The sequence below is a fragment of the Lontra canadensis genome, unplaced genomic scaffold (genome assembly GCF_010015895.1).
Source record: "Lontra canadensis isolate GAN:19392208 unplaced genomic scaffold, GSC_riverotter_1.0 scaffold61, whole genome shotgun sequence".
Classification (NCBI taxonomy): domain Eukaryota; kingdom Metazoa; phylum Chordata; class Mammalia; order Carnivora; family Mustelidae; genus Lontra; species Lontra canadensis.
In genome coordinates this window covers 7229648-7359506 of record NW_022631055.1, presented here as the reverse complement: position 1 = coordinate 7359506, position 129859 = coordinate 7229648, and the positions used below count along the sequence as shown (strand labels likewise).

The window sequence follows — 129859 nt, the reverse complement described above, 5'->3', positions numbered from 1 at the left end:
GGATCATATTAGATTCTTATATCAATAAAATGACTAATGTATGTAAAGCTCCTAAGTGCCTTAGTGTGTTATCTACTAAGTTCCTTAGTGTGTTATTGACTATTATCATCATTATTAATGATTTTGTAACCAGCCTTTTTTCATTTAATGATATATCCTAAATGTATTTTCATGTCAATAAATACAATTAAAGTGCACAGTCAGAATGTGAGATCCATGCTGTCTGTTTATGCAGTAATGTATCCTTCTATTTACAACAGGGCCCAGCATATAGTAAGTAATTGATATATAATTGTTAAATGAATAATTTCAAATGGATGCTGTGTTGTTGTATGGGATGTACTGTAGTCACTGCTCTTTTATTATTGGTTAGAAAACATTGCAAACAGCCACATCTAGGTGCTTTCATGGTTATAAATCAGCCTCTAAAAATACCCTTGTTTTGTACCTTTGTGTATGTCCTTAATAATTTTCTTGGTATAAATTCTTAGAAGAAGAATTGCAGGGTCAAAGGGTATAAACGTTTCATCAAAACTGAAAATTCCTGCCAAATTGCCCTCTGGAGGGATTTTGAGGCTAAGGAAGAACTAGGAATTTCCAAGTACAGAGATGATTATTTTTTTTATCTTTGCATATCTCTAGATATTTCCCAGCTCCAAGAGTTTTGGCATGGCTTCAACACAAGAAGGTTTTCTGCAAGGTTGAAAATAAAAACATATTTCAAGAACTTATTCTAGGGCATAGTTGACTGAGTGAAATGGAAGGAAAAATAGAACATTTGGTAATAGAAGTGTGGTGAGTAACTCCTGAGCCCAGTCAGCTTGGAAGTGCATGGATTCATCTCCAAGCATCACAAAGATGACAGGTCAAAATGTCACTATTTATTGAGCACCTAAGTATGGCACTGCACTAACCACTTTGGAGTGCAGTGGCCTGTGGCTACCATCCCTTGCTCTCCTCCCACCGCTCCCCATGTCCAGGCTATCAGCTCTCCAGGGAAGAGCCGTTGTTGGCTTCAACTTGCATCCCTGGCATGCAGCAGGAGAAAGGCTGTAGATGCAATACATGTTTGTAAGATGGAACAAAACTCTTCTAGGAAAATTCCAGAGGGGTTGGCACAAACTCTGAAAAGCAAACACACATACATACATTTGAATGATGAATATCAAATGTGAGAAACTAAACCACTGTCATCTTGAGCTCTCACACTAGAAGCTCTGGCAGATTTGGGGTCTTGAGCCCCTTCTCAGATTGGTCTGCTGTCCCCAAATTTGTTCAGTAAAAGCATCTAGTCAGAACCGATCATTGTGGAGCGCCTGGGTAGCTCAATGGGTTAAAGCCTCTGCCTTCATCTCAGGTCATCGTCCCAGGGTCCTGGGATCAAGCCCTGCATCGGGCTCTCTGCTCCGAGGAGAGCCTGCTTCCTCCTCTCTCTATCTGCCTACTTGTGATCTCTGTCAAATAAATAAAAATCTTGGGCGCCTGGGTGGCTCAGTGGGTTAAAGCCTCTGCCTTCAGCTCAGGTCATGGTCCCAGGGTCCTGGGATCGAGGCCCACATCGGGCTCTCTGCTCAGCAGGGAGCCTGCTTCTTCCTCTCTCTCTGACTGTCTCTCTGCCTACTTGTGATCTCTCTCTCTGTCAAATAAATAAATAAAATCTTTAAAAAATAAATAAATAAATAAATAAATAAATGAAAATCTTAAAAAAAAAAAAAAAAAAGAACTGCTCATTGTCATGAGTCTTCACTGTGCTCCCTTGGGTGAAATGGCAGACAAGAATGGAGGCCATCAGAAGCTTGAGACCCTGAGCCAAAGAACTCAAAAGGTTGAAAGCTTCTCTTAGGATCTGTGTGTTGAATCTGCCTTTGGGGTTTTGGCAGGTTCCCTGGATATTTTTGGTGGGTGAGAGAAACAGTATGGCAGGTGTTGTTGACTGTCTACCCAATGTCTGTTCACTCCTGCTTCTTTACCATAGAACCCAATATTATTATTAGAGACAGCAAAGCATCTAACTAAAAAATTATATTTCCAGGCCTGCTTTGAGGATGGATAAAAAGGGAGTTGTTGGATGGGACTTCCAGAAACATTCCTAAAGGAGATTTATTCATCTTCCTGACTTCCTTTCTTCTTTCTTCTTCATACCCAGATCACAGACACAATAGCTGGAGCTCCAGCAGCCACTTTGCAGCCATGAACTTGAGGTTGAAAATCAATACTAGGGATGTAAAGCAGAAAGAATAGGAGACTTGAACAAAGCAGCCCAACACTGCCTGCTTTCAGCTTTAGTTTACTTGAGAGAGAAACAAACCCCTATTTGTTTAACTACTGTCACTTAAGGACTCTGTTACTAGAGGCTGAAGGTAATTGCTAAGGGAATGATGACCTATGGGGTGAAGGGCCCAGTAGTACCCCCAGGAGCATTTTGCAAATTTTGGCGAGGGGAGGTATATTTTTTGTTGCCACAATATATGGCACTGCTTGTATTTAGTTGACAGGAGTCTGAGATTTCTTGTCCCAGATATTCATGTAGATTTAAAACAACAGTGAAATGTTTATAATGACCTATGCCTTCCACATAATTATATTTTACGAATAAATTGAATGTATTTTTTGCATGGCTTCAGACACACCTAATTTTCTAGGAATGTGACTGCCATGTAAAACAAAAATTTGGGGGGCTCCTGGGTTGCTCAGTTGGTTAAGCATCTGCCTTCAGCTCATGTCATGATCTCGGGTTCCTGGGACTGAGCCCCACGTCAGGCTCCCTGCTCAAGCAGCAGGGAGTCTGCTTCTCCCTGGTTCGTGTTCTCTTTCTCTCTCAAAAGGGTAGGCAAAAATCTCCAAAAAAAAAATTTTTTTTACTCTTTTTTGGAACTCTACAAAGATTTGCTCACTATTTGAATAATTATGTCACCAATGGCAACACTAGTTGTATGCAGTGCAACACACTATATTGATTTAAGTTTATGAATAATTACAGCACTGGCTCCTTTGTTATATCTTCTGTTACAGTTGGGCCCAAGTAGTTCCAAGTTGAAATACGTATTACTTTATTACAAATTACCACCCTTTTATTTCTTCTTCGACTCTTTCTCGTCAAGGCTTTATGCTGATTTTATTTTTGAGAAAGTATGTATAGGTAGGTTATATTATGTATATATTCCACATCAGGATCATAAAGTGTGTCCCATTAAGCAGGGAGGAGGGCATTGGTCTTGACAGTGCCTGTCGTCCAAACCAATAGGACTCATATACACTTAGCCTCCATCTGCCTTCTTTGCTTTAGTGTGAAGAGGCAGAAAGAACTGGCAGTAGAGTTAGTTTTGGGGGTCTGCCCATCAAGCAAAAAAGGCGTTTTTTGTTTTGTTTTTGTTTTTTTTACATTTATCTGTGGCAAGCCTGGCTTTAGGCATAAGAGCAGAAGACACATCATGAGCAATGCCGTTTGAGAGCTAATCATCTCCGGGAGAGCAGAGTGTTAATCCATGATCCACCACCGACAACTCTGTACACATTAGTTTTTCAGAGGACACAGAATTAGGACAGAACTCTGTGTTGACAGAGGGGGAGGGAGAGTAAGACACAGTTCTGGAACTCCAGGGAATGAGAAAGGAGAGAGAGGGGAGGTAAAGAAACGACAGCGGCCATCTGGGGCTAGGGGAAGGGTGCCAGGGGAAATAGCACGGCCAGGACCACTGAGGGGACCTGTAGCCAGCATGGCCAGCCCATCGTTCGCCTCAGTCACCCCTCCAGAGCGACTGAATTAACCACATCTCACACTCCTTAATTGGAGCAGATAATTGGCGAGCTGGCTTTGTGCACAGGAAGTGTGTGCAGTTAGATTTGGCAGAGTGGAACAGGAAGAATGGGGACCACCTGATTTTGTCTTGTGCCAAGGAGGGCGACACAAAGCAGCAGTGTCTCCTATGGAGCCTGGCCCGAACAAAGCCAGGGGACAGAGAGCCCTGTGCAAACTGGTGGGTGAATAGGGTCTTCCTGGGAAGATTGCTAGAGCAGATGACAGTTAGGAGCTCTAGGACTGGTGATTAGGCTGTGATTAGGCTGCTTTGTGACCTTGGGCAAGTGACTTAACCTCTCTGTGTCTGTTTCCTCAGCTGTAAAACAACTAAAGAAATGAAAATCCCCCTTAAAATCCTGTCACTCCATTCCATCTGATCCCCACATGTGGCTTGAATGTCTTCTCTGTGGGTAGAACTGTGCCAACTGTGCAGGAGGCTATGCCTGCTTCCTCGACACCCGGGCACCCCTCCCTTACCCCTCCCCATTTCCTTCCCCACACCTGCCCATAGCAGTACGGAGGGGTGTGAAACAGACAAATATGAGCAATCCTTTTGTGTCTGTGGGGAATTAAATCTTTACCTTCTCCCCAGATAAATCTCAACCTACTTTTACTTCAGGCTGGGAGATATCTTGGTCTAACCTCCTGACCCAGTCCTTGGCGGGGTCTTCTATCAGACATGCCGTAATGGGCATGGGCTTAAGGGGGCTGTTGCCAGGACAACAGAAACCAAACACTGGTGGATGTTTCTGAGGATGTGGTAAGTGAGGTATTCACCTGATGACCATCCCATGACTGTCAGGCTTCTTTTCTAGCTACTTTTTGGAATCTTCATTCTTAGAAAACCCTTTGTTATGAAATATGCTCAGGTCTGGAAGGGAAACGAGGTTCAGTCAGCAATACCCTCACTGTGAACTCTGAAATAGCATTTCCTTTTGAAAGATTCATCCTCATTTTGCTCCTGGCTTCATGCTGGTGTGTGATGACTGTGTTTCCTGGGGATTTCCAACCTGAGCAGCAAGCAGCCCAGGCCCAAGGACAGAGGACACCCACCCTGAGGACAGAGATGTCCTCTGAGGACAGAGATGGCTGTATTGCTTGCATGACTTCTTCTGTCCCACAGTGGTAGACAAAGAGAGTCAAGAGACTGTGCTTGTGTGACCCTGGGTGAGTCTCTTTACTTCCCTGAATATCAGTGCAGCAACTGAGGCATTTAATAACTTCTATTCTTGGGGGAAAGTTGAGGGCAAGTTACTGAAGCATGCTGAATACCCGTTTGTAACAGACATTATTATTTTTATTGTTTTGCTTTTTGCTTAAATTTTATTTTTCATGATCTAACAATTATACAAGTGACCAAATGATTTTATAAAATCATAACATTTTGGTAAAATCATGTGGTCTCAAGTTATTCTTGAATAATATTACCATTCATTACAAGTGTTTAAATGCAGAAATGTGTCAGTATTTTTCTTATTAAGCTTGGTCATCACACGTAACTGAGTCTGAATTACAGACAGTATAATCTCTTAAAAGGGATAAAGTATAGGAGTGCCTCACTGGATCAGTTGGCAGAGCGTGTGACTCTTGATCTTGGGGTTGTGAGTGACAGCCCTACACTGGGTATAGAGATTAATAAAATAAAATAAAAAAAAAAACTGGTGAAGTGTAAAAAAATATGGCCTAGCTATAAAAATCATTCAACATCTATAAAGAGAAAATGAATCAGAAAGTCTCATGTCATTTCCACAGCTAACCTATAACGCATTTATTAATCAGAGAATCCAAAATAACATTTTCCTCACCGGACTGTTGTGAGGATTCAATGAGAATATCAAGTTACTGGTGCCCAACGGGTATCTAATAAGTGATAGTTATTAATATGTTTCTACCCTCAAGACAGACACAGCTACACATAGGCAGACGAGCGTGTGTGCACGCACACATGTTCTCTGTTCTGGTTCTTTTATAGACAGTCCAATTAGTGGAGATGGATGGATATTCTCTTCAGAGTGTGAGCACAAGAGGTAGTCATCTATTTTTTGCTTTTCGGGGTGTGGGTCATTATCAGAGATGAGTAAATATTCCTTAGTGCCCTCAAGAATCCAGCCCTGGCTAGGTTAGCTCCTGAACTCACACTTCCAGGCTAACTGGGGACACAACCCTTGTAAGTAGGAACAACAATCCAAGATGGCACTTGAATAAGTAACAGATGGATTTTGCAGCATGGGTGGGGTTCAGACTTCATGATCCATCTAGAACAGTTTATGGTTCTGTGGCTACAAGTGCTGTGCAGAACGGCTTTGTGGAAGAGGTACATGTATTCTCTGGCCTTGGAGGAGAAGAGAAGCCACTTGTGGGGTGGGAACCAATGTGAAGGGCAAAAGAAATCTGCTTTCACTGGCTGAGGTGGACTATGAGGCCAATGACAGAGGTTTATGGTGTTATAAAAATGGTGTCTTGGGATGGTTCTGCATCACTTTGGTAAGAGACCAATTTGGGCTCCTTGAGTCATGTGTTGTGGGCCAGTCACCAGTACCGGGTTCCTTCTGCTCCCATCACATACACTTCAAGGCGTTACTTCATTTGAAAGGTTCAGATGTTACAGATAACCCGAGCCACATGGATTTTCAACAACAAAGTAGTGGGTCAAGTTTATCGGCTGTTGTGTTCTGTCTACTCCCCTTTCCTCTGTCTGTCCTAGTGGAATACTATTGGCTTCTTCTCCTGCCTGGAAGTGAGGGCTTGGTCTAAGGGAGGGCTCCAAGCTCTGTCATTTACATGGTAAAGTGAGTCAATATGGCTCATCAATGGGTATATTCAGGCTTCCAGGGAGGTGCACAAATGTGCATTGTACAGCTTGAAGAACCTTTCTATGGGCACAGCCATGCAAACACCCCCAGACTGAGAGTGAGAACACTTCCAGATCCTTCACAGGGGCATGAACATTTGAACCACACTCTTATATAACGAATGTATTTGTCCTTTGGAAAAGACATTTAACTTGGGAAATAAGTGGGGGGAGGGAAGGAGATTATAAGGATAAGACTCACATCAGTCAGCTGATTAGTTATTGAGCAAACATGGACAGAGTGCCCACTGTGTTCTGTGATCCATGTACATTCAAGGTTGGCTTTGGAACCAGTGCTATGACCCTCAGACTCCCCTCTTCTTCTCTCTAGCCTCACCGCTACTGTCCTGACGAGACTGTCTCTGTCTCTCCTAGACCAGTGAAACAGCTTCCTAACTGGTCTCACTGCCTCCAGCTTCTCTAGTTGTTTTTTAATTTATGAACCTAATCATGTACTTCTCTGCTAAAACCCTATTTGTGGCTCTCCACTGCCACAGCCTGGGTCCTGGCTCCTCTCTGAGGTACTCCTGGCCAGGAACCTCTTTTCCAGCCCTGTTTGCTGCCTCTGCCCTCATAGCCACATGAACTTGCTTCTCTTTCCCAAATACATGGCTTTCACATGCTATTCCTTCTGCCTGGAATGCCTTTCCTCACATTCTCCCTCAAATCTTCCACATAACCTCAGAGCCATCCTGTCTTTCTTTCTCTCATACCCCCTATCCAGTCTGCCATGAAATCCAGGTGGATTTCAATGGACTTCTGAATACTGCCAGAATCTGTCTAGGTCTTGCTGTCTCAACTACCGCTAATCTCTGAGACCAGCCTTCACCATGATCAGGTCGCTAACTTCCTGAATGGCCCCTTGGCTTCTGTCCTTGCCCTCCCACCTCTCAACACAGCAGCTCCTCCATCATTGCCTCCTCTCAACACAGCAGCTAGAGTGACCTTCTTAAAATGCATGTCAGGAAGACATCCAGATGGCCAACAGACACATGAAAAAGTGCTCCATATCACTCGGCATCAGGGAAATACAAATCAAAACCACAATGAGATACCACCTCACACCAGTCAGAATGGCTAAAATGAACAAGTCAGGAAATGACAGATGCTGGCGAGGATGCAGAGAAAGGGGAACCCTCCTACACTGTTGGTGGGAATGCAAGCTGGTGCAACCACTCTGGAAAACAGCATGGAGGTTCCTCAAAATGTTGAAAATAGAAATACCCTATGACCCAGCAATTGCACTGCTGGGTATTTACCCTAAAGATACAAACGTAGTGATCCGAAGGGGCACGTGCACCCGAATGTTTATAGCAGCAATGTCTACAATAGCCAAACTATGGAAAGAACCTAGATGTCCATCAACAGACGAATGGATAAAGAAGAGGCGGTATATATATACAATGGAATACTATGCAGCCATCAAAAGAAATGAAATCTTGCCATTTGCGACAACGTGGATGGAACTAGAGGGTATCATGCTTAGCGAAATAAGTCAATCAGAGAAAGACAACTATCATATGATCTCCCTGATATGAGGGAGAGGAGATGCAACATGGGGGGTTAATGTGGTAGGAGAAGAGTAAATGAAACAAGTTGGGATTGGGAGGGAGACAAACCATAAGTGACTCTTAATCTCACAAAACAAACTGAGGGTTGCTGGGCAGAGGGGGGTTGGGGGGGGGTTATGGACATTGGGTAGGGTATGTGCTATGGTGAGTGCTGTGAAGTTTGTAAACGTGGAGATTCACAGACCTGTACACCTGGGGGAAAAATATATATATATATATATGTTTATAAAAAATAAAATTATAAAAAAAAAAAATGCATGTCAGATCATGTCACACCTTTGCTTCAAACTGCCCAAAGCAAGAGTGGGTGCAATGGCTTGTCCCAGTCACCAAGAGGCATTCCTGCTTATGCCCTCCCTCCCTGCTCAGTTGTGTTGTGTTGGTAGCTTGGAATTGGCCATGGTGGGAGTATTTACACCACAGGAACTGGCAAGTGCTTACAGAACAGGGCTTTTTTTTTTTTTAGACCCAATCTGCCAGCACACCACTGCTCCGATGGTCACCTATTTCTCTCAGGGTTAAGAGCCACAGTTGTCGTGATTGCCTGCAAAGCCTCTGCAGTTTGACCTTGCCTCTTGCTTTGCTCCAGCCTCACTGGCCTCCCTGCCCTCCCTCACACAGGCCGGCACCCTAGTGGCCGTGTATTCCTTCTCTTTCTAGAAGTCCTTGCTCAAATGTCACCTCCTCAATGAGGCTTCCCTGACTTCTTCAACATGACTTTTAACCTCCACATGAGCTGTCCTATTTCCCCCACAGCATTCTAACTGTTCTAGAATTTACTTGTTCTTATGTTTATTATTTACAGTCTGTACCTCCACTGCACCCTCCCCCCCCAATAGAATGCCATCTCCATGAGGGCAGGGATTTTGGACTGTTTTCTTCACTGATGTGATCCTGTGCCTGGCACCCAGAAGGCACTCAGAAAGGATTTCCTGGCTGACTGGCAGACTGGCTGATTGAATTTCCAAATGCTTACCTCCTCTGCAATAAACCTTCCTGAAACTTGGCACTTTCCTCCTTTCCATCCACAAAAGGTCCTGATTCTTATCCTCCATGTTATGCTTGCAGCTCCTGAAGTTCTTGGGCGGCATCATGATGATTTTCTTATGACTGCCTCCCCCACTGGACAGCTGTCTGGACTCTTCAAAGACACCCCCAACACCTCCACCTCGCATGACCCCCATTGCTAGCTGTTAAGTGAATGCATGAATGTACATGTGAATGGTAAGCAGAATATGATTCTCACACAGGTTGGTCTTCTCCTCTGGAGGCCCCCTCATGATGGCGCTGCTGGAAAAGCCTGAGGCAGGGAAGGATGGGGAGTGATCCTTGGTGAGGTGGGGCTGGGGGTGGAGAGGGGTGGGAGGGGTGGGGAGGGAAGGGGGAGGTGTAGGGGGCAGAAGGGAGTCTTCTCTCTTCTGAGCTCTGAGCAAACTGGTTATTATTTCTTTCTATTACACTCCTCATACCCTCCCTCTTCTCGGCTGTTTCTCTCACCTTTCAGACCTCTGAACTTTGATCCCAGGCCAGGGTCAGCTTCAGGTACAGGGAGAGAAGACAGCTGCCTCTGTCCTCTGTGGTGTGATCTGGGGGCCTCAGGAAGTTTCTTCACTCTGGTGCCACCTTCCTTGGGTCTTCCTTTTCTTTCCGTTTTATTGAGATATACTTAAGACACAGCAGTAAGTTAAAGATGTACAGCATAATGAGTTGACTTACATATATTATGAAATGATCACCACAATTAGTTTAAATTTATTATCTCATATAGAGGCAAAAAAAAAAAAAGGTTTGAATGTTTTTTCTAGTGATGAGAACTTAGGATTTACACTTTTAACAACTGTCCAACATACACAATAGTGTTTACCAAAATCATGGAGTCACACATTATATCCCTGGTACTTATTGATCTTACGACTGCAAGTTTGTGTCTTTTGACCACCTTCTCCAAAGACCACCACCACGCCCCCTTCCTGGGTTAACCACAAATCTCATCTCTTTTTCTCTGAGTTTGGGATTTCACTTTTGTCTCTTTTTAAAATTCCAGATGTAAGTGAAGAGGCCTAGAACCCACTGGTGTCTCAGCAAATGGCCACACAGAACCAAGGTCCAGGAGAATCGGCTCCCAGGGTTTCTAGAGCACACGGCAGTTTCAGGCAGTTGCCAGCCTGGGGTCTTCCCCACCCAGAGTTTCTGAAGGCTGCGTTTCGGTGGCCTCAGAGCTGAGAGGAAAGGAGCCAGGGACAGGGAGGGGTGGGGAGGAAGGCTTGTCTGTCCCAGTGAAGCTCCTGTCCATCAAGGCCAGCTCCACTTCTGTTCTCACTGCCCAGCCTCCCAAGGACAACGAAGGGGCTGCGCTGTGGGGAGAGGGGTGACTTGTCTCCTTTCCCAGCTATCAAATGAGGAAGCAGGGTCCACACCCTAACTCTCAGCCTCAAGGGAGTACAGGATGTCCTAACACGTCCTGTAGAACGACTTAGTAATTTTCCAGTTACTAATTTGCCTTACCTGTTCTGTTCAAACAGGCTAATTGTTTCCTCAAAAAGACTCAAGTGTAGTGGGATGAGGTCACCAGAGACATGCCTAAACAATTACAAACTCTGGTCGTGGGCGCGCCGAGACTGGTAACCAGCTCCTCAGACAATGTTGGTTTGATGTTATCTTTTCTAAAGCAAATTCGGTGAGGATGCGCCTCCTGGTGGTAAGATGCGATTCTGCCAGGCAGGAAGACTCCTTCCCCAAAGTGACTCCTTCCCTGGATAGGAGAATAACGGGGCGTAGGTGCTGCTTTTGGAGCATTCTCTGTAAAGCACATTACTGTTATTTCTCAGTAACTATTTATTGATTTAAATATGAAATAAATGTTATTAATATAATCCATTCATAATTGTGATCTCGGAAGGTGTGAATTTTAATCAAAGCAAAAAATCTGCCAAGGCAGAAAACAGGGAAAATTGATCTCTGGTCTGATAAGGAAAGAGAATATAATTTTGAAAACTTCCATATACTTTCTGGCTTTTATATTGTGGGTATTATATTCTCTGTTGACTTAGAACAATTCCATTTTTTTATTACAAAAAAATTCAAATATACCAAAAAATAGAATAGTAAATCCCCATATAGTCACTACCCAGGTTCCAGAGCTGTCATGATTTTGTCATGCTCACTTTTTATGACCCATTAAATGTTTATAGTTGCTTTTCCCCCTTAGATATTATAGCCCCGACATCATGTTACATTACCATAAATATTTCAGTATGCATTTCTTTTTCTTTCCCTAAGATTTTATTTATTTGTCAGAGAGAAAGAGAGAGAGGAGAAGCAGGGGGAGTAGCAGGCAGAGGGAGAAGCAGGCTCCCCACTGAGCAGGGAGTCTGATGCGGGACTCAATCCCAGGACCTTGGGATCATGACCTGAGCTGAAGGCAGCCGTCTAACTGACAGAGCCACCCAGGTGTCCCTCAGTATGCATTTCTGAAAACTGGGCATTTTCTTACATGACCACTTGCCATTTTTACATCTAAAAATTCATAATCCCTTGGAGTCATTGACATGCTCATGTAGTCCACATTCAACTTTCCTTAAATATAAAACTTTTTGCAGTTGTTTGTGAATCTAAGAAGTCCACACATCACGTTTGTTTGGTTCTCTCTCTCTCTCTCTTTGTCCCTCTCTTCTTTCTCTCTCTCAATTTCCCTCCCTCGTTCCCTCCTACTTAACTTCTCCTTATGTAGAAGGAAATGTACAAGTATTAAGCACATAGTTCAAAGAGTCTGGATAAATGCATACACCTGGCAGCCTACATCCTTATCATGATAGAGAATGTTTCCCTCACCTCAGAAACTTTCCTCCTGTGCCTTCACAGACAACTATCCCTTCGCCCCCAGCCACTGCTCTGACTTCTCTCACCATGGATGGGTTTTGCCTGTTCCTTGTTGTATGCAGCTACTTGTCCTCAGCATATTTTGGGGGTTCATCCCTGCTGTTGAATTTTTTTTTTTTTTTTACTGTGAGTTATATTCCATCATCCGCATGTACCACAATCTGCTTGTGCACATTCCTGTTGCTGGACATTGGGATAGTTTCCAATCTGGGTTCCTGGGGAAAAAGCTGCTATGAATATTTTTGTATGAGTCTTTTTGTGGACATGTGTTTTCATTTCTCTTGGGTAAATACCCCCGAGCAGAATAATTTGTCACAATGAATGTGTATGTTTAACTTTGTAAGAAAACCCTACATGTCTTCTCCTGAGCACACCCTCTTTATCACTTTCCAGTTGTCTGGTGGTCGGCATTCTGCATATGGCCAACAGCTTCCCTGAGGTGCCCCCTAACTTGTCCCTCTTACCCCTGGGTTGCCTATAAACTAGAAGTCTGATTTAAAACCCGAGTGTGATTCAGTTTAAATACGTGGGCAAGGATGCTTCAGAAGTGATGTTGTGTACTCCATCCCACCTCTCACTGGGAGTACCTGCATGAACAGTTAGCTCTCTCTTCATTCAGACACTGAGATGGATCAGTAAATCCGGCGGTGGGGACCCCCTGAACCCCCCTGTGTAAACTTCCCCCCAGCAACCCTTCATCTAATGGTATCAAATGATCTTTGCCTTGAATTTTTGTAAGGAATTGCAAAATGTTGATTTTTTAAAAATTCTATCAACCTTCCACATATATCACGTGGGATTCTGCAAAAAGGAACCTTTCTTCCACAACTTTCTCTCATGGTTGTAGAGGACAGACAGGAAAAACACTTAACTATATGTCTTCAGTCTGCTTGTGAAAATTTTGAGTTTGGCTTATTGATTGTTAGAAACTTTTAAAAAGACTCCAACAAGAAAAGCTGTCCCAATCAAGGATTACTCAAATGTAAGAATTCCCTCACTTTGCTTGAAGTAAAAGACACATAATATAGAGGAACACTGACATGTCAATGGACCTAGAGAGACTGTGAGCTAAAGAGTAATATTTGTTGGGTCACCAGGGCTGCTCGGTGGGTTAAGCGGCCAACTCTTGGTTTCCAGTCAGGTCATGATCTCAGGCTTCTGAGATCAAGCCCTGCATTGGGCTTCCTGTTGAGCTCGGAGTCTGCCGGAGGATTCTCTGTCTCTCTCCGTCTCTCTCTCTCTGTCCCCTACCACTTACATGTGTTCATGCTCTCTTTCTAAAATAACTAAATACATCTTTTTAAAAAAAGAGTAATAATTATAATGATAATAGTTACTAACATTTATGGAATATTTCTTACTGATTTAGTGAACTACTAATGAGATTTAACTCATTTTCATAATAATTAGTAACAGAGAAAATAAGAGTCCTAGTCATTATGTAACCCAAAGGGCCTTATTCAGGTTATGTTTAACTTTTTTTTTTTTTTAAGATTGATTTATTTGAGAGAAAGCGCAAGTGCACATATGGGTGGAATGAGAGGGAAAGAGAATCTCAACCAGACTCCCTGCAGAATGTGGAGCCTGATGTGGGGCTTGATCCCACAACCCATGAGATCATGACCTGAGCAAAATCACAAGGTGGATGCTCAAATGTCTGAGTCACCCAGGTGCCCCGATTTGCTTTGATCAATAGCATATGACAGATGTAACATACAAATTCCAGAGCGGGGACCTTAAGGAACCTTGAGATTTTGCCATCACTCTCTTGGAACCTCTCTGTGCTGCAGAGAAGCTCACTAAGCGGCCACAAAGAAAAGAACTGAGGAGCCCAGTCAACAGCCAACACCAACTGCCTGTTAAGCAAATGAGGCATTTGGACCCTCTGTCCACCACTGCTCTGTCAAGATGACTGCAGCTGTATGAGTGGTCTTAGGAGAGACCGGCAGAGAAACCTACAGAATTGTGAGAAATAATAAAGCATTACTGTTTTAAGTCACCAAGTTTGGGGGTGTTTTGTTATGTAGCAATGGATAACTGTTACATGAAGTGGGAGGTCACAGGAACAAGATCAGGTAAAGGCTTACTAACATGGTAAAGAGTCTGAATTTTGTTCTACGTGCTCTGGGGAATCATGAGGATTTTAAGAAGAGTGGTATGTTTTAAAAGATCACTCTGGGGGGTGCCTGGGTGATTCAGTTAAGACAATTAGGTGTCCAACTCCTTTTCTTTTTTCTTTTTTTTTTTTTTAGATTTTTATTTAATTGTTTGAGAGAGAGAGAGACAGAGAGACAGAGAGATAGCAGGAGCACAGGGGAAAGGGAGAAGCAGGTTTCCTGCTGAGCAGGGAGCCTGACATGGGGCCCAATCCCAGGGCCCTGGGGTCATGACCTGAGCCAAAGGCAGATGCTTAACTAACTGAGCCACTCAGGTGTCCCTAAGTGTCCCACTCTTGATCTTAGCTTGGGTCTTGATCTCAGTGTCAGGAGTTCAAGCCCTGCATTGAGCCTACTTTAAAAAAAATCACTCTGGTGCTTGTGGAGAAAAGATTGTATTTGGATAAGAATGGAAGTAGGGAGATGAGCTGGGAGGCTTTTCTGGGCATCCAGACAAGAGACGAAAAATAAGTGGAGAAATTTGGGTCCTGCTAATGGATTGGCTTGGAAAGGAAATAGTGAATAGCAATCTTCTTTCTTGAAATGCAGGGTTACATAAATATATGTACTATGTATATGGCAAGTCAGGATTTTTTTTTTTTTTTTTCTGTCCCATTGGTGGAAAGGGGGAGTTCTTGGCAAGCAAAAGTAAAGAGACAGAGACTTGGTAGCCTGACAAGCACTAAAGTTATGTTTTGGGATGTAGTCAACGTTAGCAAATTTTTTCTTAAATAAAAGAAAAAATAGATTGCCCTGTATGTGCTCTGCTCTGAAGAATCTGATAAGCCAAAGACTCCCCTGAGCTCATGGAATGGAGTGCTGGCTCCAGGAGGATGAACCTCTGTAATAGAACCAAGAGTGGTGTGGAGGGGAAAGTGTGGGAACCTGGGGAGGACAGTAGAGGAAGGAGAGGAGAGGAAGACACCCGGGTGGGGGGGAGGGCAAAACTGGAAACGCATCCAAAGTCTAACTTGGAGAAATGCAATGAGAAAAGTAGAGAAATGCTCTGTGTTTGCAGGAGTGTGGTGAGACTACTTTCCTTCTGGTGATGGACTGCTTCCCAAGCCCCCTCCAGGTGCTGCAGGCGCATTTGGAGCTTACCCGGATGCGTGTGTATTCCCAGCCATCACTGAGTGTGAACGGCTGAATGAGATATGGTTCTTGTCTTTAAGTTTTGCAGTTTAGTTGAGGGCACATGTCTTAAAACATGGTGTAATAACAATATAAAGAAAATAAATGCTGACCTTTTCCTGGATTGGGCTGGTTAGCTCTTGCTGTCCCATATTTTTGATATTATTTTTTTAAAGATTTTATTTATTCATTTGACAAACAGAGATCATAAGTATGCAGAGAGGCAGTCAGAGAGAGAGGAGGAAGCAGGCTCTCCGCTGAGCAGAGAGCCCGACACGGGGCTCGATCTCAGGACCCTGAGATCATGACCTGAGCTGAATGCACAGGCTTTAACCCACTGAGCCACCCAGGCGCCCCAGATATTCTTTTTTTTTTTTTTTTTTTAAAGTAGGCTCCATGCCCAGCATGGAACCCAACATGGGGCTTAAACTCATGACCTTGAGATCAAGACCCGAGCTGAGATCAAGAGTCAGACCCTCAGGTGCCTGGATGTCTCGTTGGCTGAGTGACTGCCTTCAGCTCATGTCATGATCCTGGAGTCCCATGATCCAGTCCCACAGTGGGCTTTCTGCTCTGACCTTCCCCCTCTTATGCTCACTCTCTCTCATTCTCTCTTTCTCTCAAATAAATAAATAAAATCTTAAAAAAAAAAAAAAGAGTCAGACACTTAACTGACTGAGTCACCCAGGCAACCCCCACCTATCTTTCTGATACTCTTATATCTGCAGATCTTCAGTGCTCGATTCAGCAACACATATACATCTGGAGATATTCATATTTCTCTAAGCTCTTCCACATAGATGAAACTTTCTTACAATTTTGCTCTCCCCTCCCCACAATTCAGCATCATGAGTGTGGGTCCAGCTCAGCCCCAATGCCCACCTGGTCCCAGAGCATCCAATTTTAGGGACTCTTGTCCAGTACCTGAGATTTATGGGCCTGAAGAACATTATGCATCTTTGCAAATGTCTTCTGCCGAGACACCCCACATGGAGACCATCTCTCCTCTTTCTTCTTCTATGGATCTGCTTTTCAGGACAGCCCCGATTCTTCCACCAGTCCCAGAGTAAAACTAAGACCCACTTCTGTAGAGGAGAGCACAGTGAAGAAGGAAGATACAGACCAGGGAAGAAACGAAGATCAGAACTGCCCTCGCTCAGACCCAGCTACGTGTACTCAGTGAGAGATTTCAGAGACAGAAATACCTCAGTCTCCTACAGATGCAAGAACATTCCAACATTCTGAACCTTAACTATAAGCAGGTTAAGACCTGGTTCCAGAACCAGAGAATGAAGTGTAAGAACAGCAACTGGCCAGAGAATAGCAACAGTGTGACTCAGAACAACTCAACAGCTACGGAACATCCAGGCTTCTCTTCCTGTCACCAGGGATAGCTGATGAACCCTTCTGGAAACCATCCAATATGGAGGACCAGACCTGGTATAACCCCAATTGGAGCAACCGTTCCTGGAACAGTCAGACCTGGTGTCCCCACTCCTGGAATAACCAAGCCTGGAACAATCAGCTCCATAGTTGTGGAGAGGAATCTGTGTAGCCCTGGATCCAGTTCCAGCAAATTGTCAGTGGTTTGGAGTCCATCTCAGAAACTGCTGGGGAAAGCCGCAGTGTAATGCTGCAAACCACTAACTGAAGTATCCAGCAAATAATGCATTTATTCCCAAATTACTCTATGAACATACAGCCTGAAGATATGTGATGATGAGTATATTATTCAATCTCAGTTTGGGCAGTGGCTGTATTAGTTCCCCTAAGCTTTGTTTTGTAGGGTCCTGTATCTCTGCTTTGATATTGTTTCTCATTGTACTGGTTGTGTCGAATGAGAGGGTATTATTGGAGTCTGATAAAAGGAGTTTCAGTAGCATTGGCTGCTATGGGCAACATGACAAAAGATGTTTCTGGCTATAGATAACTAGATATAATACTAATTTGGATATCTCTAGGCTCTAGAATCTAACCTCAAGAATAGGAAGTAAAAATACAAAGATGTGTGCTGAAGGATGATTTGCATTTTCTGAGATTGTAAGGCTTTACTTGTTAATAACCTCAGTTGTTACCAAGAAGGGCTAAGTTATACTGTGCTTTGTCGATTTCCTCTGCCCTTTGTGTTGTTTTACTACAATTCCTAATTTGTTCAATATTCTAGTATTTGTAGGAAGATGTTTTGTTTTTTTTTGATGTTTTGTATTTTAATTTATCATGATAATAGTACCAGTTTGGCTTGTTGGTTTATAGGCTTAAGTACAAATAAATAAAATACCCACTTAAAAGATAAAGAAAATAAATACCAATAGTGGTCCAGATTTTTTAAAATGCTAATGGTCTTAAAAAAGATAACTGAGGAAGAGGAAAAAGAGTTAGTGTTGTGAAGTATTTGTCCAGATGGTGGGGAGCAGGGAAGCCATTTAGAGTAAAAGAAGAGGTGCACACACATGGGAGAGTGTTGAGGAGGGTGATTGAAAATCAGAAGCAGTGAAGCAGATTGTGGGAAAGGAGGGTGGAGCCCAAGGATTCAGGTGTTTTCCTATTTCCACCTAATCTAAGAAGCTAGCAATCTGTGGCAACAGAGAGGGTGGCCTAGAGTCAGGGAGGACACTTTGGAGGCCATTTTTAGGTAGACCAGTTGTCCTAATAGGCCTGCTGATTTGTAGAGCTACAGAGAAAGGCAGTCCAAACATGTCTCAAAACAGCCACTTACAGAGTCAGAGAAGCTTGTGCCGTACTCTCTGTCCTTCTGTGTGACACTGGCAAGGAATAAGAGGGTGAAATTTGCTGTAGAGTATGCAAATAAACAATGGGCAAGGGTAAAACGTCTTTAAAAATTAAGGATTCCAATAAGCACATGAAAGGATGTTCAACATCACCATCATTAGGAAAATGCAAATCGAAACCACATGACATATACTTCATACCCATTAGGGTGGCTATTATTTTTAAAATGTTTATTTATGCATGAATGGATAAGTAAGATGTGGTATATTATTCAGCCTTAAAATAGAATGAAATTCTGACACATAATACCACATGGATGAAACATGAAGATCATATGCTAAGTAAAGTAAGCCAGACACAAAAGGACAAAGACTGTAGAATTACACTTACATGAGATACTAGAGTAGTCAAATACATAGAAAAAGAAAATAGACTGGTGGTTGCCAGGGGCTGGGGGGAGTGGGGAATGTGCAGTTAGGGTTTAACAATACAGAGTTTCAGTTTGGAAAGATGCTGAAGTTCTGGAGCTGCGTGGTGATGATGGTTGCAGAAAAATATAAGTGTACTTAATGCCACTGAATGTGCACCTGAAAAATGGTTAAAATGGTAAATTTTGCATCATGCATGTTCTACTACCACTACTACTACTACTACTACACACACACACACACACACACACACACACACAATGAGGATGCCCATACTGCACAATTCAGGAGTGGATTTTCAAAAATGTGAAAGTTAAATCTTTACTCTCCACCTCTTCTACCTCACCTCATCCCTTGCCCAAAAGGCCAAACTTAAAAGCTAGTACACGGGATGCCTGGCTGGCTCATTTGGTAGAGCATGTAACTTTTAAATTTCAGGGTCAAGAGTTCAAGCCCCATGTTGGGCATAAACTTAAAAAACAAAACAAAACAAAACAACTCAGTGCATCATGTCCTCCCATTTCTGGTCTTATCACCCACTGTCCCTCAATATACATCTTTTGTTTTATAGCTATTGTATGGGTGAACGCTCCAGAGAAAGAGCAAAATCAGAATATCAAGGCAGAAGAGTGGAGTAAGAAAAGGCTCCATGTTTAAGCAAATGCAACTCAACACCAAAGACTAATAGATTATCAACATCTAGTAGATTAACAAAATGATCAAGATTAACATGTTGCTCACATTGCCCTTGATGTGATATATGATATGTTAAGAATAGCATTTTACCTCTTTGGTCTGCTTTCCAAAAATCTAACCCCAGTCTAATCGTAAGAAAACATTGGACAAATCCCAGTGGAGGCACACTCAACAAAACAATTGACCAATACTCCTCAAGACTATCTAGGTCATCAAGAATAAGGAAACTCGGGGCGCCTGGGTGGCTCAGTGGGTTAAAGCCTCTGCCTTCGGCTCAGGTCATAATCCCAGGGTTCTGGGATCGAGCCCCACATCGGGCTCTCTGCTCCGCGGGGAGCCTGCTTCCACCTCTCTCTCTGCCTGCCTCTCAGCCTACTTGTGATCTCTGTCTGTCAAATAAATAAATAAAATCTTAAAAAAAAAAAAAGAATAAGGAAACTCAGAGAAGCTGTTACAGTCAAGAGAACCAGAAAAAGGACATGAGGGTAGCTATACTTGTGGAGAGCAGAGCATGATGGATAGACTTGCTGAATCACAATGTCGTACACCTGAAACTAATGTAACATCGTGTCAGCTAGACTTCAATTTAAAAAAGATACACATTTGAGGGGGCTTGTGTGACTCAGGGCTTCTGCCTTCAGCTCAGGTCACGATCCCAGAGTCTTGGGATCAAGCTCCACATTGGGCTCTCTGCTCAGCGGGGAGCCTGCTTCTCCCTCTCCAGGTCCTCTGTGCTTGTGTTCCCTCTTGTTATCTCTCTCTGTCAAATAAATAAATAAAATCTTAAAAAAAAAAAAAAAGGTATGTATTTGAATTTGAAAACTATCTTGCTAAAAGAGTAAATAAAAAGTTATAATAGGGTCACTAGGGGGCTCAGTCTGTTAACTCTTTGCCTTCAGCTCAGGTCAAGATCTCTGGGTCCTGGAATTGAGGGATCCAGCCCCGTGTTGGGTTCCCTGCTTCCCCCTCTCCTTTCGATTTCAGCTCAGTTCCTATTTCAGGGTCTTGAGATAGAGCCCTGCTTCGGGCTCTGTGCTCAGCATGGAGTCTGCCTAAGAATGTCTCTCTCCCTCTGCCCCTCCTGCTTGTGCACTCTCTCTCTCTCAAGTAAATAAATATATCTTTAAAAAAATAATAATATGACATATGGGATTTGTTTCAAATTAATCAAGTGGGGTGGGAGAACATGGATGGAGTTGTAGGCCAGAGTGTGTCATTGCCAAAGCTAGGTTATGGGTACCTGGGGACTCATTATATTATTCCCTCTTCTTTTGTATGTGTTTTAAAAATTGTCCATAATAACAAACTACAAACTTAAAAAGTATGTACTAGGTTAATTTTTAGAAATCTGGTGCTGTTCATGACTATTTCCTCCTATAAGATAGGGAGGCAGAGAAAACCAGTCTTAAGGGAAAAAAACAATAATGAAGTCAAGACACAGGGGAGCAGAGGTAAATTAAGGCATGAGCAGTAAAATATTTCTGTTCCTGCTTCCCCCTTGCACCTCCTTGACCCCAGACTTTGCCCTTGGATTATGTAAAAAACCCCTGAATTCTTAGCCCAGCCCCTGCCTCTTCCCTTTACACAACTCTAGTGATATCTATTTCATGAAGTCACAAGTCCAAACAAATACCGAGTTGTATAAGGCACCCTTTGGCATCCTCACCCCTAATCTAGGACTCATTCACCTTCTGATTCTTTTTATTTTTTATTTTTTTAATTAGTTTAAAAATTTTTAATTTAAATTCAGTTGATTAATATATAATGTATTATTGGTTTCAGAGGTGATTCATCAGTCTTTCATAATTACAGTGGTCATTATATCACCTGTCCTCCTTAATGTCTATCACCCAGTTAATCCCATCCCCCTCACCCTCTTCCCCTCCAGCAGCCCTCGGTTTGTTTTCTAAGATTAAGAACCTCTTATGGTTTGTCTCCCTCTCTGATTTTGTCTTGTTTTATTTTTTCCTCTCTTCCCCGATGATACTCTGTTTTGTTTCTTAAATTCCACGTATGAGTGAGATAATATTATGGTCTTTCTCTGATTGACTTATTTTGCTTAGCATAATACTCTCTAATTCCATCCATGTTGTTGCAAATGGCAAGATTTCTTTTTTTTTTTGATTGCTGAGTAATATTCCATTGCGTGTGTGTGTGTGTGTGTGTGTGTGTGTATCACATCTTCTTTCATTCATTTGTTAATGGACATTTGGGCTCTTTCCATAGGTTGGCTATTGTGGACATCGCTGCTATAAACATTGGGATGCAGGTGCCCTTTGGATCACTGCATTTGTATCTTTGGGGTAAATACCCAGTAGTGCAATTGCTGGGTGGTAGGGTAGTTCTATTTTCAACTTTTTGAGGAACCTCTGTGCTGTTTTCCACAGTGGCTGCACCAGCTTGCATTCCCACCAAGAGTGTAGGAGGGTTCCCCTTTCCACATCCTCACCAACATCTGTTGTTTCCTGACTTGTTAATTTTAGCCATTCTGACTGGTGTGAAGTGGTATCTTATTGTTCACCATTCTGATTCTTTAAGCTATAGCAAAGGGTTTCTTATATGCGGGCACTTAGCCTGACTTACAGAAAATACAGCTTACGGTAGAGACAAAGGACTTGGGTTCTAGTTAAGATTCTGCCAGTGTTTACCACGTGACTTTGGACTAGCTATGTCAGGGCTCTGTGTTTATTCTGTCATTCTTCTGTCTTGTTGTGACTGAGGGAGGCGAAGCATTAGAGCACAGCCAAAGAAAGGAGTTGCAAAACTTCAAAGTCCAGAATTCCTATTTTTAGTAGAGCAAATCATCAGATTCTGCCTCACTGAGCACTCATTACAAAACCTGAACTTTGGAGCTAACTGCTCAAAAGAAAATCAAGTAGAGGAAAGTTCTTTTCTTTCTCACCTTCCCCCACCCCTTCTTTAATTTTACTGTAGAGTGAGATGCATTTTCCCACTAGATTAAAAATATAAATAACACAAGGACAATATACCATTAACAAAAGACCCAAAGGTTGACTTCTTTAGTCCTTTCCTTATATCCACCCACACAAATGTTTGCTGTCTATTATCTCAGTAGTCAGGCATTCTTCTGACCAGCCATGGGTATTGTGAAACCAGACCAGAGAAAATTGTTACTTCGTTATCTTAATGCCTGTGTGGGGAGAGGCAGGTGGGGCTAGCTGGTCTTCCAATGCCACTGTAGGAGCTGCTACATGCAGCAGGTTATTATGAAGTAAAATGTATGATTTCAAAAGATGGAGCTTTGAAGATTGAAAGAAGTTCTTGATTTTCAGGTATACACTAAGATGGGAAACATATGACTCTATTGCACCAAGAAATAATGCGCACCCAGAGATTGACAATATCTTCTAAGTAACCCCATGTCATAATTGGTCACTGTATGACCAAGGGAAGTTCCACATTGTTCTCACTCTATATACATTACATTTGATTTCCCTTATTTGGCAATAGTTATGTTCTCAAATTGCCATAAACAATGAATTAGCAATTAATGGAAATATAGGGTTAGGTTTCTGCAAACCTCTGGTCACAACATTTTCATCAATGAATCAATAACTTTATTTTAGGTGTGTTTCTTTAAAGACCACTGTTTTAATATATAATTTTTTATCATCCACATTAAACTAAGGGCCAGCATCTCTGTTCTCCATTATTATCCTTTCATGATGTTTAAGGAAGTCCCAAGTCTTGTTTTAAGCCAGATCTTTTATTGTTCAGGATGGAGTTTGAATAGCACAAACCAAAACTTTTTCTTGCTTATGCTATGTGACCATAATTGACTCATGGTTTGTTTAGAGGTGCAGAGAAAATGGAGCCTTTCCTTTCTCTATGGCAGATCTGGTCTTCTCACAATCTCTTTTCCACTGGAATGGTAAAGACTAACTCATCAGTAATTTCCCAGGCTCTTCAGTCAAAACGGCTGTCTTGTTTTGTTTTATTTATTTATTTATTTATTTAGGTTTACAATAATCCCTCCTTTCAGGAAATAATCATTTATTCTAAGTTTTGGCCCCTTTGTCTCACCTCCCAAGATGGCTTCTGGGTGTGCTGAGAGCACACTATGACATTAAGGTTGGGGCAGGGGACCGTGGATCTGCATCAGGAGGTCCTCAGTGTTGCTTTCTGGCCTTTACTGGTCTCTGTAGTCCTGTGTCCCTTGCTTACCCTGGTGACATCTGCCATAGAAGTCTTCATGTGGGGAAAGAGTGATCTAATCTCTAGGTTTGGTCAGGGCCTAGGTTTCCCACCTGACCTGTCTGTTTAGGTCAGAACTTATGGACCCAAGGATGGGCATCTCACCCAAGCTGTCAGAGATCTTCCCTAGGATTTTTCAAACTGGAGCTAAGCAGCGTAGTTTCTCTTGGAAGGCAGATTTGTGAGATGGGAGCCTCAGGACCAGTGTGCTGCGTGGTTTTGCTACCTCACAGAAGTAAAGGAAGATAAGGGGAAGGAGCACATGCTGAGAGTGTGAGAAGGGTGTTCTCACACTTATTCTGTGAGGTAGAATGTGCTCCTCTTTTTCCTGTTGTTCTGTGAACTATTCACATACTTTCTAGCAAATTCCCCCCTTGGGTCTACGTTAGTTTGAGTTCAATTTGTCATACCTGCAACTGAAAAAAAAATCTTAAAACACTTACATTTTTAAATGATTTAATGATCATCATAACACTTGCATATTTATAGTAATTCAAAGCAACCTTCATTTACACTATTTCTCATAAGTATGTTATCTTTACAGGCTGGGAACTATTGCTGGTAAGCGTATGAGATAATTGAGTTAAAAAAGAAAAATTTGCTATTGTGAAATGGAACACTCATAGAAAAAGTCCACAAAACAAAAATGTACCTGGTAAGGAGTTAGTTATCACCAAGTTAACACAGAAACAACTCTGCCGTCACCCCCAATCCCCATCTTATGTCCCCTTCCAATCAGGTTTCTCATTTTTGTAGTTATCACTTCCTTATTTTTCTTTCTAGTTACATTACCCCAGCACACATCACGGAACCATATAATTGAATCTGCCATTTTTTGAACATTATGTAAATGAAGTAATACAATATAATTTTGGGGGGATCTGGCTTTCATTCTGGATTATATCTTGATGTTCATCCAGTAGTTAGCTGTAGCTATAGTTCAGCTTTTAAAATTGCTGTTTAATATTCTATAATATGAATGTACAATCATTTATCTAGTCTGTTGACAGATTTTTTTGGCTCTTATGAATAATAGTGGTATGAACATTCTTGGTGAATACATGTACACTGTCTTTTTTTTTTTTTGGAGTGTATACCTCAGAGTAGAATTGCTAGATCATGAATATGCACGTTTTCAGGTAAGTAAATAATACCAAAATCTTTTCCCAAGTGATTTTTCCAGTTTATATTTCTACCAGCATTTTATAAGAGTTTCTCTTGTTCCATATCCTCACTAACACTTCACAGTCTTTTTAACTTTAGCTACTTGTGTGGGTGTGCATGTTATCTCACTGTGGTTTTAATTTCACTTCCTTCTAATTGCTAATGAAACTGAACACCCTTTTTCATGTTTAATGGATGTTTGTATATCTTCTTTTGTGAAATGTCTGTTGAAGTCTCTTGCCTATTTTTCTTTTTGATTGCTTTTCTCTGTTGATTTGTAAGAGCTCTTTATATATTTGAATAAAAGACTAAGAGAACTTGTTGGATATAAATGTTGTAAGCATCTTCTTCCACTCAATAGTGTTGCCATTTCACTTACTTAATGGTGCTGAGGGACAGAATCTTTAATGTATTCAGACTTATCAACCGGAATTTGGAAACAGTGCATCTGACAGAGTAACTAGACCAAGCAGTGCAAAGTAAATTTCTCAATTCAGTAAAATGAACTCACACAGGCTCTCTAGCCAAAGTTGCACATTCTTTCTTTGTAATATTGTTTCTGAGGTGACATTTTATTTTTAAATGATTGAAAATTCCATTACGTTACAAACCAGAAAATGCACTTACAATATTTAATTCCGCCGCTTGGTGGTGTCATGGAAAACTAATAATAATAATTTAAAAGGATTGTTCTGAAAGTTGGCTGGACAGTAGGGCTTGGTTATTAGCAAATTAAAAAAATATATATAAACATTTTTTAAAGTTTATAATCCTATTATACATTACAATCGCTGAAAAACGCATACAGGTTCAGCTTTTCACTATAAAATCCAGGCTCACTCATAGCCAAACAAGAAACTAGGATGGCATGATTTTTTTAATCATGGAAAATTTCAAGTATCCTAAAATGCCAATATAACTAAGATCCCTGTACCTACTAGGTAAGTAATGTTAACATTCTGTCACATTTACTTTAAAAAATTAACTCGTTTATGGTCCTTTGTTTTGCCCTTTCTTTCCCTTTGTTTTTTGCACTAGAGGTGACCACTATCCAGAATTTTATGTTTATCTGTCCAGTTCTGGTTTTTCTGTTTTTCCTACATATTCACGTGGCCATGAACAATGCAAATATTGTTTCCTATTTTTAAATGTATCTTTTCATTCTGCTGTGTGCTGCAATTTGCTAAGCAATTGCTCATATGTATGTTGATACAGATATACACAGACATACAGATCTAGGTCATTTGTTTTAACTGCTGTGTTGTAATTCACGGTAAACATACACTCTAATTTATTCATTCCTCTATCAATGAACATTTTAATGTTGCAATACAGGCAATAATACCTAGAACAATATCGAATATACAACAGAAATCCAACAAATATTTGTTGAATGGAGGCAACCTTTTAATTCAAGAGAAGCGTATAAAATATCTCAGGCTGATTGTTTTCTGATTCAATTCTCCAGTTATTTGTCGTTATTATCCACCCTATCTGCATGCGTGGCAGGAGACATTTCCTGAAATTTTCTAACGGCTTTTTACTCAATCCACTGAAAAAAATCCAGCGTATGGGGGCTGGGGTGTGTGGATAGAGTGGGTAGAGAATGGACACAAAGAAACTTCAATGTCAAAAAATAACACAGTGGTTTGTATGGTCTGGAGTTGGGGAGGGTGGCAGTAGCAAGCATTATTAATCCGGGGCAGGTCTGAGACTTTACAATGCAGGGCATGTCCGGTGCTACCATATCCGAATAACGAGATAGAGGAATAAAAAGGTCTTTCTTCCCGTGTACGTTCTGAAAGCTATAACCATCAAACGCCAGACGGTTGCCATGGGAACCAGCAGGGGAAGGGGGAGAGAAGATCCGCCAGAATTCTTGATGCGCTTAGAATGTTTCTTCTTCCGGTCGTCTGCTCTTCGCAACCACCGCCTCTCTCCTCGGTTCCCGCCCCCCGCCCCATTCTGTGGGCGCTCATCATTCTCTTCCTTTCTTGATTCTCTCCCTTCCCATTCTAGGTCGCCATCTTGAGCCATGCGTCAAGATGGCGCCCCCGGTCGCAAGGAAGAGCCCTGGAGCTCAACCGAGGCTGCGCACGCACGTGCTCAGGCGCGGGAGGGTGGGGCGGTGACGTCCAGACGCTGCCCCGCCCCCGGCAGTCGCCCCGCCCCTGGTCCCACTCCTCCGTCCTCCCACCGGGCGAACCCGGAAGTGGAGGAGGAGGCGCGGCGGCGGAGGTGGCCGAGTGGGCAGGCGCTGGCGGAGCCCAACCCGGGAGCGCGTCTGGGGTTGGGGGCGGGGGGCGGGGCTGAGCGCCCTGGGCAGCCAGGCCCGGACTGGGCGGGGGAGGCCATGGCCTCCGCAGAGTTGCAGGGGAAGTACCAGAAGCTGGCTCAGGAGTACTCGAAGGTACCCATCGTGGGCGGGGAGTAGGGGGTCTCCGGCCCTGCGGCCTCGGGTTGCCTTGGCAGCTACTCGTCGGGATGGAGGGGAACGGCGAAGGGGGCACGCGAGCGTGCCCCTCCTTTCTGCCTTCTCTGTCCACCATTACCATGCCTCCACCTGCAGCTCCCAGGAGATGGGGCCCGGCCGTGTCTGGGTCGCTGTGCGTGTCTGCGGGAAGGAGCAGGAGTTTGATTCCTCCTTCTCACTAAACTAGCGGGCTTGGCACCGGGGTGTCCGAATGCTGGCTTCTGCCTCTGGTGCTGGTCGGGAGGGTAAGGGAAGGGTAAGGACCAACCCCTCTATTGCTGCTTCCTCAATTTTCCTAGCCCAGTGATGGGAAAGATCAAGCTTTCTTTCTTCTCACAGGGTCGAGATGAGGATGAAGAGATCTATGTGTCCCCAGTCTGTTAGCTCGGGAGGGTAGAGAAAGCCATTCGTGTAAACTGTTTCACTGGGGATGGGTGGCTACGAATGTATTTAGTGCGTTGGCAAGATGTTGTCTGGAGATGATTTTGAAAGCTTGAGTGCTAGGGCTGTGTCCTCCAGGGTGCTGGGCAAGAACACCCAGGTGCTCAATACATGTTGAATTAAGCAAATAGGGACCTGCCCCTTTGTCGTATTCATGGCATCGTCTTTTGGAACCCTTTTCTTGGAAAAGGGTGGTGCTGCTTCTAAAGTGTTGCTGCCTTAATATTCTAATGAAGTTATAAAAGAATCTCACAACCTGGTAAATTGATTCAACAGTCATTAAGCTTAGTTTTCAGTGATCTGGCATTATGGGAGTGCTGGGAAGACTTAGCCCCTTTTTGACAATTTGGAAAAACAATTCGGACACATTTTTTTTCCTTTAACACATATTCAGCAAGATAAAATGAACTGTTGTTTGAAAAATAAAACCTTTGCCTAAGCTTATACACTTAGGTCTTTTCACCATCAGTTGGGAGCCTTTTGAGACACTATACTTATTCCCACGCTGTGACCATTGGCAAAACTTCTGTTTACATTTGGAATTGTCTTAACAGCCTGTAGCACAATGTCCGTGATGGCAAGTTTTCAGCCTTTGAAGAAATATTTTCTTGTTTGAAAGGGTCAGAATTGTTCGGAACAAATCCATATGATGAAGGAGAGTGGGTGGAGAACGGCAACACTCAAAGGTGGCTCCACTGTTTTGGGTGAAAATGTTTTATGAGTATAGAGTAAGGGGACTGATTTTCTTTTCCAGAGAACAAACAGTCTCAGAAGGCAATTCCAAATGGCAAAAGAAAGTTCTAAAAATGTTTTAAGCATGACTGCATTGCTGGAATAATTGTATAGCCTTCCAAAAGTATTAAAAACTTTGAAAGATTTTATTTATTTCTTTTTTGGGTATATGTGCTTTTTCGTTCAATAGACATTTATTATGTGCCTCCTGTGAATAGTCGGCCAGGGTCTGTTGAGTGAGGCAGAGTTCCAGGTTAAGGAGAATCCTTTCATAGAATGTTCAGATAACTGTGTGTAAATATGATACAGTACGACAAGTGTTAGTTCAGTGGGAACATGGAAGAGATGGAGGTTAAGAGTAAAAGTTACTCAGGTTGGGAAATAGGGAAGAGAGAGGGCTGGTAGCATCCCAGGCAAAGGGAACAGGCCATGTTTCTAGTCATGAAACCATAATAAGGTACATGGCAGAGAGAGGTGAAGTATGGTTGGAGAGTTCATTTCGACCTGATCATCATAAAGGGTTGTGGATGTCAAATAAGTTTGAACTTTATCTTTTGAATAATAGATGTCAGAGGGTTTTGTTTTTTTTTTAAAGATTTTATTTATTTATTTGGCAGACAGAGATCACAAGTAGGCAGAGAGGCAGGCAGAGAGAGAGGGGAAAGCAGTCTCCCTGCTGAGCAGAGAGTCCAATGCAGGGCTCCATCCCAGGACTCTGGGATCATGACCTGAGCTGAAGGCAGAGGCTTAACCCACTGAGCCACCCAGGTGCCCCGATCTCAGAAGTTTTTAATCAGGATAATGACATTACTTGTAGGAGGGGAACTGCTAACTACTTGGAGGATGGATTGAAATAGGGAAAGATGGGTGAAAAGACCATAGGCTGTTGGAATAGTTTTGGGGAGTGTAATACAGGACTAAATAAAATTAGTGACTGTTAAGATGGAGAGGGGGGCCTAGATTTAGGACCTAGGGTAAAAGTACCTTTTTAGTTACCTCTTCTTTAAAAAATTCATTTGTCAAGAATTTATTTATTTTTTGAGAGCTAGAATATGTGTGAGAATTGGGAGGGGCCCAGAAGACGGGAGAAGGAATCTGAAGCAGGCCTGCACTGAATGCAGAGCCCCAGACGGTTTGATCCCATGACCACGAGATGACAACCTGGGCAGAAACCAAGAGTCGGTTTTTCAGCCAACAGGGCCATCAAGGCGCCCCTAATTACCTCTGTTTTGAGTGCCTGCTTTATACATAGCACTAAACTTATGAAGAATATAGTGTATGAGGGACTCATCCTTGTGTCTTATTCATTCTGTGGGATGTGGTGAGTGAAGGGAGACAGAAAAGTTGACCCTGCGGTTCTGAGATGAAGGAACAGGACTGCCACTGACAGGAATGCGAACCAGTGTAGAGCAAAGGGATGTATTAAAGGTTAGATGCAGGGGTGCCTGGGTGGCTCAGTGGGTTAAAGCCTCTGCCTTCGGCTCAGGTCATGGTCCCAGGATCCTGGGATCGAGCCCCACATCAGGCTCTCTGCTCAGCGGGGAGCCTGCTTCCTCCTCTCTCTCTCTGCCTGCCTCTCTGCCTACTTGTGATCTCTGTCAAATAAATAAATAAAATCTTAAAGGCTAGATGCAATTATAGAATTATAGAATTTTAAGAATTGCAAGGCACATTAAAATTACCTTGTTCACATAGTAGCCTGAGGTGTTGTTGGGGTAACTGCTGAAAATTCCAGCGGAGATGAACTGGTTAAAAGTCAGGACAAAGGCCAGAGCTTTTGGGATACTAACTGTGACAACAAGTAGTTGAACTACAGGAGTTAATCAGGGTGGAACCCTTTAGGTAGACTCTTTGGGGAACACCTGTGGAAAGGTGTGAAGGAAGGAGGAGATGCTAAGGAGACTGTAGGAGGTCTGCCAGGCTTGAAGTTGTTTATCTGTCAGATTGGGCTAGATAATTTTTCATCCTTTTAATTGCAATGGGATGGAAATTTCAGAACATAAGAGAACAGAGATTGGTCAAAAGATTTCATGTGCTTCTTACTCTCTGTCAGTTCTAGTGCTGAGCAACTTCTAGTTAAGATCTGTGCTACCTTCAGCCCTGAGCCTGTGGAAGGGACACGTTAGCTTTGCGTTACCTTCCCTGGTGCAGAAATTTTGGGGTAATATTGAAATTTTCCTTATTTAAGATACAAAGACAGAAGAGTTCCTCCTAAACAGTAAAAGGAGGCTACATATTCAGACAGTAGCAAGCATGATCCCTAAACAAAGGACATTTGCAGACTTCCCTTGTTCTGATTTAATGCAGATCTCAGTCTGTTTTCCAGGAAGGAGCTCATTTCTTGCTTAAGAATTATGGTCATGGGGCGCCTGGGTGGCTCATTGGATTAAGCCTCTGCCTTCAGCTCAGGTCATGGTCTCAGGGTCCTGGGATTGAGCCCCGCATCACATGGGGCTCTCTGCTCAGCAGGGAGCCTGCTTCCCTTCCTCTCTCTCTCTCTGCCTGCCTCTCTGCATACTTGTGATCTCTGTCAAGTAAATAAATAAAATCTTAAAAAAAAAAAAAAAGAACTATGGTCATAATATTCTTTTCTCCCAAGAAGGAAAAAAATGGCCCAAGGAGCTCCCATTTAAGAGACTGAAAGTTTAGTTAGATAAAAGATGGGTCATGGGAGTCCAGAGCAGATGAGAATTTCTGAGGCATACATACTGGTAAAATGTAAAGCGTTATGGAAAAGCCAGTAAAAACAGAGATTAAGACCCTAGTAGTTTGGGCAATTTGGAGGTCATTGGAGGCTTTTGAAACTTCAGGTTTAATAAAGTTAATAAAGGTGTATGTCGTTGGTTTTCAGAGGTTTATGAAGGTAATTGGTAAGCAATGCAAGCTGCTGCTTTGCGATGTGAGGGCAAACTAATCGAGACCTCAGTTACTACACCGTAGCTTAAGAATCAAAGATCGCTTCTTACATGCTGTCTCTTTCACGGTCTGTTCTGCTTCTGATGCTCTCATATATTTCATAGGGTGGAGAGGCTAAGAGCTCGGAGTCCTGGCTGTATTTGATTTCAGCCTGCTTTCTTTGCAGTAGCTCCTGTACCCCTGCCTGGCATCATGTTATGTGATGTAAGCATTTTTTGTAAGCAGGTTTCAGGTTCTTTTTTCTTAGTGTTTGTGTTACTCTGGGCCAGTGGTTCTCAAAGTGTGGCCCCTGGATCAGCATCATCAGTATCTGGGAACTAGTTAGAAGTATACATTCTCGGGCCAACCTAGGAATCACTGAATCTGAAGCTGGTGGTCAAACCCAGCAATCTGTGTGTAACAAACCTCTGCAGTGATTTGGATGCACACCAGAGTTTGAGAACTGTTGCTGAAGGCATGGTATCAGTACATTAGCTTTTGTTCAGTTAATCTTTTCAAAGCTCTTTTGGAGGCAGTAAAAACAAGTGGGAAAGTCATACATCCAATGTTTCTCTGAACAGTTTACTTTGCAATTGATTCTTCTTTTAGTGATGATGGAGATTGCCTTTGGGAGCTTTTTAGATCTACACTCTTAGGAAATAGCTATTCATATTGGTGAAGGGTTGGTTTTGACTTGGTGTGTTTGCTTTCTAGATAGTGGAGCTTGGTGGAACCTGGTTAATTGTCCCTTCCTGTAAGAGAAATTGACTCAGGAGCTGGATTAAAAAAGAGTATCATTTGGATTAAAATCTAGTATCAGCCTTCCCCCACCCGGTAATTTGTAGAGTTTAACTACTAAAGTTTGATTGGAAAACAGTATTGTGTTCAATGTTATTCAGTGGAACTTACCATGAGAATGAAAATGTTCTGTATCTGTGCTGTCCAGTAGGACAAACCACTGGCTGTGCAGTACTATTGAGCATTTCCAATGTGGCTAGTGCAACTAGCAGACAGAATGTTAGATTTTATTTAAATTTAAATTTAAATAGGCACATGTGACTTTTGGCTGCCCGGTTAGAAAGTGCTAGCTTAGCCCCTAGATCAGTGCATCACAGGCACAAAGTGTCTCTGTGACTCGCCTGAAGACCTTGTTGAACGGCAGATTCTGGTTCAGTAGGTCTGGGGTGGGCCCTGAGAGTCTGCTCCCAGGTGATGCTCTTGCAGCTGTCTGCAGACCACACTTTGAATAGTCAGGCCTTAGAAAAGCTAGGGGTGTCCGTCCTACTCTTCTCTTAGGTCATCCAGTTACTGGTGAGGCACATAGACTGCAGGGGCTGGGGTGGGGTGTTGTCCAAATGAATTCCCCTGCATGGGAGCAGGGACAGGAGAAAGGGTTCCATTTGAGGGCATGTCTGAGAGAAGAAGGTTTGCTTCCTGCCTCCCTGATGGAAAAACTCCAGCTACAACTGAGAGCCTACAGGCATTTCTCTAAATGATTGGAACCATGTGGTCCTACTGGACACCAAGAATCCTCAAAAAACCTGAGCCTAAATCGCTGAAGACCACTCTATAGACTACTCTACATAAGTCTGGTTCCAGAACAGTCAGGCTTATCACAAAGCTATTGCTCTAGGGACAGAGAGTGGGGGCGAGTCACCTAGGATCTCTCCTGCTGCTTTGACAATCTGTGATGGGATAACGGGTCCAAGATTAGAGATTCATTACCTTTAGTCACAGACTGTTGGAAGAGTTTGTGGGGAAAGAGAGATGAATCACATACACATATTTTCTCATCTAATCCCCAAAAGTCTTCTGTGTTAGAACCAGTCTTACATGATTGTTTCCTACAATGGACATTTTGACATTTTACAGGTTTTACAACCCTATAAAACAAACTATTAAACATAGAAGCTTTTCTTCATTACAAAGTAATGTGTGCATTATACATCCCTAAGCCCATCCTAAACCTCACCCAAAGCCCAATTCGAAGCTTCAAAATAGTGAAATCATCTACAGATCTCTGTTTCAGAATCTCTGACATGAAACTCCTTCCGGTTCTGCCATTTTCAGAATGCCGAAGTGCTGGGAATACTGCTTGGCCTTTCTACCTACTTGCTTGTACCTCCCCCTGGACAGGGGTAAACGACCTATAAGCTCTGCAGTACCAGGGAGTAGTGGCTGGAGTTACCCTGTCGCTGATGCAGGAAACAAACTGGGGAAAGGTCAGAGAGGCACTGTTAGAGTAATGAAGCTTAATAGTTGTGTGATGCATTACCTTCACAAGCCTGTTATATACAGTATTTAATTTGATTAGTTAATGAAGCATTTATTGAGTGCCTTCTCTGTCTGCGGCTTTGATCTTTCACTGTGGGCAGGAAATACAGGGAAGTGGGCTGTAGTCTCTATCATGAGCTCCAGTTTTATTGGTAGATGGGAGATGAGCACAGAAGTCAAACATAAGTTAGTAAATGTAAAATTTACTTTTTTTCTGAACCTGTAGAACAGAGGTGCTCCAACCCTTTCTAAAAGTAAAGAGACTGTTAGTTCATACTTAAGGCTTAGCCGTACATTTTCTGTTGCAATTCCTTATCTCTGTCATTGTAACTTAAAAGCAGCCATAGACAATATGGAAATGAGTGTGGTTTTGTTCCAGTAAAACTTTAAATTAGGTAGCACAGTCAGGCGACTGACTCTTGGTTTTTGCTCAGGTCAAGTCATGATCTCAGGGTTGTGAGATCAAGCCCTGCGTCAGGCTCCATGCCCAGCCCAGAGTCTGCTTGAGACTCTATCCCTCTCTCCCTGCCACCCCCTGCACGCTTCCTCTCAAATAAAGAAATCTTTAAAAAATTTTTTTTTAAATTAGGTAGCAGGCCAGTATGGGCCATGGGCCCGCAGGGAATTTAAATAGTAGTAAGTACTGATAGTTATCTTGTATTGTCCCTTTTAAATTTAAGCTCTTGGCAAACCACTTCTTTCACTTCTTTCTCTCCTCCATATCCTTTAGTACAATGCCTTACCCTGGGCAAGTTATAATGTTTTCTGTTATCCCTTTGATTCTAGTCTAGTAATAAAAGTTGTTTCTATTCCTGGGGCACTTTAAGATTTAGAAAGTGCTTGGACATAGGTTTTTTTCTTTTTTCTTTTTTTTTTTTTTAAAGATTTTATTTATTTATTTGAGAGAGAGACAGTGAGAGAGAGCATGAGCGAGGAGAAGGTCAGAAGGAGAAGCAGACTCCCCATGGAGCTGGGAGCCCGATGTGGAATTCGATCCCAGGACCCCGGGATCATGACCTGAGCCGAAGGCAGTCGTCCAACCAACTGAGCCACCCAGGTGTCCCTGGACATAGGTTTCTTATCTGGTTCTCACAACAACGTCAGAAGAAGGAAGATAGGTTAGATGTATTCACCCGTGTTATAGACCATATAACTGAGGCTCAGAATGGTTAGTGAATTTTTCAAGTTTAAATTGTCTACTAAATGGCAGAGCAAGGTTTGGGTCTTCTTTCTCTTGTGGTAGTGAACTGTATCTTTAACTTTCTAAAAATAGAAGAAGCTCACTTTTTTAATTTGTCTTTCGCTCAAGCTGTTGAATATTCTGCAGTATTTCTCCTTTTCTTAGATTCTTAGCTAAATTTTCTGTTGAGTTACACATACTCAGTTTAAGGTTTAGTATTTAAGTATTCCTATTCTTTTGGCACAGAGGAGGGTCATTTCTGTTCTCAGGAGACAGATCTGAGTTAGAATTAGAAGCAGATTTTTTTTTTTTTTTTAAAGCTCACAGATAGTCATTCCCTTTGTTCTTTCTTTTTTTTTTTTTTTTTAAGATTTTATTTATTTGTTTGACAGAAAGAAAGAGACATCACAAGTAGGCAGAGAGGCAGGCAGAGAGAGAGAGAGAGAGGGAGAAGCAGGCTTCCCGCTGAGCAGAGAGCCTGATGCGGGGCTCCCTCCCAGGACCCTGAGACCATGACCTGAGCCAACGGCAGAGGCTTAACCCACTGAGCCACCCAGGCACTCCCCAGAACCTGGTCTTTCATGGTCTCTGTACTGAACCTTCAGAATATAAGTCTGTAGTATTGCTTTGACTACGTAGGACTTATATATTTCTACTTGCATGCTCAGTGTTATCCTTGCAGAGAACTTTCCTCTTCCTACAGAAACGGATTTTATCTTTGGAAATCCTGCAAGTGGTAGTTGGATACGTATATACATACATACATTTCATTTAGCTGTAAAATTCTTGATTTGTATGCTTTATTTAAAATAAAGTTATACCTCAATTAAAAAAAAAACAAAAACCTACATCCTACCTCTTCAAAGACTTTCCCAACCTCTCCAGCCTATTTCTTTTCTCATTTATACAAAGCTTTAGAAAATAGTAACCAATATTGTTTAATGGCGTTATGACTTTGGAGTCAAATCTGCTGGGGTCTGAATCTCAGCATTGCCACTTAACTTCTCTGTACCTCAGTTCTTCTGTAAAGTGGACACAATTACAGTATCTACTTCCTAGCGTTGTGAAAATTAATGATGTAATACATGGAAAGCACTTAGGACAGTGTCTGGTATATGATGAGCTTTCAAATGTTAACTGCTATTACCAACTTCTGGATTGAGTCTTCTTAGTTGCTTTCATACACGGCCTTAGCTGATGCTTCATTACAAGTCTACCATTTCTGAGGCTATTGTGGGGGTGATACTTGCATGACTAATATTAGGTGCAGTGTCCTGCTGGGTATGTTTAATGCCCTAAACTTTGATTCCGTATAGAGTTCTTATTTTATAATTAGTCTGATTGTATGTATTTTACAAATAAATGTGTGCCAGAGTTTCAAGGAAAATGGCACACATGGTACCGTATTATTTATTATATTAGTTTTATTAGTTTACTGTATTAATACTCAGTTTATTGTACTAGATTTTATTTAAGGAGGAGACTTGGTTTTACAGAAAGAACCATGTTCTGGTTGGAAGTCAAGAGATACAAAAGATCTGTATTTCAGTATTGATTTGGCCACTGATTATTATTATGTCATTGGGCAGCTCAGCCTCTGTGCTAATCTGGAAAATGGCAGAATGATGATATCTACTATCCTCTTCCATGCTAATATTTTTATTCTCATACATATGTGAGGACATAGTTACTCAGTGTAATCATTCCTGTGAAGTAATGATAAGTGATTTCCTTGCTACAGGTGATTGCTTTATATTAAAATTAACTATTGTTTCTTCTGTTTTCAGCTTCGGGCTCAGAATCAGGTCCTGAAAAAAGGTGTTGTGGATGAACAAGCGAATTCAGCTGCTTTAAAGGTATGAAGCAGGATATTTTTATTGTGAGGGTTAAGTTAGTGTTTGGTGATACTCAAAGCAAGGAAGTCAGCTAGTTTTCTGTGTTAAAAAGTCCCAACCATGACACTGATTCACTAGGGTTAGGAGAAGGTAATAAAGTTTTTTGTGTTTAACTTTTTTACTTCCTTAGGTATGAATGTGATGCACTTTGATTTCCTTAGCTAAAAATCACAAAAAAGAATTATATGACTTTATCTCCTGTGTTTCCTCACAGCCTCTCTTTAGCTAAATTCATGGGGATTAGTGGAGTTTCTTATCTGTCTTCATCACTAGATAGCACTCTGAGGGGGCCTATGTCATATTCATATTTATATGATCAGCATTCAGCAGATGGTTGTCCTCTAATGAATGAATTTGAAAGTGGGAATCATTTAGTGCATTAATCTTGCTTTTGGATTGAGCTATTTAATAGTAATAACCTGTGTAAATCAGGTTACTCTGTTTGAGTGATACATTTTATCATCAACATTTACTAACTGAGAGGAGAAATACGATAGGAATTGAAGAAATTTGTTTCTACCTTAAACTGGTAGGCATGTCATAAATACTGCTTGTGATATTTTTAAATTAACTCTGGGATATACATTTCGTCTTGGCCTGTTTCCATTAAATACACTGTTTATGTCATTCTTCACCCTCTGCCTTGCTCCCTGTTGAGACAAAAGGGATTAGGATTCCCTTTAATCATATCTCTTTCTGGAATAGCCCCTAACCAGTGACCTATCCAGGGTGATTCCACTCAGGTAACCCAGAAATATGTCCTTTTACTTAGCCAGTGTTGCACCCCCATCCCCCAGAGAACTGTGTCTTGAAAGTGCCCCCCACTCAGGTGCTGTTGCACAGACTTGGGACTGAGGCAGCTCAGAACACCGTGCCCATACTTCCAAAGCTCCTATTGCCCAAACCAAGATTATTAAAAATAAGCTTATTTAGAGTCAGGATTTGTTAGTCAAGTTATTATTTAGCCTAAATCATTGAAGAAATAATCATTATCTCTTAACGATGTTTAAAACCTATGACTGGGAAAGGTATTTCCTAGTGTGTCTTAGTAGCCCACTCGGCATGTTATAGCATCCCATCGCTGGTTGTGTTTCATTAACTCTGCGATGGTGGCAGTGGTGGTAACATTGGTGATGGCAGGTTCTATTTATTGAACTCTCACTCTGTCAGGTATTGTGCCAAGCACGATTATATCCACTCTTGTCAGTTGGTCTTCACACGAGTCTGTGAGGGCAGATAACATTATCATTGTCCCTACTGCAGAAACTAGGTTTTACAGAGAGGTTGAGATAGCTGTCTTCTGAAAACGGTGATTGGTTAATGGACTTGGAGCATAAGTCAGCTGGGATGAATTATAAGGATGTAAAGAAATTACTCTTTGTTTTATTATTCATTAAGTGGTCATTACAGTTCTAGTAAGAGTGGCAATTAGCTGGTTTGGTCAATGGGAAGGTTGGGATATCTTCTGTTACAACAGGCTTTTGATAGACTGGGTTTGTCTCTTCAGTGAGTTGTTGGACATAATAAGCATTCATTGATTTGGATTTCTTTAATTTGAAATACATGATGATTTGGATATAGACTGGATCTATATTTACTGTTCAGCTCCAAGCAAAAATTAAGGGCTTACTAAAAAACAATAGAAAAGAAAACTGTTCCTCTACTTAATGGAAACATTTTTCTATCCTACTGGCTGCTCTCAATGTGTGGATAATGTCAGTGGCTTGCTGACACCACTCTTTGCCTTTTAGGTTGCTTTTCAATATACTTCTATCACTTTGTCATTAAAGCTTGACCTCATCTTAGCTTTGCAGTGGTTTTTCAGTGAAAGTAATATAACTACACTTCTTTAAATATACAGTAGTATTAGTCATCTGGTTTGATTATCAGTGAATACAAAGTTCTCACTATATTGTAAGTAAAATATAGTAAGAATAATATTTTTTTAAAATAGAGCAAAACTAAGTTTTGCTACTAGTTTTCCACTTTCTTACCTCATTATAGGTAAATGGTACAAAATGGGCAATAGAAGATACATTGTTTAGATTTTAGATCTTGTTTCTATTTTTACTTAAAACTTTTAGGTGAATTGATATAACATCAAAAAATATTTGATAGGATAATACTGATTTTTGTCTTTGATAAATCAGAATAGTTTAAAGTAAAATTTAAGTGTGGTGCAAGGATTTCATTTGACTGACTTAAATTGAGGGAGGATTTATTGAAAAAAATGAATGCAAATAAATTGTTTCTCATTCTTACTGAAGGGCATCATCAATAAGTAGTAGTTTCTCTTTCATAATTGAAGTTTATAAAATTATCGCCTCAGGGATTATGCCTCCTCACTGTCAGACATCTGTATAACAGCATTATGGAACAACGCAGAGTTGTAGATATTTTACTTTAAGTTGGTGACTGTCTGTTGCTTCAATGTATATGCTTTTTAAATTTTATTTTTAAATTTACTTGGTTTGGCCAAAAAAAAAAAAAAATGCTTTTGTCACAAAAAGAGCTAAAAACATGGGAACTGGCATGATAAACATACAATGTGAATTCCCTAAAGCAAGAGGTTTTATCCTATTTTAGTGAAACAAAAATAATTTCTTTTCATTTTTTGAAATCTTAAGGCTAAATTATAAGGAGTGGTCTGTTTTCACTTTGATGTAGGAACAACTGAAAATGAAAGATCAATCACTGAGAAAACTGCAGCAGGAAATGGACAGTTTGACATTTCGAAATCTGCAGCTTGCCAAGAGGGTAGAACTACTTCAAGATGAATTGGCTCTAAGTGAACCCCGAGGCAAGAAAAACAAGGTAGGTCAAATAAAGGCAAGTTAGGGAGGCCTTGTCTGCTAGGAGCAGACATCTATAAGCCATCTGGGTTTTTTGGTTTTTTTTTTTTAAGATTTTATTTATTTATTTGACAGACAGAGATCACAAGTAGGCAGAAAGGCAGGCAGAGAGAGAGGAGGAAGCAGGCTCCCCGCTGAGCAGAGAGCCCCATGCGATGCGGGGCTCGATCCCAGGACCCTGGGATCATGACCTGAGCCGAAGGCAGAGGCTTTAACCCACTGAGCCACTCAGGCGCCCCAGCCATCTGGGTTTTAACAGAACACTTCCCCTGCACATTTCCTACTGTTCCATAACTATGCCTGGATATTGGGTTAAGGAAGAAGACACTATTATCATATGTAGTAATATTAGGGCATATTTATACGTGAGTGACTTTTGAATAATTTGTTAGGAGCAAACATGCAAGTATTAGAGTTAGTGTCTGAGAAAAGTGAAAGGACTATTTCATACTGGTCAAAATTACTGGTATCTTTCAGTTATACTGAGAAACAGTTTGCTGCAAATATTTCTTAGTATTTATTTCTATGAGGCTGATTTAGTATTCTTATCAGGTCTTGTAAAAATAACTTTTACCATTATGGTTGATATAGAGAGACATGATTCTCACTCCATAAGACGGATGGTTTGGTACTTTAGAACATTCTGTGATTAAGAAGTTGTGTTTTTTTTTAAGTGTGGGGGTAGTGATTGAATCTTTAAGTCTCGTGTGTATATAGAGCAGCACCCGGCAAATGTGTGGATTGACGCAGTAAAAGTAGAAGGTAGGAGGGAAGACGAAGGCACGTAATAACTCTGAAGTAGCACGGTATGGAGGGAAGAGCACAGGCCTTGGGGTTAAGCCCAGGCTTGAATTCTTTGTCTGCCATTTTAGCCTTGCAGCCTCAGTTTCTTCATCAGCAACATGGGGATGATACTCTCAGTTTGTTGAGTATTAAATGGGATCCTGTAAAGGTGGCTAGGACAATATTTGCCATATAATAGGCAATCAATGTTATTCTGTGTTAGCACCTTTTCATATACATGTCCCTTATATGAAAGAGTTCTTTCTAGAGTGGTAATTTTCAAAGAAGTGGGGAATAGAGAGGGCAAAAACAGGTATGTATTAGAATCAGTTGGGGAATTTTGTCAAAATACATGTGCTCTGGAAATTCTGAGAACCTGAGGAATGAATAGCCATACGTACTTCAAACATGCTCCCCAGGTTAGTGAGATCCTCCCCCACTGCTGTTTTCACAGAGGCTTGGGTATATCACTTCTGAATTAATGCTAATTAAAGTTTTCCAAATTTGGAAGCTTTAATGACCCAAAATGCCCAGAATATGCTGTTCAGCTGTCTTCCTTGTGCAGCTCTCTTGTCCCAAACATGTTGGAGATTTAATGTTTTTATTTATTTATTTATTTATTTACTTACTTACTTATTTATTATTTATTTATTTACTTATTTTAAATATTTATTTATTTGATAGAGAGATCACAAGTAGGCAGAGCAGCAGGCGGGGTGTGGGGGAAGCAGGCTCCCTGCTGAGCAGAGAGCCTGATGCAGGGTTTATTCCCAGTACCCTGAGACCATGACCTGAGCCGAAGGCAGAGGCCCAACCCACTGAGTCACCCAGGTACCCCTATTTTTTATTTTTTAAAGATTTATTTGAGAGAGAGAACACTCATACAACCTGGGGAAGGGGGAAGGGGCAAAGGGAGAGGGTGAGAGAGAATCTTAAGCAGACTTTGTGCTGAGCACAGTGCCCGATGTGGGCGTTGATCTCATGACCTGATATCATGGCCTGAACTGAAGTCAAGAGTCGGCTGCTTAACTGATTGAGCCACGCAGGCACCCCTGTTTTGTCTCATTTTTAATATAGCTACTCCATTTTCAGAGGGTTTTCTAATCACTGGTTCATACTGTATCAGTAAGTAACTTCATTTTAAGTGAGGAGTGAGGGCACAGGAAAGGCAGAGAAGGGTGGTGACTGATGTCTGAACACAGTTTCATTGTTAGTCCATCCTTGGAATAGTCTCAGCTCTTGTATTCTATGAAAACAAATGTTCATTATTGGCTCTCTTAAATAGTGCTATTCTTCTGTGTAGAAAAAAATTAATATTGGTAAAAAAGTAAAAGGAAGGTTCTTTTTATTATTTTTGAGCTTTTTCCTTCTGTTTATTTATAGTATCTTTTTTTAATATGGTTACTTTTTTTAAAAATTAGAAATTTATGTCAACTTTTATATGAATTTATCATTGTGAATTCTAATTAATTGGTTACAATTTCTTAAAGGAGTTTAACAACTCAGACTCATGGAATTGCTAAAACTGATTTCCCAAACCAAAAGATCAACTTGAAACAATATATTTTTTATTTTTCTAAATTTAAATTCAATTGATTAACATATAATGTATTTTTATTTTTTTAAATTAAATTAAATTTTTTTCATTGTTCCAAAATTCATTGTTTATGCACCACACCCAGTGTTCCATGCAATCCGTGCCCTTCTTATTACCCACCACCAGGCTCACCCAACCCCCTACACCCCTCACCTCCAAAACCCTCAGTTTGTTTCTCAGAGTCCACAATCTCTCATGGTTTGTCTCCCGCTCCAATTTCCCCCAACTCACTTCTCTCCTTCTCCCAATGTAACATATAATGTATTACTAGTTTCAGAGGTAGAGGTCAGTTATTTATCAGTATTATGTAATACCCAGTGCTCATTATATCACATGTCCTTCTTAATTTCCATCTCCCAGTTATCCCATCCTCCAGCCCCCTCCTCTCCTGCAACCCTCAGTTTGTTCCCTATGATTAAGAGTGTCTTATGGTTTGTCTCCCTCTCTGATTGAAATGATATTTTTTCCCATATTTTCATGGCTGGCTTTCTGGGCCTGCTGTGTCTTCCAATAGAACTACTCCTGAATTCATCTGCAAAGATTAATGAGCCTTATTGGTTTATTCTCTTTCTTTTTTAAGCTTTTCTGCCCATTCCAATATTTGCAGTTCTTACTTGTGTCAAATAGGAGAAGTTAAATGATGGATTGTATACCTTTTGCAGGATTGTTTGAGAATGTGCACACGTAGAAGAGACAAGCTATTAAGGTGATAGAGAATCTGTGTACCTTAAGATGTTTCTCTAAAGGATGAAAGTTATGTGGACATAACTTATTCTTTCCATCAGAAAAGTGGAGAATCTTCTTCTCAGTTGAGTCAAGAGCAGAAGAGTGTCTTTGATGAAGATCTGCAAAAGAAGATAGAAGAGAATGAGCGGTTGCATATACAAGTGAGAACATCTTTCTGTTTTCCCCATGAATTAAAAATGGGTCTTATGATCTAGAATGTGGAAAAACCAATGCAGGATAGAATGTTTTGTGTATGTGTTGCAGGGTCTCCTGCAGTTGTTAGGTATATATATCACTGTTGTTATTGATTCATTTCTTAAATCTCATTCATATCTGAATCTGGATGTGTATTTTGAAGTGTGCATTTGTTTAGAGGACTACAGAATAGCTCAGCTAACAGTACAGAAAAATAGTAGGCACTGTTCATTTTATCTAGAAAATGATTAGTTAGATCATTTAGATAGGGGCTTATCAATAAGTAGTGTTTGTTTTTAAAATTCTTACTGTTTAGTTGGTTTGTATTTGTTCACCTGTGTGTTCGGGTGCACACCGTGTTGGTTTGTATGCCTTCCCCCAGGACAGGTTCTTACTCATGGCGGGAGCTCAAATATTTATGAAATGTTGAATAATCAGTGTTTGCCTCCCAACATCTAGCATATTTAAGAGTCATAGTGTAATATCTTGGACTGTGCCTCCTAAATTTTTTGTGAAATGGTGAGCATAGTCAAATGGTAGAATATAAATACACATTAATTCTCAGTTTAACATTTTACAAATGTTAAACCTTTTGAGCTGCATTTTCTGTTAAGTATTCATAATTCCTTTTTTTTTTTTTTAAGATTTTATTTACTTATTTGACAGAGACAGAGATCACAAGTAGGCAGAGAGGCAGGCAGAGAGAGAGGGGGAAACAGGCTCCCTGCTGAGCAGAGAGCCCAATGCGGGGTTTGATTCCAGGATCCTGGGATCATGACCTGAGCTGAAGGCAGAGGCTTAACCCACTGAGCCACCCAGGTGCCCCAAGCATTCCTAATTCTTAATTAGCACTGGATTCTTATTTTTTTTTTTAATTTTTAAAAAATATTTTATTTATTTATTTGACAGACAGAGATCACAAGTAGGCAGAGAGGCAGGCAGAGAGAGAGGAACGGAAGCAGGTTCCCCGCTGAGCAGAGAGCCCGACACGAACCTGATCCCAGGACCCTGAGATCATGACCTGAGCTAAAGGCAGAGGCTTTAACCCACTGAGCCACCCAGCACTGGATTCTTATTAAGGAAAAGAATTTTACCTGTTTTAGGGATAACATCTATTTGAATTTTGATTATTTAAGTTAGCATATCAGAAGAGTTATGCCCTGGTCAGTTGAATTCTCTATGTGCCAGAAATTGTTTGAAAGAAATCCTTGAGCCTGAGAGGAAGGAAGTGTAGGCTTCGGCATCGATCTCCTGTGTTCATATCTCATTTCTACAACGGGCAGGTTGAAGCTTTGGTTTCCCATGTGGAAAGGAGGATGACAATAACACCGCCTCTGACATACTGTGAGGATTCTGTGAGATCATGCCTGGGCAGTGGGTGTTGCGCAGTGAACATATGGAACCATGTCAAAATTGCTCAATGAGCAGTCACTGCTGTTGTTTTTCTCTCCATTTGTGTATATTTGGATATTGTGAGCAGAGGAGATGATATTTTATTTTCAGTTTTTTGAAGCTGACGAGCAGCACAAGCATGTGGAAGCAGAGCTGAGGAGTCGGCTGGCTACCCTGGAGATGGAGGCGGCCCAGCACCAAGCTGTGGTCGATGGCCTGACGCGGAAGTACATGGAAACTATCGAGAAACTGCAGAATGACAAGGCCAAACTAGAAGTAAGCCCCACTGTTGGGGAGAGCACGTTAGGAGATAGGGTTCTTATGAATCTTCTGTGTACTTTATGGAATGCACAGTCAGTCATTCAGGGGGAGGCTGTTGCCTGTGGTGTCTCCTAAGTGTGCCCTCATCTGTCGCCTTAGCCATCTGCTTTTCTTTTTCTTCTAAAATTCAGGTAAAATCTCAGACTCTAGAAAAGGAGGCCAAGGAATGTCGGCTTCGAACAGAAGAATGGTATGTGGAAACATGAATTCCAAGGGGCCCCAAAGTAAGAATTGGAAGACCTGAGTTTTGGTCTAGTGGCTTCTCCCTCTGAATCTCACACTTGAAGTGAGCAAGGAGCATGCATCTCCAGGGTCCTCCTCAGTTCTGTTATCTCTAAGGCCTGACACACTCTTGGTCAGATGGCTTGTGTGTGAGTCCTCAGCCTGCAGATGGTATCCTGGGGCTCCCATACGGAGAACTGGGTGCTTTCTGTTTCAGGCTACCCTGAAGAAAGCTTTCTGAGAGTTCCAGGCAGGAAAACTGACTCCTTTTCACTGTGCCAGACTTTTAGTGGTATATTTTGAATAAAATGGAGGCTATGGGATCTAATTTGGAGATACCTAAATCTTAAAATTCAAATATGATGAATTGATGGGTGCTAAAAGCATACTCCAGCATTTAGTTGATAAATGACATCATATTTTTGGTTTCAGTAGAATCAGTCACGTGAATTTCTTCAGTTTAGTAGAATTGGTAGAATTACATGGCATGGTTTAGATGTATACCCATGCTCATAATTGAATTAAAACAGAAAAATTACCAGATTTCATCTTATATAATACTTAAAAAGAACTTTGCTATGATACTTGAGCAAACACTTATGTTGGGCACATAAGAAAGATAAAATTTGAAATGGCTTTACGATTACTTTGTACTTGGGGAAATAAACTGACAGGATTGTATTAGATACTGGGACTGTGATAAATTCTGACAGTCTTAACAGAAGTCTCAGGGGCTTCAGAATTAAGGATTACTATTTTCCTTATCTTCATCTTTTAATAACTATCCACCACCAAGAGTATGCCGGTGTCAGGCACGAGTCTCTGGAAGCTTAATACCAGCTGTTGTGGTAACAAGGAAGTGAGGATCCCCTGTCTGACTGGTGATCATGTGGTTTGTGTTTTGTGTTTTTTTTTTCTTTCAGTCAATTACAGTTAAAGAATCTTCATGACGATTTGTCAGGTAGATTAGAGGAAGCCTTATCAATCATCTCGGAAAAAGTACCTTTTAATGATACAAGTAGGTATTCCATTATTTGCAACTTTGAACCTCTCTCTGTGGTAATGAACTAATTAAAAAAGTTTTTAATCTATTTGGCAAAAAACTTAATTGGTTCAACAGAAGGTTGCTTTTTTTTTTTTTTTTTTTGATTGGCTATGGCCCTCATATTTCATAGGGAGGCTGAGTCCAAAGTCAGCCTTCTTAGAAAAAGCTCAAATCCACATTTTTTTTATTGCACATATTGAGCATATCCCTAGGTTAAAAACCAACCTGCACATATAGTGCCTGAAAATTTATATAAGAAAAGCTGTTCATGGTGGGGAGAGTGGGAAAAGGGTGGTGGGAGATGGATCTTCTCAGCCTGGTATCTCCTGCATGGTTGGTGGTCCCCACTGATAGTTAGGGAGTGGACTTGGGTAAGTCCGGCTTCCTGTTCATCCTGAGAATGGTCTGGTAATCTGTGTACCCAAGAGCAAGAAAAAGAACTTAAAAAAAAAATCAACTTACATGTATAATAGATGCCAGTTTTGTAAATTTAGAGAAAAATAAATCTTGAACGTTGAAAACAAAGAATATGTTTTATTTTATTGGTTGGAATTTCGAATTTTATATTCAGATAAGTACAGATTTCCTTTTTTACATTCAGATGATTAAAATTTTTTACTTCCTCTAAATTTTTCTTCCGGAAGACCTAAGAAAAGAGGAAAGAAAAGACACCAAAGAAAAACAGTTTGATCTAACACTGAAATCAGCATATGTCATTGTTATATCAAAGCTTAAGTTCCTCTGAAAATAACATCTAGATTAAAGTAATTAAGTTTCTAGATTAATGTAAATAGAGCTAACATACTTTGATCCACTAGACTTGAAATCTTGGCATTTTGTTTTCCCTTTAATCCTTTTATCAATTAATCATCAGGTTCTAATAATTTCCTTCTGGATCTCTTTTGGATTTATCTTTCCTTTTCCAGTACTAGTTGTCACCCTGCCTTAGATCCTTATCATGTTAGCGTGGGTTACTTTTAGTTCTGCAAAATTTAGAGATCATGGGCTGAGTGCCTAGATGGATAGGGAGCACAAGGGATATAGAAATTTCTAAGACAAAAAGCTCTACCTTAAAGGAACTTCTAGTCCAGGAGTGGAGAGATAATGTATAGAAATGTCTAAAATGTAAGCTAACCTGTTTAATAAAGAGACTCTTGAGGTTTCAGAGGAAGGACAGTTTACTGCTGGAGGAGTTGTCTGGGGCAGTCTTTTGGAAGTGTGCTTTGAGCAGGGCCTGGATATGTGAGTAGGTTTTATTGGGCAGAGATTCAGGAAAACAAACCAGGGAATTAAGTGGAGTGTGGTACATGGGACACAAGGTACTGTTGTGGTCTGAAGAGCAGTAATTAGCTAAGTGTGACAGGAGGCTAGAATGGGTGGAGGTGGGCAGGTTCTCAAAGGGTGAGTGGGGCTAGACCCTAGAGTTGTGGGCCAAGGAGTTGGCTCACAGGATGGTGGAAGGATTGAAGCCTTTGATCCAGGGAATGTCACTATGAGATCTGTGCACTCACAGAATTAGCCTGACAAGAGTGTAGACTGTGCTAGAATGGGGAAAGGGGACCAAGACTGTTGTGATGCTAGTCCTGGTGTGCTGTTACGAAAGCTGGAGACTGAGCTGTCAAGGAGATAGATGTAAGCAGGCAAGGGAGCAGAGGAGGCAGTGTTGGGGGGGAAGATGTGGTGCCATTGACAGAAATCAGAGAGGCAGACGAGGGGCAGGTTTATGGGAAAGATGATGAGGTTAACTTTGTTGTTTAATATTCTGACAGATACATCAGTGTACATCTGTCTTTCTATTGGGGTACACATTTATAAGTAAAAGCCTAGACCACAGAGAGAGATTGGAGTTGGCCCTGCTGGGATGGATGGGCGTTGAGAGTGGTGGGAATGAGGTACAAATTGCAGAGAGGCCTGCACAGCGTCCTTGGGGAGTTCTCCCTCACAGGCGTCAGGAAGGAGAGGACTGAGGTGGTGGGGGTGGTGAGGAGCTGGGGAGATGAGGTGACGTGGAAGCCGGGGAAGGTAGTGTTCAGCCTGGGTGGGGCTGGGCAGTTCTAGCAGTGCTGTGGGGAGCTCAGAGAGGGTGAGGTGACAGTAAAGGCAGCTGCTTTGGTGACTCCGTGCATGGTAGAGGTGGATGGTAGATGGCTAGCACGAGGGTTAGAGATGGATGGGTGCTGAGAAACAGGCAGAGACATGCTGGTCTTTGAGCAGGTGGGAAAGGATGGGAGCTCAGCAGAGGATTCAGTGTGAAAAGGAGAAGAAGTTACTGTAGACATAGGATTTTAAAAGCTGTAACAAATGCTTTTTTTGAAGATAATTTTGAAGGTATAGGGAGAAGGAGGGGTGGTTGATGGATTAGGGCCTGAGAGACCAGGAGGAGCTATTGCTAGGGACCCAGGGGGAAGGTTAGCTGAGGACAGGATATGGGAAACCATGGACTCTGAGGTGGAGGGTAGGAAATTTAAGAAGCCCTTGTGCTTTGGCTCTGGTCTTCCTGGCATTGTAGGATGATGCCACCCTAACCGTGGGGCAGGGGAGGAGAGGAACAATGGTATTGGGGCTTAAAATGGAAAAGGTTTGGAGCTGATGCCTTCGGAAGGGACACAGCAATGAAGTCATGGATTGTGAAGTAGCCTTGAAGCCTCCTTAAGTTTGGTAAATTAGGTTGTCATGGACCTTGCTCTCCTTTTATGTTAGCAAGAACATTCTTGGAAAAGATGGACCGGTCTGGGAACAATAACAAGTAAAGCCCAGAGAAGACTGATAGGCAAGTAGTAGACTGATTGTGAGTGGGAGACCAAGCCCTTGGTAGAAATGGGGCCATAAGAGAGAACTGGCTGAGAGCAGCATAGGGACTTTCAGAGTTGGATTTTGGCACCAGTTTCTTTCTGACTTAGGACCAGGCAGAGGAGGGGAGGTTTGAGTGGTTGAAGTGGTGTGTAGACATTGGTAGAGATGGAGGAGGGGACTGAAGTTTGAGGCCAGGTGTTGGGAATCTATCAGAGGTTGGGGACAGAGTCTGGGATAGAGAGGAGGACTGTGATAAAACAAGGAAGCCAACCCAGAAGAGTTAGAATTGAGTCATTGTGATCAGCAGTAGCAGGCCATGGTAGACTGTCAAATATGGTAGTGTCATGAAAACCGTGGTATTTTTGGACGATGGTTATGGCAGCTGTGTGCAGGGATATTTTAGAAGGGAGCATGACTGAACATGGTAAGAACGTCATGGGCCTTTCTAAGTAATCCTGATAGGCCTCAAGTTTTCGAAATGATTTCTTAGAAATAGAAACTCAGGGTTTGTTTGTTTATCCTAAAAATTTGGGGGCCCCTGGCTAGCTCAGTGTGGAGCATGTGATTTGCTCTCTGTGTCATGAGTTCAAGCCCCATGCTGGGCATGGAGCCTACTGAAAAAAAAATTGTAAGTATTACTTTATCTGAGAAACAACTGGTTCTATATAAATTCCATTATTCTCTCACACTATGATTGTGGCTTTAATCATTTCAAATTCTTATGTAAAGCTGATTTTGCTTCAGGGCATTCATTATTTTTCAGTTACGCTATTTTCCTGTAAACGTAAATGACTTAATGTGGATCCATTTTTGTTTTGTAGAATATAGTCAGTATAACGCTCTGAATGTTCCACTCCACAATAGGAGACATCAGGTAATGATGATGTTTTTATTTTCAGCGATGTGTATGTCAGATTTCTCAGATACAAGAATTTATTGTTTGGGCTTGTGTTTAATGCACTAAACCATTGTGTTTAACTTTGGCTTTACTTTCTCATACATTTTTAAAAAAATTATGTAACTTGCTATTTATTGAATTCATAAGTAATACAGTTTTTTGCTTTCATCTGATACCATTAGAACTGAATTACGGGATGCACTTAACTTTGTGAGTCATATCTTTCTTATAGGTTGGTGGGCCTTGCACTGACATGGTCTAGGTTAAGTGGAGGAAGTCTGCTTGCCCAAACTGGTGGTTTTCTCATTTCCTTAGATGGGAATATTAAAATCCAAGTGGGAGCAAATGAATTTAAAGTCAGGATTAATTGTACTAGAATTTAAATGTTTTCTCTAAAATCAGACTTATGAAAGTTGCTTGAGAAGAGTAATTGGATAGTTGACTTGATATACTTTTCACTTAAAAGCTGAAGATGCGGGACATTGTTGGGCAGGCCCTGGCTTTTGTTCAAGATCTGGTGACGGCTCTTCTGAACTTTCACACCTATACAGAACAGAGGATTCAGATTTTTCCTATTGATTCTGCCATTGAGCCTATATCTCCTTTGAATCAGAAGGTAAATTTAACTCAGTATACTTGTTATCTGCCCTGAACAAGTAGGAAGACATGTTCTTTCTTTTCAGACCACTGCTGTGCATCAGCCAAGTTTTGTGGGGGACATGGAAGAAAACCAGAATTCACGAGTCTTTGACCTTAAGATAAAATGTGGCAAACATGGAGATTTTTAAGAAATTAAATACTGGAGAAGTGTGGGTGGTAAGGCCAGTAGGGATATGAGGTTGTCAAGGAGGGGAGATTGCTGTTGGTGGTAGTGTCTGGGAAAGAGTCTTTGGGGATTTGAATGGGCTTTGACAAATGAGCAAGATTTGAAGAGGAGAGAAATAGGATAGGTGTTTTTTCCTTCAGAAGAGGGCAAGACATGAGCAAAGTCACAGAGTAGGAAGGTGTAACAAAGTGGGTTGGGGTGGGGAGGGAATGGGAAGCAAACTGTTTTGGCAAGAGTGTGAAGTCTTTGAAGTGGAGCAATGAGAGGTCAAGTTGCAAAGGAAAAAACATGGCTCCAGACTCTGGAAGCCCCCCAAGGCGCAGACTCGCTTTGTATGTAGGATGGGGGACTATTGCAGTTTTTTGACCAGGGTGTGACATAATGGGAAGTGCCATTTTATTGTTGGAAAAGCTAATTTGCTGGCATTTTCTCCCTCCCTGTTTGTACTCACTGTATAACTTTTGTCATTGGGTATGTTTAAAAGCAAATATATGTGTGTGTGTGTGTGTGTGTGTGTGTGTGTGTGTGTGTGTGGTGTATAGTTGACCTTTCCTGCTGGGGTATGGAGTGGGAGTGAAACTGCTTCTCTGGTTGAGCTTTGGGGCATTTTCAGGGTGTGTGAAGTTTAAATAAGGAATAAGAAGAGGGTTGACTGTCATTCCCTTCAGTCCATGTGCTTTTTTGGGGCCTGGCAAATTTTGCTCCTTTCTTTCCTTTTTTCTCCCCAGCTAGTTCTACAAAAGGATTTAAAGTAGCTTGCAAGACCACATTTAACTGAAAAGGCAAAAATAGTGTATTAGTTCTGTATTGCTGTGTAATAGATTACACTAAAACTTAGTCATTTAAAACAACAGACATTTATTATCTCACATAGTTTCTGTGGATCAAGAATTCAGGAGAAAAGTATCTGCGTATCTGGGGGACTTCTGGCTCATGATCTTTCATAAGCTTTCAGTCAGTCTGACTGAGGCTGTATTCATCTCAAGACTTGACTAGGGTGGGGCATCTGCTTCCCAGGTGGCTCACTTACACAGCTGGTGAGTTATTGTTGGTTGTTGGCTGGGAGCCTTGGTTTCTCATTGAGTACACTTCTCAGTAGGACTGCTGGAGTATCCTCAAGGCAGTGGTTAATTTCCCTTAGAATAAGTGATCTAAGAGAGTAAAGCCACAATGCCTGTTATGACTTAGTACTGAATACCATCCCCGCTACCATGTCATCTTGGTCACAGAGACCAGCCCTGAAAGAGTGTGCAAGGGTACTACACAAAGCCAAGAACAGTCAAGGCAGGGATCATTGGGGCCATCTTGAAGGCTGGGTCCCACAGGGAAGAAATTGAGGATCTTGCCATCGATTTATGCTCTAAGTGTCCCATAATGTGGCATTCTGAAATGAATATGCCACTTTTCCTACTTAGCTGATTGCTTGTTTTTGCATTATTATGCAGTGTTTTCAAGGTTTGAATAGTGTTTATGTCCATGTATCCAGTAAGTACCTAGTAGTAAAGCAAAAGCTATGCTCTGGAGTCAGACTACTGGGGTCCAGCTACTTTCTGTGTCCCCTTGGGCAATTTATTTAACCTTTCTGTGCTTCAGCTTCCTGATATTTAGAATGGAGGATAGAGTACATACCTCACAGGTATGTGTGTTTGAGGATTAAATAGATAATACATGTGAAGTACTAAGAATAGTGCCTGGCACATAGTAAGCACTCAATAAAGGTTAGTTCTTATTATCATTATACCTTACCCATAGGAAGCCCTCAGGAAGTGCTTGGTTTTCATCAGTTTTAATTGGACTCTCTGACTCTATTGAAATTCATAAACAAACTCTGGGCCTTTGAAATGCTTTTTAATTTCACTGTGGGGAAAGTTTTCAGATGACTTGGGTAGGGAAAACAGTACTGCAGTGTTTTAATATAAAAGTTATATTTTCTTTTATACTTCCTATAATATCAAAAAATATATTTTACCCAATACTGGTTCTTTATCCCTTTCTGGAGTTTTATTTTAGCTTGTTGCCACATTTTGCCCACACAGTGAGAATCAAATATGTTAATCTTGCCTGAAACACTTCATCACTTTGAAAAATTCATGTATTTCTCAATACTTTACCTTTGGCCTATGAAAGGTTCTGTGTGGTTTTTCTAATAAGTCTTATTATTGAATAGGTCTCTATTATTCTGAAATTCAGAAACCACTTGTTAAAAGATGACCAGAGCGTTTAGACTTGTTCATAGAATCACAAAGTAGACATCTATGATTGAAGGCCAGAGAGATCAAGTGAATTGCCCAGGGCCAGATACCTATAGTTTGTAGTATGGCCAGTGGAATCACATTTCTGCATAATGAGATCTTATATTTCTATACTGAGAAATCAGAATTTGAGCCGTTATACAGTACTTTGATAACTAAGATATTTCACAAGTGGAAAATAACTTTTTGCTTTTAAATTGTCTAAATCCGTGTAGGATTTTTTTTTCTGAATTTATTCTTCATACTGAATTAGTTCTTTATAAATACTAAGGTATTGGTGATAGTTATAAAAGTTTTTTACATCCTTGTTTTGGTGGTAATTATATTCCTAGAATTTGTTAACCCTGAACATTGTACACAGTAAAAATAAGAAGCTGTCCTCAATAGATTTGTGTTTTTTTTTTTTAAATGAGGCTCATAACATAAAAATCTTTCATACAGTTTTGACTTTTCTTTTCTTTTCTCTTCTTTTCTTTTCTGAGACCTCTCTAGAGAAGCAGGTGTTTGGGGAAAGGCCTGTGGGTGCGGGTTGTAATGCAGTGTCCCCTTGGTGTGTCCTCCCACATATGGTTGTTAATGATGTCACCCCTCTTCAGGTTACTTCTTTTGGAATGAGATGGGGACTTGGGGAATTGTATTTGGGACTGAGCATCTCTGTTTTGTAAAGGCCAAACCTTTTCCTAGAAAAACTTTTTAGAAATAGTTTCCAAGAGAATTTATGTTTATAACTCAGTGAGTCCATTTATAAATCTGTGGATACTTGTTGTTTTTCAGTGATGTAACTCACAGTTCTTTCCCTTCTGTGTAGTTCTCACAATACCTTCATGAAAATGCGTCCTATGTCCGCCCTCTTGAGGAAGGAATGCTTCATTTATTTCAAAGTATTACTGAGGATACTGTGACTGTCCTGGTAATTTTCTTCTGTTTTACTTCTGGAAGTGGAAGCTCCTCTTTGTCAAATAACACTATTAACCATGAAATTATTTTTCTTTTCCAGGAGACAACTGTGAAATTGAAAACTTTTTCAGAGCATCTAACCTCTTATATATGTTTTCTTAAGAAGATTCTTCCTTATCAGTTGAAAAGGTACTTACCCTTGAGGCTAGGAAGCTTGGGGAGTTGTGGGGTGTCGCCTGACCTGTGCTGGCGTCGAAAGAGCGACATGTGGCCCTTGTGAGCTGCCTGATCATTCTGTACCCCAACCAATTTGGACTTCTGTGAGAAAGGGTCATTTAATGGCTTGAGCAGCATAAACTTAAATTTAAGAAAATAGAATTGTAGTGCACCAGTTAGGATTTTTTGAGTGGTTACTGCTCTAACCACATAATGCCGTGAATCAGTATTTTCAGTGATTGTCAATAGCACTTTTACTGAAAGAAATCTTTCAGTTTTATCCTTTTTGCCATAAACACCTAGATGGGGGTTATAGTAATTAGCTTCTACAATTGGATCAATGATCATTAGGTTTCTTTGAAGTGGTATTTTCTTGTTTTTATTATTGGTGATTTTTTTTTTTAGATTTTAAAGATTTTACTTATTTATTTATTTGATACAGAGAGAGAGAGAGAGAGAGATCACAAGTAGGCAGAGAGGCAGGCAGAGAGAGGGGGGGAAGCAGGCTCCCTGCTGAGCAGAGAGCCCGATGTGGGACTCGATCCCAGGACCCTGAGATCATGACCTGAGCCGAAGGCAGAGGCTTAACCCACTGAGCCACCCAGGTGCCCCTATTATTGGTGATTTATTTAAATAAGTTATAAGCTAAAAACTTTATCTGCTCCAGCCCTCATAGAAGATATCATGTGGTAACCTTAAATATTCTTTGTTAAGTATTTCTGGAAGGAAAAGAGAAAATAATCCATATAACTGGAAATTTGATAATATTGCTTGTATGTTTTGATACTTTTGGTCTAAAATTATCAAGACCCCTAATTCATCTGAATCTTTTCATCCTAGGATTTAGCCTTTAAAAAAAATTTAAAAATAATACAACTGGAATGTAAGAGAAGTAAGAACATGTGTTTTATAATATATTGTAAGATAAGGCTTAGAAAATATGTAGATGAGTAACTTATAGATATTGAAAATGTACAAGTAATTATGGTTCATAAATCTTGATAAAGCTAAAGTAATAGGTTTTACCTTTTCAAATGTAAACGTTCATTATTTAAAAAATTTATTATGTGTTAAAAGCCATTTTATTTCCTAATTCTAACCTGACAAGGTATTTTGTTAACCAAATTTTATGATTTGTGGATATGACAGAATTTTAGGAATCAGAGAATTAGGACTTAAACTAATAATTATGAATTATAATTTCATTCAGATTAATACAGTTTATAGTTCAATGTAAAGTTTTTGAAAATTGACTTTAGAAGTTTAACCACTAAATTGAATATATCTTATTGATTTGGCTTATGTTTAAGAAGAATCTATTTAAGAACCATTGTAAAGGTAGTTTCTGCTACTTGAAACAGTTATGCATTTTTATTTTACCTTAATTTGTTTTTTCCACTGTTACATTTTTAGAAACATTGGATAAGTCCTTTCTTAATTTTAGATTCCTATTCTTGGGATGTTTTGTCCTCTGCCTCGTCACGTATTTATGTTTTTAGGCAACTTTTCATCCTTGGTTTAAAAACCACTTTAATTGACAAGGTGACATGTTCTTTTTAGTAGTAAGTGGGCTTAGTATTGAATGAATAGCTGTCTGCTCTAAAGTAGAGAAAGAGAAGGAAGAGGATATGATTATCATTCCTGTGTTAATAATGTTCCTAGCTTTATATAAAAAGCATTTTACTTGATTTCTGGCACATTTTTAATAAACACTATTAAGAGTTCACATGTTTTTTTGACCTTATAATTGTTTTCGCAAGTAACCCTTTAAAATAGAAAGTGAAACAATGTATTGTATTATATGACTATTAGCCATTGATTTTTTTAAAGATTTTATTTATTTATAAATAAATATTTTATTTATTATAAATAAAAAGTGATGGAGATCACAAGTAGGCAGAGAAGCAGACAGAGAGAGAGGAGGAAGCAGGCTCCCCACTGAGCAGAGAGCCCAATGTGGGGCTCTATCCCAGGACTGTGGGATCATGACCTGAGTCGAAGGCAGAGCCTTTAACCCACTGAGCCACCCAGGCGTCCCTAGCCATTGATTTTTAGATTTGAGTGTATAGATTAGATTGTTTTTTTCCATCTGTTTGGCTTTTACAAATATATATACTAAAAATGTTTCTTTAGGAATTCAATGTATGAAACATTTTTCTCAGCAAGTTTTTTCTTCTTTCTTTTTAAAAGATTTTATTTATTTGAGAGAGAGAGCACAGGTAGGCAGAGAGGCAGGCAGATGGAGAAGGGGAAGCAGACTCCCCACTGAGCGGAGAGCCCGATGTGGGGCTTGATCCCAGGACCCTGAGATCATGACCTGAGCTGAAGTCAGAGGTCTAACCTGAGCTGAAGTCAGAGGTCTAACCCCTTTTTCTTTCTTTCTTTTTTAATAAAGTAAGTTCTATGTCTAGTGTGGGGTTTGAGCTCTTGATCCTGAGATCAAGAGTCCCATGCTCTATTTACTGAGCCACCTAGGCACCGTTCCTCAAAAAAAATTTATTTCCCTCAAAGTATTTTCAAGGGAAATAGTTTTGTGCTGCTCTAAGGATGGAAAGACAATGGGTACCTGCCTTTGTTTGTTTGCTTTTTTTCTGTTTGGATCTCTGTTAGTCATTTGCAGCAAATAGGTATATCTATTGTGGTCTAGAAAATGGAACCTTATAAATGAAATCAGTTTTATTTTTTTCTTGGAAAGTTTCTCTTTGGATATAGTTGTTTGAGAATTCAGGTGATTTAGTACAGCTGTTTGAAAATCATTAGGATGCTCACTTTTGAAAAATCTGCTCATTCCTAGTTTAGAAGAAGAATGTGAATCTTCTCTTTGCACATCTGCATTGAGAGCCAGGAACCTAGAGCTATCTCAGGACATGAAAAAGATGACAGCTGTGTTTGAGAAGCTGCAGACTTATATCCATCTTCTTGCCTTGCCAAGTAAGTTTTTGGTTGTTCATGGTTCAACTTGAAGAGCTTAGAGTAAAAGAAGCTGGAGAAGGGAGTTGTTTAGTTTCTTTGAATAGAAGAGTATAGGATCTGGAGTCAGAAAAACTTGAATTCAAATCTTCCAGCCCCTTTCACATTTATGATCTTCGGCAAATCACTTTACTTCTCTGTACCTGTTTTCCCCCATTTTTAAAATGGAGGTAAAATAATTATTAAGTTAAATTAAGAATATACAATATTAGGCACTGAAGACATGCATTAAATATTAATTCCCTTTCTCTCCATCTTCTTTTTTAAATGGAGAGGAGCAAAGCACAAGAATTGTAGCAACTTTCCAACAAGTAGCGTAGGGTAAGGAGGTTTGGAAGTAAAAATATCTTTTGTTTCATTTTGCTGTAACTTGGAGAGAGTATTTTCAGGTAATAGAATGGATCTTGGTTTTAAGAATGCTGTGATTTTTCTGGTACTGTCATTTGTTTTCTTGTAACAGCTTTAATGTGGTATAATTTATATACCATTTAATTTACATTTAAAGTATAATGTTCAATGGTTTTTAGTATATTCACAGATATGTGCACCATCACACATCAATGTTAATTTTAAAATATTTTCATCACCTTAAGAAGAAATCCTGTATAGTTTAGCTATTACCTCATTCCCCTATTCGTTCCCTCCCTGGCACAAAGCAACTTCTGATGTACTTTCTGTCTATAGATTTGCCTAATCTGAACACTTTGTATAAATGGAATCATATAATATGTGGTCTTTTATGACTGCTTTTTTTCACTCAGCCCAATGTTCTCAAGATTCATCCATTTCTTTTTATTGCAGAATAATACTCCGTTATATATCCCACCACATTTTATTTACCCGTCAGTTGGTGGATAGTTTGTGTAGTTTCAGCCTTTTGGCTGTTATAAATAATGATGCTATAGATAATTGTGAACAAGTGTTTGAGTGAGCATAGCCTTCATTTCTCTTGTGTATATACCTAGGGGTGGAATTGCTGGCTTATATGACAACTGTGTTTAACTATTGGTAGAACTGCCATACTGTTTTCCAAGGTGGCTTCCCACTAGCAAAGTATGAGTGTTCTGATTCTCCACATCCTCACCAGCATTTATTATTATCTCACTTTTTGGTTTTACCCATCCTAGTGTTATCTGACTTTCTAAAGTGGTTTCTCATTGCAGTTTTGATTTGTATTTCCCTGCTGTCTAATGATGTCAAGCATCTTTTCAAAAGTCTTTAGTGGCTTTTTGTATATCTTCTTTGGAAATAGGTTTATTCAGATCCTTTCTCTATTTCTCAGTTGGGTTATCTCTTTATTATTGAGTTTTAAGTGTTCCTTATACATTCTAGATCAAATCCCTTTTTGGGTACATGATTGACAATATTTTCTTCCATTTTGTGGATTATCTTTTCACTTTTTTGATGGTGTCCATTCCATAATGAAAGTTTGTTATTTTGGTGAAGTCCAATTTGTCTTTATTTTATTGCTCATGCTTTTGGTATCATATCTAAGAATATATTGTCAAATGTGGGGTCATAAAAACTATCCCCTATGTTTTCTTCTAAGAGTTGTATAGTTTTAACCCTATGTTTAGGCCTTTGATCCATTCTGAGTTAATTTTTGTATCTGGTGTGAGGTATCTTTTGCATGCGTTTATCCAGTTTTCTCAGCACCATTTATTGAAAAGACTATTCTTTCCCTATTGAATGGCCTTGGCACACTTGTTAAGAATCAGTTGATCATAGATGTATGGATTTATTTCTAGACTTTTAGATTTATTCCAGTGATCTATGTATCCTCTGCCAATACTATACTGTCTTGATGACTTTTGCTCTATAGTTAGTTTTGAGATCAAGAGGCGAAAGTTCTTCTACTTTGTTCTTCATTTTCAAGATTATTTGGCTGTTATTGTTCTCTTAACAATTCCTTATGAATTTTAGAATCAGCTGGTTAGTTTCTATGAAAAAATCAGCTGGGATTCTGATACTTTATTGAATCTGTAGATCATTTTGGGGAGTTTCTGTGTCTCCCTAAAAGATACATGAAATTCCACCCGAGTATTCTGTATGTAACTTTATTTGGAAATAGGATCTCTGCAGATATAATCAAAATAAGGTGGGGTTCTACTAGTTTAGGGAGAGCCTTATTAGTCCAGTGACTGCCATCCTTCCATCATTGTAAGGAGAGATTTGGAGACAGATGGAGTCACAGGAGAGACTCAGGGAGGCCATATGAAGATAGAGGCAAGAATTGGAATAATTCTGCCACAAGCCAGGGAATGTGTGGGGCCAACGGAACCTGGGAGAGGCAGGGAATTCTCATTATTTATTATTTTCCTTATTAATTATAATTATTATTACATAATAATTATTATTATTACTCCTTATTAATTATTATTCTCCTCTGGAGTCTTTGGAGGAAGTGTGGCCCTGTCAGCACTTTGATTTCAGACTTTTGGCTTCCAGAACTGTGAGAAAAGTATCTTCTGTTGTTTTAAACCACCACCTTTGTGGTCCTATGTTGTAGTAGCCCTGGCAATGTGGGAGCATTGCCGTCTTAACGATGTTGAATTTTCTAGTTCATGAACATGGTATATTTTTCCATCTAGGTAGACCTTCTTTAATTTTATTTTATAGTTTTTCAGAGTAAGCACGCTGATGTTGTTTCTCAGGGCTGTTAAGCATTCAGCATGCACGTAGTTGCCCTGGGGTGACAATGGTTTTGCCAGGGACCTTTCCCTGTTTTGTTTCTTGATCTCACCAGGGATAAGCTCCACTGATTGCTGGCTGACTGATGTCTTGTTTTTAACAATGCCTTGGGGACGTAAATTGCTCCACTCTTGATCCAGTTGAATTTGGGCTTTATGGCTATGTTTTTTGAGATCAGTGTTTGAGGTTTGTTATGACCTCAGGAGGGCTCTTCTTAGCTGTTTTCTTCCCCTCTGGTAAACCAGCCACCCTGTAGTTTAACTTACATCTTTAATGAATCTACCAGTTTCCCGTTAACTGCTTTCCCCACAAGCTCTGTTATTTTTGAGAACACGTTTAGACTTGAACTTCTCCATACTCTATTGAGAATGAAATCAATTCCTTTGGGAACAGATTCAGAATTTTCTGTTTTAAGGCCTGTGCCTCCCTTGGGCTAAATCTCTGAGCCATGATTGTGGTGCTGGAGATGGGGACAATGCTGTACTTCTGAGTAACACTCTTGATTTAGTGCTGAGCGCTGGTGGAGCTGGGGTAGGGCCACAGCCTCCAGTCTCCCTGGCTTGCCCTTTCTGTGTGGATAAAATGAGCTGAGCAAGGGTTTGGAGAACCTCAGTTTCTCAGCAGTGCTGGGCTCATGGTAGAGCCTCCATCCCATGAGTTGGGGCTGCGTGGAAGAACTCCCACCTCTCTGTCATACTCAGCCCGAACTTAGCTTTAACAGGTAGGTGGGGACAAGAGGAGAAATGCAGCCCTCCAGTTATGGGAGAGTTCTATTCTTTGCCTCACCATTCTGGAGTGGGATTTCCAGCTCACTGAGCTGATGAGGGGATTGGGGGAATGGGTCTTTGTTCAAATACCACAGATTCTGGCTGTTCTTAGAGTTGTTAAAGATTTTTTCTTTTTTTTCCTTTGTTTTTAAAAGATTCTCTTGATAAAAATGTTTCTTCATTTGCTGTATCTACTTAGGGTCATTTCCAGAGTCTTAAATGGTTGTTTTTAAAATAATTTTCAGGGGCACCTGGTGGCCCAGTCGGTTAAGCATCTGCCTTCTGCTCAGGTCATGATCTTAGGCTGGGATCGAGCCCCACATCGGCTTCTCTGCTCAGCAGGGAGTCTTCTTCTCCCTACCCACCTCCCCCACTCCTCCACCCCTCTCATGCTCTCTCTCTCTCTCTCTCTCAAATAAATAAATAAATAAAATCTTTTAAAATAATATAATTTTCACCAGTTTTTGGGGGAGCATTGGCCTGTGGAGCTGCTCATGCAGTCATATCAGAAGTAGAAGTCTGAATAATGATGTTTTTAGTGAGATTCAACAAATAACATGTAGGGAAAGAAGAAATCGGGAAGTGTGCTCTGTAGTAACAAGGTTGAAATTCACTAACTTTTTTTTTTTTAAGATTATTTATTTATTTATTTGACAGAGAGAGAGAGAGAGAGAGAGAGAGAGAGATCACAAGTAGGCAGAGAGGCAGGCAGAGAGAGAGGGGGAAGCAGGCTCCCCGCTGAGCAGAGAGCCTGATGTGGGGCTCTATCCCAGGACCCCAAGATCATGACCTGAGCTGAAGGCAGAGGCTTAACCCACTGAGCCACCCAGGCACCTCACAAACTTTTATTTCAAAAAGAATCATAAAACATGTAATCCTACTTAACAATTTAATTTTGATTCTTAACTATTAAAAATATTTGTGGATGTGGATATGCAAATCAGTCAGTGGTGGCTGTATTTATCACCATTATATCTGAATGTGTCTGCAAGGATTTCAGGACCCATTATTTCCAGCACATCACAGGCAGTCTTTATTCTCTCTGTTCCGAAAAGTGGAAGAGGGTGGGCTGTCAGTTTTGCAGGCGAAGAAGTCTTCTAGGGAAATGCTTAGGCTTGTGATTTTGGTTTCCTAGGTACAGAGCCAGATGGACTTCTTCGGACAAACTACGGTTCTGTCTTAACAAACGTTGGTGCTGCTCTGCATGGATTTCATGATGTCGTGAAAGGTGAGGCTTGAAAAGTACATCAGTGAGTTGAAAACCTGCATCTTATTTTCTCAGCTCTGCCCAAGTGAGATTTAAACAAATACTGCCAAGACTAATAGACCCCAGAAAAAGGCTTAGTAGCATTTGGCTTCTGTTGAAGTGTACAGCTCACTGCCGTCTGCTTTTTCCATCTGCTTCATTTCTGAAGGTAAACAAAGCGCTGAAGAGAAACCCTTGTGCACAGTACTTTAGCCAAAAATGCATTGCACTGATTGCAGGCAGGTGTGTGAATTTTATCAAGCCAGACATGCTTATTGAGAGGCATTTAGCAAAATACTTTGCATTCGTTAGAGCCCAAGCATGAAGGAATTGAGGAAATCGGGGTTTAAAGTTCCAAGAAAGAATGTACTAACTTTTCACCATCCTGTGCATTTTTATGTTTAAAGTGCCCATTTTAAGCCCTGTTTTGGTCAGGGGAACCTTGAGAAGTGAAGGTCTCGTTTTAAGCTTTGGCTGGTGTTTAATTGCTATAGACTAAGAATAAGTCGGCTGAAGGACATTTCATATGCTTCTTAGCTAACTGATTCTGAGTTGACTTTTTAATCTATAGGTCCGCGTGGCTTCTCGGTTTTTTCTTTCTTTTCCTTTTGAAGACAGTTGGTGCAGGGGAAGGAGGAAAGGACAGAAGCAGTTATCAGAAATAGCCCAGATTAATAATAGCCTAGATTATTCATTGTGGTGTGGAGGTAACGATTGCAGACCTATTACTAGTTTCACAGAAAATACTTTTAAAAACTTACGAGTGTTGGAAAGCATGTACAAGTTGGGTATATTCAGGCCCTTCTGTAGATTGGCATGTAACCTCTGGCACTGGGAATCATTCATTCTTAGTGCCAACAGTCTCACCTAGCACCACCTTACCATTCAGTAAGGTGACTTTTACCACCCCCTTAGTGCCTCTGCTTGTTTCTGTCCTTGCAGACATAATGTAAAGAGAGAATACTGGGAAATAGGAAGGGTGGTTGGCAAGATTATGGGGTCCCGTTCCTAGGTTTACAGTTCAAATTTGTCTTCTTACCTAGCTTGGAAGACAGCTGTGTATCTCTCAGGGAGACTCAGAGTGAACATCAACTGGCATTAACAGAAGAAGCTTTGTGATTTCAAGAACTCTCAAACCTCTTCCCTTCCTGCTTTGCCCTGAATAATTGTTTGATCTGAGGTAGGAGGCAGACAGGCAAGTGTCAGTGTAAAAAGAGAGCTAGAGATTTATAAACATGCCTATCCTACATGGATTTAAAATAGGTATGAATTAATCTTTTAACAAGGGAGTTCTAAGTGATAACTGTTGATTTTTAGTCTCAAGTCTAAAGCAGGCAGACTCCTAGGAATCATAAAAACCCCAGGGTGCCTGGGTGGCTCAATTGGTTAAGTGTCAGCCTTCAACTTGGGTCGTGATGGGATGGAGTCCCACATCAGGCTTCTTGCTCAGTGGGGAGCCTGCTTCTCCCTCTGCCTGCTGCTCCCCTTGCTTTTGCTCTCTCTGTCGAATGAATAAATAATCTTAAATCTTAAAAAAAGGAAAAATAATCTGGCCTAGGTCACATGGTTTCTTTGTTCTTTTGGATTTAAAAATTAATGTTAAGGAACACCCAAAATAATTGAAATATTTGGACTTACTAAAGAGTTGGTTCAGGAGAATTATTGCTGTCAAACTACAGTGGCCCTGTTCCAGTGGAAACCACGTCAGTGTTCATAGTACTATATGACTTTCATAAGTATCTCAGTCATCTACCAATCACCTAAAAGTACCTGCCAGCTGAGTTGTATTAAGCTTTGTGTACTTCCAGTAAAATAGTGACTACAACTTTCTGTGGTGTGTAGCAAGAGAATGTCTGTGTTAGGGGCTAGCAAATTCAGTATATAAAAATGTTCAGTGGGGCGCCTGGGTGTCTCAGTTGGTTAAGCAGATGACTCTTGATTTTGACTCAGGACTGATCTCAGGGTCCTGGGATCAAGCCCCTTGTTGGGCTCTGTGCTCAGTGGGTAGTCTGTTTGAGTATTCTCTCTGTCCCTCTTCTGTGCTCTCCCGCTCTCTCTCTAAAGTAAATAATTTTAAAAAAAAGTTGTGTTCCACTTGAACTTTTATTCACTTTTTTATATTTTTATGTAGAATTTTTATATAGAGGATAATCATTTATTTTTTAAAAATATAAACATAATAGTAATGTGCCAATATTGGTTTCTGTGCTGTGAGAACTGTACCATAGTAATGTAAGATGTTAATAGTAGGGAAAACTGGCTGAAGGGTATACAGAAAGTCTCTGTAACTTTTCTGTGAATCTAAAACTGTCTTAAATTACAGTTTACATATATATGTATATATCTATATTAAATAAAACAATTCACCAGTTTTAAAATTTTAGTAAAAATACTTTTATTCATAAGAGTGATTTTGTGTTAAAATATCATGATCATATCAGGTTAAATCTGAAATGCCATTTCTTTCTAACTAGTCTTATTTCTTTTTAGTTATCCATAGTCTAAAATCAACTAGATTCCTTGATTCTGAATAAGTGCAATTCTTTGCATACACACCTGTAATAAAAACTAATTTTTGTATTTTGTGATTTATTTTTAGCTTTGTTGGTAATGATAGTTCATGCTGTTGTACCTGAAGTATTCTAAAAAAGGCGGAGGAGAATGAATTGCGAACACTTTATTATTTAAAAATATCATTACTTTTCCTCATAAATCAGTGTTGTCTTAAGAATTCTCCCATTATCCCTTATTTCCAGGACAAAATCATTTTTTCTCAGAGACCCAGAAAACCCCAAGCTTAGTAGTTTAGCCAGTTTCACCTACTGCAATTTCTTTTAACTTTTTTTTATATCTAAGTCTCTCTCCTGTGCTCTCCTGACTACAGGCTTTGTTGTAATATTCTGGGACTGGGGCAGTGGCCTGTGAAGCCAGACATGGGAGTGTTCAATCCTGGTCCTTGTCAGTTAGGGTATGTACTAACAAACTAGCTATGGTCCAGTGAGGATTGTGGGACATCGTGCCTCTGTTGGTCATTCTGTTCCAACCTCATGGTTAGCCTATAGGAGTGCGAGATAAATTCTCATCTGTGCCTACCCAGACTATCAAAACAGCATTTTTAACTGGTAAGTACTGGTCAGGGTCATTTACCGAGCACTAGAAGAAGGGCAAACTCTCCAATGAGGAGGGATCATGAGTCACAAGCTGGTGGTGGGAATAGAGACACCAGGATGGTATTAAGAGACTCTCACTTGTCTCTATTCTTTCCACATGATTTTGTGACCTAAGTAATATTCAGGACAATCCTGATAGAGTTGGGATCATTTTTTTTTTGTTATTATTCAGATTTACTGCATAAGTCTCTAAGAGTAGATATGAAAAGTTAACGGGCTGGTTGTGTGCAACTTGTGTATGGATAGTAAGATTTTTCATTTGATTGCTTTTATAGATATTTCTAAACATTACAGTCAGAAAGCTACAATAGAGCATGAACTTCCAACAGCAACACAGAAGCTCATTACAACTAATGACTGTATTCTGTCATCATTAGTAGCATTAACAAATGGAGCAGGAAAGGTAAGTTTATAATTTATAGTTTATCTGGTTTATAGTGTCATTAAATTGATTTTAAGTCTTGTGTAAGCTCTTTTTTTTTTTTTCCCCTTGAATGACATAGGAAAATTAATCTGTAAAAGGATTTTGGAATATCAGACTTTTTTGTAAAATAAACTTGTCTTCCTTCTCCCTACCCAGTATTTAAAACAATATGGGAATGACTGTTCAGCCTTTGTGATGAGTAAGTGGATCACTCACAGTTTTTTTTTAAGGGAGATATTGATGATCAGTATACATCTTTGTGTATATCAAATGTCTCCTTTATAGAAATTGGGAGCATATATAAAAAGAAAAAAGAACCAGTAAAACCTTCGTTAAGACTTTTTCGCTCCTAGTTTTTTGTCACACTGCTACTTCTGTGATTTGATTTCTTTTTTTTTTTTTTTTAAGATTTTATTTATTTATTTGACAGATGGAGATCACAAGTAGGCAGAGAGGCAGGCAGAGAGACAGAGAGGAAGAAGCAGGCTCCCTGCTGAGCAGAGAGCCTGATGTGGGGCTCCATTCCAGAATCCTGGGATCATGACCTGAGCCAAAGGCAGAGGCTTTAACCCACTGAGCCACCCAGGCACTCATGTGATTTGATTTCTTAACAAGTACTTTTAAGGTGACTTCAACACGTGTCTTTTCATAGAACCATTAATATTAGATAATGATTATTTGGATCATTAGACACTTAATTATTATCATAAACTGACCAGAATGCATTTTTTCTAAAAATTCTATCTTGGATGTTCTGATTTCAGCAGTTGTTATATTCTCAATACTGCTTTACTGATTCAGATTTCCTTGAGAACTACCCATATATGTGTAACTGGAAGGACTGTATTCAGACCTATCTTAGCCCATTTATTTCAGTGGATACATCCTAATTTCTCAAGGAAATTTCTCTGTGTTTATATGCCAATATTTTTCTGACTGGTTGCGTTTTTTTTGTTTGTTTTGTTTGTTTGTTTTTGTTTTTTTTATTAACATGTAATGTATTATTAGCCCCAGGGGTATAGGTCTGTGCATCGTCAGGCTTACATACTTCTGACTGGTTGCGTTTTATAGAAACATTTTTTTTTCAGGTAATTAAGTGAATCAGAAATTATCACAGATCACATTATATATTCAGTGTCATCTTTCCCAGGCTCAGACTGGTCTTTGTGACACTTTGCTAGAGCTTGGGGCCATCATTAAAAGGTGTTACATTTAGGTTCTGTCAGCTCACGGATCTGTGCCTACAGAGTTCCTCAGCCAGAAGACCATCCCTGCGGCCCCTTCTTGAACACTTGCATCTACAGGCATGCCATAGCTTCTGAAGATAATTCTAGCTTTGATTTAAGTACGGAAAATTTTGGAAAAAAAACTTTGGCATTTTAGAGGAGTCTCCACATTTTTCAACTTTTATGAAAACTCTGAAATATTTAATACCTGGGTCCTTCACAGCTAATTTTAGATTGGCTTTACCTGAAACCTTAAAATGTCTCAAGGACAGGTCTACAATCTTCATTCTGAGATTTTGGTAAATGGTTTTTAACTGAAATAAGTATCTGAACTAATGTTAGTTGGTGAGAGCTTAATACTTAGCTAATGTGATTCGATTAAACTAAGATTTATAGTTTATAATTTTTAAAAGCCCAGTGAGAAAATGTAATGATATATGCATATTGAAGAACATTTAGAAAATGCAGAAGTATTAGAAAGAGGAAAGAAAATAAACCTCACCGTATACTGCAATGACTTAAAATGCAAACCTTGGGTATGTGATTTTCCATGTCCTTTACAGGTGATATAAGACTTAAGACCTTTAGAATCCTTTATTTTCTTGAATACTACCTAGAATAGAATTTCATTTGATATAGTAAAATGATGAGAAATAAAACCTTTCAGACCATTAGTGATTCACTGCTTACTTTTTGGTTAGTTTGTGCCGAGGCTTAGGATGTTTTGTTCTATAAGTCACTTCTTATTTATCAAAATAGGATATGCTTTAATGTAACCAACACTTTAATTTTTCTGGCTAATAATCTTCTCAGACATTTTTATTTATATCACCATTTCATACAGCACTATAGATTCAAAGTCATGGCTCAGTCATGGATCTTCATGGCTGCTTACACAGATTTAACACAAGTTAAATCTATTAATAACAGGGTCTACTAAATTGCTAGTCTTTATTATATGTGTAAATCACAAATTGAGATTTACAGAATTAAGTTTAAGTAAAGTGAACATATTCCAAGATGCTGTGTCATGTCTCTTGTTGGAATTTGAAAAATTCAAAGTTAAAATATGAATAGAATGTATATAATCCAAACATGGATATTTTGAGAATAGTAGCAGGAATTAATGAGGTAAATAGCTCATAGACATGTACAGAATAAACCAGACTTAGTCTTGGTTTTCAGGAAGAATAGAAGTTGTTTACATTAACACCTGTCAGTAGTCTGGTCTCAATCTTTTTACCAATATTCTTTTTATTACAAGTCATCGCCCTAGGTATTCTCAAATAAATAAATGTGGGCCTTGGGGCAGGTGTTGAAATTTCATTTCCATTCTCAGCACCTTTAACTCTGCTCTAAACACTATGAGATATATATGTTAGATATATTATTGGAAAACAAAATCTGTCTTCTCGTCACTCTTGATTTAGATCGCATCTTTCTTCAGCAACAACGTGGACTGCTTCATTGCATCTCTGAGCTACGGGCCGAAGGCAGCAAGTGGCTTCATTAGTCCTCTTTCAGCTGAATGCATGCTGCAGTACAAGAGAAAAGCTGCGGCCTACATGAAGGCTCTGAGAAAGGTTTGTGAGCTGCTGTTGAATTTGCATCAGAGGAAAAATCAGGAATCATTCTAGAGAATGGCAAGAGTCTTTGCACAGTTCATGTTGTTTAGATTTTACACAAGTGGGGGCACAGGTGGTTGGTGGGTACTGGGGGGGAGGTCTTTGGGAAGGAGAAGGTGACAGAGACCCAAACTTCAATTAACATGTGATCTCTGCATAGCCCATGTTGGACTCATGTCCCCAGGTGCCTGCTAGGAGTATCTAGAATGAGGCAGCCAGGCAGCTAGTAAGTATCCAACCTCAGAAATCTCAAAACTTATAGAAACGTAAAAAAAATGGAAGCACATTTATAATTGTTTCCTGAATATAAAAATACAAGGTCACTGCAAAAAGAAATCAGAAGGCACCTGATGTGATGAACACTGCATGTTATATGTAGCTGATAAATTATTGAACGCTACATCTAAAACTAATGATATACTATGTGTTGGCTAATTGAATTTAAATAACTTAAGAACATTGGGGAGGGTATGTGCTATGGTGAGTGCTGTGAAGTTTGTAAGCCTGACTATTCACAGACCTGTACCCCTGGGGCAAATAATACATTATATGTTAATTTAAAAAAATTAAAAAAAATAACTTAAGAAAAAAAAGAAATCAGATGATATAGTAGTACATGAAGAAGAAAATTATAGTTGCATCAAATCCCACCACCCATCTGGGTGTAGATGTAGAGGTAGATGTAGCTACCATTAACTTTGTTAGAGTATCTCCATATCCAAAAAAATTTTAGTGCATGTGTGCATACACACAGGAAACACACATGTATATGCTATAGAAAGCAAAGTGTACCTGAATATATACAGTTTTATTTATTTATTTATTTATTTGAGTGGGAAGAGAGAGTGCATGAACATGGGGGAGACCCAGAGGGGGAGAGGGAATGGGAGAAGCAGACTCCCTGCTGGGCAGGGAGCCCGACCCCAGGCTCAATCCCAGGACCCTGAAATCATGATCTGAGCCAGAGCCACACACTTAACCTACTAAGCCACCTGGGTGCCCCATATACACTGTTTTAGAATCTGTTTTTTTCCTCATAGTGAATTATAGATATAAAAATTGTGATTTTTTTTTTTTAAAGATTTTATTTATTTGAGAGACAGAGATCACAAGGAGGCAGAGAAGCAGGCAGAGAGAGAGGAGGAAGCAGGCTCCTTGCTGAGCAGAGAGCCCGATGTGGGGCTCGATCCCAGGACCCTGGGATCACGACCCAAGCTGAAGGCAGAGGCTTTAACCCACTGAGCCACCCAGTGGCGCCTGGGTGGCACCCCCCAAAACTGTGATTTTTATATATTAAATAATATATGTCTATAACTATAAATTGTTATAGTATTTCATTCTGTAAATGTGTCATAATTTAATTAGCCAGTGCATTGCTTGTGGATATTTAGGTTGTTTTCTATTTTTCACCATTACATGTGGAGTTATAGTAGATATTCTTGCTCCTGCAACTTTGTAATTTGGTTTTTACCTTTTCCCCTTGTTTTTTATTTTAGTTACACATAATGCATAATAAACACATTCTTATATTACATTAGAACATTACAGATTAAGTACAGTCCCTAATTTTACTTTCTTTCCAGAGGTGACTGTAGTATTTAGTTTGGTGTATAACCTTCCAAAATCTTGGAGCATTTACATACATCTATATAAACTTAAAGACAATATACAATAAATAGAGTTTTCTTTCTTTTTTAAACCTAAATGCATGTTTCATTGTGCAATTGTGCAACTTGATTTTTTCATTTAAAATATTTTAGGGGTGCTTGGCTGGCTCAGTTGGAAGAGCATTCAATTCTAAATCACAGGGTCATGGGTTTGAGCCCCACATTGTGTGTAGAGATTACTAAAAAAATAAACTTAAAAAAAATTAAGGGGCACATTGGTGACTCAGTGGGTTAAGCCTCTGCCTTCGGCTCAGGTCATGATCTCAGAGTCCTGGGATAGGAGCCCCCCATGGAGCTCTCTGCTCAGCAGGTAGCCTGCTACCCACCCCCCTTTTCTGCCTGCCTCTCTGCCTACTTGTGATCTCTCTCTCTGTCGAATAAATAAATAAAATATTTTTAAAAAATTAAAATGTTTTAGATATACAGAATTGGTAGATCACTATGTTGTACACCTGGAACCAATGTAAGATTGTTCATCAGTTATACTTTTAAAGAAATGAAAAAAAAAGGAAAAAAAAGTATGTTTTAGAGATGTATATCATTACATATGGTGGCTGCTATATTCCTTTAAAATATAGCATAGAAGTCTATAATATGGTTGTTCTGTGGCTGATTTAGGTATTCCCTATTGGTGTGCATTTAGGTTCATTCCAGTTTTTTACTGTTATGATAATACTGCAGTGGGTAACTTTGTAAATGCCTCAGGCATATATATGGAATATTGAGTAGTAGAATGTTCTAGATCATGTGGTTTGTACATTTTGGATTTTAATATTTATTGCAAATTGCCCTTAAGAGTAGCTGTACTGTTTTATATTTCTAGCAATGTATAAGGCTACCTATCTCCCTATATTTGTCTAATTAAGTATGTCTTTAAGATTAATTTTCCGAAATGGAATTGCTTAATCAAAGTCTGTGAATCTTTCAAATTTTGGCACATTTCTTCCAGACTACACTTCAGAAGGTTACCTAGTTATAGTTTACCAGCAGTAGAAGTATAAATTTAACCCATGAATTTAATATTTATCCATCTCAGAGACAAGAGCTTTCTTACTGTTATTTTAATTTGCATTTCTTTGCTTATTGAAGTGGAACATCCTTTCATAAAGTTATCGTTTGTATTCATTCTGCTAGTTCTCTGTCCATTGTTGACCTATTTTTAGATAGGTGTTCCTAATTAGGGTTGAAAGAGTTCCCTATTATACTAAGAATTTTATTTTATTTTTTATAGTAAAATTGTTAATCTTGTGTCTTTGTTGGAAATATTTTCCTCCCAGTTTGCTGTTGTATTTTTTTTAATAGAAGTTTTAATTTTTATATCAGTGAACCAGTCTTTTTCTTTATGGTGGTGATTCTCAGCTAGGGGAACTTTTCTTTCTTTCTTTCTTTCTTTTTTTTTTTTTTAAGATTTTATTTATTTATTTGACAGAGAGAGACAGGGAGAGAGGGAACACAAGGAAGTGGAGTGGGAAAGGGAGAAGCAGGCTTCCCGCTGAGCAGGAAGCTCAATGCTATGCGGGGCTCCATTCCATGATCCTGGGATCCCGACCTGAGCCGGAGGCAGATGCTTAACAACTGTGTCGCCCAGGCGCCCCAGTAAAAGTACCCAGTAAAGGGGTACTTTTCAGGATTACGGAAATGTTCACTTATATTTTCTTCCATTATTTTCATATGGCCCAAATTTTTAAATTCGAATCTTTAATCTATCTTGGATTCATTCTGATATAAGTGTAAAACGGGGAATCTAAGTAGTTATTTTTCTAATTTATTAACTGGTTGTCCTTACAGCATTTATCCAGTCTGTTCTTTCTCCACTGACTTAGAAAAAATGCACCATTTATCACATAATATATTTTTGTCTATGCTTTTGTCTGTTTCTAGATTTTTTATCATCTTTATCTGTTTTGTTTGTTTTGCAAAGTTTTATTGGGGATTTAATTGGCATACAAAACTGTATATTTGAAATATATAGTTTGATAGGTTTTGGCATATGTCTCCACCCTTGAAATCATGGTCAAGATAATGCCCCTTAGTAATCTTTACTCCTGCCTCTCTGCCCCATCTCCTGACAGCCTGCTTTCAGAAAAAAAAAAAAAAAAATTGAGATTTAAGTGACAATGCAATATTATATAATTTCAGGTGTACAGCATAGTTATTCAACATTTATATACATTACAATGTGATCACCAAAATATGTCAAGCTACTATTTGTAACCATACAATGTTGTTACTTACTATTTATATTCCTTACTGTGTGTTTGTATCCCTGTATCTTATTTATTTTCTAACTGGAAGTTTGTACCTTTTAATCCCCTTTCCCTATTTTGCCCATCCTCCCCCACTGCCCTTCTACCTGGCAACCATCTGATTTTTCTCTATGTCTCAGTCTGTTTCTGTTTTTTGTTTTTGTTTTTTAATTTGTTTTGTTGTTTAGATTTCACATATAAGTGAAATCATACGGTATTCAGTACAAGTCCTTACGGTGTTAGTGTAGATTATAACTGGAATGACAGGCCCCTCTTCATTATTTTTCTTAAAAAAGTTCCTTGTCGGGGCGCCTGAGTGGCTCAGTGGGTTAAAGCCTCTGCCTTCGGCTCAGGTCATGATCCTGAGGTCCTGGAATCGAGCCCTGCATCGGGCTCTCTGCTTAGTGGGGAGCCTGCTTCCCTTCCTCTCTCTGCCTGCCTCTCTGCCTACTTGTGGTCTCTGTCAAATAAATAAAATCTTTAAAAAAAAAAAAAGTTCCTTGTCATTAGTAAAGGAAATTATGCTGGCATATATCTGAATTTATTACTGAACCCCATTTAGCGTTCTCATTTGTGTAGGTAGGATCAGGGAATGATACGATCTTTTTCTTGAATTCTTATGCTTTTTCCATAGCCGCTCTTGGAGTCTGTGCCTTACGAAGAAGCACTGGCCAACCGCCGGGTCCTACTTAGCTCTACAGAAAGCCGAGAAGGCCTTGCACAACAGGTATGGTGTCTGGCGAATCATGCTGCTTGTTAAAAGAGGATAAATGTTGAATCCCCTGGAGAAGGCTTTCAACACAGAACAATTTAAAAGGCTGTATAAGTAAACATGTAAAATTAATGGTTTAACACATGCTAAAAAGCACTATAAACATAATTCACTGGAGAATGTTTCTTGATACTCTAAATAAGTCATCTTGATTCATTGGTGGTGTAATTGCCACTAAAGTAATACCAACACACTTGGGATATGGTGATTCTTTTTCTCTAGGCACTAGATTTAAATGTCGGGAATAATAAGGCAAAAAAAGGGGGAGGAGCTAGAGACTCAGTGAATTATTTTTATTTCCTAAATGATCAGTAATGAAAAATTTCCCATATTCAGTCAGTTGGTCAGTCGAATTTGGGGGCGAGGTGGCGGTGGGAGGGACTAAATTTTCCAGAAGTTGGTGTGTACTGACATTGGTTTAGCTTTTGCCAGAGACTTATTCCCCTCAACAACAGGCTTGCTTTAAGTTTTGGAGGTATTTATCTTAAAAGAGAGTGCAAATAAAGTCACCTGAGACTTGTTTTATCTGTGCTGACTCGTGTCACACATTAGTATGCCAGGATGTTGAAACTGGAAATTTAATTTAGAGAGTAATTCCTGAAAAACAAAATTCCTGGGATAAACAATAAAATGGAGAATACTTTAAAAATTGATTTTCAGTTTTCTTCTTATTTTATATAAGGAAAGTAAAGGCTTAAAGAAATTAGGCAGCTTTTACCCAGAGTAGCTAGTAAGTGGGGAGAGCTGTCTGTTTATTTTCCCACTCTGCCATTGACCAGCTGCAGGCTAGTCTGATAAGCTCTCTGGGCGTCACTTCCTGCCTCTCTGCAGTGAGGATAATATCTGCCTTTCAGGGTCATGTAAGGATTAATTGAGCCAAAGGGAGGCAGTGTGATACAGTGAAAAGAATCAGAGTTATGAGCCAGACAGATGGAGTCCCAAATCCTTGCTCTGCCGTTTGCTAGCTTAGCAGGTGATTCAGCTGCTGGGAGCTTTAATTCTTCTCTGTGAGAAATGAGAATTGAAGGACTGTGAGGCTTCAGTGGAATAATGGCAGGAAAGTACTGTGAACAGTGTCTGCTACATGGTAATTGCTTAACCAAGACAGTTGGTAAAGCATTTGGAATTCCCTGTAAGCTTGCTTTTATTTTCATGTAATTCTCAAGCTTTTATTTGTCCTGAGAATTCGTTTTTTAAACTTCTTGTTAAATGGAATATAACATAGTTTAAAAAAGTAAACAATTAATGTATAGTTGATCCTTGAGCAATGTGGGGGTTAGGGGCATTGACACCCCATGCCCATGCAGTCAAAAATCCATGTATAACTTCTTACTCTCCAAAAACTGAACTACTAATAGACTACTGTTGACTAGAAGCCTTACTAAGGGCATAAACAGCTGATTAACACATGTTTTGTATATTATGTATATTATATACCACATTCTTACAATAAAGTAAGCTAGAAAAAAGGTGTTATTAAGAAAATCATAAGGAAGTGGCTTCTGGGTGGCTCAGTCAGTTGAGCGGCTGCCTTCGGCTCGGGTCATGGTCCCAAGGTCCTGGGATCGAGCCCCGAATTGGGATCCCTGTTGGGGGGAGTCTGCTTTTCCCTCTCCTTCTGCCTGTTGCTCTGCCCACTTGTGCTCTCTATCTGTCAAATAAATAAATAAAATCTTAAAAAAAAATCATAAGGATGAGAATATAGATTAATAGTACTATATTATATATGTTGAAACAAATCCTTGTGTAAGTGGATCCACGTAATTCAAACCTGGGTTGTTCAAGGGTCAACTGTATAGCCCAGTGAATTTTCGCTAGTTACTGATGTAACTAGCACCTAGATAAAATTTTTTAAAAAGAACATTTCTTTATGTAAGGTATACCTTTAAAAAAAATTGCCAGAAGCCTTCCTCATACCCCTTTCCAGTTATTATTCTCCTTGCCCCCAAAGAGAACCATCATCCTGTGTTATAATACAGTAGATTAGTGAAAGTTTCAATAAATGGACTTTTCATTAAATGAGGTTTTATAATATATATTCTTTCAGGTCTGGCTTCTTTAGTCCAACATATCTATAATGCTCATCATGTTATATGTAATTGTAATCTGTTCATTTTCACTGTTGTTTAGTACTCTACTGTGTGAATAGGCATTATTCTTTTTTACAGTCTAGGAGTATTTGGGTAGTTTCAGGTGTTTGGCTATCCTGGTGCTGCTGTGAGCATCCTTACACATGTCTTCTGGTAAACATGCACACTGTTCTATTGCGGATACACCTGGAAGTAGATTTGAGGGGGCAGAGGATAAGATGTTGTCAGCTTTAAAGATCCAGCCAAACAGTTTTTCAAAGTGTCTGTCCCAAATTCTAGTCCTCCCAGCATTAGATGGTAGTTCCAGCTGCTCCATGAACATGCCCACCTCTGTATTTTCTCTCTTTTTAATTGTAGTCATGCGGGTGGTTTTAAATTGCTTTTTCTTGATAGTGACATTGAGTACCTTTTTTTATGTTTTTAGTCTTGTTCAATGTCCAAGTCTTTTTTTTTTTTTTTTCCTATTTTTCTACTGGGTTGCCTATCTTTTTCTTACTAATTTGTAGAAGTTCTTTATATATTCTAGATACTAGTCCTCTGTTAGATACATGCTTTGCAGATGCCTTCCATGTTATGGCTTTTCTCACCCTCTTAATATCTTCTGAAGAACAGAGATTTTTAATTTTACTCTCCACTCTCTCAGTTTCTGGTTGTGCTTTTTGTGTCTTGTTCAGTATTTCCTTTTCCCTGTTTAACAATCAGGCTTTTTTGTTTTTACTTCTGGGAGGTAGTTCGGGTCGAAGTTCTGTGAAGCCTTTCTTGAGCCACTGAGTTTTATCTGCATCGTCCTCTAAGGTGCAGAACTCTATTGCTTTTCAAGGTTCAGCAGAGTTTGGAAAAGATCTCTAAACTGGAGCAGGAAAAAGAACATTGGATGTTGGAAGCACAGTTAGCCAAAATCAAGCTGGAGAAAGAAAACCAGCGGATTGCGGATAAGCTGAGGAGTACGAGCAGTGGGCAGGGGCTCGGGTTGGCCCAGGAAAATGCCACTGGGGTGAATGCAGCAGGCCGGGAAGAAGCCTCAGCCAAGGCTATGCTGGATCCTGCTCACAGCACTAGTCTGGTAAGTATCTTCTTCTTTTTTAATGCCAACCGGTAAGGGCTTAACGTAGTGTTTGGTGTTAACCATCTAAATTATATGTCAGTGACGGGCCCCTCAGTGGCTCAGTTGGTGAAGCATCCCAATCTTGATTTTGACTCAGGCTATGATCTCAGGGTTGTGGGATTGAGCCTCCCGTCAGGCTCTGTGCTCAGTGGGGAGCCTGCTTGAGATTCTCTCTCTCCTCTCTGTCTGTCCCTCACCACCCCCACCTCTTAAATAAATAAATGAATGAATGAATAAATAAATAAATAAATAAATAAATAACATGTCAATATAAAACAGGTATAATCCACATGTCTTAGGAAGAGCAAGTGGTGAGCAGGATGCCTCCTTCAAAAAGCTATTAGCTTTTGCATGAGACTTGCCCATGGTGAGGACTGTATTCCTGGAAAAGGTCTAACAAGTAAAATTTTAAGGTGATTCTGTTTTCCATAGAAATATTTGTAATATGGGGTTATGTTTCTGACCAAGGGCTTGAATGTCTTCCTTTTCATAGAAATGGCCACAAATACCATTTTAAACCAATTACATAGTTCCTAGAAAGTATACAGCTTTACAATGTATATATAAAATACATAAACCCATCAGGTTATCTTACAACCTTTTCTTTCTTTCTCTCTCTCTCTTCTTTCTTTCTTTCTTGATATTTTATTTTTAATTTATTTGAGAGAGAGAGAGCACTAGCACACGAGCAGGGGGAGGAGAGGGAGAAGCAGACTCCCTGCTGAGGAAGGAGCCAATCCCAGGACCCTGGGATCATGATCTGAGCCAAACGCAGACACTTACACAACTGAGCCACCTAGGTGCCCCTACAATCTTATATTTCTTGCCTTATTTTTAACTGCAGTGATTTAAAAGGTGAAGAAACATCAATATTGGAGATATTAATTACTTCAAGTAACTTCAAAAGTTACTTTAAGAAAAGTTTTCTAATTGTAATACTCTGCCTACAGTAAAAAAAAATTAGAAAATCGAGGAAAGAAGAAATCAGAGGGGAAAAACCCTTCATAATCAGAAATATGCCTTTTAGGTACATTTTTACAAGTTTTTCTTGAAGATCTTGGGGTGACCCATGGTACTTCTTGAAAGTCCTGTCCTAAGGCTTTTGACATTACCACCCCCCACCCACGCCGTAGCTCACTGATGCAGTGAAAGGTCAAGTTATGGTCCTTTTCAGATTTACCTTGCATCCTATTCAGGGCACTCCTGATAATGAAACATACAAACCAGCTTTTATTTCAAGATGTATATAGACCCTATTGCATCTTTTTTTTTTTTTTTTAAGATTTTATTTATTTATTTGACAGAGAGAGATCACAAGTAGATGGAGAGGCAGGCAGAGAGAGAGAGAGAGAGGGGGAAGCAGGCTCAGGCTCCCTGCTGAGCAGAGAGCCCAATGCGGGACTCGATCCCAGGACCCTGAGATCATGACCTGAGCTGAAGGCAGCGGCTTAACCCACTGAGCCACCCAGGCACCCCTACCCTATTGCATCTTAATAGTGTCAGAAACTCAGTTTATTAATAATTTTCCTGGATGTGGTACTGGTATTATGATTATTTAGGAGAATATCCTAATTTTGGGAGATAAATGCCAAAGTACTTAGGTCAGGTATCCTAATACATGCAATTTACTTTCCAACTATTCAGGGAAAAAATATAGATAGATAAACCAAATATAGCAAAATGTTAGTTATTAAGTATTGGTGGTAGATATATAGATGTTTCTTAAACTTTTTCCTCAACTTTCTGTATATTTGAAACTTTTCTTAATAAAGTATGGGGGGGAAATTAAAATTTTTAGAAAAGCAAAAATACATAAACCAAACTTATCAGGGTTTTCACTGGTGTAGACACTATGTTCACAGGATGATCCTATGGTGACCCCCTGATCTCAGGTCTCAGTCTCAGACACGGGTCCTGCACGTTGCCTCTGGCAAGGGCAAACAGACTATCTAGAGGCACATTCAACACACAGAAGGATGTTGACATCTGTTCAGGTACCATTTGGGAAAGTGCAACCCCACCACCACTCATCTTTGGATTTCCCTTCAGAGACTGTCTCATTGATCAGGTCAGACTTGTTTCCCTTTGGTTGGATTTCTTCTTTCTACCCCCTCTCTTTCTGCTTCCTTGCATTGGTTCCTTCCCTCAGCTTTCACTTGCACTAGCAGTAGAGTTGCTGGTAGCCAGGATTAAGTAACTGTTGGACCTGACTAGACCTGGAAGAGTGCTCATACAACAGTGATGACTGTAGTGATTGTTGGCCAGCCATGGTGCTGTGGACTTTGAGTACATTAACTTAGGCAGTCCTCACACAGATCCTGTAAGATTGTAGGTACTATCATATCTCTATTTTGTAGATGAGACTGGGGGACAGAGAGGTGAAATAACTCACCTGAAGTCACACACCTGGTAAGTAATGGAACTAGGATGGAATCCAAGGTATCTGGGGCCATATCAGCCCCCCCTCCCCCACAGCCATGGCCTTGTGTTCCTGTTGGTGTCAGAAAACATATCAGCTGACATAAACTCATTTATTTACTGGTTGCCTTTCTTGAAGTGCTGGGAGTTGGCAACATTGTGTGTTTGAGTCATTAATGTCAGTTGCTCAAAGTTGAGGACTGTATTTATTTGAACATCTTCAATGGCAAGCATGGTTCTTAGGTATGTAAGTGAGAAGGATTTCCAAAGACATGGGGACCCTATAGTGTGGAGCAGTATTGGGCCGTGAGTGATGATGACATTATTTGTGTTTGATGAGTTTGGAAGTCACTGTTACCTTAACTAGTCTGTTCAGTTAGCATGTGTGTACATGGCCTTGATTTTTCTTCTGTTTGCATCTCTTAAGGGTCTTTTTCCTCCCACCCACCTCATAAGGTGCTATCAGAGTAATTTTCCTGGAATATATTACTGATTATATACTCTCTTGTTTCTAGACTTCTGGTTGCTCCCTGTTATCTATAGAATAAAATCCACTCATTTGTTTGGCATTTGAGGTCTGTGGATACCTTTTCCAGACTACCTTTCTTTTCCTGTCTTCCACATTTTTCTTGTACAAAGCCAAACTGAGCTCTTCACTGATAACTATTCTTTGCCTTTTTGCTTCCCTGTCTTTGTTCAAGGTGTTTCTTTTGATATCTGTTCATCCAAAACCCCTATCACCTGTATACTCACATGTTTTTGTCATCCACCTCCTCTTTCCTTCTCCTTGATTTTCTTGAATTCAGAATTCTACCCATGATTTCCAGTACAGTTGAGGTGCCATAGTTTCCATGAACCCCAGTTTTGGGTATTGTCTGTGATGGTCAGGATTAGAGAACCAAGACACAATGAGCCTCCTTTCCTTTTTCTCAGTTGGTCTTTGTTGCTTTCAATCTAAGGGAGCACAGGCATGGGTAGACATCTGTGGAGTGCTGTGGATTCACAAAGGAGGCCGCTGGAGGGCTTGGTGGGGAGAGAGGGTGGCATAGAAGAGGTAACATGAATGGGTTTCAAAAGTCAATAGGAGTTTAAGGCAAGAGAAGAGTATTTCAGGCCAGGAGACAGGTATCACAACATAACCCTCCTTCTGTCCTGTATGAGGCAGATTCCTGTCAAAAACAGCCTGAGACCATTGAGATGAAAAAGTGATGGTGTTTTCTGTCTTCTTGATATTGCTCCTTTTCAACCTTTTTTTTCTTTCTTTTTTAATTTTTATTTTATGCCCTTGTTTTCACCTGCCCCTAAGTGAACTTCACTGAATGAAGTATGTAGCTCTGTGTGTCCCTCCTTTCTCTCATCTTCCTTTCGGGTGTCAGGAACAAGTCTGTGCCATTTTAAAATTAACTGACTTAAGAAGCTCATCTTACAGGCCCCCAGAAGATTAGTTTGGTTCCAGCATCTTGGGACAGAAAAGTTATATCAGATAGATACATTATTTCTAACCCTATGGCACTGAAATGGTTGAATGCATAGTATTTGTCATTAAAATATCTAATGGTATAATTTGAGCTTTCAGCCACCTGCCAGTTTATCATGATAAAATATGGCAGTAATCTCAAGAAAGGAAAAGCACAGAATAATACAAATTTCTGGTTCTTGCTGGAATTAAAAAGCATTAGAATTTGAAATAGATGTTTTATGTATAAAGAGAGTACATGCACACTGTAGATAATTAAAAACTACAGAAGGGTAAAAGAAGAGAAAAGTTGACATGCTGCTGAATACCCAAGCAACTACCGTTAACATTTTTCCTACAAAATTTCCCACATGGTTGATATTTTGGTATATAAAATTTCAAACCTTTTAGGGTAATGTGAATACACAAACATTTATGCTATTATTAGAAATCTGTATAAACTTAGTGGTTGATTGCATAGTATTCTACATAAAATATACCTTAGTTTACCTATAAGTGGACATTGTTTATAATTTTTACAGTTTTAAATAGCATCTGCCCAGATGCATAAGGTGCTTTCTGCATCTCAGGTGATGTCTTTGAGATGTATTCTCAGGGTTGGAACTTAGTAGGTCATAAGGTACAAATGTTTTAGAGTTTCTTGACCTTTTAATGCCAAATTGTTTTCTAAAAAGGCTGTATTAGTTTACACTCCCATTAACATCATATGAGAAAATGTTGAAATTATGAACATTAAGTTTTCCTTCCATTTATATGATCCCATTCATTGGTGGGTCCATGTGCTGTAACATATTCTCAAACCGTAACCTGGGAGTCAGGGGATAAGGGGGAGGAGGCAGAATATAGATGCGCGCTCAGAGTTCCTTTTGCCAAATGTAGTCATATTTGAATATATAAAATTAAATGATTGGCATGTTACCATAAACAGTTTTTAACTAAAAGAGAAAGACTAATTGCTACTTCTGCTTCAGTGAGTAGAAAATTATGGTTCTTTAAAAAAAAATAAGGCTTATAAATGATCCTTTTTACAGCTAGGTGGGCATGACATTCATTAGCGTGTACTCAGTTGATACACAGTTCAGTGTTTAGAGTAATACTCTTGAGGAGATGATTTAGAATCTGTGAAAACTGTTTATCAGGTGTCCTCTATGAGTGTATCAGAATCCACTGAAACTGAGTTTCCATGGTTCCTTAAGTTACTGTGCCCAAGCACATGCCTTTCCACTTTGGACAGTAACCTGAAATCATTATTCATGACTATCTGTTATTGAAATCTTAATCCACAAAAGCTATCTTTAAAAAACTTGGCAGAACCCTAATATGTCTGAAATTACATTTTCTTTTTCCTTAATTTAAATCTGAAATGAATACTTACTAATGTCAAAACATTACATCAAAAGTCTATTTCTTCTTTCTCCTTTTGAACTTTCAGCAGAGTATTATTTGTGTTTTCTGTTTGGAATGTTCAGTTGTTATGGTCACCATAAAACTGTCTTAACCCCTCCTTGGCTACTGCTTTGGAAATAGGCATAGAAATGAGAAGATGAGTCAGAGCTATTCTTCCTCTTTCTCTTCCCAGTCAATTTGTTGGGTTTCAGTGAAAAGTGCTACAGCATTTCAAAAGGAAATAGTGATCATTATCCATTACTGCCTCATGATGGAAATAGGGAACGCAGTTAGCTTTCTGTAGGTACAGCCTCCTGGTAATAGAAGACCATACAGGTCATCTTCTAGGTCTGCACTCCCAGTGCACTTAAAAACAGTGTGAACTGAGAAGAGAAAATATTACAAGTGTTGGAGCTATTGTGTTGGAAGTCAAAACAGTCTGTTCTAAAGCTTTTTTTCCTCTTATGTTCTAGATCGGGATTTTAACCAGGACATCTGACAGTGAGGTAATGTGTGCTTGGCGTCACGTTTGTTTGTAAATATTTGGCTGTGTGTTTGTTCACAAAATCCTGCACAAGTCAGCTTTGTCAAATTGTGTTCTGACAGTTCTAGCAAATGTGGAGTCAGTGTTTTTCTCCTCCATCCACGGGTCCATGTTGCTTTTCTTGCTGGTTCTATTTTAACTGTCACCAACAAATTATAGCCTGTTTTTGTAATTGCCTCGTTGAATGACTTGGCTTGGCAGTTTGACAAGGTGTGGTGGGAGCCTGGCCATCAGCTTGGCTGGCATCCTGTGTGAGGCGTCAGGCCTCCCAGTGGGCAGGCTGGGGAGCAGGGCTTTTCAGGGCCTTGACCAACAGTGTGCTTGCGAGTTCTTTCCAGCTGTCAAGTGAGTGAATCCAGGTCAGATTTGGCTTTTGAGTTTGGAAATATTGTAGAATTTTATAATATATAATATAATATAATATAATATAATATAATATAATATGTGACTTTATAAATAACCTCTCAAGGAGCACTGAAGTTCTTCAGCATTCCACTCTATGTGGCAAGCTCATATAGTTCCAGTAGGTTGGTAAGTTATTTGATTTCCTTATTGCCTTTTAGTTTAGGTAATCTTGAACTTCTGTATATATTTTTAAACTAAACTCCATAGTGCACCATTGCTAGAGTAATAAACTAGAAGAAACATTGGTCTGGGACAAGGGCCGTCAACTGTTCATTATAGAAATAGTTTAATTGGTTAATGTGTTTAAGAATATTAGAGCTGTCTTAAGATAATTTGGGGGAATAAAAGAATGTTTGGCTTTTAGGGGTTCCAGTAAATGCTCCCTTTCCCCTGCCTTCTTCCACTGAGAGGAGGACATAGGTGTCAGAAGGATGGAGATTTTGAAAGCCAGCTTTGTGGCTCATCACAGTGGGATGGAGGGACATGGCCACAGAGGTAGTGGGCCTCCTAGTACTTCACTGCTGCTCTGTTCTTTTGAAGCCATAGCCTTGTTATGATATGAGCAGGATGCTGAATAAAAGAAATTTGGAATATACATTTACCCGGTTTGTCTGAAGTTTCTTTGAGGGGTAGGGAAACTATGACTTCCTATCAGATTTAACATGAAAATGTACAAAATGTTGCCTTTTTTTTTTTTTCCTAGAGTGATGGTCGTCTTTTCTAGAAGTGCTTCATTTCACTGGCCTTTACTTATTTAGCTCTGTGTGCTCTGTTTAGGTTCCAGATGTGGAATCTCGTGAAGACTTAATTAAAAATCACTACATGGCCAGGATAGTGGAACTGACTTCTCAACTGCAGCTGGCTGACAGTAAGTCAGTGCACTTTTATGCTGAGGTGAGTGGAGAGTGGATTAGATTTGGTGGCTTTTCCCAATCCTGGCAGGAATTAGGGCACTGCCCAGGTCTCCTGCTGTTCACTGGAAGAGAGATGTCTGTGTCTGTGCATCCATGTGAATTTGGTTGGAATTCATATTGATTGGCCTATATCCAAACAAAAATCTTCATTTCAACAAATACAGGACTGATTTGTCCTTTCCAGGTTACTGAAAGATAATTGAGAGACATCTAGGTCGCCTTTCCTATGGTCACATCACAGATATTTGGAGCATTATTATTAGTGATTATTTGTTTTAGAGAATTATAGGCAGGTACACATTCACAGGTCAAGGAAAATTCATGCAGAGAAATTAAAAAGCAAAATACGCCTTGTTCTTCTTCTTTTTTAAATACTCTTTAATTTCTAAGTGGTAGAAATGAGTTCCTATGAATGATGAAATAAAAAAATGTAACCTTTTAAAACCTTTGTTACATAATTATTTTTTTTAAAGATTTTATTTATTTATTTATTTGACACAGAAAGATCACAAGGAGACAGAGAGGCAGGCAGAGAGGGGGGGTGGGCAGCAGGCTCCCTGCTGAGCAGAGAGCCTGATGGGACCTGAACCCTGAGACCATGACCCTAGCTGAAGGCAAAGGCCTAATCCACTGAGCCACCCAGGCGCCCCTAATCTTACTTTTTGTTATATTTTCTTCTTAACCAAATAATTCATTTTCTTAGAATTAGAAAAACACTATGTAAGACACTCAATAAAATCATACACAGTTTGTTAATTACAAAGGAGAAAATGAAGGAGGAAGTACAGAAATCAGAGTATGAGACAAATGGTAAGACAGAATGGCTGTCGCTCAACATGTTAGAATACCCATAAGGTATCTGATTTAAAACTTTAAAAGATCAGTTACAGATGGCAGACGGAGAATTATATTGCCTTAAATTGTTAAAGAAATTGAGAAAGAAAAGGCAGCACCCTTTATTGACTGGCTTTGTGATTTTCTCCTGCACTGCAGACACAGAGAGGTTGATAGGAGCCCAGTTGCTTGGAAGTGGAGAGGGGCCTTGCTACATTTTCCCTGAAATAAATGATGTGTCTAGCTCCATGTTGCTCACAAGCCGCCATTACCTACCTGTTTGGTAACAGCTGGTTGGGCTGTAGAGAATGGGCAGTACAGCAAGCTGACTGACCTACAGTGGAGCCGCCATAGTGCTGAGCTCCTGAGCCCGGGAATCGTGTTCTTGTCTGGGTCCCTAACTGCCTTCTCAGTTAGTGTCTCAGACTTGATTGCCACCGCGGTGAAGACCCATATCTTGCAAAACTCTCTCCCTCTTTTTCAGGTGTGGTGCTGAGCACATGGTAGATGTTTGGTTAATAGACGGTGGTTGATTTGACTGGCAGAACTTCCCTGAAATTCTCTTATGAGGAATGAAATGAGTAGTTGGGGAATATCTGAGGCTCTTTTATTTCAAGAGATTTGCTTATCTTGGTAAATGTGCTGCAAGAATTTCTACATTGTCCTAGTTTTTCCTTGTTTATAAACAGGAAGTGGTGACCCCTCCGTGTGACTTTATGGGGATAGTTAGTCTGAGCGTCTGAATGTCGACACAGCATTCATATGTGTCTCAACAGGTCCTCCTTGTCAGTCGCTATGCATGGCCTTATCAGAAGTTTAATGAGCATTTTAATGGCACACCGTCTTTGAACAATAGTGAGAAACAGAATTTTTCTTTTTTCTTCTTGATCAGGTCTGTCTCTGGAGAGCATAGCTTTGGTAGAACCCCAGAAAAAGCTGCTGGGATCTTTGCATTCCTGCCCTCACTTTGTTCTCCCCTAGAGCCTAATCTGTAGCCTGGGGCTGTAAACTTTTATTGTTCCGTAACCCTGTCTCTAACGGAGGACTAAAACACAAGAAAAGTGCGTTAGGATTCATCTTGCATGGTCAGATGCCACTGACAACTTTTGAAATAACCAATTCTGTTCACATCCAATGTGAGGATACATGAATCCTGGGTAAATGTATAAAAACTTTTAAGGGGCGCCTGGCTGGCTTAGTCAGTAGAATGTGCGACTCTCGATCTTGGGGTTGTGAGTTCAAGCCCCACGTTGGTTGTAGAGAGTACTTAATAATTAAATCTTTAAAAAAAAAGCACCCCAAACTTAAGTTTTTTGTAACCACTGGTCATCAGGCTAGAACTAGGAGAAACCTTGATAGGCTTGAGTTAGTAGACATTTTTCCTTATTAAAGTGGTGAGAGGGGGACCATATCTTACGCGTACTCCAGTGTGTGGTACAGGCCTGAAGTGAATTTGGTTTGGGGAAATGCCCCGAGGTAACAGGGTGTTTTCCGATTTAACAGTGCCGAGCACTCTCGAAGAGGCTGGCCTTGGCTGAAAAGTCAAAAGACGCACTGACAGAAGAGATGAAAGTAGCGGGTCAGAACATCGGCAGACTTCAGGTGGGTTCAGAAGTGTTTCCTCCACGGGGTTAATACCGTTTTCACTGGAAGTTCCGGGCCGCAGAGTCAGCATTTCCTTTCCAAAGTAGTGGTGTTCACCCTCTAGACATACATTTTTCTAACTACTTTATTTCTAGCTCATTTTAAAGTAATATCTTACTTATGTCAGGCAAAAAGTTGTATACTGCTTATTTCTCCAACTTGATTTTATTTTAAATAGCTTTGTAGTCAGCATTTCCTAAAATGATACTTACGTACCCACCCCTGGCCTCCCTCCCACCCTTAATCCCGGTCATGGCGGGCTGTACTCTTGTTCTGCTCACGTGACTCTGTTCCTTCTCTTTACTATTTCATAAAACGGACCTAAACTCAAAGCTTTGGCTGTAAAATATTCTTCCTTACTCACTGCTTTGTTTTAAAGCCTTGTTTCCAGAAAGCCTCTATTAAATATAAACATGATGTAGGCGGAGAAAAAACACATTAGCACAGTAACACCTGCTTCCTCCTAGTTTCAGATTAGTTTATCAGATTAGCTAGCGGCACAGGATTAGATTTTAAGGGGCTGGAGAGAGCAGATAGATGGGAAGACAGAGGAAGGTGCTTCTCCCAGGGAGGGTTCTGGCCTAAGGGCTGAGGGCCATGAGCCAGCAGGTACTGGGCTGGTGGGAATGTGCCCCAAGACAGACTTGCCCACCTTACCCAAGGCTCTGGAAAACCCGAAGGGATTTGGAAAGATAATGTAGCCCTCTTGTTTTTTTTGTGACGGTTTTATACCTGATGTAGAAGGACAGTCTTTTTGCACAGAGACTCAGAGCATATTTTGAAGGCTGAAAAGAAGAAAATCTTTCCCCCCATTTGTTTTAATTTTGTGTTCTTATTAGGCCAGTGGCTTGTTCTTCATGTTAATTGATCAGACAGGCCATCTTGATAGGTTGCTTTTCTCAAATTCCTTCTATAAATTAAAAAAGCTTTAGAGTGATGTGACTAGTGGGCTTTTGATTTTTCTTTTTTTCTCTCTGCTCTTTTGCCATTTAGGACGAGCTGACAACTACCAAGAGGAGTTACGAAGATCAGTTAAGTATGATGAGTGACCACCTGTGCAGCATGAACGAGACATTGTCTAAACAGAGAGAAGAGATTGACACACTGAAGATGTCCAGTAAGGTAGGGGAGGAGCAGGGGGCGAGGGGGAGTCTCTCTGCAGTATAATATTTAATATGTAATGTATTTAATATAAGGTATTTCATTGCTGTGCATTTCAGGAGCAAAGGTGAAGAGATTCAAACTGTTTTTAAATGGTTTTTCTTCATATCATTTGTCCTCTTATTTAAAAGTGAAATTCAACAAATAAATAAATAAAATCTTTAAAAAAAAAAAAAAGGACGCCTGGGTGGCTCAGTTGGTTAAAAGTGAAATTCAGTTTCTTTGATTGGGTTATAAGTTGAGAGAAGGCCTAATACTATGTCCTTTGATTTTTGGCACCTTTGGCATTTCTGCTACTGTTTTTTCATTTAGGGCGACTTTTAGGAAGGTTTTGATGGGGATTCTTCTTCTTCTTCTTCTTTTTTTTTTTTTTATATAGGAGTCTAAAATGGTGCTGTTGAAGAATCATCTGGTTTAGCAGATTTATTTTCATATACATCCATATAACCTAGGAATGTCTTTTTCTTTTCCAGAAATTGCTTTTGATTTCATTTCCCATAAAGCTACAGCTCATCCAGGCTGGGGTCAGTAGGTAATGGTAGTTACCTGTATGTTGAAGTGCGTATCTGCATAGCCTATGTCTCTTGTTGTAGCGTAGTATATGTGCTCTTTTACCAGGACAGGTGGGCTTCAGGAAGCCAGGGACTAAGTTCCATGCATCATCTCAGATGCTTTACACATTTTGTAACTCAGACAGTATGTACCAGTGCCAGTGGGGATTTATTGTCTCTAACCTGTGCTCTTTGAACTCTGCTGTTGCCTTTCATTGACCTAGCAGCCACGTATTGAGTTCCTTCTAGGTGCTGGGACTGGGATGGAAATAGAGCTAAATACACTATAGCTTGATTTTAGCATCGGCTAGTGGTGGTGAGGGCAGCATTCTGCTCAGTTGGTGTCTCCTGGAAGACCTGTCTCGCGAGTGCATTGGAATCGCATTGTGTAATACTGTTGTTCCCTATAGTTTCATGACCTTCATTGGCCTTTCGCTACTTTGGAGGAGCAAGAGAGGGTCTGTGATAACTTTCCTGGGGCATCTTGTGGTGATTGTAGCCAGACAGTGTGGTTTTGATGATGGTTCTCCAGTTATTTGTGCTTCAGGAAATGAGATTGGAGGTGATGAGTGGGGGAGTCGGTCCTCTTGAATCTTGCCTCCTGCAACTGCTGTGGCCTTTTTCTCGATGTCCCAGCAGGGCGAAAGCTAGTTCACAGGTTATATTCCTCGTCATGGTAGAAAGCACATTATATTAGTTTGAGAATTAGGAGAAAGCCTGTTTTAGCATCTAATGTTTGGAAAGAAGGAACAGTGCTTATGGGGAAGCTTTTCAGACCAGAGCTACAGAAGCCGTTTTGTTCTGAATTGAGAAGGTTTTGGTATCGAGTCCAGCAAAGTTCATTGTCCCAAAGGCATTTGTATTGCAGCTACTTTAGAAGTTAGGGAATTTTCAAGTCCTCTCAGAACTTTGTAATTGAGTCCTTAAAATATCTGTCATTAATAAAACACAGAGCTCATTTATTCTGTTAACTTTTTAATGATCATTCCGTGATCGCTGTATTTTGCGCTCTCCCTTGCCCAGTTTGTTAGTAATTTAGATTGTTGGGGACATCATCTTATGGCAGAGTTGACCTGGTCTCCATTGGAGGCCAAGTGCATCTTGGAACCATTCTTTGGCCATCATCTTGTTATTAAAGCTTGTGTTCTGCAAGCATTAAGCACATACATGACAAAAATGTATTTGTACCTAACAGTTAAGTATAGGAGTCGAGTTAACAATGTTTTCTTAAAAAATGAACTTCTCCAGAAAGAAGAGAGTTATTATATAAAGCTGGCAAGTCCAACTCTCAACATGGGTGGGGGCCTGGGAATGAGTGAAGACATCTGCCCTTAGCTCATTTTCAGCCAAGGATCTGAGCTTCCTTTTTTAGATCACTGCCACTGGGTGTTAGTTGGCACGTACTCAAAATTAGTATCTATTAAGACCTATTTAGAAGGTATTTATTAAGCAGTAAAGAAACCTGTTTAGGCTAAACATTTTTATTCAGGGTCTGAAATCCGTTAACTCCCTGTCTTTGGAACAAAATGAATATTTGAGGTTTGTTTTCTTCCTTTGTTGCCAATCCTCAGCCTCAGGGGGATAGGGTCCATGGAAATAGAGAGTGGGGGAGTTGAAAGTAACAGACTGCTTTTTGATTAAAAGTTAGCAATGCAGGGTTATCAGCTGTTCTTCTTTAAAGTTTTCCAAGGTGAAGTATGGCCTTCCAGACCATAAACGAGGAGTTATGTTTCTAGACGTCTGTGTTCTTATTGTTGATCTTTTTCTTTCCACAGGGAAATTCTAAAAAGAACAAGAGTCGATAGTTTACACATAGATGGTTGGCGACTTCTTTCCAAAGCTGCTACTGTTGCACGAAGCTACAGGACCCAGACCCCTCGTCCAGTGTCCAGTGTGGGGCGCCTTCAGGAAGCTGGGGTGTTTTTGGACCTAGTAAACTAGTCAGTGTTGTAAATGGCCTTGAAACATTTAAAATATATTTGTAAACAGTAAGGCAAATACAGAATGTAATGTTGATAGTAAAATGGAGAACAATACATGTACCATGGATATTGTAGGTTTCCTTACACTGTTTTTACTGTGCACTTTTTAAAATTAGGTTTTAATTTCAGTATGTAAGAATAACAAATATTTTGTATATTTTCAAACTCAATTATATGGTAATGGATTTGGTATCTATGGAATAGATCTATGTTTCTGGATAAAATGCTTAAATTGTCCAACTGTCATTACTTCTTGCTATAATTGGGAGCAGTCTCTGGATTCTTTTTGAAGACTTCTGCAGATTTTCTCTCTCTCTCTCAGAGGGGGTGGGTCTTACAGACTTAACTTCAGATCTTGTAGGTTTATTATCATTGTCTTCAGCTCTTCAGTACCTTCTCTGTGTTGGAATAATAGCTTAAAGAAATTGATGTCAATAAATTCGTACTTCTATCAAACTTCCAGGCTATGAAAATTTGATACGGGAAACCGAAACCTATTAAAGTATCTTTTATAAAAGTTACAAAATCCCCATGGACTTAGATATAACCTTTCTAATACCCCAGATTGTCACAATTGTCTAGTCAATCCTTTATTAAGGCTTTGAGATTTGCCTTAACAAGTACCTGCAACCATACTTCAGGCTCCCCTTGGTTTAGTTTGTCGACATTGTATGATTTCAGTGTCAATCTCAGGGGTGTTTCTCCCAGCATTCCCTAAATATATTGCTCCTTTCTTCTCAGCTGCTTATACCAGCCCATTCCACCCCATGTTCAAGTCCCCAGATTTGCTCAGGTGTTCCTAAACCCCTTCTCCCCACCTCTCTACCTGCTGCATCTCCTTTGAACCTCCTCGCTAGCCAGTTGCTGGTTACCCTCCAAAATGCTTTATTCTGCTCTGAGAGCTCATCACCAGCTTCCCTCTGTGCTCAGCACAAAGGCCAACTCTGCCCCATGACCTCTGCTGCCTGCTGAGAGAGACCCAGTCCTCATAGTAATGAGTGTTGGGATCCTGCTTTAGGGATTCTGAGTGAATCAACTCCGTCCCATTCTGCTCTGCCTTTCCAGGCTCGGCCCCTTAGCCCTTTCTGTTCTTGTGAGCTGCTCATTTCCAGTCCTTTAACAGTTGAACCGGCTGTTTTCACTACAGCTGAGCCTGGGCCCCCCAAGCACTGTGAGGAAAAGATAAATGACCATCTGATTAGCTCCTTATAAACTTAGGCTTTCCAGCTCCTGCCAGGCCTTCAGTGTTCTGTGACAGTCCTCGTGGCATTTCTAGTCTGTTTCTATGCCTCCTTTGGAGGGTTTGAGCCACAGAAGTCCTTCCAGTGACTGCCTTATCCCTCTCCTTGCCACTGCAGCCCACCTCTCAAAAGACATGTCTCTTCTCTCTAGGCCTTTTAGGGCATGGAAAGTGCAAAGTGAGAGGTGATTCTAGTCTAGAACAGAATTGGGACTTAGAGATAATTGCCTGAAGTCCATGTAGGAGTGAAACAAAAAAGGAAAAAAAGTCTTTAATCATGCACTGCTTCCTGGGGAAGATGGAGTTTTCATAACTTACTGAAATGACACATCCTACTTTTTCCTCATGATGTACTACTGCCTGCTCATTGTTGAAAATTTGGAAAATGAGGAAAAGTATCAAGAGCGTACATTTCAGTAGAGATTCAGCTATTAACATTTTTGTTTACCCCTGCTTTTTTCATGCATGTGTAAAGATGCATGTTTTTAATCAAAACTGGGATTATATGAAATCCCAAGTGAAGAAAAAAATGTTCTTTAATAGAAAGGGGATAGTGGTTGGTTAGCCGGCTGCACAACTCAAGGGGGCACTGTTCATCTAAGCAGCCCTAGCTAGGATAAGACACTCCAGGCACAGCTTGGGAAACTGATGCACAGCATGTGCTTGTTCTTTCATTTTAAACACCATCCTTCATTATGTTGTATCATTGTAAGCAATACTGTTCACCTTTCAGGCTGATAAAACTGGATTCTCCAGTGCTTCTGGTAAGAAACTAAGTCTACCATAAGTTAAACTAACAGATACTTTTAATAACATGACCACTTTCCAAATTCATTATCTGTTAAGACAAAACAAAAACAGCATTAAACCTGGAAGTTGCTTCCAGCTTTTATAAGCCTTCAAACTCCTCTGTAATTTTAACATATGAAGAGAGCAACTTAGTTGGTGATGGCTAAGAAACCATCTGGCAGAGCCACCCTGACAAGAAGGTGTCTGTTCTGTGCTCAGCTAAGGGCCATGTCCTCGGATACCATGGTGATAAATGGAAAGCTTGTCAGTAGATGGTTGCCTGTGCCTTAAATTTTTAAGCAGTTTAGTAATTAGCTCCAAATTAGGAAATTAACTGGCAATGAAAGCATTAGAGCAGGAAAACCCATTATAGCTCTCCCAGATCTTTGAAAGAAAAGGCTATTGAGCTTCAGAATAACTGTTTTCCTAAGGAGAGGATTAGAAGAATTGACTCCTGGTGGAAACAGGCTGGGGGCTCTTGTCTTGTTTGTGGACACAGGGGTCTCAAAGGCACCTTCCCAACTTTGAACCTTTGTTTTACCAGAAGCTTTAACCTGAACTCAACCCCACTGCTCCCTAAACACTAGTGGAATAGCTGAGTGGTGACATACAGTAGGTCCAGGAATAGAAACCAAACAGTTCAGTTAACTAACAAAGAACAAAATGTCACTCAGGGCTTGCTCAGATGCTAAGGAAGATTCACCCTCTCTTCAGCTTTCTTTTATTTCTTCAGAACACCTGTTCTGTTAAACTCTCAACATACCTCATATAGTCATCATACTGTGTGTGGTCTCCCTGAGCAGCTACAGATGCCGTGAGGCACAAGCCATGCTTTTATCCGTACTTTCCCACAGTGCCTAACAGCATGTTTTGTAGCAGGTGGCCCATAAATACTAATTGGATACATTTCAGGAAGCAGGCCGAGGGACTGGCCAACTTTATAGCTCAAACCACAGCTAAGAGTGTCCCATCCCCAGAATGAAGGATAGCCAGCTTTGGGGCATTCATTCTGACGTAAGTGATTATTCCCGTGACTATCATTGACTTTGATTGACATTCTCAGTGAAGATGTGTTTATCTCTGGAAATTTCTATTCAAAGAGTATTCAGGTTTCCTCATGGAAAAAGTTGTTTAAAAATCTTGTGTTCTTCAAACCAGGTCACAATGCATGATGTATGTAAAATGGTGATTCCCACCCCCACCATTTCATTTTCACTTTTGTTGAAGCCATCCACAGAGTAATATTTTTTTGAATACAATTTTCCAAAAGCCCTCCCTCTCTCTTGAATGAATGTTGTAATATAAAGAGATTTGTAAAGTTTTTTAGAAAGGAATGTTTTTATCAAGCTTTTAGGGCTAAGCTTGTCCTAAATCTGAAATCCCGACTTTTCCCAACCATTCCCCTGCTGGCAATTCTGCAAACTGGTTTGAATTTATATTAATGAATCCTGACTGTTTCAGCTGATTTGAGTTTTGTGGAATTCCAAGTTATTCTACTAGGTCATATCTGCAGACACTTTGGGGACCCTTTGTTAAACAGCATGGAAGTTTTCAATGATTTTTTGAGAAGGCTGCCAGGAAAAGAAAAACTGTTGATAAAAGGGAAAATGGGGGGGGTACGCCTGGGTGGCTCAGTGGGTTAAAGCCTCTGCCTTCCGCTCAGGTCATGGTCCTGGGGTCCTGAGATCAACCCCGCATCTCATCGGGCTCCCTGCTCAGCGGGGTGCCTGCCTCCTCCTCTCTCTATCTGCCTGTCTCTCTGCCTACTTGTGATCTCTCTGTCAAATAAATAAATTTTTTAAAAACATCTTAAAAAGAAAAAGGAGAATGAGTTAGTCTGAGAATCTACTTGTTACAGAGCCAGGAAAAGAACAGGAAGTGGAGTAAAATGGGCTAACAGCTGGTGATGGAGGGCTGTGGTGGCTTAGCTAGTGAGGCCAGGATGAGCTGTTTACCACCAGATTTGGATACAAAGGGGTAATGCCAGAAAGGAGTCTTTGGAAACAAGTGGTGGAGTTATAAGAAAGAAATCTGCATGTGTGAAAGTGGCCCCCCTTGGGGCAACCGCTGAGTCACAAAGAAAGGGGAGGAATAGTCCCTTGTGAAAAGATAAGCAGTTTCAACAAATTATATTTGGTCTTTAGAAAATCATGGGCCTGTAACGCGTCAAAGTTTCCAAAGAGATTTCTTTCGCCAGGTGGGCAACCCACTAATCAAAGCCATACTACACTTACTCACAGGTGGTTGAATTAAAAAGGTGCACTCAGAACTCTATTTAAATACAGTGACGATTGCCATTTGTCAAGTGTATTGTTTCCTGTATGAGTCCTTTCTCAAGCTGTTACCTGGGCATTTCCTGAGATGGGCTGGCCTCTGCAGAGGGCCTCTTGGCTTGCTCACAGGACAGGAGGTTCAATGTGGAGACTCAGTCAGAATGCTTAGGGTCAAGGCACCTTTTTCTTCCCTTCCTCTGCTTCCCTCTCCCTTTGTTTTTGCTCTGCACCTCTCTCAGCTCCTTACCAGAAGGCTGACTTGGGGTCATTACCTGTCTGGCCCACAGAAGACTCTGAAAAGCTGCCCATCAGTTGACTTCCTGTTCTCTCTTTTGCCCTTCTTCAACCGTTGACCATCACTGAGACAGTAGCTGGAGGAACTAGGGAAAAGAGGAGGACCCAGTCCCTTTTTCTGTTCGTTTTAAGCCTAAACACAACTAGAAATTTTATCTGGGGATAAAAGGATCCTAAATAGAACCCAGTGGTGTGACTTCAGGCACCCTTGTGCCCTGTCTGAATGTGGCTTCAGGCTGGTGGTTGAATAAGACACTGAATATCTTTTCGGTCTGACCAAGGAACTCCACCCAAGGTCAAAAACAAGCCTAAATGAGTACTTACAAGAGAATCCCATTGCTATGCAAAGGCAAGCAGGTGTCATCGGGGTTCCCTCACTCCATCCCTACCACCCAGGTGTGGCACTTCAGGTTCACATGTTCACCTGGACCTTCTAACTCCTCCCCTCCGGTTCTTTCTTCCCAGATACTTCAGTCACTATGCTTCAGTCGCCATTTTGAGTTCACAGGATTTACTGCTACCCACTCTATTCCAGGCTCTTGGAATAAAAAAGCAAATAGAACACCACCTGAATCAAAATATTCCTTTGCTTTAAAATGTTCACAGGTTTCCTATTTTCTGCTGGTTCCACCTTCCCATCCGAACAGTTCCCACCTCCTCTAAGCTTTCCAGTCTTGCCAGTCTCTTAAGCACTAGGCCCAGGGCCTGGAATGGCCTCTTTTCTCTCCATTGAGTCTGTTCAAACCCAGTCCAAGCCTCCCATCCTGGGCTTGGACATCCCTCCAGGATAAAAGGCACAGGCAGATCTCCTGTCATTCTGACTGGCTCCCAGTGAGTCAGCCCCACTTAATGCAAGAGGCTGAGATGCCAAAGGACTTGCTTTGGAGTCAACTCCTAGCAGGTGATGGAGTAGGGACTAGAAGTCACCCTCCAACCTCTCCTGGGAGGACAGCTCCCCTTCTCTTCTGTACTCTGCAGGCAGCACACAGGAAGCATCTGTCAGTAGTCACCTCCTGCCCCATCCACACAGCCTGGCCCTTCAAAGGCCATCCAGTGGCCTCCTCCTAGGTACTGACTCACCCAGGAAGCTGAGGTTCTGTCTGTGCCTTTCATCTTACCTTGACCAGGGCTGGTCCCACCTGAAGGGAAAAGAGGAGACACTCAGTAGAGGCTTCAAAAGTGATTCTTTGGTTCTCCTAATTACAAGAGAAAAACCAAACAAAATAAAAAACCTCTCAATGAAGCAATGAGGAAAGCATGACCACAGAGATTCCCCTACAGCAACCCCCACCATCATCCCACCATACCACCACCCAGAGATGATGACAAAGGCCCAAAAGGTGCAGGTTGGCTTCAGATCTGCCAAGAGTCCCAGACATCTACTTCAAGGGGGGGTGTCCTATACTCATATACTGTATGTAGCTCAAATAAATTCCTCCCCACCAACTTCTGCGGTAGGGAGCATGCTCTCCCTGTCCTGTGGGCCCGAGACTCAAGGGAAGGAAGACGCGCCAGAGGGAAAAGAATGTTAAATCAGACACCAGAAGGACTTTGGGGAGAATCCAGGGCAGGAAAGAGGGAGTGAGGAGAGAAGGGGGACCGGCAGGGAACGGGGACTGGGGTGGGGCAGCGACCGGAGTATCTGAGGAGTGGCCGCCCCCTCCCTGCTCTGCCACTCCTGCTGGCTCCAGGCCCTCCCCCCCTCCTCTTCCCCGCTTCTCCGCCTCCCCCTCCTTCTCCCCCTCCTCCTCTCTCTTCACCTCCCCCTCCTCCTCCTCCCCCTCCTCCTCCTTCTCCCCCTCCTCCTCCTCCTCCTCCTTCTCCTCCTCCGGTGCGGATGGCGGCGGCCAGAGTCGGAGCCCCAGCGGCGCTGCCCGTAAGTGACCAGCCCCAGAGGACAGTCGGGGAGGCATGGGGATCCCCCTTTCTAGGGTGGGGCCACCCCCACTTGGCTGGGAAAGTTTGCGGGCGGGAAGCTCAGGGGCCCTGGGTCGCGGGCATCTCCCGGGCTCGCTGGGCGCCCTCAGCTGGCGCCCCATCTCCCTCCCTCCTCCCCTATCGCCCCCAGAGGTGTCCCACGGGGGCCCGGGCCGGGCTTCCCCTCCGCACCGCTGCCCTGCGGCCGCTGGGACCTGGGTCCGGCTCTAAAGAGATAGAAAACTCAAACAGCAAAGAAAAGAACCCAGACAGGCTTCCGAGGGCGGGGGCCGGGGGCTCGCACAAACCCGCGCGCGGTCCGGGCCTCCCCGACCTGAGTCACCCTCCCTCGGGGGCTCTGGATCCCCCCCACCTCGGGACTCTCACCTGCCTCGTTCCTGGCTTGGTTCTTCGCGCTGCTGCCCCTCCCCCGCCCCTTCCCTGCGAGGCTCTGGTCCCCCAGCCTCCGGCCACAGCTGGTGTCTCCATCGCGGCTGTCCCCTGTAGCTCTAGTAGGCGATGACCCCAGACTAGGGGCCGCAGCTGCGGGAGCCCCCCACACTTGCCCCAACATTTCCTGCAGGAATTACGTTCACTGGAATTTGGTGTTGGGTCCCTGGGACTTACAAACTCTACCTTGTGGGTCCAAGAGGAAATTAAAATATATCCCTCCTTAAGATTTTACTATTTCTGTCGGTTGGACAGTTTCGGGGTTTTTGTTTGTTTTTTAGCCTTTCCAACTCTCCTTTCTCCCAATAATGTCACTTTATGTACTTAGCCTTTCTAATTCCGAAAAAAAAAAAAAAAAATAAAACCCAGGAAAAAATTAAAAGAGGAGATTTTTAGAAAAGGAGTGCTGGCTAAAAATAGCGAGCAGAACCTGATCTTTGGAAAATAAGGACTTCATTCCACACTTAAGTGTTGTGGGAGATGGGAGTTCAGTTCGGCTTGTTTTCAGACTGCCCCAAACAGACTGTTGGCCTCCCCCAGGCCAGAAGTTATAATTTGCCTGACAGAAACCTCTGTGTTTGTTGGCATTCCCCAGGCTGGCGTGGGCGCTCTGCGTGTCTCTCCCGCTCTCCAGCAGGCTCTCCATTTCTCTCTCACCTCCCCCACTCCCACTTTCTCATAAACAGTTGCAAAGTCAAGGCAATGGAAGAGGCTAAAATGAGCAGGACCACAAAGAAAAAAACAACCTCCCTTATTTCATTCCTGAGGCTGTTGCTTTAGCTTGCTTATGATTGGGTGGAAGAATGTTTAGTTCATTTGTGTGGTTTTAGGTCGGTTCTCATTATGGTTGAATCAGTGTTTCCATGACAGGCTTAGTTCTCTGGGTGTTTAGAAGGAGCTTGTTAATTCTCAGATGGGTCTGGACAGATCAAGTCTGGAATCTGGAGGTTTTTTGTTTGGTTCTGTTTTAGGAATAGAACTGGGTTGATATGGCAAGCCTCCGCCCACTCCCTCAGAACTGGAGGGACATGCGAGGGAGCCCAGTTGAGGTTTGTATCCATATGACTAAGAAGTAAGAGTTTTCCTGAGAAGTGAGATGTGTGAGCAGGATCACAAGGGGTATTGAACTTTTATTGTTTTTAGGGAGAAAGCTCACCTCAACAACTTTAGCCATTCCTGTTTCCTGTATGAGCACTAAATGTGCTTGTAACAAATGTGTTAGATCAGGCGCTGAGCAACCTGTCAAAACAGGGCAAGGTATTAAACTATTTGAAAATAAAATTCTTTATTTTCTTTATATAAAATTTTATATATTTTTATAAATTTTATATATAAATTTTATATTTTTATAAAATATATAAATTTTATATATTTTCTTTATATAAAATTCTTTATATTCTTTATTTATAAAGAAAAAAATTCTTTCTCTTTTCTTTCTTTCTTTCTTTCTTTCTTCCTTTCTTTCTTTCTTTCTTTTTTTTAGATTTTTATTTATTTACTTGAAAGAGAGAACTCCGGCATGGGTGGCAGGGGAGGGGGGAGCAGAAGGAGAGTGAAAGGGACAGGCAGACTCCCTACTGAGCATGGAACCTGACTGTGGGGTGGTCCATCCCAGGACCTGAGTTCCTGACCTGAACTGAAGTTAGCTGCTTACTGAGTCACCCTGAACCCTGGAAATAAAATTTTCTTTAAAAAAAAAAAAATTTATTTTAATTGGAAATAAAGGAGTTTAGTTTAAAAAGGATGTAATTAATTTTCTCCACTGATTCAGTTTGACAGTTCTCCATTATTTTGAGTTAGTAAGGTTTTGTGATGGTCTCAAAACGTCATTGATAAGGAACTGTTGTTGACTTTCATTCCAGTAGAAAGCCTGTATGTTTTGAACTGGTTTGGCCCTATTGCTTAGAAAAACAATCTTTTGTCTCTTCCTCTTCCTGAGATTTTTTTAAAAGAGTATTTAATGCTCTAGAAGTCGGCCTTATGCTGTGGGGAAAGAAATTGCCTTTCAGCCTCGTTTAGCTTTTGTGCCACTTCAGGGAATCTTGTGGAACTGGGTGGTTTGCCATGTAGCTCAGTAGGCTAATCTGCGTGAGGGCTGCGATGCAGGCCAGTAAGGGAAGGCCTAGGAGCAGGTCATCTGTGTGGTAAGAAGAAGCTGCATCCCCAGTTAGCCAATAGGAAACAGCCACTTGTCATCTGGAGAGTTGGGGGGTTGCAAATACATGAAATGTGAGGTCTGCAGAGTGGAAGGAGGGCAGGGGTTGTTAAGAAGTAAAATAACCCAAACGATGTGGCCTTTCAAAATCATATTGTATGAGAATACCGAATTACATATAACATGCTTTGGGTATGGTGTTAAGTTTTGAAAGCAGGTTATGAAATAGAAAGCACTGTAATTTCACTGTTTGCAAATACATCCAGAAAATACTGGAATTAGACACATCCAAGTGGATGGTAGGATTAGAGGTGCTTTTGAGGTTTTTTTTGTGCTTGCCAGTATTTGTCAGATTTTTTGCAGTAGGAATAGCTAACATTTATTGAGTATAAAGCACTTGCCTATGGTGTTTCATTTTAAAACTCTGTGAGGTAATGCTGTTCTTACTCTCATGAAACAATTATTCTTATGCAACTAAAATAAGAGATGTAACTCGCCAGGGTTGTATAGCCACTACATGCTAGAATCCGATCTTGAATTCAGGTCGGTGCCCAAAGTCTATACATCTCAATCACTACTGTCTACCGTCTCCCAGCCAGGTACTCTTCATAGGATTTTAATTATAAGGAGAAAAAAAAAATATAGAAAAGGGAAGGCAAAGTATTTGTGTTTTAGTAAAAACTGATATTTTGGTTAATTGTAAAATGTCTCTGTCTTTCCTTTTTTCTGTCCTTCATTATCACTTCTCTTTGGAAGTCCTTGGGAATTGCTCCAGACTTAGCCAGCAGTAGTTCACCTGCCCTTGGGAGCCAACTGTACCCACAAAAGCTATCCCAAATTCACTGGAAGCTTCCCAGGCAGCCTGGAGTTCTAGGAACCCCATGGGATTCAGGGCAGTCCTGGTAGAAGGCAGAATTTTTAAAGTAGATCAGGCAAATTATGTCTTCAGAGATCTGCCAGTATGGGCTTTCATTGTTCTTGGCATTGTCAGGGGAGTGTGATGGGTAGGAAGACCCAGGGGAAGTTCCTAGGCTCCCGTTTGCCTATGTGTTACATGAATGTGTCAGGGTGGATAGGTTGAGGATTTACCATGGAACAGGAAAGAAAGAGCACAATTATTACCTCTTGGTGCTTATTATTATAAAGCACAATAAGCTTTTTTTTTTTTTTTTTTAAGATTTCATATATTTATTTGACAGAGAGAAAGAGAGATAGCGAGTGCACAAGCAGGGGGAGCAGCACAGGGAGAGGGAGAAGCAGGCTCTCCACTGAGCAGGGAGACTGACTGAGCCTGGGATCAAGACCTGAGCCAAAGGCAGGTGGGTCATGAGCCCCACAATAAACTACTTTGTGGAAGCTTGGCTATGTGGGTGATCTCATGCATTGGCAAAATGAATTGGTTTAGTGGAGGTGGAAATATTCAGTGTAAATGATTCTAGGGGTAGTCTGGGAAAAAATGCCCATATCCTGTAACAGCATGTACCCTCATAGCAGCCAGGCCCCCAGAGGTCATCTTATCCATCCTCCTCCTGGAAAATACCTAAAGATCCCCAGAAGCTTGGACCCTCTTTTTTTTTTTTTTTTTTTTTTTTAAAACACATGGTCATTCAAAGAACACACCTTAAGTAGGAGGCTTTATCTCTTCTCTTCTTCATGGAAGAGATTCTAGAAGGCTGATGCTTCTAAATAATTGTTGGGAAAAAAATGGAAGAGTCAAGGACTTCTTTCTCAGATTGTCATACTTGGACCGATGTCCCAGATCTTGGATCCACTTCACTACATGGGGAAGGTCTTTCTGGTCTCAGGATCAGGAATGGCTCTTGCGAGCAACTTGGCTGTTTCGTCTTATGGATGCTGTGAGTCCTTTAATAGACCGTTTCTCGTTTCTTTTTGGCCCATAGGAAGCACAGAGCCAACTTAGTGGCCTGCTTTTAGCATGTCTATAGGGTATCATTAGACACCTTGTATTTTCTGCCTGTACTCTTCCTGCAGTCCCACTTTTCTCATCTACTTTATAGGCACCCCTCAGAGATACTGCAGATTTGGTCCTGGACCACTGCAGCAAAGTGAATATTGCAGGGGCTTCTGGGTGGCTCAGCTGGTTAAGCATCCGACTTTTGGTTTCAGCTCAGGTCATGATCCCAGCTCAGGTCCTGGGATCGAGCCCTGCATTGGGCTCTGCACTCTGAGTGGAGTCTGCTTAAGATTCTCTTCTCTCTCTGCCTCTCCCTCCATGCTCTCTCTTTCTCTCTCAAAATAACTAAATATAATCTTAAAAAAAAAAGTGGATATGGCAGTAAAGGGAGTCAGATGAATTTTTTGGCTTTCCAGTGCATAAAAATGTTATGTTTATACTATACTGTACTTTATTAAGATACAATACCATTATTTCTAAAAAAAAAAAAAAAAATGTACAAACCTTCATTAAGAAAATTCTTTATTACTAAAAAATGCTGACCATCATCTGAGCTTTCAATGTGTAGTAATCATTAATCACAGATCTCCATAACAAATGTAATTATAACAAAAAAGTTTGAGGGGCACCTGGGTGGCTCAGTTGGTTGAGCATCCAACTCGGTTTTGGGTCAGGTCATGATCTCACAGGTTGTGAGACTGAGTCCCACATCTAGTCCTCTGCTTAGCAGGGAGTCTGCTTGAAAAATCTCTCCCTCTGCTCCTCTCCTCACTCTCTCTGTCAAATAAATGAATAAATCTTAAAAAAATAATAATGAAAAAGTTTGAAATATTGTGAGAATTACCAAACTGTGACACAAGGACATGTGAGCAAATGCCGTTGCAAAAATGGTGCCGACAGACTTGTTTTATGCAGGGTTTCTGTCAACCTTCAATCTGTAAAAATGCAGTATTTGCAAGGTGCAATAAAATGAGGAACGCCAGTGCATTGTTTTGTTTTATTTATTCAGTGCAGTTCGGAGACTTCTACTTTGGACATCCCACTTCTTCCTTCTGAGTTCATTTTTCTTCATGTGAATTTTGAAGTTCTTTCTTGAAAGGGCTTTGGTAAACTTGAAAGTATTGATAATCCTGAAGATGTCTTTATTTTGCTCTTACAAAGGAGAGTTTGAGTGTAGAATTTTTTAGACTCACAATGATTTCCCCTGAGTACTTGGAAGATATTACACCATTGTCTTCTTGCATCTGTTGCTACTCCTACAAGTACCAAATAACCTTGGGCAAGTTACCTAATTTCTCTTAGTCTCCTTGTCTATTGAATAGATAACAGTATCCACTTCAAGGATAATTGGGAAGAGATAATGTATGAAAATGTTAGAATAGTGCCTGGCATACAAGGAATCACACTGTAATTGCTAGCGCTGACAATTACTTTTATATTTTTTTTCAAAAATTTCTTGGCTTCCTTGGAAGCCAAGTTCATATAAACGTTAATTTGTCTAGTTGGACACAAGGACAAAATCATGTTGGGATTTTTTAAATTGAAATTGCATTCACATTATATTCCAGGGAACTGATACCTTTACAGTATTAGGTCTTCCCATTTTCTCCTTTTATTCAGGTGGATGGTGACTTGTGATTTTCCCCTATAAATGTCTTGAACAACTTCTGCACTTGTTTCCTGTAGGTTTTGTTGATATATATATTTTTAAAGATTTTATTTATTTATTTGACAGAGATCACAAGTAGGCAGAGAGACAGGCAGAGAGAGAGGGGGAAGCAGACTTCCCGACATAGGACTCAATCCCAGGACCCTGGGATCATGACCAGAGTCGAAGGCAGAGGCTCAACCCACTGAGCCACCCAGGCGCCAAGGTTTTGTTGATATTTTAGATGGTATCTTTTTTCTTACTATATTTTCAAATTGGCTATTTGCTGGCTCACAGAAACCTTTCTGATTTGGGGATTCTGGTTTTATATCTAGCATCCCATCTGACTTCTCTCATTAGTTCTAAGAGTCTATTTCTAGATATTACAGAGTTTTCTCGGTAGACAGTCACAAAATGATACTAATTTGTCTTTTCCTTTTCATTCCTTATGATACCTTATGATCTTCTTCTTGTCTTACTGTGTTGGGTAGACCCTCCAGTACAATGTTCAACGGTAACATTGATAGCTGACCAGCCAGCATTCTAATTCATATCCGTGTTGAAAGAAAGACTTTGTGGAGAGGTTTCTGTTCCCTTTGATCATGGAGATGGTGTTCTCCCTCTGTTGGGCATGTGTGTTTACTTGTGTCTCTAACAGTGCAGACAGATTTATGCTGTATGATTCTTTCTATGTGGCTGGCAGCATCTCCTGGAATGTTGTTTGATACCAGCAGAGCCTATTTATAGGAAATGTTTAAGGAAATCTATATGAGCATATCTTTCCCATACCCTCCCAACAAAACCTATTCATTTAAAGAAACTAAATCTGGGGCGCCCAGGTGGCTCAGTGGGTTAAAGAAACTAAATCAACAAACATCCTTGGCCTTGCCCCCTGGTCCTCTCATCAGCCCTTTGTGATAATGGAAAAGAAGTGGACTCTGGAGTCAGGCAGATCTGGGTTTGAGTTTAAGCTTTGCCACTAACTAGATGTGTGGCTATCTTAGTGTGTTTGGGCTGCTATAACAAAAGTTGATTTCTCAGTTCTGGAGATTAGCAGTCCAAGGTGAGGAGGCCAACGTGGTTCTGGTGAAGACCCTTTTCTGGGTGGCAGACAGCCTTCTTCTTACTATGCGCTCACCTGGTAGGAGGGATGAGAGAGCCCTCTACAGCCTCTTCTTTTGAGGGCACTGATACCATTCAAGAGAACTCTATCCTCTTGATCCAGTTACCTCCCAAAGGCCTCATCTTTTGATCCTATCACCTTGGGATCAGGATTTCAACATTTGAATTTTGGGAGGGAACATAAACTTTCAGACCATAGCAGTGGCCTTAGGCACGTTCCTTAACATCTCTGAGGCTGTTACCTTCTCTATAGAACAGTGATAACAGGAACTGCCTTAAAAAGTTGTTCTGAAAAATAAATGAGATAACAGGAAATAATAGGGACCAAGTAGTTGCCATAAGTTGAAGCTCACAGGTGGTGGTCTCCTGTCATCTCCCATCGGCTGCTCTATTTCTTTCAAATCCGGATTGTCCTTCAGACTAATCAGAAGATCTTCTGGGGAGAGGCCATCCGTATACCTCCTAATAACTTGTGTTTGCTTGGTAATCAGTGTAGATTTCTCTTGGGTAAATTTCCTTAATACCTTGAATCACCAGTTTGATTTTGCTTCTGTACCAACAGTTGCCCTCCCAGCCTGCTGATGGGCCTTACTATTATTGACTATCCATGTTGTTCCTTTTGAGCCATGCCCTCCTAACCACAAGTATCTCTCTTTGCCTTATTACTGGTTTCCTGTCCTTCTGAAGATAAAAATTCTTTATTTCCTTATTGAAGATAACATTTTATTTTATTAAAGATTTTTATTTATTTATTTGACAGAGAGAAGATCACAATTAGGCAGAGAGGCGATCACAATTAGGCAGAGAGGCAGGCACAGAGAGAGAGGGAGGGAAGCAGGCTCCTTGCTGAGCAGAGAGCCCGACGCGGGGCTCGATCCCAGAACCTTGGGATCATGACCTGAGGTGAAGGCAGAGGCTTCACCCACTGAGCTACCCAGGTATCCCGAAGATAACATTTTAAATGCAGAAACCCCAGAGAGAGTATATAAGACGTGAATAACAAAATGCCTTCTGGGACTATGTTTTCCCAGGACGGATCATGAAGTTCCTGAGCAATTAAAGTGTCATTGGGGGTGGGGGAATTGATAAGGAAGAGGCAGCCACAGTAGGCAGAAGAACAGAAATACCCTTCAGAGTTTCACAAGACCTAAAATCTGCCTATTTTACAGCGGCATTTATCTGGGCCCTGTGGAGTCTGTACTTGGCCCAGAGCTTTTCTGCAGTGTCTTATCAGGAATAATAATGATAGCAATGACTGTTCTTAAGTACAGGAAAAGAGCATCATGGAAACAAAACATAACTGGAATTATGGGGATGTGCTTCCATAGAACTATTTGGAGCACAAAAATAACTTTTCCATTGAAGACCTAAGCCAAGAGTTTCATGGAAGCAACATTGAGCATCTAATTTAAAACAGCATGTCCCAGAAACTCAGGACTGTCACACTGGCCTCTGTGCATCCCTTGGAGAGTGTTTTTCCCTAGCTCAAGGTGACTCATATTCAGGGCCAATTTGGAGGCGCTAGAAGATGGTAATTGATGCTACAAACCTTGCTTTTCTTGGCCTCGGTTTCCCATTAATACCAACACAGAGAAATGTTTTCAGTTTCACATCTTTCCTGCTGAAAACCTCTTGTGCAACTCCAGGCCTGTTGCTTGTTTGTGGCCTGAAGCAAAGCCTCGTAAATTTCGTGAACATACCCCTGGTGGCTGTGGGTTCCTTCAGTGGAAGGTGCCTGGTCATGGTCATTGTAAGTAGCACAGGGGCTACTTCCCAGGTGCTCCTGATTTTCAGAAAATTATCTTCAGGAACAACAACAACAACAACAACAACAAAATAGGGGTTCAGGCATTCCTGGGAACTGGGCAATAATGTCAGAATCCTCTAGTTCCAAGAAGGCTCAGACTTGCCTAGATGAGCGTTTTTCCTCCCATAAGGAAAGAACTTGTTATTTTAGGCTTCCAGTCTCATCCTCTTTATCATTCTTTTGACTCTAAACTCCCAGCGGCAATGGCTCTGTAGCGCACGTGATGGGGTTTACCCGGTTTTAAACAGCCCCAGCTTGTCAGGATCTGCCTGCTTCCACCCACACAGCCCCTTCTCCTGCCAGATGTTCTCCGTAACTGCTCACACGTGCCCATCGGCAGGCACACGTGGGCTTCAGCCCTGCGGTACACAGCACTGGTGTGGCCTGTGTGTTGCCCGTCTGGCCAGCGGGGGCGCCTTCCCAGAGTCCCAGGAGAGAGCACTTTAGAGGCTACCCCAAGGGCTCTCAGCCTCCTGGAGAATCTCACATCCTGAGACAGGTACCGGCTCCTTTACGGGCTTCCTAGCTTGTCTGAGCTCTTTGCCTTCCATTCTTGTGAAGACCTGTTTGGGTTTTTTTGTTGTGTTTTTTTTCTTTTTTAAAAGATTTTCTTTATTTGACACACAGAGAGAGAGAGAGCATGAGCACGCGCATGAGCACAGGATGCTGCAGAGGGAGAGGGAGAAACAGGCTCCCTCCCCCCGCCCCAGCAGGGAGCCCGATGCAGGGCTCAATCTCAGGACTCTGGGATCATGACCTGAGCTGAAGTCAGACCCTTAACTGACTGAGCTGGGAGGTGCCCCTGTATTGTTGTTGTTGTTGTTTTTAATACCATCCCTCTTAGAGCTTTTCTGCTTGTTCTCTTTCTGACCTGTTGCTTGCTTGGACTTGACTCATGTGTGCTTCTGAGCCCCCACCCCCTGCTGATGTACGTGGGGCATGCTGGCAGCCACCACTTACTGTTTGAGGCACCTGCACATCAAGACTGGTCACGGAGCTACAGCTCACATCGCTTTTCTGCCAGGCTGCAGTGGAGAATGGTGACGATGATGTCATTCTGCAAAGCTTTGGGCAACTGGCCCTTGTGCCATGAGAGACGGACATGAAAGGCAATCTCTTCTCGCCTCTCATATTTCGGACTTTAAAACTAAGTGTGTGCAGGCAGGATCCATCACGTTCAACCCTGGTTTCTTTCCTGCATTCTGACTATCACCTCCTGTCTGGTTCCCTGCTTCGGATCTCCCTGCCTTCCAGTCTGTCCTCCATGGTCAGAGCTTTCTTTCTAAAATTCTGATCTAAACCTTTTTCCTTCCTCTAAAGTCTTTCACGGAATCCTATTACCTGTAGGATAAAATCAACCCCCTTAGCATATACAGCAGGCCTGTGGCTTCCTCAGCTGTCTGCCTCTCTCACGGAGACTCCCGTGGTAAGTCCTGCCTCCAGCCGGGCCTGGCCACCTGCAGGATCAGGCTCTCTCTGCTCCCCTGTTTTTGAGCACACACTCACTCACCTCTCTCCTGTCTGTTCTGCCTGATTAATTCTTATCAGCCTTCAGGATTCAACTGAGAAGCCCCTCTTCCGGAAGGTTCATTCCCTCACCACGTGGACGCACGCATACCATTACTCGCACTTACTACCATCACTCTCCCCTGTCTTAAATAAGCATCAGGCTGTGGGTCCCCATAGTACCCTGCATTAGCAAGATGTGGGAATTGTCTGTGCTGGGGTAAGGGACTGTGGCTGTTTTCACTTGTACCAATGTGGTACACGGTGTTAGGGATGCTCACTTCGGAGGAGCGTGAAGGGATTAATTAATCCATACACACACGGAGTGTTCACACACATCGAGAGGTCGGTCCCTAAGAGAAGCTTAATCCAAATCTCACTGAGAGCATTTGCAAGGTACATAGTAGGTGCTTAGTGAATGTCTGTTGAGTCAAAGAAAGAATGAATGCACATACACGCATTCATTCAGTTTACCCCAAAATGTACTGAGAAGAGAGCCACAAGAGAACTTCACTTCCTCTTGACTGCGGTGGAAGGAATGTGGGACTGAACAATCAAAGATTAGAGCTTCTCTTCCTGGCTGTGTTACCTGAGGGAATCCTTTTACCCGTTTGGCCCTCTGTTTCCTCCCCTGTCAACTGAGTTGTTAGAATGTTTATTTATTTATTTATTTAAAGATTTTATTTATTTATTTGACAGAGAACAACAGCAAGAGAGGGAACACAAGCAGGGGGAGAAGGTGAGGGAAAAGCAGGCTTCCCGCTGAGCAGGAAGCCTGATGCAAGGCTCCATCCCAGGACCCTGGGACCACGACCTGAACTGAAGGCAAATGCTTAATGACTGTGCCACCCAGGCACCCCTAGAATGAATATTTAATGCCTATGAACATTCTAGATCCAGTCTTCTTAAGAAGGCCTAAAGTCAAATGACCAACTGCTCTCTATGAAGTGGCATGAATTTGGGACTCATTTTTTGGTCTCATTGTGGAGAATGTTCATGACAAGCCCTTAGGAGTGGGCAGAGGGGCAGAGCCAAGACCCTCTTAGACCAGAGTTTCCCCAAATTGGGTAGGAGGAGGCCAAGACCTTGTTGGAAAGCAACCATAGCTAGGGAGTCATGGCCAGGATGAGATGCTCTGAGCAAGGCAGGGGCAGCAGTCATATCCCATGGTAGTCGGAGGTCAAAGCTGGCCAGAGATCACCAGGAATGAAGCCTTGAAGGGACTCTAGCATATGCTTTCAGGGGGGTATTGAAAATGCATTCTCCTCTTAGACAAGCCTGTGCGAAGAGCTCGGGCAGGTCATTAAGACCAGCTGTCTCCAGTTGTCTGAGGATGGGTCCGCGAAAAAGTCTTTAGACTTAGCCTGTGTCCCTGCAGAGCATAAGATGGAAGCTAGGAGGAGGTTAATTTGGGGTTAATAGGAGGGAGAAGATTTTAATATTGTCCAAATGATAATGAGTTGAACTCACTTAGAAAGTGATATGGTCTCCGTTACTGAAAGAGGTCAACGCCAGCTGGGTAATTCCTCTGCAGAGATGTTGTGTTAGAGATTCTTTACTTGTGAAGGTTGGACCAGACGACATTCAGAGTATTTTTTGATTCTGAGAGAGCCTTTGCTTCTCATGTCCTCCCCGAATCTTGTTTGGGGACACACTTTCAGATTTCATAGCCCATCCTGCTGTTATGTGGTCTCAGCACACCCTACTGTCCCGGTGACCAGCCTCTGGGAACTCTGCAATCTTTGAATGTCCCCCTCAAAGTGGAGCGCTCTGGATTGGTCGTCATGGGCCAGGATGTGGCCTGACCAGAGCCTCTGGGACATTACACAGTTTTTGAGGGTAGTGGGCGTATGAATTGCTCATCTCTCTCCTCACTCGGAGCTAAGCTGTGGAAGCAAACTGCAGTGAGTCTCGGCTTCTGGTAGGTCTCATGCCACTGCAGGTGGTAGACAGACCTCACTTCCTTCTGTCCACTCTTCTCTGCTGGAGTTGACTTCACATGTCTCTGTGATGGATCTTCTCATCCGGACATGGACTCTTAGGCTTGGGGGTTACTTTCTGTACTGGGAATTCCCGTGGCCCTCCATCCGGGCCTTCTCAAGTGCCGCCCATCTCACCCCAAATGTCTTCTTGCTTTGTTTTTTGTTTCTGGTCCCCCTTCCTGTTCCTTTCCCCTCTCTCCCCTCTCAGCTCTCCATGCTCTCTGAATACTACAACATTTCAACTTGTGCAGTGTTTTTTTCTTTTCAGATTCTTTGCCTTCTTGGCATCCTGGTGAAAAGGAATGCGGATGGCTTGTCAGTTCCATTGTGCATAGGAAGACAAATGCCCAGCGAGGTTAAGTGATGCACTTAATTTCCTGGCAGGGCCAGAGGGGCAGGAACCTGGTCCCCCACCCCCACCCCCACCCCCCTCGTCCTGGAGCTCCTGCTGCATTTGCTCATGGCATTAGAGTCCCAAAAAGCATCATGCTATGCTCTGTGTGAGGTCATTGTACCAAAGGAGTTTACCCGGGGTACAATCCCAGGCCTCTAGAGAGTCATAATTGGAGACCACACCGAAGTCAACAAACAAGAGTAAAAAGAATAAAAGAATTTACAGAGTGCTTCATAGTTTTCAAAGACACTTCTGAGTCCTTCCCCTTATGTGATGCTCCCCAAAGCCATTTGAGGTGGAAGAGCTCTGGTGAGCCTCCTTGTGCAGGGGAGGGTCTTGGGTGGAGTCCAGGCCTGAGGTAGGGGGAGGAAGCCCTGGGCAGACACTGGCTCCTGGTGCACAAATTTTCCCTGTTGTCTTGCTCCACGAAAACCAGGAAAAGGGAATGAGTTGTTTCCCTCTGGTGTCAAAGGCAGTGGAGACCTAGGCTGCAGGACTAGGGTTCTGTTATTGGTGGCTGGCCCAAGAAGCAGCCTCAGGCCATGACTGGAGGTGGGAGCTGGGCCATGTGGCTGGGGTAGGGGCAGTGGGGCAGACTCTGACCCTGGCAATCAGGCTGGCTCTGGAAATCCCGCAGACTGGAATATAAGGCGGTGGGAAGGGAGCGTGCAGGCTGGGAGGGTTGTTTGGTAAGAAAGGGGTGAGGCGGGCTGCGGAGAGAGACGGCCTTCTCAGATCTGGTAGATACATCAGTGGGGATTCTGCCATGCAGACAGGCCCTGCTCTCACCAAATACGAGTCTTCTTATAATCTTGGGGATATTTGGCCATTTCTTCAGCCCGTACCAGCAAGCACCTACTGAACGTGAGAAAATCCCTAACATATTTATAGTTTAGTTCTTCTTACAAGGACTTCCTTTGTATAAGTGTGGATTTATATATCTGCGTATCAATAGCTCTATCATCGCACATAAGTTATTCTTGTGAAGCGCATAACCAAACCATGGGAGTACCAAGTATTTCCCTTCATTTATCATTATGAAACTGAGACCCGAAGAGGTTAATTAGTTTGCTTAAAGCCCCACAATTACTTAGAAGCTGAGCCAAGTTTAAAATCCATGTTTCTTGAACTCTTTTATGGGTGCTTATAACTGTTTTCCCCATGGTAAGCAGTTTCTGACCTTCAAGGTGTAAGCTTTGAAGAGAAATAGAGAACAACACCTTTGTAATTAATGCTCGGGGTTTTGCTTTATCTTTAAAGGCTGGTAAACCTAAATGCAGAGTTGAACCATAATGTGAGCCCATTTGGTTTCAATCCCGGGGGGCATGGGTATGGTTGTTATTCGCTCTTTACGTCAACCAGAAACAAGTCATCTTCCTAGATTTGGAATTAACGTCCGTGCTCTGGTGCATCCTGACCTGTGTTCCAGTGGAGCAGTCCAGCAGGAAGGGAGCATTGGGCTTCTGTGGATGAGAGGGAAAGGGTCCTGGTTCAGCCAGCCTGGCTTCTCCTGTAGTGAAGGAAGATTGCCGTCCTAAAGCTTCCAGGGCTCCTATCTGTGACTCAGCTCCCCTCCCAGTCCCCCACAGCCTGTTAGGGTATAGATCTGAGTCCCTCCAACCCATCCTGCTCCTACAATGGGCACACGAGGCTCTACTGCCCTGGGCCCTGGGCTCTACTGCCCTGGGCCCTGGGAACCGAGTTTGAGGAGCTGAGCAGGGTGGATCCCTGAGATACCTCGTCCTATTGGCTCAGCCTGATACCCAACACGCCCTTCCCAAAGGCCCGCCCTCCCTCAGGTGGAAGTCCAGGGCTGTCTGGGTCAGGGTGGGGCTTTGATGGAGATCCGGTACTTCCTGGGAAGCCCGGCCCTGGCTGTGGAATTTTCCCTGTCAGATCATCCTGCTGCTGCTACCTCCCCCTTCCCGTTCCAGCCAGAAGCAGCCTTTCTGCATTTTCTCCGGCCCAGTTCTTGGCCTGCAGGGAGCCCGTCAGAAACTCTGATATGGCCCAGAACCTGGCTTCAGTGTCAGGAACATTTTTCACTTATCCACCAAATGGTTATTGGCTTATCAGCCTGTGCCAGGGCATGGTGCCGCTGGGGGGGGGGGGGTGCCCAGCCTAGAATGGAGATCCCAGGAGACACCTGTGGTGTGCTGTGGTGAGTGCTACTGGGAATTGCAGCCTGGATTCCTGGCTGGTCACCTACTCTGGAGGTTAGTGCCCTGTGCTGTGTGTGTGTTTCCGACTTTCCAGCTCCTGATGTCTGCCTTCAGAGGCTTGCTCTGCTGGGCCATGGCTGCTTGCCCACTGCCCCACTTATGTATTGCTGTAGAAGCACCACTTCAGATCCATGCATTGATGGATGCATGGATACACAGCCTGGGGTATACAGTTTTCAGCCTTAAGGAGGAAGGAAATTCTGGCATATATTTCAACATGGATGAACCTTGAAGACATTGTGTGAAGTAAAATAAACCAGTCACAAACAGGACAAATATTGTACAATTCCCCTTACATGAGGTCCTTAGAGTAGTCAGATTCACAGAGACAGAAGGTCAGATGGTGGCTGCCAGGGGCTGGGGTGGGGCATGCACAGGTCATGTTTAATGGGGACAGACTCTCAGTCTGGGAAGATGGAATGTTCTGGAGATGGATGGTCATGATGGTTGCACAACCATGAGGTTGACTGTACTTGATACCACAGAACTGCGCTCTTTAAAGTGGTTAGAAGGGTAGCTTTTATGTGAATGTACGTTTTACCACACAAAAAAGTGTAGAGGTTTAGAATCGCAATTTCATGTTCTCTCTCCTGGTTCTGTGGGTTGACTGGGCTCAGCTGGGTGGTTCTTGCTTAGAGCTTCTCATGTAGTTGTAGTCAGATGGCGACCGAGGCCGGAGTCACTGAAAACTCAAGCGGCTGGGTGTCCAACATGGCATCTCAGTGTGGCTCCACTACCTAGCCTGGGCTTCATTTGTGGGGGCTCAGGGCTCCCACAAAGGAGGAAGGGCAGTTTCTGGGTCATTTCAGGCCATGGCCAGAATTGTCACGGTGTCACTTCTACCATACTGTATTGGTCTGAGCAGTGACAGGCCCACCCAGATCCAAGGGAAGGGGAAATAGAGCTTCCCTGGTTCCATGGCATTCTAGAAAAGCATTAGATGGGGGATATTGTTGTGGCCATCTTTGGAAAGCTTCTATCCTGAAGCATGGTTGCAGGAGTCCTAAAAAGTTTGGATAGGAAGGGGTCTTCAGGGAGGCCCATACTTCTCTGCAGACCTCTTTTGTTGGAGAATTCATCTGGTTAGATTGTTAGAGTTTGAATCTTCATAAATGGTTAGGACTTTTAGAAACCACTTGCCAGCAATGACTTGTTTTAACTTGCTGAGACGGAATGAAGCGGAATGGGCACAAAACCTCCCAAGCACCAGCCTCCTGGCTTCCAGGCTGGGCAAATGGCTGTAGGGACCTCACCCAGAGGGACGTCTCTTGCTGTGAGCAGTAGTAGGAGGGGCTGGTGGAGAGATGGTATGGCGAGAGAGGCCCTGGGGGTATCCAGTGGAGGCCTGCCTGCATCTTGGAGCTGGGTGAGCCCCCTGTGCTGGGCTGGACCTGTCAGGAGCTTGTGGACCTTGCTGGGCAGCAATATACAGAGGCACTTGGGGGGCTCTGTGAGGACAACCGGGTGGTGGTCATTTTAATGGAGACCCAGAGTCGAGATGAAGGAGGCCATTCTGCTACATGCTCAAGCACCCAGGCTGATATGTAGAGTAGTTAAGTTTTTTTTTTTTTTTTAAGTTTATTTATTAAGTAATCTCTATACCCAACATAGGGCTTGAACTCAGGACCCTGAGATCAAGAGTCTCATGCTCTTCTCACTGAGCCAGACAGGTGCCCCATGATCTAAGTTTAAATATAATAAGTTTAATATATAATTAAGTAAGTTTAAATATAATCTACCGCCCCTGGTTGAGAATGACAGTGGACAGATCTGTTCATTCCCATCAACTTACATGTTTCTAATTAGACTTTGCTGTAAGTGCAGAATTCTTTGTGAAAGCATCTAGTGGCCTCTGAAATGCAATAAAGTTCACAAATATTTTGCACGTACTCCCCGCAGACCGAGAGACACAAATATTATTTTTGAGAGAGATGTCTGCATTTGAGACTAAGAGCCCAAGTAAATGTTGACCTTCTGTACTTGTTATATAAATAAGACTCTCATAAGTGATTTTTAAAATCTTAGAATTGCTCCAGGGCGCCTTTGGCTCAGTCAGTTAAGTCTTTGCCTTTGGCTCAAGTCATGATCCCAGGGTCCTAGGATGAGTCTGGTGTCCAGCTCTCTGCTCAGCAGGGAGCCTGCTTCTCCCTCTGCCCCTCCCCCTTGGTCGTGTTCTCTCTTTCTCAAATAAATAAAATCTTGAAAAAAAAAAAAAAGAATTGCTTGGGCTTTTACATATGTATACACATATACATTCGTGGAATTCCTGGGAGTGTGAGGGTTGAGCAGACGTGCTTTGGTTCCGTGTAAGTCACTGGTTCCTGCCTGTATATTTGCAGTGATGTGGACGTTTCCAGGTGAGCTTGCTGGTCAGCAACAGGCCAGGGCAGGCCATCGATAATCCAAAATGTGTTTGATCTGAGGCTTGCACACAGCCCGGATCACCACTGACGTCACCTCTGGCTTATGACGTCTCTGCTGACGTCACCCCGGCTTATGGTCCAGTTTGGGGAGACCTGTGCCTAACTGGGTTTCTGTCTGCTCAGTGGGGTGGATGAGGCCAGGCAGGAGGCTGTCCCTTAGCTGGTGTTAACTGCACATGACCAGAATGCACAGAAACATGGGCAGCGGGTTTGGTCCCCCGTGCCTCATCTGCTGCCCAGTGGCTCTGTCCTAGCAGATGTCCCCTCCCCAGGGAGTCTCCCTGCCCCTGAGCCAGGGCTGTCCTCTTCCAAAGCCCCAGGGCTCTTTAGCTCAGGAGGGTGAGCGCTTTTGTCTTTCATTTTGTTGTTTCCTCTGGTCTTTACTATCCCATTACAAGCACCTTAGGAGCAGGAATCTAGTGATAACGGCCTCTGTTTAGGCACCTGCCATCCTACAGACGTGACTTTATTTAGTGTCGATAGAGGCCTGGCTTAGTTTGCTCCAGCTGCCATGACAGGAAACCCCAGCCCCTGGGGCTTAAGCAGCAGAAATGTATTTGTCGCAGGTCTGGAGGCTGGAAATCCAAGAGCAAGGTGTTGGCAGGTTTGGTTGCTTCCGAGTCCTTTCTCCTTTTCTGTGTCCTTACGTGGCCTTTTCTCTGTGTCTGCCTCTCTGGTGTCTGTCTGTGTCCTGACTTCTTTCGAGGACAGTGCTCAGGCTGTCTCAGGGCCTCCCCTGGTGGCTTCATTTCCACAGAATCAACTCTTCAGAGGCCCTCCCTCTAACTACAGTCACATTCTGAAGTATGGGGGATTAGGGCTGAATTTGGGGGAGGGCACATGTCAGCCCAAAGCAAACACTAAAAGTTAACTCATATTATTCCTTTATTCACACCCGAAGAAACAGAAGCTCAGGGAATTCACACCACCTGCTCCCTGTCGCATACTGGTCAGTGGTGGGGCTAGGAGTCACACACCATCTCTCTAACTTCCAGAGCCTTCTTTCCCCACCACACAAGTCAGGTCTTCGTGGTTTCTGCTGTCTGCCTGGTGTTTCACCTAGGACCCAGGCCTCAGAAGACAAGGTAACTATTTGCTGAGTGAATGTGCAGGGGCTGGGGCCCACACGTTTGGCAGAAGGGCCCCAGAGCCCAGCAGCCAAGGATCAAGGTCCTGGGTCTCTCCCAGCAGGTGATGGTCCTTAACATGTCAGACCATTCCAGTCATGGGGCATGATGGGCGTGTGGGAGGGACTCACATTCTAAAGCATTAAATATCCTTTCTGGGCCATTTAGCTACAGCTTCTTCTGAAAACACTAAAAGTAATTACATGGTAATTAAGATAAATTACTTGACCAATTTTCATAGCAGAGTGGTTGCTATTGGTCCCTCCTCCCCCTTTACATATTTAAGTCCAAGAGAGATTCTCTTTAGAGTCCTTTAAACTTCAGGGCTTTCTGCTTATCTTCAGGAGGGCCCCTGGGCCTGCAGAGAAGAGGGGAAGGAGGAGATTTGCATGTTTAAGATGTGCGATCAGAGTTAGGACCCCCTCTGCTGACTTTATCCCACATCTTTTTCATGGTTCCCTTTGAGAATGTAGAATCAAAATCTGGGAGCCACCCCTTGCAGTCACCACAGCGCCCTGCACCCCCGCCCAGCCCTGGGGGCCCCTCGGGAGATAATGCCCTTTCTTATCTCCTACTCTTGAGTGCCTTGCTCTTCCCACTGGAGAGCCCACAGGAATATAAATACCAGAAGGCAGCCCTGAAAGCAGGCCTTGTTTGCCGGCCCTCGCCTGCACGAAGGCTGGCTTGTCTGCCTCCTTCCCCTGGCCCGAGGCAGGCTGGATATTTTAGAGAGTGGGAAGTCCTAGGGCCCTTTAGCGGAGATAGGGTTCAAAGAGGGGCTGTTACTAGGGCTGACAGGAACCGCCGTCCACCTGGGAGACAACACTACCCCACAGCTGCAGAAACCCAGGAACTGGGGGCTGAGGGTCTGGGTGGCCAAGACAGGGACCCCTCAGCCCAGCCTCTCCCTGTGGGCCCCAGCATCCGTGTTCTCTTTGCTTCCATACGGTCAGCCTGGCCTCACCCCCACCCACTGCTGAAATTGCACCCACTCCGCCACTGCTGACCTGGTCACTAAACCCAGAGGCCTCTCATCTCGGCTGTCCCTGCCCTCTGTTGCTCTTCAAGGCCCCAGGAGGACATTCTTTCCTGCCTTGGGGGTTTCGGTACCTCCGGGTTTTGCCTTGGCCTCTTGGATGTGTCTCACTTTCTCCCTTTTTTTTTACGCCTCCTAGAAAGTGACCAGTCCTCAGCTTTGGATGCCTTGTGGCCTCCTCTGTTCTCTCCTGCCTTCGGCTCTCACCTAGCCTCGGAAGACACCCAACTTTTCATGTAGCCCCTGGTTTTCTCTCCAAGTGCTGTTTTGTATTTCTAGCTCCTTGCTAGATATTTCCACTTGGATGCCCCTCAGACCGGACTGATGTGTGTGGCCCTGCCTTCTTCCGGCTTCTCCGGTGGCCCCTTGTTTCTCAGTGCCAGACTCCCCCCTTTTCCTGTGTTTTCTAGATCATGTCCAAGTCCTGTCAAGAAGACTTCTCCCCTGTTGTGATTCCTGCCCTGGTATCAGTGTGATGCAGTGGAAAGAGCATGAGATTTGGGGCCCAAACAGGGTTCAATTCTGATAGCACCTTTTTCTGGTGCCATCTCAGGCATGTTGCCCAACTTAAGCGTCCAATTCATTGTCTACAAAGTAGACACACACAGAAGGATGGGATGCCTTGTGTGGCATACTCCGCTCTCTGACCTTCTCAACAAGGAGCGGAGTTTCTCAACCCTGGTGTTACTGATCTTTGGGGCCGGATCACTCTTCATTGTTGGGGCTCTGCTGTACATGGAGGGGTGTTTAGCAGCACCCCTGCCCCCTCCCCCACTGGGTGCCAGGAGTACCCCCTACCACCCCATGTGACAACTGAGTGTGTCTGGGGACACTTCCAAGTGTTCCCCTGGGGAGTAAAGTCATTCCCTGTCGGAGCCAGCTGGACAGAGCCAGGCCGAGTCTTGGGTGTGGGTGACACACGTGGTCCCAGGTTTTCACCGTCAAGTGGTCAGCCCCACAGAAAGAAGGACCACGTCATTTTTGAGCAGTCTTTTCCCTGATTACTTTCAACATCTCCAGGTGCTGTGCCGACTTGCTTAAGCAGTACGTTTCGTTTCACAGCTCAGTGTAGCACCTTGGTTTTCTCTTGCCGGACAAGGGGAGATTGTCCGGGTTAGACAGGAAGCCTGGGGCCCTCGCCGGTGTCCCCTGCAGGCCTGACACGGCCTGCTTTTCGGCAGGGGGCTGCTAGCAACGGTCAGTGCTGAGTCAAGAACCCCGCACTTGTAAGCACTGTGGTACCATCTTTTTGAGTGCCTATGAAGTAGCATTTTACTTACTAACTTAGCATTAACTTATTTGGACCTTAGGAAGTAGGTGTCCTTCATTTTCACTTTATAGATGAGGACATTGAGGATGTTAAGTAAAACGCCTCGGGGCCAATAAGCATAGGAAGCGAGCTAAGAGGCCAGGTGACTTGTACCTGAGAGGCTATGAGCTAGACCTCTGTGCTCTCCTGCCTTTGTGGGTTGGGCTTTTGCTGTGATTAAAGGACAGGAGCCCATGAAGGAGGAGCATCTTTTAACTGTGGCTCAAGAGGTCTCTGTCGCACCATCTGCAGGTCATCAGGACTGAGAGCAGCCATTTAGGCCAGGCAGAAGGCTGGTTGAGACCAAGTCCCAGCTCTGTGTCCGGCACCTGGAAGACTCTCATTCAGGTGGTTTCCTTCCTTCATACCTTGGACAAGACTCGGTTATGGAATGTGCTGGGTGCTCACTCTTCCCTAAGAGAACAGCCCAAGAATTCAGCGCCACTCGCTAAGGTGGCAGATGAGAGGCTGAGCCCAGCCCTGTAGCCCCATACAGCGTCCTCCCTGACCCTCTGTAGTGGGAGAGCAGGGTAGGTGGAGGCACGGTCATGTGCCAGACAGAATGGACACCCAGTTCTAGAAAAGGGTTTGTAGCAGGTCTACCTATGCTAAAGCAAACTACAGAGTCTGAGCATTTTCCTTTCTTCCTGACTAGAGAAAGGAAGGTTGGAATGGGGAGACAAAGGAAAGCAAAGGAGGGAGAGAAAGAGAATAGATACACCGAGTACTCGTTATGTGGCAATTTATATATGAGGCAAATATTACCATTTTACAGATGAAGAAACTGAGGCTCAGAGACCTCGGCTTAGCAGGTTTCCATAGCATTTGTAACATGGACATGAACATGGTGTGCCGACTCCATAACCATGTTATAGTGAGAGGCATACCATTCGGAAATGAGCATGGCCCACCCAGGCCCAAATCTTTGGGTTCATTCCTGGGACGAGTCCGTTTGGGTTGGCGTCCATTTATACAACTCTCTACATTTAGAAAATGGAGCAGATTATTAAAAAAAGGTTAACAAAAGAGCTGGGACCCAAATTTGTCCTGGAGAAGCAGAGGTTAAATCCATAGGGGAGCCGTGGCGCAAGGGCGCTGAGCTAGAACCAGCGCAGATAGCATTTGAAGGCACGGATAGGTTGGGCTGTGGTTCAGTATTTTACAAATGGTATTTCCTGTCACAGAGCTGAACTAAACAGCACACATGGTTGTGATTAAATAGGACGGGCTGCGGACCGTCTGTGGTAACCACGCAGGCACTCCACGTAGCGGGGGCTTCTGTGACCTATGGTGAGGGTGCATGCTGCAAGGGTTTTCACTACACCGAAGGCTTTCTGTTGCCTTCGGATCCTTTCGGTTTCAAAAGTTTGGATGCCCCTTTAAAGGGAAAAATTCTATAGGAAATATATTTTAAACCCTCGCGTAGCAAACCTTCACTGATGCATTCTGCACGCAGGGCCGTCCCTGACTTTGGCTTTGTTTCCCGGACGTATGTCCCAGAATGGCAAGGAGGGTAACTAGATTGCAGACCTCCAACCAAACAAGAACCACAGGGAGGCTTTGCAAACACGGCCCCCGTCTGGCTCCAGTGGTGTGATGGAGGAGTCCAGCCCTGGGAGAGTCAGAGAATTCCTTCTCTGGGGGACAGCCAATGGAACCACACAGATACTGGCACGAAGACATTCTTTCTCTAGATTATGTGGCATTGTGTGGCGCAAAAAAGGCACAGGCATAGAAGGACTAAGTCCAGCCCTTTGCAAAGGCAGGAGCGTTGCTGAGGGTCCAGATGTGATCATGAGGCTCGGAGTAGGAGTCAGCCTGACGGTGAGAGTTGGGTGGAACTAACAGCAGGAGGTGACTGCTAGGTGCCTATGATGCTTTCCTGAGCAGGACACCCCTTCCACGTTCGTCCTACCCCAGCATCTGGCAGCTACAGAGAAGCCAGAGCCAACTCTGGGACCATCTGAGACCATCTGAGAGGGTGTTGTTCTCCACAAGTGGGGATGGTCTTCAGCTGCAGAGGAGCAGGAATGCTGATTCGACCACCAGATGCATCTAATTTGATTGGGATCATCTGCAGGAAAAGGTAGAGCTTCACACCTACGCTCTGACTGGTTTCTGAAGAGAAGCGAAGGAGATCTGCAAAGAACAGCCGGAACAGACCCTGGAGAGTAGAGCGGGTAGGGTGGCATGGGAGCACGATGTGGGGCGTTGCATGACGTTTGGGGAATTCAGCAGAATACACCAAGACAGCCCGAGTACTGGAAGAGAGGGTGGCACCGGAGGGTGTGTGTTGGGCTGCAAGGCTGGAAAACCCTTCATCGCTCAGGGTGATGCACCGAGAAGGGACAGGCACTAGGACAGGCTGAGTTATGAAAGCCACTCTCAGAATTGACCCAAACTGCTGCTGAGCTGTTGTTCTTGAGCAATCGTGGGGAAAACTGTCTCCGAGTTTGTCTTTCCCTCAGCCTCATGTCCCAGCGGCAGATAGGTGTGGCGGGCTTTGTGAAGAACTCGCCTCTTTTCAGGTGAGAACAGCACCTTTGCACCTTGGAGAGTTCCTGGCTCCAGGAGCCCTCGATAGTGAAAGGGAGAATGGTGGGAGGTGTTCGGAAATGAGAATTAGGACACCAACACCAGCAGGTCGCTGGATCTCTTTGGACCTCTTGGGTGGTGGGTGGAATGGAGCATGGGCTCTGGGATCAGACAGATCTGCCTCTGTTAGGCTGGGTGACTTTAGGCAAGTAGCTTAACTTCTCTGAGCCTTATTTTCCTTCTTCTACAAAATGACATTAATACCTAACAGGGTTGTGAAGATGAAATGCACACACAGCCCTTAGCATACCGACAGCATATAGCAAGTATTTGATGTTTGTTGGTGTGGTTAATTGAGCAGAATACCTCCAATTTCTGCCTAACTCTGAAATGCAGTGGTTCTTTGAACTGAGGAGGGCAGTATAGAGATTTCCTTTATGGAAAACTGAAAAGGCCATTTAAAATTACTCAATCAAACATGCATTGAACTGCCTGGTGATGTCAGACATTTGTATACAATGTGGAAAATGCCCTAACGAATGAGGCATAGTCCCTCTCTGAAAAAAAAGCTTCACTCAGACTCTCAAAAAATATATGAATTTTTCCTACAACAACTTGATGATTTTCATCCCCAGTTCTTTTTGGTGAGATAATTATTCCATCTAGTGCTGCCTTTTCATAAGGCTTATTGCAAGCAATTTGCAGTATTTCTAATAATATTTAAGGTGTTGCTATTTTTGAAAGATTTACTTTTAAAACAATTTAGAAAAGTTCATAATCTCCATGATATTCTTATAAAAGAGTTCCAGGATGAGCTCTTCAGTGAAAGAAAGAGGAGGAATTCCATGATTGTGTGTAAATGCAGACTTTCTTGTGTTTGCTGTGGCCCACGGCCTGCCTTTGCTGATCCATCATTTTGAAAAGTGGGGTTAATTATTTCAGGGCTTCCCTCAGTATTGTGGGGGCTGTTAAACTCTGGTACATCCAAGACAATGTGCTAGGCCCTGAATGCCACCTGTCACATGTGTTGAGGTAAAAGGTTGAAAACAACTGTTGACCTGTATCACCCTTATTCCCAGTGTGAGTAGGTATGTGGGCTTCCTTTTAATTTGTTCTTGAGTTCAGTGTACTCTGATGCTACTTTGAAAACGGGCAGCTCAAAAAGATATCTAATAGTTTAAAAAGAAGCAAACACTCCTCTAGAAACCTTCAAAACCTGGAGATTGATTTCTAGCAGCTTCCACCATAATACATTTTTCTATTCTGTCTGTGCCTCCTCGTTGGGTCTCTGTGTCTTGCCCTGTCTCTGAATTTTGTATGGCATTGTCTTCCAGGAGTTAGCAGGATAATGCAGACTGACTGAAAACAGACCTCTGTCTGGAAGGATTAGGGCATGTGGGATGGGATACAATACACAGCGGAGGAAAGAGCCACAAAATCCAACCAGAGGCAATGTTTGGGGGAAGGCCCCTGGGGACGTCGTGTCAGGGACCCTGGATTCCCAGCTCTGCGCTAAGTGGAACCTGGACTTTGGACAGGGGGCCTGGGTACTGGGTCTACTCTGGATTGTCGTGAATTTAAATGAGATGTTCCCTGTGACAGGGCTCTGTAAATGGTAGGACTTTGGGACCTCGGGAAGCACAGACACATATTGAGATCCCGCCCCATTTGCATTGCCGAAAAAATCCTGAGGCTAAGTAGGTGATGCTGCTTGAAGACTTTGGGTTCGCATGTCTTGAAGGAGGTGGGGTGAAGTTGCAAATGACCAAGGGAGGACACGTTCTTGACCTCGCTCTGGGCTTTCGTATCCCTCCCTGAAACCCAGGGGGCCTCGGACAGACCGAGAGGCTCTGGAAAGGATGTGGCCTTCTTTGCCTGCTGAAGGAGGGGGTGAATTAGGAGGGAAGGGAGTGGAGGGAAAGCCTTAGATGGAATCGATTCTAGTTGTTGACTTTGGGAAAACTGATGGTGGGGGCTTTGAGACTAGAATAGAAAGATGAGGTCATATAGAAGGAAGAGGCAGCAGAGGTCAGAGAGAAATGAAATGAGTGTGAAAAGGATTGATAAGGAAGGCCAGCAAGAAGGATACAGGGAAACACACCGGCCCTTGACCTCGGGGAGCCAGACTCTTAGCCTCTCATTCCAGGAGCTGCCTTCTAAGCACGGACAAAGATTTGGGCTCCTCTTGGGCATGATACAGAATCCTGTTTGGTTGTATTAAACTTGCATTACATGTGCTGAGTGCCTCCAGTGGAAGAGCCCTGCAGAAGGGGGCAGAGTATACCCTGCATAGATTTTGTGTTTAACATAGGGGATTTTTTGCAAGGTGTGCTTTTTAAAGTTCAAGGGTCGCTTAACAAGTCATGAAATTGATTTATCTGGTTTATGGAAATTACTTTTGTTTTTTCATAAGAAGCAAAAACTCTGAAGAAGCCAGTATCTGTGCTCGAAATTCTGAAGCTACCAGTGAAAAAGAAATGAAGGAAAAAGTTTGGTATAGGTCAGAATAGGATTCCATCTAAAGCGGGCTGATTCCTTCTCTTGGTTTCTTTTAAATAAAGCTGCCTAATATGTAAATATTTACATGCATCTCTCACCCCATATGAAGAGTGATTTTGGCTGGATTCCTTCGGAAGAGGGTAGGATAGGACGGTTAAGAAATCCTGCCTCTGGATGGCCCCTGGAAACATGGCTCTACCTGCTTTGAAGGGAAAGTGCTCTGTGGCAGATCTGGCCCAAGGGCAGTGACAGTAAAATGCCCCCCAGAGAGAGCCAGCTGGCCTGGACTGCCGCTCCCTGTGTTTGGTGCCCTCAGGAATGTGCAGATTTAGCAAATGACAACACTGACTGTGCCCTGTCCCCAGTGGAGCCCCAGGCTTGCTCTCTCTATAGAGGCTGGCTCTTTTCCAAGCTTGAAGGATAGCACTGGTTGAGCCCTCATTATCCACGAGGGGAAACGAGCAGGCCGGCTGGAGGGAGGCAGATATGCCTTTCTCACCGGCTTTATTCCAGCAGGGTTTGAGTTTTCATATCATGGGGTTTTACTCGGTTAGTTTGAGAGTTTGGTCAAAAAATCCCAGTGGTAACATAATTACTGCTTTTGAAAAAAATGTCAGTTGGATGTCAGCCACCACAGAAGTATTTCTGAGTGGGAAACAACTCCTAGATGATTCTGCTCTCATCACTGCATGTCCGGAGGGGCTTTGCGCACAGCTAGTGGGTGACAGACCAGCACCCAGCATCCTGGGTGCCCAATTCCCAGCTCCGTGCTGTGGCCTGTACAGCTCATTGCCTCCCCTGTCATTAGAATCATCTCAAGAATTCAGGTTGTAGTATTACAGGATGAAGTGACCTGTGCTCAAATTCTGGTTCTTTCGAAACTCTGAGAGTCTATATCTGAGAAAAATGATCACGCAGAAACTTATATAAAAACTTACTATTCATAATAGCCAAAAATTAGAAATAAACCAGATGTCCATCGCCTGATGAATGATGGATAAACAAAATGTGGGCTGTCTTCCCAGTGAAATATTACTCAGCCACCCAAGGGAATGAAGTACTGATACATGCCATAGAGTGAATGAATGTCCAGACTAGGCCAATAAAAAAAAAAAGTAGATCAGTAGTTGTCAGGGGCTTGGATGTGGTGGTGAGGAGAATGAGGAATGACTGCTAGTAGCTTTGGACAATGATTCTAAACCCAAGTAATCTCAGTTATGGGGCCACCTGGGTGGCTCCGTCAGTTAAGCCCCTGCCTTCAGCTCAGGTCATGATCCCAGGGTCCCGGGACCGAGTCCTGCATGGGGCTCCTTGCTCAGCAGGGGAGCCTGCTTCTCTCTCTGCCTCTGCCTGCCACTCTGCCTGCTTCTGTTCTCTCTGTCTGACAAATAAATAAATAAAATCTTAAAAAAAAAAAAGCAACAAATTTTTAACAATTTTTTTACACTCAACAAATTTTTAAGTGTACAGTACAGTATTGTCAACTATATGCATACTATTTTACAACAGCTTTCTAGAACTCTCATCTTGCACAGCTAAAATTCTTTACCCACCAACAGTCACACCCTTTTCCCCTCCTCTCCTTCCTGCCCCCCCTCCCCAGCTCCATCATTCTCCTTTCTGCTTCTGTGCATTCGACTACTGTAGATACCTCGTGTAAATGGAATTATATAATACTTGTTTTGGTGACTGGCTTATTTCACTTAGCATAATGCTTTTAAGATTCACTTATGTTGTAGCCTGTGCCAGAATGTCCTTTCTTTTTAAAGGCTGAATAAGATTCCCCATATGCCCATATATCACATTTTCTTCAGCCGTTCATCAGACGATGCACTTTGGATTGTTTCCACCTTTTGTCTACTGCGAATAATGCTGAAAGGAAGATGAGAGTGCAGATAAGTCTTTGAGATCCTGTTTCAATATTGAGGGATCCAATTCCGTAAGTGGGATTGCTAGATCATCTACATGGTAGTTCTATTTAATCTGAGGAAACTCTATGCTGTTTTTCATTTTACATTCCCACTTCATTTTACATTACATTGCATAAGGATTCTGATTTCTCCATATCCTTGTCGACACTTGTTATTTTGTGTTTTTTGCTTTTCTTTAATTTTGGGTGGTTTTTTGTTTTTTGGTTTTTGTTTTCGTTTTTGTTTTTTGTTATGACTGTCCTAGGTATAAGGTGATACTGTGGTTTTGATTGTGTACTTCCGTGCTGATTAGTGATGTTGAACATCGTTTCATATACCTGTTGTCCATGTATATATATGTCTTCTTTGGAGAAATGTCTATTCAAATCTGTTGCCCATTTTTAAATTGTTTTTTTTTGGGGGGGGTGTTCTGTTTTTTTGCTATCGAGCAGGCATTCCTTATATATTTTGAATATTAAACCCTTATCCGATATATGGTTTGCAAATATTTTCTCCCATTCGGTGGGTTGCCCCATCAATATTATTTCCTTTGCTGTGTAGATTTTGAGTCTGATGTAGTCCGATTTGTCTGTTTTTGCTTTTGCTGCTTGTGCTTTGGTATCCTATCCAGGAATTCATTGCCAAGATCAATGTCATTGAGCTTTTCCCCTATGTTTTCTTACAGGAGTTTTATAGTTTCAGGTTTTATGTTTAAGTCTTTAATCCATTTATAGTTGATTTTTGTGTGTGGTCTAAGATAAGGTTCCATTGTCTTTTTTTTTTTTTTTGGCATATGGATATCCAGCTTTCCCAACACAGCTTGTTGAAGACACTGTACTTTTCCCATTGTATAATCTTGGTATCCCTGTTGAGGATCATTTGACCATGTGTGTGGGTTTATTTCTAGGCTTAATACTCTGTTCCTCTGGTCTGTATGTCTGCCTTTATGACAATACCATACTGTTTTGAGTATCATAGTTTTGTAATATGTTTTAAAGTCAGAAAGTATGAGGGCTTCACCTTTGCTTATCTTTCTCAAGATTATTTTGACTGTTCAAAGACCTTTGAGATTTCATGTGACTTTTTGGATAGTTTTTTCCATTTCTGCAAAAAATGTCATTGGGACTTTGGTAGGGATTGCATTGAATCTGTAGATTGCTTTGGATAGTACGGACATTTAAATGATATTATTTCTTCCAATCTGTGAGTGTGGGATATCTTTTTATTTGTGTCTTTTTAAATTTCTTCCAGCAATTACTTTGCAGTGTAAAAGTCTTTGCCCCTTTTGTTAAATTTATTTCTAAGTATTTTGTTCTTTTTGATGCTATTGTACATGAGATTGTTTTCTTAATTTCCTTTTTGGATTGCTAATTGTTTATGTATAGAAATGTAATTGATTTTTGTTGATTTTGTATCCTGAGACTTTGCTGAATTTGTGTATTACTTCTAACTCTCTGTGTGTGTGTGTGTGTGTGTGTGTGTGTGTGTAATTTTCAGGGTTTTCTACAGATAAGATCATATCACTTAAATAGACAAAATATAACTTCTTCCTTTCTGATTTGATGCCTTTTATTTCTTTTTCTTGCCTAATTGCTCATGTTAGAACTTGTAGGGCCGTGTTGAGTAGAAGTGGTAAGAATGAACATCCTTACCTTGTTTCTGATATTAGAGGATAAGCTTTTAGTTTTTCACCATTGTGTATGATGTTAATTATGGGCTTTTCATAGATGGCCTTTGTTATTATACTGAGGTAATTTTCTTCTTCCTAGTTGGTTGGCTGGCTTCTTATTATGAAAAGGTGTTGAGTTTTGTCAGGTGCTATATCTGGGCCTATTGAGATGATCATGTGATATTTATCCTTTGTTCTGTGGATGTGGTATATCACTTTGATTGATTTTCATCTGTTGAACTGTCCTTGCATCCCAGGGATAAATGCCACTTGATAATGGTGTATGATCCTTTTAATCTGCTGTTGAAGTTGATGTACTAATATTTTATTGAGTATTTTTGCATTTGTATTCATCAGGGGTATAGTATTTTTCTTTACTTGTACTATATTTGGTATCAGAGTAAAGTTGGGCTCATAAAATGAGTTTGGAAGTGTTCCCTCCTCTTTAGTTTTTTTGGAAGAGCTTGAGAAGGATTGGTGTTAATTTTTCTTTAAGTGTTTGGTGGTATTCTCCAGTGAAACCATCTGGGCCTGAGCTTTTATTTTTTGGGAGGTTTTGACTACCAATTCAATTTCCTTACTAATTATAGGTCTGTTCAGATTTCCTACTTCTTCATGATTCAGTCATGGTAGGTTATATGTTTCTAGGAATTTGTCCATTTCTTGTAGGTTATCCAACTTGCTGGCACATAATTGTTCATAGTGGTCCCTTATAGTCACTATTTTATTTCTGTGATATAAGTTTAATGTCACATCTTGCATTTCTGGTTTTGAGTATTTTCTCTTTTTTTCTCAGTCTAGCTAAAGGCTTGTCCGTTTTGCCAATCTTTTACAATAAACCAACTCTTCGTTTCCCTTTTTTTCTACTTTCTTTCATTTATTTCTGCCCTAATGTTTATTCTTACTTTTCTTCTCCTAACTTTGGGCTTAGTTTGTTTTTCTTTTTCTATTTTGTTGAGCTGTAAGTTTAGCTTGTTTATTTGAGACCTTTCTTCTTTTTTAATGTAGGTGTTTACCACTATAAACTCTACTCTGCTGCTTTTGCTACATGCATCAGTTTGGGTATGTTGTGTTTTCACTTTGCTTACCTCGAAATATTTTCTCATTTCCCTTTTGATTTCTCTTTGGCCTATTGGTTGTTCAAGAGTATGGTGTTCAATTTCTACATTTGTGAATTTTCCAGTTTTCTTCATTCTCTCTCCTGTTGATTTCCAGTTTCATTGAGTTGTGTTCAGAAAAGACACTTGCTATAATTTCTGCCTTCTTAAATTTGTTGAGACTTGTTTTGTGACCTCACATGTGATCTATCCTGGAGGATATTCTGTGTGTGCTTTGAAGAACAGGTATTCTGCTGCTGTTGTGTGTTGTGTATTGTCTGTTTGGTCTATCATGTTGTTCAAGTGCTCTGTTTCCTTATTGATCTTCTATCTGGATGTTCTATTCATTATTGAAGATGGGGTATTGAAACTCTGATATTATTGTGTTGCTATTACTTCCTTCGGTTTTTTAATGTTTGCTTCATGTATTTGATTGCTCTGATGTTGGCTTATTTATATATACTTGTAATTGTTATATCTTCGTGGTGAGCTGACCCTTTTATCATTATATACTGTCATTCTTTGTCTCTTGTGACAGCTTTTGACGTAAAATCTATTTTGCCTGATACAGTATGGCCACCCCTGCCTGCTCTTGTTTCTGTTTGCGTAGAATATCTTTTTACATCCTTTCACTTTCAGCCTAAGTGTGTCCTTAAATCTCAAATGAGTCTCTGGTACACAGAATATGGTTCGATCTTGTTTTGTTGTTGTTGTTAATCCATTTAATCATCAGAAGTGTTACAGTTCTTAAGCATTTCTTTGAACTCAGTTAATCTGTAAATCTGATTGCTTTTATTTTTATTTTTTTTATTTCGAACTTCTGTTTGTGGCAGAACTTTCTTTTATTTTTATTTTTTCAAGTAAGCTCTATGCCCAACATGGGGCTTGAATTCACGACTCTAAGATCAAGCGTTGCATGCTATACCAGCTGAGCCAACCAGGCACCTCCCCGCCCCCAATTTCTCTTAAATCTAACTATTTCTCGGAACTAAAGTAACTTGGATTTCCTCCCCATTCTCATTTAATATTCTTCTTGTCTCTTTCTCCTTTAACAGACACAGCATATCTGATTCATAGACAAGACCGCAGTCTGATTCCAAACATGTGTTCCACAAACCCAGGCAACTGGGTCACATTTGATGATGATTCTGCCTTTCAGTCTTCTCAAAAGTCAAAGAATTTACCTCTGGAGAATCAAAGCATCTGTAGGCCCAATGGACTTAAGCTGAACCTTTCTGGTGCTAAGGAATTTCCCAGTGGACCTTCCTCTGCCAACAGTACCCCTCTCTCCTCTCCCATCATAGACTTTTACTTTAGTCCAGGACCTCCAAGTAATTCTCCTCTTTCTACACCTACCAAGGACTTCCCCGGTTTTCCTGGCATCCCCAAAGGAGGGACTCATATGCTTTATCCTATCCCAGAATCATCCTCAAACAGTGCATTTACAGCATCAGGAACAGGCTCTTCCGTATTGTCCAAACCGACCTGTTTATCCCATGCTTCCTTACCCAGTGACCACTCATGTACACATCCAGCTCCCAAAGTGGGTCTTCCAGATGAAGTTGGCCCTCCCCAGGCTGAAAGCCTAGGGTTCCAAAATGATGCCCCCCAGTTTCAGTATTTTCGGGAGGACTATGCTTTTTCAAGTCCATTTTGGAAAGATGAAGGCAGTACTTCCCAGTTCGCCTTTGACCATTCAGGAAGCAGAAAGATGTACCCATCAAGAGACAAAGAGATGCCTCTCGATCAAAAAAGCTTAAATCAGGGTTCATTTAACTACATCTGTGAGAAACTTGAACATCTCCAATCAGCTGAGGACCAAGACTCATATGGAAATTTGTCTATGCAGTGTCTGTATGCTGAAGACACCGCCTCTTCCTTTGTCCCCCACACACTTTTCAGGAGTCAGCCAAAACCTGGATGGTCTTTCATGTTGAGAATTCCTGAGAAGAAGAACATGATGTCTTCCCGTCAGTGGGGACCAATTTTTCTAAAAGTCTTACCTGGGGGAATTTTGCAAATGTATTATGAGAAGGGGTTAGAAAAACCATTTAAGGAGTTACAGCTCGATCCACATTGCCGGCTTTCTGAACCCAAAGTTGAGAACTTTAGTGTAGCAGGAAAAATCCATACTGTGAAGATTGAACACGTGTCTTACACAGAAAAAAGGAAATACCACTCTAAGACAGAAGTAGTTCATGAACCAGACATCGACCAGATGCTGAAGTTAGGGTCCACAGAGTACCACGATTTCCTCGACTTCCTGACTACCGTGGAGGAGGAGCTAACAAAGCTGCCACCTGTTTCAAAACCAAAAAAGAACTACGAAGAACAAGAAATTTCCCTGGAAATTGTGGACAACTTTTGGGGGAAAATCACTAAAGAAGAAGGAAAATTGGTTGAAAGCGCTGTCATAACTCAAATCTGTTGCCTCTGCTTTGTGAATGGGAACACAGAATGCTTTTTGACCTTGAATGACCTTGAGTTGCAAAAGCGAAATGAATGCTATTTTGAAAAAGACCCAGAAAAGAAGGGGATTGATATTCTTGACCATCATTTTCATAAGTGTGTGAAAGCACAAGAATTTGAGCAATCAAGAATCATTAAGTTTGTACCGCTGGATGCCTGCCGGTTTGAGCTGATGCGTTTTAAGACTTTGTATAATGGGGAAGATCTTCCCTTTTCCCTCAAGTCCATGGTGGTTGTCCAGGGGGCCTATGTGGAGCTTCAGGCCTTTGTCAGCATGGCCTCATTGGCTCAGAGACCATCCTGTGCCAGTGCCTTGAAGTCCTGTGACAATATCATGATACACTTTCCTGTCCCTTCACAGTGGATCAAGGCCCTCTGGACCATGAACCTCCAGAGGCAGAAGTCCCTGAAGGCCAAAATGAATCGTCGGGCATGTCTGGGGAATTTACATGAACCCGAATCTGAACCTGTTATACAAGTTACTGTGGGGTCAGCAAAATATGAGAGTGCCTACCGGGCCATCATATGGAAGATAGACCGGCTTCCTGATAAAAATTCAAGTAAATATTCAACACCCTGAGTTGACTTTCTTGTGAAGTAGCTTCAGTGTTTTCAACCTCCTCCTTGGGTTGAAACCAGGCTGAGAGAAATGATAACTTCAGTCCCCTGGGGCCATGCTCGTGTTCCCTGCTGGGAGGTGCAACATTTAGTCGGGCAGAGGATTTAGTGTGTCCTCTGTGCCTATTTCTAGCAGATAAGTTTAACTTAAGAAAATTTTTTTTTAGTACCATAAAAAATTACTCTGAGCTCAGATTTTCTTGTGGATGGTGGCACTGAGGGAGGATTCCTTGCTGGACTTTTTGACATTAGCCACCAACCTCAAATGTTAAAACTATTGCTCACAGAGCTTTGATTCCCTAATTAACCTTTAAAGATCTCTCATGCATGAATATACCTGAACGTTTTTGTATTCTCAGCCAGTACCACATTCTCCTTCGGTTTTGCTCCCTGCTCTTTGAAATAAGACTGCCTTTCATTTTTACCCAAATTGATTTCTTTAGCTGGTTTAATTTGGCCATCATGACTAGCTGTTTCAGAATTAAGTAGACACAACCCAAGTATTAAAAATTCAGTTCATTTGCAAAATGTTTGCAAAGAAAACAATGAATCTAGAAGTTCAGAACTTTATTTTTATTAATTTTTTAGAGGACTTTATTTATTGATTTGACAA

General features: G+C 41.7%; 2 protein-coding genes and 1 pseudogene across 2 annotated transcripts in view; all 3 read left to right on the top strand.

The window, feature by feature from the left end:
• The first annotated feature begins 16235 nt into the window (after positions 1–16235).
• Positions 16236–17172, top strand: LOC116879471 (annotated as a pseudogene).
• A 9682-nt stretch (positions 17173–26854) lies between these two features.
• PPP1R21 (protein phosphatase 1 regulatory subunit 21) lies at positions 26855–89296 on the top strand. The gene is made up of 22 exons (XM_032877837.1): positions 26855–27030; positions 36403–36471; positions 39178–39324; positions 42528–42629; positions 44167–44331; positions 44508–44566; positions 45522–45616; positions 49258–49310; positions 49801–49950; positions 53221–53322; positions 53410–53498; positions 56320–56456; positions 61089–61181; positions 64645–64772; positions 67450–67602; positions 72192–72284; positions 75240–75482; positions 81279–81311; positions 82532–82648; positions 85006–85104; positions 86140–86268; positions 88634–89296. Exons 1-22 carry the CDS (start codon positions 26974–26976, stop codon positions 88661–88663), a joined length of 2343 nt encoding a protein of 780 aa, XP_032733728.1. The 5' UTR covers positions 26855–26973; the 3' UTR covers positions 88664–89296.
• A 37858-nt stretch (positions 89297–127154) lies between these two features.
• The window catches only part of STON1 (stonin 1), a 14065-nt gene continuing 11360 nt past the window's right edge, over positions 127155–129859 (top strand). The window contains exon 1 of the mRNA XM_032877834.1: positions 127155–129188. Within this exon, the coding sequence (XP_032733725.1) occupies positions 127262–129188 (1927 nt within the window). The 5' untranslated portion in view covers positions 127155–127261. The remainder of the gene's footprint in view (positions 129189–129859) is intronic.

Coding starts and splice junctions, on each gene's coding strand:
- PPP1R21 (XM_032877837.1), top strand. CDS start 26,974: ATGGCCTCCGCAGAGTTGCAGGGGAAGTACCAGAAGCTGGCTCAGGAG. Junction 45,617..49,257: donor AGTACCTTTTAATGATACAA/GTAGGTATTCCA, acceptor TTTGTTTTGTAG/AATATAGTCAGTATAACGCT. Junction 85,105..86,139: donor AGAACATCGGCAGACTTCAG/GTGGGTTCAGAA, acceptor TTTGCCATTTAG/GACGAGCTGACAACTACCAA.